At 44.8% G+C, this 144,179-nt stretch overlaps 6 protein-coding genes and 1 long non-coding RNA gene across 8 annotated transcripts in view; 6 read left to right on the top strand and 1 right to left on the bottom strand.

Moving 5' to 3' along the window:
* Window positions 1-16,383: 16,383 nt before the first annotated feature.
* Window positions 16,384-20,967, top strand: LOC144539854 (uncharacterized). Its single transcript, XR_013505135.1, has 2 exons — window positions 16,384-18,847; window positions 20,173-20,967. It is a non-coding gene; the product is annotated as an uncharacterized LOC144539854 (long non-coding RNA).
* A 20,569-nt stretch (window positions 20,968-41,536) lies between these two features.
* dipk2b (divergent protein kinase domain 2B) lies at window positions 41,537-48,869 on the top strand. Its single transcript, XM_078286292.1, has 6 exons — window positions 41,537-41,958; window positions 42,976-43,240; window positions 45,111-45,284; window positions 45,379-45,667; window positions 47,964-48,152; window positions 48,432-48,869. Exons 1-6 carry the CDS (start codon window positions 41,723-41,725, stop codon window positions 48,602-48,604), a joined length of 1,326 nt encoding a protein of 441 aa, XP_078142418.1. The 5' UTR covers window positions 41,537-41,722; the 3' UTR covers window positions 48,605-48,869.
* Window positions 48,870-48,962: 93 nt separating this feature from the next.
* Window positions 48,963-87,468, bottom strand: kdm6a (lysine (K)-specific demethylase 6A). Of its 2 annotated transcripts, XM_078286291.1 has the most exons (31): window positions 87,041-87,468; window positions 86,830-86,893; window positions 81,687-81,795; window positions 81,250-81,299; window positions 76,345-76,403; window positions 74,756-74,800; window positions 72,252-72,372; window positions 68,426-68,480; window positions 67,920-67,954; window positions 64,134-64,227; window positions 61,241-61,367; window positions 60,506-60,604; window positions 59,863-60,082; window positions 59,311-59,451; window positions 57,769-57,861; window positions 57,520-57,597; window positions 57,248-57,355; window positions 56,339-56,737; window positions 55,144-56,042; window positions 54,303-54,432; window positions 54,002-54,107; window positions 52,920-53,125; window positions 52,378-52,430; window positions 52,216-52,290; window positions 51,938-52,086; window positions 51,736-51,850; window positions 51,446-51,633; window positions 50,808-50,949; window positions 50,511-50,637; window positions 50,149-50,319; window positions 48,963-49,828 (listed from the first exon to the last, which is right to left on the bottom strand). In XM_078286291.1, exons 1-31 carry the CDS (start codon window positions 87,208-87,210, stop codon window positions 49,802-49,804), a joined length of 4,455 nt encoding a protein of 1,484 aa, XP_078142417.1. In that variant the 5' UTR covers window positions 87,211-87,468; the 3' UTR covers window positions 48,963-49,801. The 2 variants fall into 2 exon arrangements, with proteins under 2 accessions (XP_078142417.1, XP_071782488.1); XM_071926387.2 differs by lacking the exon at window positions 74,756-74,800.
* Window positions 87,469-93,038: 5,570 nt separating this feature from the next.
* Window positions 93,039-95,995, top strand: fundc1 (FUN14 domain containing 1). The gene is made up of 5 exons (XM_071926366.2): window positions 93,039-93,102; window positions 93,583-93,736; window positions 94,199-94,274; window positions 94,383-94,511; window positions 95,048-95,995. Exons 1-5 carry the CDS (start codon window positions 93,084-93,086, stop codon window positions 95,123-95,125), a joined length of 456 nt encoding a protein of 151 aa, XP_071782467.1. The 5' UTR covers window positions 93,039-93,083; the 3' UTR covers window positions 95,126-95,995.
* Window positions 95,996-96,621: 626 nt separating this feature from the next.
* On the top strand, window positions 96,622-107,412 carry efhc2 (EF-hand domain (C-terminal) containing 2). The gene is made up of 15 exons (XM_071926323.2): window positions 96,622-96,663; window positions 97,157-97,345; window positions 97,842-97,992; window positions 98,244-98,467; window positions 98,555-98,806; window positions 99,671-99,778; window positions 100,322-100,460; window positions 101,703-101,868; window positions 101,970-102,112; window positions 102,729-102,925; window positions 103,065-103,198; window positions 103,694-103,888; window positions 105,450-105,542; window positions 105,933-106,032; window positions 107,253-107,412. The coding sequence occupies exons 1-15, from the start codon at window positions 96,622-96,624 to the stop codon at window positions 107,379-107,381; spliced, it is 2,262 nt and encodes a 753-aa protein (XP_071782424.2). The 3' UTR covers window positions 107,382-107,412.
* Window positions 107,413-123,838: 16,426 nt separating this feature from the next.
* On the top strand, window positions 123,839-126,684 carry ndp (norrin cystine knot growth factor NDP). The gene is made up of 2 exons (XM_071926389.1): window positions 123,839-124,045; window positions 126,460-126,684. The coding sequence occupies exons 1-2, from the start codon at window positions 123,839-123,841 to the stop codon at window positions 126,682-126,684; spliced, it is 432 nt and encodes a 143-aa protein (XP_071782490.1).
* A 7,271-nt stretch (window positions 126,685-133,955) lies between these two features.
* The window catches only part of mao (monoamine oxidase), a 25,074-nt gene continuing 14,850 nt past the window's right edge, over window positions 133,956-144,179 (top strand). Inside the window, exon 1 of the mRNA XM_071926346.2 lies at window positions 133,956-134,050. Within this exon, the coding sequence (XP_071782447.1) occupies window positions 133,996-134,050 (55 nt within the window). The 5' untranslated portion in view covers window positions 133,956-133,995. The remainder of the gene's footprint in view (window positions 134,051-144,179) is intronic.

Below are 144,179 nucleotides of genomic sequence, written 5' to 3'. Positions count from 1 at the left end.
CACCTTTTGGGGTGTTGTCATCGACAGCGGCATCACTAGTTCAGATCTGAATGTCCATACACGCACAGGACGCGGCGGGGACGGTCCCTGGAGGAGGGGACGGCGGGGGGATTTCTTGCGGGCTGAGGTCGACTCTCGGCCGGCCGGGGACGAGGCTGCGGGCGGCTGGTGTGAGCGGGTGCAGCCTGCCCCCCCCCCCGCCTCCCCTCCGCCGAGCAGCAAAGCCAGCCAGTGGCATTTCCGACCGATCCGGTGTAAAGCCCCGTAGGCACGCAGATAGATAGAGAGAGAGAGAGAGAGAGAGAGGGAGAGAGAGAGAGAGAAGGGAAATGACTCTCGCATCAGATGAGTAAGAGATCAGCATATTAGAGAGACTTGTCACCTCGATCCTCCTCCTCCTCTTTTCTGTGTGAGTCTCTTATCTGCGTCTCTCCTCGCTTGTTTTACGGACACTTTTTATTCAGCCTTCGGTGATGTGATGTGTGTGTGTGTGTGTGTGTGTGTGTGTTTTTTTCTCAGTCTCTGCTTTTGTGTTTTTGTGTTTGTCGGATAGATCCAGGAGTGTTGCACCCGAGGAAGGTGTCTGCAAATCGGGCTGTTTTCATCTGCAACTCTGCCGGCCTGAGCTCCAAGAAAACGAAAATACTAAGGTAGGCTACTAAATTCAATATTATGAAATTCAATGTTTTGCATTTGGGTAGCTAAATAATTTTGTGGGTTAAGCCTTAAACAATATGCAGGTTTTAATATAACTGTTAAAAAGCTATTAATGTAGCAGTTTCCCCGATTATCTTAGAGTAAATGAAAGCCGTTTTATTTCATTTAGTTTTATTATTATTATTTTCAGTAAGTGCTTTAAGCGCTGGTATTGTTTGTGGAATCGCTGTGCAGCAATGTGGTGAGACTGTTGAACATGGCATTGCAACAGTGTGTGGTCTACTCTGGCTCTGGCAAGAGCATTGTGCACTGTGTGTGTGTGTGTGTGTGTGTGTGTGTGTGTGTGTGTGTGTGTGTGTGTGTGCGGGAGAGAGAGAGAGAGAGAGAGGGAGAGAGAGAGAGAGAGAGAGAGAGAGAGAGGAGGGGTGGTATGTGAGTTGGGCTGGAGGAAATTCTTGTGTTTTGGAATGCGTTTACCCCGGGGGAGACCCCGTGACTAGAAGAGGGGAGCTGAGAGAGAAGGGGAGAGATAGAGAGGCATAGAGAGAGAGAGAGAGAGAGAGAAAGAGAGAGAGAGAGAGAGAGAGAGAGAGAGAGAGAGCGACAATAGTCTGTGCTCTGACTGACTGACCTATTCTGATTGCAGTTGCTTTCTAAGAAATCATGTATTACTGATGCAATGCTATTTCATGCAAGTATCATGTTGAAGACAAAATGATGATGGTGATGGTGGTGATGGCCGTTATGATGACAGTGACTCGGACAGTATTGCCGTGGACTGGTAACATGTTTGCTGATATACTATTTGAGTCTTTATTATTTTTCTCTATGAAGACCATAATTAAAACCATGCATCCCAATTTTTGATATTGCTGTATCCAACAGGGGGCACTTGTGACACATGTAGTCTACAGCGGGAACTCAGTGTCCATTAATGTATGGAGTTGAGCCACTCAATTCAGTTCCACATTTTACACATTCTCACAATTGAGCATATTTTCATTGGTTTCGCCATGCTTGGTTATTGTAAATGCACATGAAAAGAGATGTGAGATGTTCTGCCCGGTAGTGCTGATAGAGGTTGCTGTGATTCATTTTGCACTTTGGGTATGATGTATATGACAGCTGTGTGTTTTTCCCATACGGTAACACTGCAGGTAAAACTGGAAACCAAAGTATTTCTGTTAAGTGGCATTCTTATGCTGGGTTATGTCAGCCATTCCTGCAGTGCAGCACAGTAACCTGCAGTAGGTCTAGGCTGCCTCAGGCTGCTCAGTCACCTTGATGTGTTGTACAGTAGGGTCAGATAGCAGGGAGGTGCAGTACAGTACAGTACAGCCATGGCCCGCTTCATGGATGCATCACCTCATAGGCGTACTGTTAAAATGAGATTATAATCTCTCATCCACCGCTCTGAATTTAACTTCAACATACTGGCAAAATGTTAAATCGATGAATATTCATCATTCCGTGGCTACAGATCTGGGCACAGATTGAGCATTTTAAGGTCTATAGTGGATGGTGCTGACTTGTCCTTTTGGTGCCTATCAAAAGTCGACAAGATATGTCAGATATTTGAAAGTTGGATAGAAGTTAGTGCTTGGAAGAAAAAATGTTTTGTTTTTTTAAGTGGACAGACTTTGGGGTTAGGATCCTGGTTGGTATTGGACAGAGAACAGTGTTTCTGGAACAGCGCTGGGGACTAGAGGGAGAAGGACTGCTAAAAAATCGCCCACACACAAATGTGAGATATTCTAATGAGCAATCTGGCCCTTCTGAATACCATTCCTCTTCACAGTACAGACATCCTACGGCGTGTGACATTGTGCAAGTCTATCCATTTCTCGTTAAAAAAAACAAAAATGTTTCCTAGATTTCAGTTTGATGAGGGTGTCAAGAGATGAGAATATTTGAAAAGGTTAAGTATGGTATGAGTGATATCCTCCTCTGCCACCTGTTTTTCACAGCCTCGACTCTTCATGATGAAGATCAGGGACAAGGTGGCGAAGACGGGCGATCGATGGATCCCGCTGGTAAGAAACACACGCTGTCTATGGCTTTCACTGATGGGGAAATAGCATGAAAGGAACTTAGATAGACAAGTTAAACCTGGCATTTGGAAATCAGATTCTCTCTGTCATATTGAAGCTTTCTTTAAACTGAGATTTCTGTTACTCAATGGAGGATTTCAGCTTTATATCACAACTTCACTAGGGACTCCGCTACCTCCCTTAAAATCCAACAGTTCCCAATCCACCTCTACTTCTAAAGAGACCTCATCAGGTTCACCAGTGCCCTTTCATTAGATCTCAAGCCTTGACCGGAGCTGTGATTTGAAAATAACTGGAGCCTATTCAGCTCGGCGGTACTAAAAGCTCTTTACTTACAGCAGCCACTGTACATGTGTACACAGAAGATCCGAGCGTACTTACAGGCCGGCTTAATGTAAACCGATGTCAAAGAAAACTGGCAGCGTGATTCATGCACAAACACACACAAACACACGCACATACAGTGTTGCGCGCACACTGTACGGCCCACACACTCCCACGTGTTTCCCCTGCCTCTGCTCTCTTCAGATGTAAGGCACATGACATCATTAAAGAGGTGCTCTAAAAATCGGTGTGGGTACTGCATGTGGGTAGACAGCGCTGCTCTGCGTGTGTTGTGTGTGTGTGTGTGTGTGTGTGTGTTTGTGTTTCTGTGTGGGAGAGGGAATGAAAGCCTTCCAAAGCTCCGGAGCCGTGGGCCCGTGCTGGCTGTGTGTGTGCCCAGCCGGAGGCTCTGGTCTTGGGCTGCGCTGCCTCCCACGCTGGGGTACGGCTGGGGCTGAGTGGGAGGGAGGAGTGGGAGGGAAGAGTGGGCCGGGGCTGTGAGTCAGCCTGCTGCGGAGCCCCCGACCGGAGACCGCTGAGGGAAGAAACACGCTGCTAGATTCCTCTCCCTGCCAGCATTTGAAGAAACAGTAAAGTTTATTGTGGAGAGCGGGCGCACTCTTGCTTGAGAAGTCAATTATAGAAGAAGTAGCTGCTGAAACTGTGGAGAGGAGAAAGGGCGGAGGAAACAGTCGAAGAAAGAGTAAAGTTTCTGGGGGAAAACACGCTCTTCCTGACAAGAGCCGGTAGATAGAGTTACTGCTGAAACTGCAGGCGCGGCGAGGAAATAGATGGCAGAAGGCACACTACTGATACCATGATGGATAATGTATTGTTAATGCATCATTAATATCATTATGATGGCATTAGGAATATTGTATAAAAATATGTGTATCTTTTCTTGAATGCTCTGTCAAGTGCAGCTTATAATTAACACTAGATAGACACGAAGAGGGGGAGCAGAGCAGGAAAGATATAATAGCAGGGTATAGTATAGGCTTATACCAATTCCCACCCAAACCAGGTGTTATTGGTTTAAATTTTAACATTGATTTTGTATTCTAGTGATGCAGACTTGTACTTATTTAATTAACTGTAAAATGTTGAGAACGGATAAGTTTCAGGCAGTGAGAGAGACTCATAGTAACACTAGCGAGTTAGCTGTAACTCTGCAACTACCCAGATGGCCTGAGTGTATCTATAGGCTAAATCTTTACATATTTACATATAGACGCTCTGCACAGTGCAGGCACAGTCTGGTTTCTCATTTTCCTGCAGTTCTCAGACAGATGGCCATATCAGACGCAGCCCCCTGTCTGCTGGCACCGCTCCGCTCTCGCTCTGTCTGCTCGCACAGCTCAGCTCTCTGAAAGAATAAGCAGAGAAAACAGCGCTCCATACTGTATGTTCATTTACTCTTCTGCGAGCGGATATACAATACATCCGCGCTCACGCTTCCACGCACGTATACTCGCACGCATGTGCATGCGTTAGTCGTAAATGTTGGTTCTGATAGGGAGTATTGGTCAGTGTTGGTGGAGGCATTTGGGTTAAACATGTTTCTTGTCGTGAATTTACATAAATGTAGCTTTCTTCATGCTGTGTATGACTAAAACTGTGTTTGACTCAAATAATTGCAGGATAACAAAGGTTTACTCTATTAAGCATGCTCAGTAGAGTAGTTGCTGTTAAAAGGCAACACTGGAAAAGACAAGGTTATTCAGACATATTCAATGTCTGCAGTATACAACTGGTGACTGTGTGTTACTGTACAGTATGATAATTCATAGACACCATAGAATCTCTTTCCAAACTTTTCAAATCCCTAATCAGGAAAGCAGTCACCAGCAGTATATTTTTGGATTGAAGCTGCCGTTAGCCAATATTTTGTACCAATATTCTGTAAATTTCACCATTTTAATGCCCAAAAAATCCCCAAAACATATTCAGTGATTTCCCCCAGAATTGTATTCCTTGCAGGCTGGAAAAGCCTCTGAAACAGGATTTAGACCATCATAGAACACTAAAATTCTCCATTAAAACCTATGGTAATGAAATTCTTAGGTGGGTTCACCATATTGGCGGTGGGCAACACTGACTGCCCAATATCAGATTTGCACTGAAAGGCCAATGTCGACAAGCCAACATATATCAGTCCAATCCTAATCCTTATCGTAGAGCGCTTCCTGATCTACGCCTCCGCACCTTTGATCGATGTACTGCACCGACGTTATTTTATTTCCATTCCGTTTCGGAGATGGAAGTGAGGCTCAGAGGCCACAGTGGGGTCTCTGGGGCCGGGCTAGCCGCCGCGCCGATAATGGAAGGTGGTTCCCCCAGGAAGCCCAGAGAGAGTCCGCTAGTCTAGGTGTGGAGGGGCTGGAGCCACGGGGGACCGGCCCTTGGGTGTGGGGGCAGGAGAGGCCGTAGGATAGCGGAGGCGTGCGGAGGCGAGGCGGGGCCGGGACAGGCGAGAGGGAAGGCGGGCGAGGAAGGGAGGAAGGGAGGAAGGGGAGGGAGCGAGGCAGGGAAGGACAGGGAAGTGAGAGCAGGAAACGCTGGTCGGTGCGGCGGGGGAGAATGGAATGTTTCACAAGAACACCCTCCGCCCGGTAGCGTCAGGATGAGGGCGTCTGCTGTTGATGCTGCTGCTCAGACAGCCACCGGCCAGTGGGGGAGGTCGTGTGTGACACAGTCATCCTCACACACACACACACACACTCTTTCTTACACACACACATTCTCCACTGTGTGACCCCTCACCGCCTTGGCCAGGCTTGCAGCTCGTATATCCTGTGAGTGGGCCAGCCAGCAGCGGAGTCACAGCCTCCACATAGCCCACATTGTGTGGCTGTGTGAGGGAGAGAGAGAGAGAGAGAGAGAGAGAGAGAGAGAGAGAGAGAGAGGTGCCCTGAGCTGCTTTTCCTCTGACACCTCTCTGAAGGGAAGAGGAAGAGGAAAGGGGGAGGACAGGGAGGAAGGGAGGAGTGGAGAGGAGACGGACAGACAGGGCAGGGACAGTGGGGTGGAGCGCTAGACCGGCAGGCTCCTTTAAAGGAGTCACAATGCTGTCACACTATGTCTAATGACACACACACACACACACACAAACACACACACTCTAACTGCAATTAAAAAATGACTGTAAGAGCCAAATCAGAAGAGTCCAGCTTAAATTTAAATTACATTAACTTGAATAAATCAATGTAATACTGCAATGTCTATTACACTAACAACATTTCTTATCACATTATGTCGATATCAAATTATTCATTTTAGTACCAAGGGACATTTGTCATGATTCTAACAAAAAAGGGACAATTGTAACGCAATAAAAATACATCTCTTCATCTCTTTTGCTATCACTACTACAATTATTGCTATAACGAATACTTCTGCTGTAACTAATACCAAGGTTATGACAGCTATCACTTTATATAACCTTAGAGGGAATACTTAACCATTATGTGTCAACGTATGTGTGAATGTGTGATGTAATTAGAGACATTGTCGTACGTAATGGAACATTAAGGCGTGACCAGAATGCATCACAACTAAAATCCCATGATAGCGGGCGTCGTGCGCTGCTTGGATCTTGGCGCAGAGCTGCCTGTCTGTCACCAAACCAGCTACTGGTGGGCTGCTGGCACTGGATGAGGTCTCCCTGTGTGTGTGTGTGTGTGTGTGTGTGTGTATGTGTCGCCAAAAGACCTGGGTTATCACGGGGGCATGAGCACACACACACACACACACACACACGCTACTGCAGGGCAATGGAGAGGAATGTAGAACAAGTACTCCAGAGAGATAAGACGTGAAGTCATGCCTTCCCAGCGTGACCGTGACATCACAGCTGCATCTCTGTGCTCACTCTGTCCCCGGGCTGGAGACACACTGGCCTAATATAGCCATCGTAACCCATGCCACACACACACACACTTTTCTCACACGGCCGACGGGCATGGGTCCGCCTGATATGCTTTCATCTCCTGCCCTTGGTCGGTTGCATACCTGTGTTTCTATGGAGGTGTGTTTGTTTGTGTGTGTGTGTGTGTGTGGCGCCACGGGTGTGAATGAAATGACGTCGCTGTTACGTCCGTTCTTGTCTGTCATTGGCTGAGAGATTCCGCCCGGGCAGAGACAGGTGCTCCTATTACAGGTCCTCCATGCTGCCTGCCTGTGTGCGTGTGTGTGTGTGTGTGTGTGGTCATGGGATCATTGTCATAGTCTAAAGGTATCTGCTGTGCTCTAAGGTCTCAGCGCTGTATTGATTGTGTGTTTTGGCTGGTTGGTGAGGTGTTTGCCATGCTGTCTGAGTGGCAGCATGTGGATCCAGACTCAGAACCACAGGGCAACGACCAGGCATCAGACCGGCTCTGTTTGGTTAGATGATCTATCAAGATATTGACCTACAGAGCATTTGGAGGCTGTCTTATGAAGCCATCACTAACTGGGTTGCCATTCAAGTAGGTTTCTTTGCAAATTATGATGTAAATTAGAAAAGCTGAAGTGGAAAAAAAGATAAGATAAAACGTCCTAATTTTGCAAAAAAGGTTTTTACGCTGGCTTGAAGTGGAAAAGAAATGCAAATTGGGATTAAAGTGCATTTATTAAATAAATTATGATGAAGGTTTGTCACAACTGGCTCAATTTCATTGCCCATCACAATCTCCTAGAAATGTCGTACCTGCTGTCTCTCCCATCTATAAGCTGCCTATTGTGGTTGTATTGCCATTAGTTTGTGCATAAAAAATATTTCCAAGAGCTTTTCTTGGTTTTCATCTTCAGATGAAATATGGCCAACATTAGCTGACACTAATGAACAATTGCCTTTTTGGGTGTGCATTTTTTATATTCAGGAAGCCAGATTATTCAGCTGATGGAAACACACCTAATTTGCATTTATTTTTTTTACAACATTTCAAAACTTAGCATGCAATTGACTTGACACAAACACAGCTACCTGTCTCTGTCTCTTCCTCTCTGTCTGTCGCTGTCTGACCATGTTTACATGGACACAAAAAATGGAATTGCAATGTGATTAAGACAATAAATCGAGCAAGGCAGGATCTATGTAAACACCATACTCTCATCTCTCATTACATTAATGTACGTATATGCTCTTAGCCTGAGTAAGCGTAATCACAGTTACATATGTGGAGTACTCCAAATTTGCTTGCATTAATAGCGATCGGTCAGAACACCTTAATCCATCAATTGATCAATACATGTCAGAAATTAACTGTATTATTAGCGGATGCGTCCCTTTATAAAATTATGCAAACGGCTTAATCGTTCTGTTGTCTTAATCAGAGTATTGGCAATAGTCACATTATTTTGCGCATGTAAACATAGCTTCTGTGTGTCAATCTCTCATTTTGAAGCTGTTTTAGGCAGCCATCCCTTTCACTGTCACTCTCTCTCTCTCTCCCTCCCTCTCTCCCAATTCTTTTAATCCATACTCTTTTTCTCTCTAACTCTCTCCCTCTTTCTATCTCGCCCTCTGTCACTAACAAGGTCGGTCAGCCGTTAAAGTGCCTCTCAGACGGACCCAGCAGAATTCCCAGGCTGCTCGGCTGCCTGGGTTCACACCTTTTTGTCCACAGGAATCTCAGGAATCCCCAGCTTCCTTTCCACCGCAATCTCCATTGTGTGCGTGTGTGTGTGTGTGTGTGTGTGTGTGTGTGTGTGTGTGTACGTGTAGGAAAGGCCCCCGCCTGTGCTGTGCGTGTGTGTGTGTGTTGAAACACATCTCCGCCCTTGTATCCACCCAGAGAGAGAGCAGGCAGTACTCAGTCTGTGCCCACAATCCACTGAGTCACATTCTAAAATGGCAAACCTCTCTGTTACCGTGAAACTTTACTCTCTAAGACAAACTAAACTTACTTTAACTGCAAACTTTAACTGCATGAATAAACCGTTTCAAATTTTGAATTCTTCGACTTGATTTTAAAGGCTTTAGGCGAAATATAATAATTATTCCCAATTTGTAATTATAAGTCATACACAGGAAGATTTTCCTTAATCTTGTTTGGAATTTAGTGTTACAATACAATATTTGTTAGCAATTTGAAGGCTTTTTTTCCTCTCAATTCTACATTATAACATTAGGAAATAATTACTGTCAATGTTATTTTGTCCTATCAATTATGTTTGTTTTTCTATTTGAAATAATTTTATATTTGAATTAGACATTAGTAGACAAATCATTTATTGAGGCCATTACTGCAGCACTATTTTCAGTTTAACATGAAATTAGCCACTTGAAAAATGATTTTGTTCCCAATGACTCAATGTCCCTGGCTAGCCGAGCAGCCGCATAACAAGCTCAAGAATAATCTGTCAGATTGCTGCTTTTGGCAGGGAACACCAATCGCCAAATTAAACGGTTGAACCGAAATAGCACTACACAGGAATAAAATGTTCATTTGTTTTCAGAACGACCTGAAAGCAAACTAACACAAACCTTGGGGTATTTCAGACCGTCAAACGAGAGGTGATACTGATCCTCAGCCAAGCGGAGGTCAGCGCTCTTATATAAATCCTCCTGTTGACTCCAGCAGGTTAGTGCTGCTGTTTGTTCGCAGGTCTGGAGTCATTTAGCCACTCTCACCCTGAGTCATCTCTGCTTGGGCCCAGCCTGCTGCCACAGCCCAGCGGCACCCATTGAAAACAATGAGAAACACACAGAAACCGATTCACCGGCCTGACACACGACAGGCCGTGATTCATCCGCGCCCACTCACTCCCTATCCACACTCCGTATACGCTACTATAGAGACACAGGCCGCTACTCTACACGTTACACGGGACGCCTGCCTGGGTGCTGCGCTTGCGGCTCACAGCCTCTGCCATACGGCCATTCGCCTGGCAGTGGATGCCGTTGGCTAGGCGTTAACATGTTAAAACAAGGCTGACACCACACTGGCTACCAGAGAGGAAAGACATACAGTAGATACTAAAAATACATTATGTTGCACAGTGAAACGGATCAGAGCGCGCAGTTGTAAAAAGAGAGGAGTCCTACAGTTTCTTGCCTTTTCATTTTCTTTTTTTTTTCCCTGTTCTTTTTAACAAACAGAATTTCCAAGCGCAGTAGCCACAGTTTTATGGATCGGTTTTAATGCTGTGCAGGAGGATGATCTAAGAGTCTGTTCTAAGGGGTGGCAGTGCAGAACAGAGATGTGTGTATATAGGTCAGCCATTACTTTACCCTACCCTTTACATGACTCACTGAGGTCATTTAAATAATTATGAATGGAGCTTGTCAGACAAAGGCGGTGCTCCGACTCCACTAACTTGTCTGTGTATGTGCGTGTGTGCGTATGTGTGTGTGTGCGTGCTCATGCGTGTGCGCGTGCATGTGTTTGCGCACCACAATATGTGTAACGGGAGCGTAGCATGGGTGCAGCATGGCCTTTGATGAGTCACATGGCCTCCTGTGAGTAACAACCCAACTATGCAAAGTTTGAGTCTCATCCGAACCCCAGCCCACCCTAGCCCCAAACCCCAGGGGAGGAGGGGTGGAGGGGGGAGGGGTGTGGGTGGGTGGGGTACAGAGGGAAAGGGTGGGGTGCATGTGGGGTGGGGTGGGACGGGGAGTGCTGAGAGGTGTGGTTGGCAGGAGCAGAGAATAGAAGCGGGATAAAATAGCAGGATGTAGGTGAGGGCTGGGAACAAGTGTGGTGAACCAAGGGCAAGGGTGTTTTCAGGTCAGTGCTGGAGGTCAGGATCCGGCTCCAAGTCATGGGGTCAACAGATGGTTAAGACCCCTTTCCCTTTCATTATCTTCTCAGCGTGTCTGTGGCTCTGTGCTATAAATGTAATAGTCTGGCGGTGTCAGGTTTTCTGGCCGGTCCTTTTCGTAGGTAAACCCAGGTACTTTCTCTCCGATAGTTCCAGTGGCCACGATTCTAACCGACAAGCATTTTTGCCCACGTGATTTCCCAGGAAAATGTTTGCCATGCAAATATGTGCATGGATGCTTTTTCATAAATAGTTGCGAGATAAACCACAGCGGGAGGCTCCACACCAGCTGAGCTCAAACTGTGTGTGCGTGTGTGTGTGTGCGCTGTATATCTCTGTATATATTTGTTTATGCGGGTGTATGTCAGTGTGGGTGGAGAGTATAGTGCTGCCGGTGAGGCTGGAAGTCATAAAGGCCCCTCTGCTGTGGGCTCTGTGTGTGTTTTCAGTGTGGGGGGCTTTTGCTCATGTCCTGCCTGCTTTCCCTTATTTAGAGACGGGCCCTTTCTACAGACGCCCCAACTCTCCGGCAGGGGAGTTTCCTGCTTTTAAAGACCCCAAGCGCACATAGAGAGCGAGCGAGTGAGGAGGGGAGAGAGAGAGAGAGAGCGAGAGAGAGGCTGCCCCTAGTTTTTTTCCTCCTCCCTCTCTCCCTCCTCCTTCCCTCCTCTCTTTTTTTCTGAATGGATGTCCTCTCTCTAACCTCAAGTGAGAGCTGTGTAACAGGACACTGCCCTCACAGCAATAAGCTCAGCCCCCTCTTTAACAGCCACACTATAAGAGAGCGCAGCGTCGCTCCTGAGTGTGTGTGAGAGTGTGTGTCCGTCCGTGTCAGTCAGGGAGCTGAGGGAGAGAGGGGGAGGGCGAGGGGGGAGAGAGAGGGAGATAAAGGAGGGAGGGGGGGAGTGAGAGGAAGAGAGAGAGAGAGAGATATTGCTGTGAAACATGTGATAGCGCTACTTTCGGCAGGGCTGGGCTTAGGGAGTTTAACGGCTGTAGTGTCTCCAGAGCGCTGGGAAAGCACCTTTAGCCCAGAGGGAGCCTCTCTCTCTCTCACACACACACACACTGACTGTGTGTGTGTGGCTGTGTGAGAGAGAGAGTGTGTGTGTGTGTGTGTGTGTGTGTGTGTGTGTGTGTGTGTGAGCCGTCTAGAGTGCTGCTGCTGTCACTTTAAGCCTGTTACTGATTACACTCAGAAGAATGCAACGGGAGGAGGAAAAAGACAGAGAAAGAAAGAAAGAGAAAGACAGAGAGAAGCAGAGATGAAGAGACGTGTAAGGATGAATTCTTTTTTACGAGTTGAGCTCAGGCAAGTTTTGTGTTACTCGCTCTTACAGCCGTGGACAGTGACGTGGGTGAGAAGTTAGGGAGTTGTTACCCAATAGCGTCTCTCTCTCTCTCTCTGTCTCTTTCTCTCTCTGGGACCAAGAGAGAGATAAAGTGGAGGGGAACCCCAGATTCTAGCAGGGACAGGGGAATGGGACACCCAGAGACAAGGAAAAAAAGGAGACATCAAGAATAAGACACCAGAGAAAAAGAAAGTGGGGGGGGGACCCCTCATTCCAAGCCCAGCGTCGGGAGGAAATGCTACTCTCACCCAGACGGGTAAGTGAAAAAAATAAAAAAAAAAAAAGGGAGAAGAAAAAAAAGAAAAGAAAAACGCGCTCCCAGAAAGCAGTGCTGCTGCTGCTGATGGATATCATATGTTACACGTTAAGGTTGAGAAACTGCTCCCAGATCCTTAATAGGCAGAGCAGCAGAGAGGACTGGGGGGCAGAATAGGAGGCTTTCAGTGTCGGGCTGTAGACTGTCAGCAATCTGATAGAGAGGCTAGATTTGAAGAAGTGTGAAAAGAGGGGAAACTGTGTGTGAAGCTCTACTGATCTTAGCAGTCACGTCCCGTCTCGGTGGGGTTTTTAAGTATTTGGGGAATGATTATGTAAAACATGCCGTGCGTTAAGCCTGTTCTGTGTTTGAATGGTCATTTCTGGTGGAGTGGAGTCAGCGTTATCTCACAGTGTGTTCACATTACAATAGAGCTGATTCACTGTTACATAGCCAAGCTGTCTGGCTCTCACTCTGCTGCTAGGCTTACTATGGCCAGGATTAGATGGGAAGCAGAATGTATGGTATGTACTATCCTCGGCGCTGTAATAGTATACGCGCGGTGACATCGTCTCATCTGACAATGTCTCTTTTTTAAGGACAAGCTTTTTTACTAAGATGTCAGGTGATAGCCATGTGATTAAAATATTCATTTGTGATCGAGAGGCAATTGAAGAGTGAAGGTTTGTCTTTTGATATACAGAGTCGCTGTTTTATTAATGTTACTTCCTCTCTCTCTGCTTCTGTCATGCTCTGTTTCCCCCCCCCCCTTAATCTGACACAGATAGCGCAGTCCACTCCTTTTGCTCAGCAGCAGAGGGCATGAATGAACTGAGAGTATGGGGGGAGAGAAGGGGGGGGGGGCATATACAGTATCATACAGTGCAGACGGCACAGTGTGGCTTCTTTATGAATGGACATGGCGAGCGGCTGATGTGATTGGCTGAGGGGAGAGTGACGGCGGACGATTGGTCAGTGGGGACTTGATGTTTAGATTCATGCTGCCCTTTGCGGTCGCCCCCCATCTCCCTCGGTTACCAGCTGTTCAAGCGACGTAGCGTGCGTATGCATGTGTGTGTGTATGTGTTGGTGTGTGTGTGTGTGAGAGACAGAGAGGGAGTGTTGGAGGAGCAGTGTGAATCAGTGCTAGGGGCTGTGGGTTACATGTGTTTGTCTAAGGGGGGCTTAGTCACAAGCTGAACAGTGGGGTGTGTGTCTTAAAGATGTGGACTTACAGTTGTGGCTCTCTGCCCAGCTGTTGTTCCTTAGTGCATCTCTCTCTCTCTCTCTCTCTCTCTCTCTCTCTGACTAAGACGTTACTCTCTCCAGCTATCATTACTCTTACTCACTTGTCATGTAATGAGAGGGTGGATCTCCATTGTAGACATAGTACTACAACGGTAATACTTAGTAACGCTCTGTGTTGAATCACTCGGATAAACTAGAGAAGCAAAGCTAACCGGTTACATTTTTGTATTTCTGTATTTTTGCAAATCAATCCAAAAGGAATATTGAAAAGGGATTTGTGGATTTGATATCAATTTGAGGGATTGACAGCAATTTGTGGATCTCAACACATGTTGAGAGAACAGCCTCACATAGTAACCTAATTACTTAAATACCGCTCCTCCTCCGGAAAGACGCGTGAACAATGGCCACCACTAAAATTAGCTCTCAAGGCTACCTGTCACAGGCAGGAAGACTAGGGATCGCACTCAGGGCATGGCTGTGTGCGTATGTGCGTGTGTGTGTGTGTGTGTGTGTGTATGTGTGTGTGTGTCCTGTTCCTGTGAAGAATGCGGTCACAGAGAGACCATACACACCATCACTATGTCAGCACCTGCCAGCAGCCCAGCCTAGCCACACATGCACACCCTCTCTGTCTCTTTGTTTTACTGCAACACAATGACAGCCACTCCTTGTGCTCCACCAAAGATTACCGCAGTTCCTTAACTCCCCCAGTCCGCTGTCTGGCCCACAGCGCTCGCCGCTCCGGCAAGACTTTATTTGGTAGTTTATGGCACACGGAGGTGTGTGTGTGTGAGGATCTGCGATAAGGAGCCAGCCATAAACTGCCATGTTGGTGCGCAAGGATCTATCAGTGCTTATCGCGCCAACATTTCCGGCGTGTGTGTGTGATAGCGGGGAGATTGGCGGTCAGATGCATTGAAGGTATCTTGATGAGGCCGATTAAATTCCCCAGTGGAGATTAGCATGGAATCTGCCCTCTGCCTTGTCACGCTGCCTACAGTATGAACCCTGCCCTGTCCTACTTGGCAGCCTGGCTGAGCAGCCCAGCCTAGCTCCTGCCATCAACCATTGGCAAAATCTACTAGAAAAGGTTCAAATGTATCACCTTGCTAATTTACCATTGAGTTATTTTCCTGTTAGAATTACTTTGAATTAAAGAAAATAGTCAAGGAAAGAGTATATTAGGGTAGACCTTGCTTAAAAATGAGTTATATTGAGTTACTTGGACATTCAGTTTGCTGTCACTTTTCAGTGGCAGTTCTGTATGACAATAGTCCAAGAGGAAGCGGGGGTGGTAGTGTGGAGGAGAGGAGGCGGTTAGTGTTAAATGACCAGGCTTCTTGGTGTTAAATGACCATGTAACTGGTCAGTGGCGTTACTGAATCATCAGGTGGGGTTCTGCTTAATGAAAGGTGGCTTGTCTAAGTGCAAATGATTCAGTGAGGTGGGAAAGGTTGGAGCCAAGTTGGGCCAAAAGTCTTCAATGACAGGACTCCACATACTTTAAACACACACACACACACACACACACACAGACTGATGTCAGGAGGTAAGACATTGTGACATACCGTAGTTATTCCGACATCGACAGAGTTATGTAAGTAAAACTGGGTTAAGTAGCACAAGAACAATCCTAACCATCACTTGACTCATTCTTTCTTTTCTTTTCTTTACTTTCCTCCCCCTCACTTTCCTTTTCGCATGACTCGTCTTTGTTTATACAGCAACAAAAGTCAGCCTGGCTTGAAGTCTGTCATTCATAGGCGGATCATAGAGTTAAGGGCTCAGCAGCATAACTTAGATGTCACAGGACTGCAGCCGGCTCGGTTTGATGTAACGACACTCGAGAGAGAGAGAGAGAGAGAGAGAGATGGAGCGAGTAAGAATGAGCTTATGTGTGCACGCACAACAGGAGGAGCCTGTTGCAAGGTGTGTGTGTGTGTGTCTTTGTGTACTCAAGCACGCTCCTTCCAACGGGGTACTAACCACACACACCTGGCCTGTTTCCTCCTTCCACCATATATGGGTAAAGCTTCCCCTACCTGGGCCCCGCTCTGAGTGCGTTTGAATTCCAATAAGCGGCAGCGTCAGGAAGAGGCTGCAGAGACGGAAGCACGTCATGGAAAACCAGGATCAATGGGCAAGGCCTGCAGATCCGCGTTTTGAAGGTGTTCCTTTTGTTTTCCAAAGGTAATCAGTTAGCGCAGTGACTCAACCTGGCTGATTATTCAAATTGGCTGCAGTAGTGGGACTACGGTCATCTAGCGGGCTATTATACAAGCTGAATATAAAATGAAGACAAGCAATGAAACAAATCCCTGTGATTCCTGTGGATTAACTAGATTATTATATTGAACATGCAACCTCAAGAGAGAAGGCACTGTGTGTGTCTGATAGGCGGAGTTCAACTAACAACAATGCTCAGCTCTTTCAGCGCTCTTATATATTGAAATGCTCTGTAGCGCAGTCAGTGAGTTATCTTCCTGAGGTCTTTCCAGGCCATTTATCAATGTTTGCGTTAGTATTTAGGGTGGAGGCAGTTCAGGTATCAGTAGCCAGGTCATAGCGCTCTGAAACAGAGCTTGCATTATAGCTATTCTAGGTAGCCTTGTGTTGGAGTAATGAAGCAGATTTATGGCTGTGTTTGCCGGGGTGTAATGCTAGTCCTGCCTGGAGCCTGGGACCCCACAAGGGCTGGGGGGGGGGGGGAGGGACACAGGAGAGCCATTACACTGGCTCTGGAGGATGGGACACCTTCCATCCTTCCATCCCCTGCTCTTATACTTCTATTTTTTCCCTCTTCTGCCGCCTCCCACTCTCGCTCTCGGCACATTTGCCAGGCCTTCATAAAGCAGCTTAAGGAGGGAGTTAGCTTTCCTTGGTCGTCTTGCCAGCTCTTTCCCATCAGTCCAGCCCCCTGGAAGTGCCTGCAGACACCCCTCTCTCTGGGCCTGGGGCTGGGGCCGGGGTACAGGCCTGCTGCTAGAGGCTGAGGCTCTCTCTGGAGTAGCTCTTTGGCTGTCCTCGTCTCGGGCCTGGAATCAGTCTTCAGGTTGACTGGCTGTGTGAGCCACCCAGCAGCACCCAGAGGAGCCATTTGGGATCACTTTACATATAAAGCCTGTTTCATCTCCTCAGCTTATAATAAAGACAGAAAGTGAGAGGGGGCGAAAGAGAAAGAGAGAGAGAGAGAGAAAGGGGAGGGGGACAGAGTGACTTCACCAGCCTGTCTGGCAGTGACCGTCCCTTGGATAGCTGGGGAATATTCTGGGACGGGGAACGACTTTGGAAAGGGAGAGGGGGATGGCAGGGAATAACCTCTTCCATAACCTCTGTCCCCATTGAATGGCAATCCGAGCCATTGGCGTCGTCTCTCTGGTTGGACGCTTTCACTCACCCATCACAACCAATCAGAGTCTCAGGCTTGGGTCTAATGGAACCTGGGGAGCTGAAAACTGATATCTGATTGGCTGCTGGCCTCATGGAATGGCTGCCTAATTGGTGTCAAGCTGGTAGTGACTGCTCTATTGTGGGCCTGTCTCCGACTCATCTTGCGGACTAGGCATCCTTTTCAGTCAGTTTGGGAATCATGTCAGCAAGTGAAACCGCATCGATTGGTGAAATGTTGAATTGTCCGTTTTCATTTCCTGAACCCAACAAAACTGCTGAAACAGTGTTAGTGAAAACAAGGGTCAAATATTATGTGATGACTTGATCAAAGATATTAAGTACGTGCAAAGACTGACTGAAACACACACACATATATCTGCACTCAGACACATTCGCACAAAGAGAGACAGAGGGAGAGAGGGAATGCATCCACACCCAGCTCACACATCCTACACACCCACCCACACACACATGCCCACACATACTTGAGCAACAGACACAGTACGTGAACCAACGTCACATACAGTACTGCAGAACTGCAACTTATGTTTGCACAAATACACACACACGAGCACACACACAACACATACTTGTACAGTGGTCACCCCCTACTTTGAGGCCAAGGCAGGGTAATGATTCAGTTCCTCTTTGCTCTCCTTAGAATGTGTGTGTCTGTGTGTGTGTGTGTGTGTGTGTGTGTGTGTGTGTGTGTGTGTGTGTGTGCGAGCGTGCACGGATGCATATGCTTTTATGCATTTCTGTGCATGTGTGCACGTGATGGTATACATTTCTATTTGTGTGCACAGATGTCACTCTATGAATCTGCTTCTAGTGTGTGTGTGTGTGTGTCTGTGTGTGTGTGTGTGTGTGTGTGTGAATGTGGATGTGGTCAGGCCCAGTCATCTTCCAGGCAGCTAAGAGGAAACCCACATCAACTGCCATATACCACACTCTAGGAATAGCCTTGCCCAGTGCAGGCAGGAATGGAATGGCACGCCTGGCCTCACCCCTCCTCACGCTTCCTCACCCGTCCCCAGGCCTCCTGGCTCTCACCCCTTCCCAGATCCATCCATCCTCCACCTCCGCTGCACCCTTCTCCTCGTACAAACCCCTATCATTTCTCTTAGTTGAATTTTGTGCCTTAACAGACACCGTCAATTCTTTTTTTTCCTGCGGGATGCTTTTTTTAGAAACCAAAATGTCAGTGAGCCGGTATCAGTCCTTGGAAGAAGCTGGTTATGAGATCAGGTGTGGGAGGCTTTCAATCCCTCTGCTGTCTGCCTCCGTCTGTCTCAGCCTCTGACCTTGTCCTGCTAAGCGTGGCCCGTCTCAAAAACCCAGGGCTTCACTTTCAGTGGAAAAAAGCCGATTGGTTTACGTACATTTGACCCCTCCGCCGAGCGGCGGCGGCAGCATCACCAAAGCATGGAAAAAGACAGAGATAAGATAGAGAGAGAGAGAGAGATACGGACAGAGAGAAGACCTTATCGCCTTATCACTAGCCCTGTGAGCTTAGTCAGGCTCACTAGTCTAGGCCTGTTAATATCACACACTCTACAGCTTATAGCAGTAGAGTAGTTGTCACTGGGTTGACAGCTTTGACATATAGGTAGTGCTATTTTATGCAAACACACTGTATGTTTTATTTCATTTGTACTACGTGTTTCCTTTATATCATCAGCACAAGTGACCAGTTTCAGCTTTGGATTCTCTGACCTCCAGTCTTTATTTTTATTTTTGCAGGTCGACTGCTGAAGACACAGAAACGCTGTCAAACCACCACATGTTCCGAGGCCATGCCCAGTCCATTTTGAGGAAAGGTAAGATAGTCCACATTATTGCAATATATCTTCACCTCCTTCCCAACACTTTCTCTCCCTTCCTCCACCCCCGCATCCCCCTCCTCCCTCTTTCTAAAGATTGTACTCCTCCAGCTAAGGCCACAGCCTGAGGCCATGGCCCTTACAGCCCTTCGCATCCCCAGAGCACAGCAGGGAGAGCGCGCCACACAATAAAAAGCCACATTCACCACTTTGAACCTCCAGTTCACACACAGCATCAGTCATTACGCAAGGCTTCCACAGGTGCAAGGTACAAAAAGCTCCTGTAGAGAACGCCGTCGTGGGGAAAAGAGCCGTATGACGCAATGCAAAGTCGCGTGGGATGATGAAACTCTCATCGCCGTCTCCATCGCAGCATGAAACACCTAGGAACAAAGAAAAGTGAGACAGACGGAGGAAGAGAGAGCCAATATGGTGACAGAGCGCTGGAATGTATGGAGGGCGGAGGAAAGGGGGGGATAAGGGAGGATATAGCAAGCGCAATTCCCGTAATAAAGAAAAATTGGAGTCAAGTGACCATCAGCTGGTCGGAGTATGTTTGATCAACACGGTCATGAGGCCTCAGGTATGCAGAGCTGGGCTTGCGACCACAGTGAGAGAAAGAGAGAGAGGGAGAGAGAGAGAGAGAGAGAGAGAGAGAGAGAGAGAGCTGAGCTATGCTTATCCTTCTCCCTATTTCCATTCTTTCTCTCTTCTTTTCCCTACTCTACTCTCCTTTTCTCCTCTCCTCTCCTCTCCTCTCCTTTTCCTCTCCTCTCCCTCTCCTCTCCTCTCCTCACCTGTATGTCGGTCTGTTAGTTAAGGTCTGGTCAGCTTTTCCCATTATGTGTCGGAGCAGCGTTGGAGCCGGCATGGCGGTGGCCGCTGCCTGCAGTGCCTCGGGGCTAATGGGAAAGAATGACAGGAATCTGCAACTGATAATGCCATGCTCCGAGATGTTCGTCAGCAGATAATCTCCCATATCCTTCCTCTCCCTCAGGCTCCTCTTCTCCTCTGCTCGAGCTTTTTTCCCCCTCAGTCCGCCGCATCCGCGCTCTCCCTTCTCCTCTATCCCCGCATCATCCCGTCTTCACCTTCCACCTCTTTCCCCCCTTTTCTCCTTCTTTTTTTATCACTTTTTTGGTCACACTTTAATCATCATTTCCTCATTTCCATTCCCGTTCCCTCATTATTTTACTACTCTACTTCTTTCCCTCCCTTCTCACCCCTTCACACTCTCTGTCTCTAAAACAGGTAATTGTCTCTGTATTTAGTCGTCTTAAATCTATTTAATGTAATGTATTTTCTTTTCACTCTTTCTTCAGGTGGACTCAACAGTGTCTACAGAAGCGTGAGCGGAGTGCTTTCATCCAGACACGACCAAACCAGCCGGCCCTTCATGGTTCTCGGCTCCGGCTGCTGTCAGTTGCTCAGTAGGCAGTGTAGATCCTGTGTAGCAATCAGCAGCTACATCTGGCTACTGGGTCTCTGACGGCTCTGCCTACTTCCTGGTAGAGCATTCCATTCCCCTCCCATTGGCTGGTGGCACATTCCATTCCTCTGATTGGCTGAGATGTCACGGGGGCTCCATCCTGTGACCCCACAGACAGGATGTTCTCTGTGTCACAACTTCACAACGGGCCCTTGTCAGGGCTTTTTTTTTTTTTTTTCACTCCTTCCTCTTCCCCCATTCTTCTTTTAATTTGCTCTCTCCCCGTTTCTGCTTGTCTGCTCTCTCTAAAGTCTTCTCTGTATTAACTGTCCTTGGCCCGAGCCACGAAACTTGAAGTAAAAATGTTCTTTGAATTGCTGCTGTATGAAAGTATGCAAGGCTGAGCTGCCAAGAGGAGATTTTGCAAAAGGAAACATATTAATTGATGTGTGCTCATAAAGACACTGGAAGGCAGAGAGACGTCTTTGCTTTGTCCTGAACCTGGCATACAATGTAGATTTCTGTGTGGTTCAAATCTACAGCTACATTGTCTGCTGGGTTTCTGGCTAGCAATATAAGCAGCTTTTAATCCCTCCAAAGCTCAATAGGGTAAGTATCCATCCATTCTGTCATTGTGCCTCAAATGTTTGACCTTGACAATTCAATAAAAAGAAACGTTGCACATTAATACCGCTGAATGACTCATGTTGTCGTTTGTCAGATTGAATAGCACATTTGGATGGAGAGAAAAATCTCGGTGGGTTGTGGAATCTGAAAAATCTAAATTTACTGCTGCTTATCTGTCCCTGGAGTTAACCCCAAGCAAGAGATGCCAAGAATATTCTAGTAACTCAGCACAATGCCGGGTCGCTGTCTGTCAGGCTGTTGTCAGACTGCTGTCAGGCTGGCTCCTTATTAGTGGGACAGCACTGAGTCTTCCCTGCAGCCAACACACACACACACACACACACATCTGGGATTATACTAAAAAACCTCACACATACCAACGGTGCTCTTAGAAGATATCACACATCCCTACCTATGTGTGCAGCTGTGAAAGTCACATAGGTAGACTCACCCACACTCTTTCACACACACACATACACACACACACACACCATACACATGCCCCATGCACACCAAAAGCAACTTTCACATCCACAGAGAATTAAGTTAGTTTAGACTTCACAAAGCATTCGAGATAAGCTCTGAATCAGATGTTTCCTCACATACACAGTATAGAGCATCGCTGTCCATTTATTTTTGATGGTAGGCTCCCTCGTATCCCGAATGCATCAGGGGGTTCTTCTCTCCATACACACTGCTAGGAAAACTAACAAGATCCATGAATAAAGCACCAGGCTGAGACAGGCCAGTGAGCCAGCTTTGTAAACATATATGAAGGAGCTGGGGGTATGTGAGAGGCTGAGAGAGGCCATGACGGACACTCACGGATGAAGGGAATTATATTCAGGGGGGACGCCACAGTTTTTCGGGGCCCTGTCACTGCCTGGCAGATGTGCTCCTGCGGTACAGGTGAAAATATAATGAGTCTGCCTCCACAGCTAAGAAAAATATAGAAATTGAGGTACAGTTGTCTCACAGTAGCAGGCCTATCGAATAATTGGAGGGGGGGGCTGGGGCTCTTTCTGTTGTTCAAAATCATCAAATTGAAAAACAAGCCATCAATTCAGTGTTCAGTTTGAGTTTTTTGGATGACAATGGCCGTGGACAAAAAACACAAAATGATTAACCACAAGCCGCACAAATGCTTACACACACACTGAAGGATGTCCATCTCAAATGCCAGCTCACAAGCAGAAGGATGTGTGCGTGCATGCGAGATGTGCATGTGTAAACAATGTGCTCTCGTGATCTCAACAGTAAATGTCCTGGATGCTATTTGCACATCCCAACACACAGTATGAGGATGGACAGTGTATTTCACAACTAAATGCAATTCTTTATGTAACCAAGACACAGAGATAAAATACTTGTTCCAAATTGTGGCAGATATAACTGTTACTGTTAAGATTACGGTAGGCTAAGTTACGCTCTAAACATTGGGTTCATATTCAAGCAAAGGCATTGTTTTTTTTATATATTCTCTCACCCAAAAAAGTTGAATATTAATGAAAATGTTTCTTTCAAAATGGCCATGTGTGTGGGCATATAGGCATATCATTTCTGGATATCGAGGACTTGGAGCCAAAGGGGCGTAAGTGCGATTTTGGGCGAATATGAGTATTATATATCAATTGAAAGGTCTCAGTGAGATCTTTTCAGTGCCAAAAGGACACAACTGAAATCACGACCCATAAGTTTTAATTAAACAAAAACTGAAAGCCGTAACAGTAAAAGTAGGGTTTTGTTTGCTGCCAAAAGGGCGTAACTGCACTTACGCCCGTTTGACACCAAGCAAAACCCCACTTTTGACACTGAACAAGCATTGTGGGTAGAGGATTCTAACAGCATTTAGGTCAACTCAAAATGCATGCTGACATAAGTAATGCTAGCATGGCAGCATGATCACATCATTTTTAGTATCCTATTCATATCCTAATTAACATTCTAGGTCAATATTAGATGAATGTAAATATGTTAATATTCCCATGAAATACTCAGGCCTATAGATTCAAAATGTTATTTTATAATGTTAGGAGTGTGAACTGGTCAAGATTATTGATGTGTCCTGGGACACATACAAAAATGTATTATACTAGCAAAAGAAAAAATAGTTTAGAATCAAAAGTAGTTTCTTATGTCTATAGAGGTTTATTAAAAAGGTTTATTAAAAGTTTTTAACAGAAAAAATGTATCAATCAATTTGATATGTTCCATGTAGCCTACAATTTTAAAAGCCTTGGTGAAAGTTGCTGAGCATTACTTCAAGATAAAGATATTAATTCTGATCTTGTTTTATATTTCAGTGTTGATTGAAGTGTAATTGCTAGATTTGTATTAAAATGAATGTGTTTTACAATTGTTTACTTACATACGCCCATATTCTGCATGGCTGTATTGGGACAATGTTTGTGCCAAAAAGGCGTATTTCACTCTTTTGCCATTTTTAAAAAAGTTAACAAATATAATGCAACTTAAACTGTAGTAGTATTGTTTTTATAGTAATGCTCAATCTGATAACACAAAAAGTTAAAATATTGTGCTTAGTATGTGGTAACGGCAGCTGATCCAAGTTTGATCAAAATTTGTTTTGGCTCTCCTGTAAAATCTACTATAATGCACTTACGCCCCTTTGGCTCCAAGCCCTTGATATGTGCTTTATTATATATGTATTTTTTTTCTTGTGCCCTAGATAGATATGGGGACTTATTCATGGTTTTGGAAGGGGAAAAAAGATAAGACTGAAATTTTGCCCTCTCGGTAGCACTTCTGGGTATATTTATTATTGATTTGCATGTATTATTTATTGTAGAAATAGACTTTTGTGAGCTCTATATTCCCCATACTGAATATCGGTATTAATTTGCAAACATCAGCGCAGGTCTTATCTCCGCGCCTCACTTCTACAGCTGTAAAGCTCAGTCACCCAGACCCTGCCTTTGTGACAATGTTCACATGAGCTGAACTAATCCATTGGGACCAACTGTAAGAATCCCAACTATGTGAGTGGTTGCTAATGGTCTGTAATGGTCTGTAATGGGAGGGGTGTGGGGGCGGTTCATTGTTGCTTTGATAAGCTGTTGATGACGCGCGTGGAGTCGAGGACTGCACACACAGTCACAATACAAAATAACAGCATGCCAAGGAAAAGGGTGATGAGAGGGAAAAAAAGCAATGAAAAAGAGAGAGGATGAACGAGATAGGGCCATCTGTCTTTCTCTATCACGCACATATATACACGCTCAAGGAGGAGAGGGTATAAGGTGAAGGTGCTGTCGTTTTAAAGTGGCATCCGTGATGTCATCGTCCGGTGTCCGGTCTCACCCCGGCAGTGCGAGCACATACACACTCCCTGTCTTTCCTGCGTCACCGCCGTCTTAAGTCGGTGTGACTCCGTGTCCTCTGCACAGTAGGGCTTTCCCTAGCAGCAAGCCTACACATAGAGGAAAGCCCAGCAGGGGATTTACATAGTGTCAGTCTCCGTGGCATTTAGAGTTCACAAGGAGAAATTTATCACCTCCATCCCTGACCTTTTAGAAAGAAGAAAGGGACTACAGCAGTTACTTTCAGTGGCGTGCCACATGAAAAACTAACCATGGCAATACTTGCTGGTTGGATTTCTCTATAACCATGACTGAGTTGAAGGTTTTGTTATTTTGTCCCCTACCTCAAGCTAAACATTTATTTAAAATTCAGAGACTCACTATTTACAGTGCAGTATCATAAGTTACAGTTAAACTGTAAAACTGCTCGCTCAGTCAGAAGAGTTGATTCTCTGATGGGATAACACTAATATTGTGGGAAGGAGCTGTAAAGTCAAAGTTGCCTCTGATTTTGCTATGTGCATTTGCCCTCTTGCATGAAGTTTTAAACATCGCAAATTTCAGATAGCTAATAGTCTCAGTAATACAGCTTCACCATGCAATTTGCAAACTTTGATAATAGTAAAACAAGTAAAAGACTTTTATTTTGAAAATCCAACACTCAGCAGCTGAAAATGCTGCATTTGAAATCTTAAAGTTTAGTTTGTTCTCAACCTGGTGAGTCAGTTATTACTAGCAAGAGGGCCAGATCCCGGATGCTGGCTTATCTTGCTCAGGTTTGGATGAGATGGAGAGGTGAAGAGGGGAGGGAACAGGGAAGAGACTCAAATACACTTTACACTGAGTCATTTAAGTGAATGTAACTGAGGTTGAGCTCCCGGTGTGAGGTTTGAACTCACAACCTCACAGTTGCACATTATTGTAAAAGCACAGTCCCTGCGCTGTGCTTGTGTCACATCCCCTAAGGTTATGAGTCATGTTGAACTGAGAGCTGGGTAGTGTCACTGTTGACATTAAACCAGTCTAATATATCTGATACCAAGGAGAGTTTGGCCCTGGAAACATTTCTCATTATGCACTGATATTTTAGAGGTCAATTTCCTTTAAAAATCCTACTTATTCCAGCAAAGTACTTTTAAATGCCACAGAGACTCATTCAGGTTGTCCTTATTTCAGGATTGTAAAATTACAAGCCAGGTTTAGGGATTAAAAACCATGGAACGACTTTTTAAAACTGAGTCTCATTGGGCTCCACAGGAGCTGGAGGGCTTCGTTTCTGGCTTCAGTTTGGATCGGTGGAAGCGGCTCCTTCCAGATCCTCTCTGCCAATCACACTGAGTAATGAACCGATCAACTCTGTTTCCACGGTCCAGTTAAAGACAGCGACCTCTAAACTACGAACTACAGAGGGATGATATTCCTGATCAATTTATTCCACCTCTGTCTTTGCTGCAGACTCAAAGTATCAAAGATGGTTACGCTGCAAAAAATAGCTCAGAGATAAATAAACATGGTTGACCACATCCATGTCCAAATAACATTTTACATACACATAGACGACCGCTGCAAAGGCTGAACTTGAACGTATTTGATAGTTCATGACGCACACTGAATCACGACAATTACGTAAAACCATGAATTACCTTAAGTCGAAACCAATGACTAACCATCACTTGGAACTCGATATCCCAGATCTAGGAATGGAAACACCAGTACAATTATTCAGTGCACTGTAGTCTTTACACACTCTGTCTGTCCCAACTGTGGTTTCACCACACTTCACCAAAAACTCAAACTGGTGGTAAGCAGGGCAGATCTGAGCATGTTCGCCATTCCATTATCCCTTACCAAACCCAGTGACTCATGCAGAGGTGGAACCTACCACAGAGTTTGGTGTGAAGGTTTTGGCCACTCTGCAGCACCACCAGTTGCGTAGGTGTTACCAGGCATTCAAACAGCCTTACTCAACTCCATCAGTCAGCGTGGTGGACACAGGCAATATACTTTTGCAACTCATTCTCATGCAAGCTTGCATGTTCGCACACACATAATAATACTTGGATATCTTTTGTCAATAATGCCAGATTTGGGCTTATTTTTTAATAATAAAGTGATACTTCACAGGGAAATTCTCTGGTCGCTTGCACCCACTCCACTGGCACATCAGAAGTCAGAGTCAGCTACAGAACAGCACCCATGGAGCTGGTAGGGATTCACTGTCTTGCTCAAGGACACTTCAGCAGGGTGGATGCTTGCCAACACAGGGGCTTGAACCCAGATCCTCTGGTTGAAGGACAGTTTTTCAAACCACAAGGTCCGCATTTCACAACCTTCTTTGCATAGTAATTTTGGGCATCATTCTGTAAACTCATGATCGTGATCCAACTAGATTTCTGGAGCAGGCAGACTGACATTCACACGACTACAACACCAACGTGTTTATGCATAGCAGGGAGGGTGTGAATGCGTATGAGACTATGGAGTTTGCGCATGACAGTGTGTTGAATGTACATACTGCGCTGTATATTTACTCTCAGTTCAACCCTGCCGGTGGTGTCCATAATCCCCAGCTGTTTAACCACCGAATATTGTATCAGTAAGACATTGAGAGAGTTTAACATGAGGTTTGAAAGGCAGTAATCTACTGCCAAATGATCTGCAGATATGATCTTATTTATAGGTTACTTTTACCCACGTTGAACTATGTGGATCCAAAGATGTGATCTTGTGAATGAAGCAAATGAAAGGCACTCCATCCCACCTCTCTCTCTCTCTCTCTCTTATCCTTCCTTCTTCTCTCGCCCAAGCTCTGGCCCAAGGTGAGAACATTCCAGGCTACATCCAGGTCAAGACTACAGTGTGAAGGGCGAGCTAAGAGAGAGAGAGAGAGAGAGAGGTAGGGAGAGAGACAGGGAGGAAGGGAGGAGGGCGAGAGACGTAGCATATTTTTCCATTTTCCTATTTGTATAGGAGTTGTTTCAGATTGAACATAATACAGGTCGTCAAGTTCAGACTGTGCACACTGTACACGAGTTTTACGATACCCCCCCCCCCCCCCCCCCTACACACACACACACACAGTCTCTGCTACCTCTACAGCCTGAATGGAATAAGCCAGTCATGCGTGCTGATGACTGTGTCAACCTTGGCTCGCTGATACCCTCCTAAAAATACCAGCCTCTTCATTGGCCCCTGCCTTCGTCATGCAGGTGACACACGGGGAGACGTACGACCGCACCAGGTGACCCCCAGGTATTTCTGTCGCCAGAGGGGGTCAAAGGTGAAGCGTCGGCCACCACCATTCTACGTTTATTATCGTGGCATGAGGTCGCAAGGCTCTATATCTGGTCTCACATCAGCTCCTAAGTTCAGCTCAACACACACATGCAGCTCTGAGAAGGGAGAGAGAAACACTGACACTAGCATGAGATCGGCATTCTGGTTGGATTCCATCCCGCTGAGGTCTATCCGGGGGAAACCCTGACGAGGCAAAACGCAGCATGTCCCCTGTCCTGTCAGACAGATAGATGGACAGACAGACAGACAGACAGACAGGCAGCTGACCTCACACGGCCGCAGCATGTGACACGACGGGCTGGAAGACCAGCCGGTGTCAGGGATGGACCCCGCCGAGGGGACCGCATTGTGAAATACTGAAGGAGGGAAGAGAGAGAGAGAGAGAGAGAGAGAGACAGAGAGAGAGCGGATGGGATGATGCAGAGAGAAAAGGAGTGGGGGACGGGACACCGACAGAAAAGCGGAAGAGAGATGGCATGATGGAAATGAAGAGCACATGACAGGAGGTTGGATGTGATTCTCTGCTCTGCTTGTCAGGTCAGGGACAGTGTGTGCATGTCTGTGTATGTGTGTTTGTGTGTTGAGGACTGCTGAGGCCCCCATTTACCCAGGTAATCACATTACTAAGCACCTGACTGCCACCATGGTTGACACATAACCGGCCTTGTTGGCCCTACATACCAGCATACTTTACTCCAGGGGGGAAGAAATGAGGTTGTCCCAGAGCACAGCTTCGTGGCAGGGCCTGATTCCTCCTAGACCCTACAAAGTGCTGGGTTACTTTATCGACACAAGCGCCTGGTTAAGGCTGTTGGGTCATTTTGTTGGCTTGTTTCCTAAGTGTTGAGTGGTTTTGTGTAATTCATTTGCTTGGTTAGTGTCTCGGTTGGCCCCAGACAGCGGAAGCAGTGCAGAAACTACTTACCCAGCCACTGGGTTGCTTCAGTCCGGCCGATGGCTCATTCTGGCTGGTCTTTCCCTCACCTCAAGCCGTCCTTGTGGATGGACAAATGAGTATATTTTCATGTTAACTTAAGAAAGGTTTGTATCTGCTCAGTAGCAGTTTGTGCCTAGCCTTCATTACCATGGAGAATAATGTTAACGCTGGTGCTAGGTTGTAGGTAACCTAGCTAAACCAGTTAGCAAGGCTACGCTACTAGCTAGCCCGCCAAACTGATTGTACTTGGTCTAGTAAACTAATCCAAGCTAGTAACATTAACACAGTGAACTTGCTACTGCTCTTTTTGCCGTAGTTTAATAAGTAGGGTTAGCTTGAGTAGCCAAGAAGATAGGTGTTTAAAGGATAAGGCTGGTGTTTTTTAATGCATTTCTTACCGTCAACAAATCCTATGAAAATAACAAAATCGGCAATGAATTTGTTTTGCTAACAAGTCTCGTCCATGTAGCCGGTGCCCAATAAAGCCAAGTCTCAGTAGCCATAGAACTCCATTGTATTAAAAAGACTATTAAAAACACGTCAGAGAGCCATGCCGTTGCTCTGGCAGCATATTTCATCATCACGATGCACCGGGCCGGCCGACTTTTTCCTCAAACAACTTAATAAGCCAACTGTAAACACGTTTTCCATCTCAGGAAAGTAGTTCCGTAGCACCGAAAATAGTCCCCGTCCTAACGAAGAATTTGTTCCCATTTGAATTTGATTTGGTAATAACTACAATAGCCTGGCTTTTCATGGTAACAGTTAGCATACCTGCCAACATTAGGCTGTGAAAAAGAGGGAGATCATGATTTTTTATTTATTTTTTTTGGGGGGGGGGAATCAAAATCTGCCTTTAACAACTATTTTCTGGTGCGTTTTGTACATTTATTGTACATTATTGTACAATATACTTGCATTTGTGACCTCTCACAGAGATTAATAGCCTATGTAATCCAATCTAGAAATAACAGAATGAGATGCAGTATGAAATGTCAAAAAAAAAGCACTTAAAATATCAAATAGGACCCTACCAAAGTAGCTTGTTTGTTTACCATGGTAGTTTCCATTTCCATTTTCCAGTAACTAAGAAAAAATCTGTTTCTATACCAGATAAGCAAGCATTCAGTCAGTGTCGATATTTCTAGATTATGTCACTTGGTTTATACAAAATAGCTAGTAAATAGCTAGTACATCTACTAGTTTGCTGATGTGGCTAGCGGTTAGAAAGGGCAAGGTCTCGCACCAAGTGGACTGAAATTTGGAAGCGTATTTTTTCTTCTTGGGACCTGTTTCATCCATTTTCAGCGGCAAACTGAGCCGAGTGGAGGGCTTGGGCGAGCGCAGTGACGAGTGACGCACGTCAGGCAGGGCCGTTTGCGCATGCTCACCTCTGCCTCTGGGTTGGGTTGCCAGGTATCACGACACATATCCCACACAGAAACTGAAAAACACCCATTTGATTTGTATCACTATGAAATCGGGAGATTAACGGGAGAAATTACCAATCGGGAGCACAGTGGGAGAAAGGGTTAAAAAGAGGGAGACTCCCGCGAAAATCGGGAGTGTTGGTAGGTATGAGTTAGTGATTTTTAAAATTGAAACTATGTATTTGTGAGCTGTATTTAAAGGTTTTTAGCTTACAATTGGAGCCAATGACTTACAGTTTGAAGACTAAAAATGGTTTGTGGGAATCAAATTGTTGATTTTGTTATTTTCATAGGATTTGTTGACGATAGAACTGTATTTATAAACACCAGCCGTATCCTTTAAATTATACCATGACTAGGCTACTATGAATATCATCACAGTAGAAGAGGGATACATGCTATTTATTTGTTGTCTGTTTGTTTTTTATATTTAACTTTTTCAAATATAAAACAAATTAAAAACAAAACAATAAAAAAAAAACATAAAACAGACTGAAAATTTACATTAGAGACACTACAGACATTAGTTTGATTACATTAAGTCCATGGAAGACATCCCGACAGAGACATAATTTTACAATATCTATTTATTATAGCTTTCCATTGTTGACTGTGTCACATATTTAAGTATTCAATATAGGGTTATAGATCTTAAATCTATTCCACTTTTTCTACATAACGTGATTTTTTTCTAAAGGAATGTTTATTTATCTCTGAAAACCATTTTCCTAATAAAGAGCTGGGAATCAAACTTCCTTTGCGATTAGTATCTTGAAATTGATTACAGCCCTTGCAGGGTCGTCTCCCACATGTTTGCCTCTGACTAATTGGTTGTTTATTATTCCGCAGCTTGTAACATTTGAATATGTGTAAGGAAGTGCATGAGAAAATCAAATGTTGCCCCATCTACAAGTATTGGTTCACAACACATATTAACATCTTGTCAGGAAGCCTGTTATCCAGGGCTGCTGGGTTCCTTGAGAAGCTGGAGGAGAATTTGAGGAATCTGTGCAGACTGCAAGGGGAAGGACATTCATACCTGGTAATGACCATGTCCAGAGCTGGAAAGGCAAGTAAAGCAGAGCACACTGCTTGGGGCAGTTTATGTGCTTCAAGGCATTTTATATTTTTGCCATCAACCACTCCAAGCACTGTGCAGCAGCGTGGGAGTTTGTACAAGTTGTTTGTCAAGTGAATGAGTCCCCAACTGTGAAGTTTTTTCATGCACAAGTACTTGTAATTGTTGTTTTGTTTAGCTGAAGAGCTTTATGTAAAGTGCTATTGATTGTTTATATTTGTATGTATTTAAAAATAATACATAATTTCAATTAGTTTAAAAGAACTTAGTTAACCCCGAAGTATGTTCGGATTCAGTTAATTTTCTTTCCCATAATGTTTCATCATTTTCAAAACATTTACAGTTTACATTCACTCTCCATTAAATGTAGTTTTACTCTGATTAATCCCTGCATTTTTATGCAGTGACTGGAATATGATGTGTCCATGTATAACTATAAAGTTCACTTCGCAGGACCATTTTCAAATATATTTTTCACTCAAACTGATCATCTTTCTCTTTTGGTTATTCTTTCTCCTCTCTCTTCCAAGATGCAGAAGTTTAAAGTCCCTACTCCTGTGTTCTGTTCCTGGGAGACGAGCGCCAAGCCTTTACTTTCATTGCTGGACAGTTTGTTTAATAATGAATCCTTTAGACAGTTGATGTGAATGTGAATGTTGAACAACTGCTTTTATGTGTACTGTTTTCAGTGGTTCTCAGTCATTGAGGCTCAAGAGTCTGTAGATCTTCATCCAACCAAACCAAGCAGCTGATTTCATGAACTTGTACACCTTCAACCAGAGAGGAGGAACTGATGAGTGAAATCAGCTGCTGTAGTGTTTGGTTGGAATGGAAAACTTGCAGACTCTCCATCCTTGATGGCACTTGGTTGAGAACCACTGATTTAAATACCTTTTTATAAGGGACATGAAAAAATAATAACCCAATTATGATATTACATTTAATCCATAATGTAGTGAAGCATTTGGGTTAAATGAACAACTCAAAGTGTTATGCTCTATATTTACTCAGCGGCTAATTCATAAACTACCAAACATGAGATATTTTCAACAAAGCATTTTTAGAGAGTATACTGGTTTTAAATCACACGCAGTGATTCTTTGTAAATGGGAATAATCCCTGTTTCATGCCTGACTTTGGCAGAGTTTTGAAACCATTTTGAGATTACACCTCCTCCTCTATAAAAGCCCTTTAGGTATCCAATAGGATAATCAGATTGAATCCAACTGTATATGAGAAGCAATCCTTTAGGTTGCTATTGGACTGTACAGTGAGACTTAAGTGTTGCCCAAAATGATCCTAAGGAATTGCTTCCAAAATATAATAGATTACAATTGAATTTTCTTATTTGAATCCTAAAAGTCTTTTTGGCCAGAGCTGTCACTCTCTCGTATTCCTCCTTTGAAATAGATGCATTTCACAAACGTGAGGAGAGGGGAATAGCTACTTTGCTGTATGAATAGTTTGATCCTGGATGTGTGGCGTCGTCCACTCTAAACCCCTTTCAGTCATGAATGCTGCGCATACATGGAGACGATGTCAAACCAAGACTGATGAGCCTGTGGACTGTTTCTGCTGAGAGTGAAAGCTTTTCTGCGTGGGAGAGTTGCTTTCTTGTCTGTTACAGCCCCCTCCTCCCCCGTCCCTCCTCTCCGCTCTCCTTCACTCTCCCTTTCTCTCCCACCATACCAGCTTAGAAATGAGGAGTAAGTCCCTCTGTTTCAAGAGGTTTGGAATTAGTTTGTCTCCTAGCAACAACCATACAATACAACATGGTTTTGTGTGAGACAGAGACACAGTGTGAGAGTGATGTGTGTGTGTAAGTGCGAGAGACTATGGGAGCGAGTTGGTGTGTGTGTGTGTGTGAGAGTGAGAGAGAGAGGAGAGAGAGGGTGTGTGTGTGTGTGTGTGTGTGTGCGTGCGTGCGTGCGTGCGTGCGTGTGTGTGCCCGCGCACTAATCAGCTGAGTACACTTTTTCCACTGTCGTAGATGCTTGGTGGGTTTACTCTCATGTGGAAACCTGTTCCACTCCACGCGTCTGTCTCCTCTCTTTCTCCCCCTTCCACCACACACACCTACACACACACACCCACACACACACACACACACACACACATCCGCACACACATACATTGTCCATTCACAGCAGACAGCACTTCCTCCCTGGGTTGACGTTACGTAAGCGCTAAGAAGCTGAATGGAAACTGGTGATAAGCTGGTGTTTTATCATGAGGACAGAGTCAGTGACCATGAGACAGACAGTCTGGGTGGGACAGACCGGCCATGGGCTGGTGTGTATAAACGGGGGAGGGCATCCTCTACAGATCGCCCACACCCCACACCCCCACCCGCCCACCCACCCCCAGACCAGTCGCCACCGCCGACCTACACCTGAAATCTGGATCACCGCAACCAGCTGGCAAACCTCCAGCGCTGCCACCAAAACGCAGAGTCCATGGGGAAAATCTATGGCTGATGTCACTAGCGGCAATATTAAAGCAAAAAAACACTTTCAGCTCGCTTCGGGGACAGATCTCGTCTCGAGCACTTCCCGTTTCTGTCGCGCGCGTCTGTCTCACTGCTTTCTGATGCAGCCGAAACCGAAGGGTGTTAACTGGAGAGGCAAGGGTTAAGTTCCCATAGCTGGAACTGTGAAATCCGAGAACTGACGGGGAGAGGGAGAAGAGAAGGAAGAGGGGAGATTTCTGGGGACCGAAGAAAAAGAGGAAGATAGTCGGAGGAAGACCCAGAGCGCTCCCCTTTGCCCTCCTCCTCCCTGACAGCTCTTTGCCTCTCCTCCCGGTGGCTCTTTCTTTCTTCTCTCCTCTGTTCTCACTGTCTTGCTTTTTGAGTGACAGCTACTTCTCTCTGGGGTTTTGTAGAGATTCTTCTAGACTGGTAAGCAGTCTGTGTGTGTGTGTGTGTGTTTGTGTTTGTGTGTGCGAGCAAATGTGTGCGTGTATGTTGGCTCAAACGCCCAAGATGTGTGTGCGTTTGTGCCGGGGGACTCTTTTTACAGTTACACCGCTCCAGACGAGGTTCTTTCCCTCCTGGTGTTAAAGCTCAGCAGTGAGCGTTTCCCACTTCCTGCGCAGCGCTGAATCAGCCCCCAGGAATGTACGAGCACTGACTCACACTTCCTCCTGGATATGACAGAGCTTCCTCTCCTCCACCAACTGATTTAGCCCCTCTCTCCTCCCCTCCCTCCACCCCTCTTCCTCTCACACCCCCTCCCCCCTCCCTCCCCCACCCGACCTCCTTCCTCTTAACAGTCGAAGGTTTGAGCGGAGTGGAAGAAGTGACTCCCGGCTCGCCGTGCGTGCGTGCGTGTTTGCTAAAAGGCAGAGCGCTGACCGACTGGAGCGGGGCACTAAAGAGGGATAAGTCACTCATCTCACTCATCGAGCATCTGAGTCATTTGAGTTTAATTCGTCGTGTCTATATTTAGGCGCTTTAGCCCCCGGGCCTGATGACCATTCGGTAAGAGCAGAACAGATGGATCTCTGTTGCGTCGCTGCGGCTGACAACAGGTCCGCCGTTAATGTCTCCTGGCTGGGCAGGGCTGGGGTGAACTGCAGTTCAACTCTCATTTAGAGAATTAGCTGAAATGCATGGAAATGAGGAGAAATACACTGTATTTCTATGGCAACCGAGTGCAGCATGTTTCTGGAAACACAGTCAGACAGCCTAGACTAATTAGTTAATAGCGTCATGACTTTGAGACCTTTTGAAAGTAAAAGAAACTTGTTTTTTTTTTCCTTTTCATGTAAAGTGTAGTCAGCTTTTCTGCCTTATAGAAGAACCTATAACCCATGTATAATAGCGTAACCCGACTTTGTAGAGTTCGTTATTTCAGATAAGATGTTAGAGATGTGTTTTCCGCTGTGTGTGTAGATGGGATAAGTCCCTGACACTCATTTCTGCCACTCATTACCTCCCATCCGTCTCATCTGTAAATGTAGGCCATTCCCTGACTACTCAAGTGTGAAGCGGACGTCTTTTTCTCTGAGCACAGTGGAAAGTTTACCTTGTGACCAAGGTGTGCTGCTGTGCTGATTATGCAAACATCCCACAGCCAGTATGAGCCTGTACACACACACAAAGGCACATAGACACCCCCACACACACACACACACAACCACACACACACTCACACGCATGCATGCATTCACCTGAGTCAAATATGACGTCACCTGCGACAGGTGCCTCGGTGGACACAGCAGGATCTGAGGCGGTAGCGGTGTGTGTATCTGTGTGTGTGTGTGTGTGTGTGTGTGTGTGTTTGCATGTGCACGCGCTGTCATGTGTGCTTGTGCGCTCTTTTGAGTTGTTTGCGGTGTTTACACACAACAGTGCAATCGTTGGCGAGCGTGTTGCGCGTCAGGGGAACTGGGAAACGGCGAGCGCTAAGAGGAGCTGGTGATGTCACGCAGTCATAACCAAGGAAAATGTTGTGCAATACCTGCGTCACTCCGCACCGGGACAACAGCAGGTCAAAGCTGGGAGCCGGGTGGTCAACTTCTAAACAACATCTGTCGTACGGAGCCGGCAGTCAGACACAGAGGTGTAGTGTTGCTGGTTAGTCAAGGGCCAGTGACTTATAATGTATTAGTAGCTGGAAAGCACCTTTCTGCCCAGCAAAGCCAGATAATGTGATGACTGTTAGAGCCACTTCAGATGACCAAATCTTGTGGTATGTTTGTAGAGGGAAGTCACACAGCCCAAACCTTATCTGGCTCTCTGTCTACACACACACGCATGCACACACGCACATAAACATGCACCAATGCACGCGCACTCAAGCCCTATATACAAGCACATCCACAAAGACACACACACACCTTGTCCTACTTAGACAGAGACAATAATCGATCCTGTCCAGTCCAGTCAATGTGAAACCGATCCTCACGTTAACTTTTCTTTTCTTTGGATCTCCTCTTGGAGAACGAGGCCGGGTCAGCGGTGAGTCACCCAAAAATGATGCTGTGTAGCTCGGGTAGGAAATGGGAGCGCGCAGGCCGAGCGTCCCGGGCCAGAGGAGCAGAGCGAGGGGGCTCGGGCTTGGGCAGGTGAGATGATCTAATGATATGATGAGATTAGTTTATGTCAACAGTGTCAATAAAAAGAGTTCTCTCATTCCCATCCGTTGGAGCGGCGGAGTTTCCCCGGCTGCCCAGGTAGCACAGCACCTGTCAGGAAGGACGTTGCTTTATTGCTTTAACAAACAGAACATTAAAACAGCGGATTATCCTCGCTGCCAGTCAATAAAATAAATATTTTTTTTTTGCATCTGTTCCTCAGTCATGGAAGCGATCATCATTACTCATTATTATCACATATTCTGAGCGTTGACCTTTCCCCCAGTTACTTTTGCATGATGCTATCCTATGTTCATGGAAACGAAATGTGACAAAAAATGACTAAATGGAACCAGTGTGGGCTAATGTGCCCAGTGTTTCAAATTAGTAATGTGATCCATCAGATGACAGTTAGATCTTACTCAAAAGGAGAACTGTCACATCCATTATAGCCATGGGACAACAGTTGGCCACTCCGCTGAGTGATGTTTGTTGGAAGAGTCATGGTGATTCATACATAACAAGGGAAGGAATTTAAAGATTTTGGGTAATTGCCAAGCGCGTCAATTTGGCTGCCATCTGCCTTTTCCAGAAGCCCCAATTTGAATTCTGGCTGGCGAGGATAATTTTACACTTGACCCGACTGAGACTTAATCAGCCGGAAGACAGTGAGCTGGTGAAATTTCCGTACTTTATCGACAACAGTGACCTTGGGATTGGGAAAAGCTCCTCAGGCCGGTGGCTGTTACCTTGCAGACATCGAGGACGGCCTGTCCACCTCAGCTGCTGCTGGTCTGACAGTATTTGTGGACACTGCCACCATGTGGCTCCCTTCCAACCCGAGAGCTTCATTACAATCACCAGTGACCAGAGGAGGATGGTCCCTGCTTCTCCAGCTCACTGTTTAGCCTACAGAGAACTCAGATTAGATTAGATTAGAGTGGAGGAGGGGGAGGGGTGTTTAAGATCAGACAAGTAGTTACACGAAAGATGTATTCAGGATAATGCAACAAATATGTAAATAAAGAGTGTCTTTTTTGACAGATTTACATTTTAAGAGTGGATAAGAAAGTGTGCATCCATAGTTATTCAATGCCATACACAAAGCACACACAAAAAATGAATTTTAGTGAATATTGAATTGTCTTGCATGATGGATGCCGCAGAGCTGGAATGGAGAGAAAGAACACTACATGGCGTATCATGGTAATCCCCTTAGATACAGCTACGATGGCTATGGACGAATTTCATTAATTTTGTGGAAATTAATGTTGTTTTATGTATGGACACTAATTAGGACCAAGAAATAATGTTGAGCCAAATTGTGCATTTGCCAAAGAAATTAATCAGCTTTTTGAGTGTCATGCACTAAGCCAATGCTCATCTCCATGACGATGTTGTCACTGGCATCCATCTTCAGTCTATCTGCGGAATTACCATTCAAGCATGTTGATTTAGATGTCTTTTCTATCCATCTATCCATCTGTCTATCTATCTATCTATCTATCTATCTATCTATCTATATATCTATCTATCAATCTATCATAATGAACAAAAGATGTGGCATGCCATGTAGCACATGTGAGAGCAGAAGCCCGCCTGCTGGGACAAAATATTAAACCACAACAGAATTGGCTGCTAAATGTTTCTCTCAGTACATTTCTTATGCTTATGACTCAGTGTTGAGATCCGCTCCCACTGATTCAGCCTCATATTCTAATGGGCGGTCATTTTCAAAGGAATGTCAATAACAGGCAAAGAAAAACATTTCAGAAAATAAGGTACTTACCATGCCTCGATAAAGGACAAACGCATTGTCATCCCTGTCAAAGCCACAGCCAAATGCCCCTATGATACATCCTCTTCACTTCCTTATGGGATGGATGAATCAAATCTGGAATTGAATACAGTCTGTGTTACATGTAGCTTCAATATTTTCTACTTCTATTCTTCTATTCTATGGAAAGTTAGAAACCGCCTCAGAATTAGCTCTAAAGCTAAACTTCATCTGCAGTCCCACTCATTGGGCAGGTGAAGTTCAGTGTTGAGCTTTTGCAACTGAAAAGTTGGGAGTGAATTGATGTTGCTGACAAGAAGCTATAGCGATCCGTGTCTTTATGCCTCCATTGAGCCTGCAGTCCTTGAGCAGTCAGACGGTGCTGAAGGCAGGAGAGCCGGGGAACTGAAGGATGCATTAAAGTTTCACCTGGTAAATAGACCACCGTCAGGCTGGAGAACTAGTTGAAGGGCGCATGAAAAAAGAGAGGAGTTGGCCAGATATAAAAGTGCCTTGAAAGTTTTTTTTTTTTTTTATGTAGGCTAGGCTATAGTGTCCAAAAAGGAATGAGAACATTTTAATTGCAACATACCAGTTTTATGCTATATATCACTTTGGGAGGGGGGAGTTCATTACCTGATGATTCAATTTCTTTAATATGTAGATGATCCAGTCCATAAAAGCATTATCATTTTGTCAACCAAGGACTTAAGTTACCCATGATCATTTAAAAAGCACCATATGATTTTTGGCATCCATCACTTTGTAATGTTTTTTCCATCTCATTTTGGAACAAAACTCACATGCAATCAACCATGTGTAGAAAGAAATAGCAGAAACCACTAAAAACTAATACTGACCTGGTAAACTGCAGCTGATCAATATAAATATATTTATATTGGTGTGTGTGTGTGTGTGTGTGTGTGTGTGTGTGTGTTGGTGTGTGTGTTGGTGGGTGGGTAGGTGGGTGAGCTGATTGAAACCCTCGGCCCATACGTCTCAATTATAAATCTCGTCGGTGAGTGTGTGAGCAAAATCGCAAAACACATCCAGTTTCGGCCGATGCTTCCTGTGACTCACGGCTCCAACAACATCACTCATCCAAGAAGAATCCGGGGGACTTCTACCACATGGAGACCTTGTTGTTGCCCTGCCAGTGCTAAATGGGTGGGTTTGAAAATATAAGGGTGAATCCTGTGCTCAAAGTTGGCAAGGATAGCTTCCTCCGTCCCGCTTCAGAGCCGGAGCCATGTGCGTGATGTGCAGCCAGTTTCCAGCTGCTCATGTGGATCATTTGGATGCATGTCACTGTGCCCGAAAACCATGGGCGTCAACTGGGTATGGCAAGGTGTTGGACTTACCATACCTTAGCCTAAATGAGCCCAAAATTTGATTATGTTTATTGTTGTTGTTTGTTGTTGTTTTTATCATTCATAATGGAGAGCAAATCGAGAGCAAAATCTAATATCTAAAGCAATATCTAAAAAAAAAAAAAAAAATCCCATTGGGGAGCGTTCGGGACCATTCTGCTGTACCAAGCTGTAAGACAGTTTGGTGATCTACTGTGCGTCTCATAATTTATCACACTAAATAATATCTTGTCAGTCATCAGTCATTGCCCCACTCTATCTCCAGATATGTAGTCGATATAAGCGGGTTTTAAAGTTTTGGTGGCCAATGATATTAAATGTAAGGACTTCACCATACCTCGGGGTTCAGTGAATTGACGCCCCTGCTGCAAACGTCTTCATTTATCTCAGCTGGTCGCCCAAGTCGCCAATAAACGTCTGGATGCGAAAGAAATCATGTTTTGAGTAACTTTGTAAAACGCAGTAGGTTGAAAACAGTCGCCTGCAGCTGCCAACAGTTGCTCTTCTCCAGTATGTGAGGTCGTTTCAAGTTTACAGTTTGCGGTAGTTTATTCATTCCAACAATAAACTCTGCCGCTTCCTCGCGCCCCGCGAGGCGCACGCGACCGACCGCAACGGCGATGAGTCCCGGTTGAGTCACCGAGCCGCACCGACCTGCCTATTTCTGGGCCTATATAAGAAGAGCAGCGCAGTGCTGGCAGAACCTGCGGTGCTGAACAGGAGCTGATACAGGACTCTGATACTGCTGATTCTCAGCTTGCTCAGTATGGTTACTGTGGAAATTAATACAGCAACAGTAAGAGAAGGCAAAAGCAATATGAATCTTCAATTTTCCATCCTGAACAAAAAATATAGTAATATTCCTATAATAGCCTATTTCTATATAGGGACTTACAGTGTATCTGAGACACTCAGTGAGTTTATAATGACCTTATACTGCTTAATATTAGGCCTGTGTTTATATCCTATATAACTATAATATTTCTTTGATATTCCTATCGGCATTTATAGTTTTGCTGTGACGTGTATACCATCCTTCTAAAATGTATTATATGATTACTTTTGTTCATTTTTGTAAGGGATGGTAAACAGGATTTCTTATGAAATATGAAATCGCAACAACTAAATTATTTAATTTCAATAGATTACTTTAATTTTAATAGCTCCTTAGTTATGACATGTTATGAGTTTGTTGGATCCACTTTAGGCAATGAAAGTAACTAAGTTTATGATTAATTCAGATTTACTCAATGCAAACTATGAGCCAAGTTTATGATAATATTCATATGGAAACAATGCATGTTGAACTGCATGGAATACAAGCATGCAGAACTTTGCCCAGTTTGTCTTTATACAAATAAATTATAATTAACAGCCTAAACAAAGCCTTAGCACAAAATAAATGAAATAATATAGTAGGCTACTCTCAAAATAGAAAAGTTTCAGACTATTAGGTGACATTCAGTGTCGGAAACCATGTGAATCAGTCTGTCGCTGCCTTGTCAGGCAGTAGATATTTGGCTTTCTGCATCAACGGTAGTCTGCACTCCTTTCAGACACATTCCTCTCAAACCCAGCACTTCCACAAATGACTATGATTTCCTCTTGGCTGGTGAAAGCTCTTGACCCACACAGTCCAAGAAATATAATTTTTGCCCTTCTGTACATCCATTTCCTGTCCTAAAATACTTGCATATGTTTTCTGTGTCAACTAAAGTGTGAGTCATTTGGTTTAAGAGTAAAAACAAATAGGAACGGAACAAATACAAGCTGACTCACATGAGTGACTAAGACATTTGGAATACACCTTCAGGATTTAGGAACAGCTTTGATCCTCTTTATTAAGGTGTGTGTGCGCGCGCGTGTGAGCGTGTGCATGTGTGTGTGTGTGTGTATGTGTGTGTGTTACAGGCATAAGATTCAGTCTTAGCATCCATCTCTCTCATAACTAGAGTGACATCTGCTGGCTCTAGGTTACACTGGCTCTTGTTTCTGTCGTGAACAGAATTTTTGTCAGACTTCCCCTCATCCCATCGCACTGCAGCCATCTGTAAGTGTGCATGAGGAACAGATGGTTGTTACATTATCATGCATCAAATATGTGTTACAGCACATGACGTAACACTCATACAGCATATAGCTCCAACTTGGACATAAGTGGGTTTCTAGACGTGGCCTCTCATAGGTTTGAATATTGTCATGTATAAGTATAGTGTTGTGTGTGTTGGGAGGGGCGGGGCCTCCTGGATCGCTGTTGCCCTCCCAACCACTTTGAGGATATGTCTCCAGAGTGCAGCTTTTGGGCCTGGTTGTGCCTATACGGAGGATGTTGATGCTCAGGGGTTGCTGTCGAGGTCAGACTTGTGAGGAAGTGTATCCATGGCGACGGAGTTATCTGCATCCTCCGTTTGCTTCCTGTTGAGGTGGGCTGACTCGCAGAGACAGTACAGAGTGAGAGGGACCGAGCGGTGACACACACTACCTGTGCGCGTTCTGACTGAGAGGAGACGTGAAATGTCAGAGCCGCCATGAACCTGATGCGTCCTGGACAGCGGACAGCCGGTAGAGTGAGGGTCAGGGTCGGGTGTGTCAGGGTGTTGGTGTGTGTTGTGTTGCTGTGTCAGGCTCAAGAAGCTCTGGGAGATGCAAGCTCTCCCGCTGCAGCCCAGCAGAAGAGCCTCAGGCGAGCCTACCTGGGGCTGGACAAGTGTAACGCCTGTGTGGGCACGTCCGCATGCAAGAAGCTCTTCAAGGACCATGTCAGGTGAGTCCAGCTGCATCTCACTGTTAGGAGGTGAAGACAAAGTGATGCATGATTACAAAAACACCCACAGTCTGCCTCAATTAAACCATATGAGTGAGGGGAGTAACAGAATCCAAGTGACAATGACTTGATGATCTATGTTTGTTCTCAGATATGGAAATGTAAATTGACATTTTGCGACACACTCCATAAAGATTCCATTTGTCTCATATACAACCTGGAAATCTGTATGAAGCCATGCCTCAATTCCCAGCTTTGGTATTTTATGAAATGTCATCTCTCTTCTCTCTCTGCTTTCTCCCTTTTTGAAACTAAGTGGGTGAGAGAAAAAAAGAACACATACGCAGACTGTCAGCCCTGTTTTTAAAGAAATGAAAGAAAAGAGAAAAAAAAAAGGACTCATGAATAAATTAAGTGTCGCTCAGATGATGTGGTTGTCATTTCAGCAGACCAACCCAGCCACCTGTGGCTGTGATAATAAAATATCTGTCAAGCACAATGCCTACGAGCCCCATACAGCACGCTGATGAATGAGCCCACGGTCACGACTCACTTTGTTACAGAAGCACAATGTCATCCAGCGAGCACAATCAATGTCCTCCATCACACATTTTCTGAAGTTTTAAGAAAAGACCCAGGTGAAGGATATGTTTAAGATACGCTTACATGATTCTGGCACTGCAAAAACCCACATATCGGTGTTAGGAGCTTATTATTCATGCATTCCACATGCTGTGGCCGTGTACCCACTCACAAGGTTGTCACGTCAACACTTCATGCCACACAGTGGCCCCACACCAACAGCCCAGTGTTTGCCAAAGATAATATTTCCATTTCCCCTTCCATCCCATAGCCAGGAAAACAAAGACCGTAGTGACCATTTGAAGGCTCACTCCACTCAGCCAAACAGAGATTAGGACTGCACCACAATGCGGCGTTAAAGCACCGCTGATTGTAATCACTATAATCAAAATGAACCGACGTACCCCAATAAAACAAATTATTTCATTCTCCTAGGTTTGATTGGTGGATGTCCCCAGGACAAGCCGTCCCATTGGATGAGCGGCAGAGCTTCCTGGGGAACCTGACAGATGATTTGCAGAGTTGGCGTCCGACGCTGCTGTCCTTCCTCTCCTCTCCCCGTCAGCACCGCCTGTCTGACCTCTTCATCTGCGGTTCCTCGGGCCGGCGGCGGCCCTGCAGCATCGAGGCTGTGCTCAGGGCCACTCCCCGCTTCCAGAGGTGGAAACACTCGCATCTGTTGCTGCCTCACATGGTCCAGGTACTTATGGGTGTATCCATATTCATTCATTCATTCGTTCATTTTCTCTACCCACTTCAGGGTCACAGTGGGGCTGCAGCCATCACAGGACTAACACAGATAGACAATCATACCTGTGGGCAATGTCTCCAGTCCACCTGACCTGCATGTCTTAGGACTGTGGTAGGAATCAAACACAAACACAGACAGAACCTGTGAACTCCACACAGAAAGAAAGGAAAAAGAAAAATTTAGATTTTTACAAATTCAATTATGTTAATTATATGCTTTGATCAATACCACACTTTGTAAACTACCATCATGCTCGTGCACAGCCACCTGTTAACATGAAGACACGCCCCTATAGCGACAACCTTCCCTTTAAATGCTGGGGAGAACGTCAATGATGTCTGCCTAACACTGAACAAGGCTCAGACAAAGAAAAGCAAAAGGAAGAATTTTTCAGAGGGAGAAATTGAAGTTTTGGTAACTGAGGTTAAGACAAAAATACTTTTGGAACCCCTAGTGATCAATTAACAAACAAGTAAAGAAATAAAGCCTAGGAGTATGTGCAAAATAATTACGGCCTACAAGAGGGGCATTGCTGCAGCAGGCGGAGCGCAGAGTTAGAGCAGCCTGTCTGATGTGGACCAGCCACTGTGGACCGACCACTTGCCTCCTGTTGGGATGAAGGGTTGGTGAGAGGCGTCCATGGCTGTAACGGATAGCACCAGTCTCCTGTAGTGATAAATAATCATCATTTAAATACATTTCTATAAGCCTAGCACATCAAAATATAGCACAGGCTACACTGTGACATTGAGCAAAGCCAGATGTGCATCACATGTCTGTTGACACTGTTGAGCTTGAACACACACTGCCTGCACAATACAGCATGCACCACATTGTTGATCACAGCAAGATCAACCTTTTTACACACAGAACAATCAATGTCTTGTTGTTGCCTTTTGCATGAATGAGCTGTAGTCCTAAATTGGCAACACCCTGAATTTCCAAACCCATACTGTTAAATTTAAAATGATTGTTAATTAGCTATTTTAAGTCTGTATGTTTAAATGGTGGGTAATTAGTTGGGCTGTATGTACTGTCCAAATTGTCTGAATATGTCTTTCTAGCCAGTCTTTCATTGGGTAGATGGTATTAATTCTCCTTTCCGACCGCTTGGTGCATAAGCATGGTCAGAGCTGTGCTTACATTTATGTACGTTCTCAAACATAAGTGGTTGATAAATCCCACTCTTTGCTTAGAAACGCTTGCTGTGGGGCGCCCCGGTGGCTCACCGAATAGAGCGCGTACCATAAGGCTCAGTCCTTCCTGCAGCGACCCGGGTTTGAATCCGGCCCGTAGTCATTTGCTGCATGTCCTCCCCTCTTTCTCTCCCATACCTTCCTGTCTCTATCAATAAAGCATACAAATGCCTAAATTAAATCTTTAAAAAAAAAAGAAATGCTTGCTGTGGAAGTGACAGTGCCAACCACTTCATCATCATAATGCCAGTACATCACCAGATGGAGGCAAATACAGAGAGACGGCCTGCTGGGAACTCAGGAACTTAGGTAGAGATAAATCTAGTTAATAAAAACAACCTGTATGGTTTATATTAAAAGATATGAGGGAAAGGAAAAAAACATACATTTAAAGAGGTAATCCGCAAGATCCATGTGTCCTTGATTCTGGTGACATCTTGCTAAGCGCTCATTGCTGTGGTGTTTTTGCACTGGATCTTCCCAGAGATCACCTGTCAATCAAACAGTGAGTCCAGTACTGTGACGTCTTTCCTTGGATTTCTGTTGGAGTTTGAGTTTTTGTAGGTGACACCATCAATAGAACTTTTCTCTGGTACATGTGACGTCACCTGTCTCTCCTGCAGGGCCTGGCTCCCCCGTTGCTGCGCTGCCCCTCCCAGAGGCTGCTGGACCGGGTGGTGCGTCGCTACGCCGAGGTGGTGGACGTCGGCAGCCTCCAAATGAAACACTTCACTGAGAAAGACAAGCTCCGCCTCCTCTACACCCTCGCTGTCAATCAACACCCGCTGGTACTGCAGGTCAGCACAATCCCGGATGCTCTTCATATTATGTTTTTGTCACAAACAGAGGTCTTTCACCCTCAATTCTCCTCTCTGCCCCACTCTGACCCAGATGTTCCCGAGCACAGAGGGCTGGCCTTTCCCCCGCTACCATGGCGCGTGTGGCAGGCTGATGGTGAGCACGAGCTCCAGGCCTCTGTCAGGTCTGTACGGGGCGTCCGTGGAGCAGAGGGCGGACGCAGCCTACCAGCTGATCCAGCTGAGCCAGGGCCTGGACTCCAACAGCCTGGGCTTCAGGCTCTACTACACCCGGCTGGACGAGGACATGTTTGGGCTTCTGGAGGACGGCCGGCTGCTCATCAGTGACGCCAGCACCATTGGAGTCATAGACCTGGTGCAAGGTGAGAGGAGAGGCTGCTGAGTGTAGGACTGCAAGAGGTAGAACATGAGTTGTGAACATTGGCCCCGCTGCATCAGAGCATGACTAACAGTGGCTGCAAAGAGGGGCTCAGCTCAAAAACCAAAGACTGAGTGAGGTGCACAAGGCTCAAAATACTGAAAAAATAGGACATAGCTGGCAAAAAACAGAGGGGGAAGAACGGAAGAATGGACAGATGCTCCACGGTACTCAGTGTCATTGCAAAAATTAAAATGCCTTTGGAAATCCTTACCATGTGAAATAAATTCATTATTTTTGCAATGAGACAGAGTGTCTTGGATATATATTTTTTTTTGCTGGGAACTACTGGATTTGATGGGATCTTAATATATAAGACTTCCCATGCACTGGCCTATTCTGACCAAGAATATAGCTGTCATAACAAAAAAATAATGAGCTTTTTCTTTATTCAGCTGTAACAATGGACATGTTTCAGCTATACAGCCTTCGTCAGCTTATCCAAAACATGTTCACTGTGACTGATAAGTAACGTGACAGGTCATTCATTTTTCAAGAGTGCTGGCTATTCTTTCCCATTTTTGCATCAGACCTACCCAGTGCCAGACTGAATCACGTGTGTGTGTGAGAAGATGCCGGCATATACAAAATACACCCAAAAATACATCTACAGTTTTATCAGATGATATCAAAATCAAAATCCCCAAATTATCCAAGAAGTCTGTTAAATCTTTTTCTGGCCTTTCATCACCGCGGAGGAAGTACGCGCTCACGCTGTTCCTCTTTTATTAACCGTTGATTGTCAAAGTTCCTCTTTTCCTCTCCAGTAAGCCATGGCATCATGAGGTCTGTTTTTAGTATAGTAGTAAATCTGCTGCGGCGGAACAACTTCTATAAAAGCTGTGCATACTGCCACACGCTGCTTAATTACCACCGATGATAACCCTACTGAGAGGAAACGTTGACAAAACAAAACGATACCAACAGATCAAAAACAACCTTGATATCGATAATTGATACCAACATCAGAAAAGCTTTTGATTTTTTCCAGCTACTTTGTTCAGCGTCATTATTTATTCCCAAGGTTTTTTGTTCCCCCTTCCGTGCTCATAGACGGCATCACAGACAAAAACAGTACCCCTCCGGAGCGGGCCGACTGGATGCACCATGGGAACATTTAATGAGGCATTATGCCTTTGTTATGGTGCGGGGGTCTCACTGTGACATGTTTACAGTGGATTGTATAGAGTGAAATTTCAGGGCTCAGTTTGCAGAGATAACAGGCGCCCCTGAAAGCTGTGCGCCAAACCACCACACACTGAATGAGACTTCAGCTGTGTTGTAAAAATGACCACCTACTCCCCTGGAAAAAAAATCTGACTTTGTTGTTCTTTGAATCTCATAGTGGCTGCTTGTGTGTGTGTCTGTGTTTGTGTCGTTTTCATCTTTTCAGCCTTTATGGACATCCATATAATGTAGCATCATTGTAATGCACACATGAACTCATACATGACTCCCAGTAAACTGAATTTGTTCTTTTGTTAGGAGTTGACAGGTTTTTTAATGGCGAGTGACCACCAAGCAGGAAGCAGTCTGTATGACTGCTTGGAGAACACGTCCATCATCTGTGCTCTGCCATCTGTATTGTTCTCACTCGCCCAGTAGCCCAGAACTGTTCTTTCTTTTGCTTTTGATTCAGGTCCAATAGATAGTGCTACTTTTGAGTTGTTGTTTTTTTGGCCCATGCAAACTTTCAAGCAAGCTTGGGACTAGAGTTTGATTGCGATCCTGGTAACTGATGAGACAATAAATTCAAAAGGTGGCTAAACTATGATCTATAAATCTATAATAATAATAATATTTTTTTTTTAAATCCAAGCTTGCATGGATTTCTTAAATATAAATGAAGTAAGAAATCTATGTTACAAAAAGGTTTATATGTACGATGACATGGGGTACACTAGGTGAGAAAGAGAATAGGCGTTTACCTTCTGGTCCTGCTGATCCATTTGGCAAAGTGGCAATTTTCCTGGCAGTCTATGTGAGAAGAAGACCAAGTGAGACGGACAAATGGTGGAAATGTGTTCTTCAGTCTAAAGCTGGGGAAGGAGGGGCCTCAGTCAAAAGACAGGAGACAGATGATGATGAATAAGGGATGGACATGTTGTCCTTCTCATCCAGCCTTTTACTGTCTTAACTTGCCACTTGTCTCAATTAACAAGGAGCACAACGATAATTTCATTACCTTATTGACCCTTCCATTAAACTGTCAGACCTGCTGTTCCCCGTCTCCTCTCCAGGTTTCCCCCCTGATCCTCCCTCTCCCTCAGGCCCAGATGAAGACATCTTCTCCTGCCTGGGTCAGGGAGCACCCACCTGCGCCCGGGCCCCTCCCTGCGGCTCTGTGCGCCCCTCCCAGAGCTTCACCATGCTCTGCAGACACCTGCTGCCCAAGCTGCTGCCTGCTAGAGAGAGGCAGGCGGGACACGGTAGGCCGAAGCCTGCAGGGCTGCTCCCGTTTGTTTCTGCACCTCACACATCTAATACACAGCATAGCTGTTGTTCATAGGGATGCTCCAATTAGGCGATAGGATGGCCTAGTGTTTAAAGAGGCAAGAGAAATCAACTGGACGACCCAGGCTCAAGCCCTAGTGTCAGCAAGAATCGAAGAATTTCCCTAGAGGCTTATGGCAGTTTGCCTTTTTTTCAAACCTTTTGTTTCCTTATTTGCATAACCATTATTTGAACCAAATTTCTAACATTATCAGAGGTTGGTAGTGACGTGCCTCTGCTGCTGCGGGTGTGTGCTGACCCAAGCCAGCCGGACTGGAAGATACTTTGGGCAGTTCAGGCTCTCATGGATGCTCTGAGACCACTGAGGCCCTGCAGCCAGGATTACGCCTACAGGTTCCCTGAGTGCCGCTACAACCAGGCATACTGAGCCACAACTGACAGCAGGTTAAACTACACTACCAACAACGCATCTGTGATTCCTGGAGCTGGTGGGACGAGGCTAAAGAGATACCGCAGGAGTGCCAAGATCAAAATACCTACCAGCAACCAACTGGCCTTCACTTACAGCTATAATAGTCAATGATGAAAATAATTTCTAAATAAGCACAACAGAGCTTAAGATGTAAATAAAGACAGTTTTTTGTTTATTGACGCATAAAACATCCTTCAAACAATAAAACCATTTCAAGGAAGGTCTCTGTACAATGCTTACTAAGCAGTTTTATTTATATAGAAAACGTATGAGGGGCCGAGCTTAAAATGACAAGGCTCCTTCAAATTTAATGGCAGGTACTCTGGAAAAAATTACAGCATTCCATCAACAAATATTTTCAAGCAATAAATATGCATTTATAAATAGTGTAAATTTACATCAAAATTAGAAAAAAAAAAACACAAATTAAAGTTCACTCCTTTGTCTATGTGCAACCCATTTCTCTGTGACTTGGCTGTTGTTTCTCTCCAAATGATTTCCTCTTTTTTACCTAAGAAACCAAAAACTCATCATGGTTCCAACAAAACAAAATCAAACATAAAACCAATAGAAAACAAAATGGGGGAAATGTTGCAATCAACATGTCACTCAACTTTTCACATTACAAAACAAATTTTTTCTTGTTTTCCTGACCAAGGAGACGTCTATCTATCTAACATACAAAAGACCAGCTATGCTAGTTACTCATCTCAGGGGGGAAGGGAACAAAAACTCTTGTGTCAACCCACAAACAGAATACAAAAATGGAAAAAAGAAAATTATCAAGTCAGTAGTCTTTGTGTGACGTTGTTGCCAGTTGTAACATAATATATACAAAACTTTTTTTCATCATTTTTTGTGGGATTTTGTGTGTTTTCTAGAGAAGTCCAGCTGGGCCAGCAGTAGAACAGTCCGGTCATGATGACAGGAGAGGCTGCCATCCCCCTCCAGTCCACTGGGGGGAGGCGCGCCACTCTGGGCAGGTTGCATAGACACACAGCTTTCACACAGCTGCCTTATGGGATAGCTACAGAGCGCAGTTGGAGGACTGCCGGCTTACTTCCTGAATATCAGAAAAAAAGGGGGTTTCCGGAGGGTTTCCGATAAGTCCATTATGATTCTAACTGTCCTCAGAACAACATAATGTTACCATCAAGAGGAGGAAGGCAGAGGACTAGCCTGTAGAGAGAAAGAGGAAGAACACTCTGAGCTCTATGCATTTCCTTTTCATTTTGGCTGCAAACTGATTTACATTCATATTCCGGCCTGTAGCCAAAACTCCTCTATTCAGCACATATTCTCTCCTGAAACTTTTCCTTCATGGATGACAAAGAACTGGCTTGACATAAAAATAGGCAACATAGAGGACCTCCAGTATGTTTATATATTAATCCACTTTGGTCTATAAATAGAACAGCATACATGAGTCAGATGACACAAAGCTAGAGAAAGCAGAACTAGGTCTTGCTGGTGTGAATGCTAATGTGCCTGGTACTTACAAGTGTGAACTGGTCATAGACCTGCATGAGGTCCTCTATCTTGTACTGCTCTAGCACCACAAAGTTGTCCAGGTTAGTGCTCCCCCTACGGGCACAGTCCTGGCAGTGCACCACATAAGTTTTCCTGCTGTTGCTCTCGCTGGTCACAAACAGCAGGTCAAACACCTCCACCTAGGTACAAGAGGCAGATAGAGCAGCGGGTTACACAAAGATTGTGTTTCAGTGTATGCTTTTCCAGCCATTTCATCCAGTCTTCCAGTATCACCTTAGTAATGCCAGTCACATGGTAAACCTGCGGCAGGTCTAGATGGAACAAATCATAGGTAGGATCCAGTCGATGTTGAGCATGCGTGTGTGCCTACCTCACAGATGCTGCAGTAGTGTGCCGGCTCGTTCTGCGTCCTTCCATGCCACACCAGCTCCTTCCCTGCAGCCAATAGCAGCTCCCGCAGCATCTGACACTGCTTCAGAGTCCGCAGCAAGCAATACCTAACACACACACACACACATACACACACACGTTAGCTGAGCATAAGAGTTCCCGTTCCAATTATTCAAACCACGGGAGCGTAACAAGTCTAAGATCCTAAGTAGTCCTGATATTCATATTAGAAATTAGGCTTCGTAATTTGAGAGCAAGCGCGAGTTCGTGTCCTCACTTGATCATCTCGAAGAGCTTGTGGTCGGACACTTTGATGTTCCTGGCCATGTTCCAGGAGAGGTGGATCATGGGAACGATGGATTTGACACTCTGCAGTTTGTTCCACTCATAGCGCTCCACTGCCAGCTTGTACTGATGGGCTGAGGACAAAACACAGAAGAACCAGCCTTCATTTTTATTTCTATACATCAGTGGAAACTCTAACATGTATTTAGGTTTGCTGAGCATGTACGCACTTTTTCAGCAGCGCTCTGCTTCACATTCATACAGTTATACATGCCTAAACCTGGAAGCTGGCCTGTGCAACCACATCTTCTACTGCTCAGCAATTGCACTAGAGCAGTTAGGGGTTAAGCATCTTGTCCAGGAGCACGTCGACAGTAGTTGTTGAGCGAGGGGAGTGTTATTCATTAAGTTTCCTCACCCAGAATTCTGTTTGCGGCCCAGGAATTCAAACCTTGTCACAAGCCCACATTTGGGGGGAAAATTACACTTTTTCCCCTAGGGTCCATTTTATCTCAGCAGCAGGCAGAGTAATCACCATCCATAAAAACCTATCCTTCTTGAAACCATGTTCCCAAGTTTTTGCAAATCCCTCATCCCAGAAAAGAAAAGTAGTCCCAGTCCCGTTCGCACCTGTGAGGGGTCCAACGTTCCACGCAACGTTGTTGCACCAGCCGATGGCCTGAACCCAGTGCACAGTGCCCGTGTTAAGCCACACCAGGTCCCCGGGACGCTGGATGAACCGGTAAACGGGCACGTTGGCCTCATACAGGTCCTCCAGGTTAGGCCACCAGGAACCCATCAGGAAGTTGATGTTGTTCCTGCAGGAGAGGAACACACACAGCTATCAGTGTCAAACCCGGCGACAAAACACATTATGTATAGAAAAGAGCTACGAAAGCGCGTAGTTTCTGGAAGCGTACTTTTCACAGAACTCGTTGATGGTTCCCCAGTGCGGCTCAGGCACAGCAAACCACTCACAGTCCCCAGGACCAATGTTGATGTTGACTGAACAGAAGTTGTTGTTCTCTTGGTGACCTGAAAAGCAGGAAAATATGATTGGAAACGATGGGAAATCAAAACAATCAACATAGACGTAGCGCTGCTCATTCTGTCTGTGTATACCTGGTGTCCTGCTCCCAGGCACCTTCATGTAGAGCTGGACAGTGTTCATGCCCAGGATGGTGTGTCCTACATGGCTCAGCAGGTTCCCAGCTGACACCACTCTGGCGAAGGCTGGCAGCTTAGTCAACTCCTGGAGCTGCTGCTTCCACCTGCAAACCACAAACGTTATAGATCAGCACTACTGCAATAATACACAACAAATCACGTTTCCCCCTCTACCCTCCTGAAGGATTTGTGTGGAAGGAAATGTGGCCTAACATTTTCAACTGTTCACTTACTTCTTGTCATCAGAGAGGTCGATGTTGGTGCCAAACTTGATGTGTTTGAAGGGCCCTTTCCTTCGCCGCGCCGCACTGAGGGAGCATGGGAGATGTAGTTAGACAGTGGCAGAAAAAACCCGACACACATTCTGAGATGAAAGAAAGGCAGAGGGAACTCACTTCTCCGAGGAGGCTGCTTCTGCTTCCAACTCCTTCTTCTTCTCATTCTCCTCCTGACACATGCACAATTCAAGATAACAATCAAAACAAAGTAGAAAAACGAAAGAAAAATGTAGAAAAATGTAAATATTTTACATTATTTGAAAATCAATGATTAAATCTAGCAAAAAAAATTTTTTGAGTACTGAAACTACAAAGCGGACAACACTTCTATTGTTGTACCGTTAATAAACATCACCGGTGACACATTTGTCAAAATAGCTAGTGCAAATACCACAAATTAATTATTTTAAGTCAAGAAAATAAATAGCTTGCATGAAGAAATAATACTCTTCTAAGCCTTATACTTGTGATTGTGGCTGTTTTTTTAATTAAATTTGTAAAATATGGTGTGAAACCCTGTGACAGACACCCTGGTTCAACTCTGGTTGACCTCTTGCACATAGCCTTTTTTAAACTAGGGACTACAATAGTACTCCCGCACTGGTGTATCGGCCAACAGTAGTGTGTGTGGCATATGTGTGTATCCATCTCCCACTGACCCGTAGGGACTCCTGGAAGGAGGAGGCCTGGTACTGGGCATATTTGACGACGGTGGTGTGGGAGCGACTGCTCTCGCAGCGCCACATCTTCCTGCTGCCGCTGGGGTCCCAGTTCTCGTCGGTGGGCTGGGCCAGCTGGGTCCGCACCTCCACCAGATGGTCCGGGTTGGCCTCCACCAGCGTCTTAGTAGAGAACAGCCCCAGGTCTGTGGGGTGGATGACAGGCAGAGAGACAGGAGCCAATGAACAAAAGAGGCTGGAGGACACTCAAATTTACCTGGAAAAATATTGACATTTTGATTTCCACTTATTTTCTGGTGTCATAGGTAATCATGCATAATTCATATTTTGTTATTCAGTCATTAATTTATTTTATGAGGGAGGTTCTTGAACTAGGAGAGCCACTTCACTCTGCAACTGCCTTGTCAAAAAAGTGGGTTGCCCTTCCAACCAATCAGGGAAGCTCAAGGGGAAGAGGGATTTTTCAATCATGCTCACTTGGTATTATTGTATGGTTAGAGGGAGCAGGGAAGATAAGAAGGTAGGGGGTGTGGTTCAGCATGTGTGTTTTCCATAATTTCAAAGATTTTCAATGTATTCAAACTTAATTATGGCAGCTTAACTACCTACACGAATGAGTAGTGAACAATTTGTCAGATTAGAGTATTATATAATATGGCAGCAAGACATGGTATAAGGAGAGCAGATGTGTTTGTCATTCTTGGCAAAGCCAACTAGGGCTCTCTACAGCAAACACATGCAGTAACATTTTCCACTTGCAGGTGGTGCTGTTGTCATACATGTCAAATTCATCCAGGGAGCACACACCCTCCAATGAACACAGAGACACACCCACAGAGCCACGTGAGGCTGCAAACGACAGACGCATCGAGTTGTGCATGCACACAGCTACTGTCACTCTGTCTGATGTTAAATAAAGTAATAGTTTCATTGAAGATCAAACAGACTTACAAGCACAAAACACAAACAACATGCAGTGTGTAATATGAGCAACATGCAGAGTGATATGCTTAAGCAAAGTGGAAACGCATGCGTTGCGCATCTCTGGCACGGCCTCTTACCTAGTTTCAGCGCTCCGGCCAGTCCTCTGATGACAGTGACGGGGTTGGAAGGGTTGGTGCAGAACTGATGGAGGGGAGGGAAGAAGGCATCTCTCTTGTTTTCCAGCTGTACGACAGAGAGAAGAGACAGAAGTGGTCAGAGGACGTGGACTGCCTCCAGACTTATCAAGAGAATCAATGGATAAAAGAGGAATTAACTAGGAGTGTTTGTATTTTGTGCTGTAGCCAAGATACTGTTGCGCAAACATTGCACGCAACAACATCATGAATACTTCTCCTTCTATGGTCTGGTTGTACGCACATAGATGCTGGGCGTTGGGGGGTTGAGTTTGTCCTTTGGCAGCACGGGGGACGGTGAGGGAGGGGGCCTTGGCGGGGGACACTTGTCCAGGAGGATGCTGCTGGTCGACAGACCGTTCTTCCCCAGGTTCCTGCAACCCAGAGAGTGGGAGGGAGGAAGAGACAAATCAGCTCAGGTAAAAGCAGACTGCCATTGACAAAGTATTACTATAAATGTGCAACATCATGTAGTACGCAGGACAAACTATTTGACAAAGATGAGCATTTGCTAAGCATTTACAGGCAAGAACTAGGTTACTTCATCCCACCTGGGGGTTTAATAAGCCTAACAACAAAGCACCTGCACCCAGAATATGCTTCTCAGCATTTGGGAAAACAGTCTAGTTAACAGAATCAGGAATGCATTCAACTGGGATGAACACAGTGGGACTGGAGTTGGTGTTTCAAGCCTAAAATTGTAACTAAGCTGTTCTAATGATGTGTGCATGCCTACAAAAGCTGGAACAAAGGCTCACTGACAGAAGCAAGCTTATAGCTGTTATAGCTGCTCATCACTGTTCCTATTGGCAATCAAACCGCACATGCACACACACAAACAAGCCCACAGTCTTAACTCCTCACCAAATCTGTAACCAACATCAGCACAGGTCTCACAACGGCACACACTCTACTCAATTTGGAACCAAGGGCATAAAAGTGGCAATGGAGCTTTTTCATCTCAAGCAAAACAATTACAATCCATAGAGACAAATAGTACCCAGCGTCTCTCACACACACACACACACACACAGTTAGAAAGCCCAGTTTTAACATAGCTTGACTAGGAGAAACTGAGGCCTTACCTGCACGCTTTCAACACTTCACTGGAGCTGGGGTAGATGGAGACCGAGGACCAGGGTGCCAGACCAGAAGGGACTGTGTGCCTGTGAGCTCCCCCAGAAGGCTCCACCTTCACTGGGCTCCGGGAGTCCTCCAGCCCCTTGCCATTGAGCGTAGGCCCCTGGCTGTTGGTGTTGGACGGGCTGTTAAGGCAGGAGAGGCTGTTGGCGGCGTGCGGGTCAGCTGAGCGGGGAGAGGGGGTGGCGGTGGACATGGCTGAGAGTGGCGAGGACGCCACTGAGTGCTCCGACAGCGGCTTGGCAGCACCATGGAGACCCGGGTGGACGTTGTTGATTTTATCTGAGGAAGCCGCTCCGTGGTTACTGTAGTTATTGTTATCGTCATTACTGCTAGTATTGGCTTTTCCCTTTAGCAAGGCTGAGAGCTGAGGATTGTCTGAACTGAGCACGCCAGGGGCAGGAGAGCCGGGCTGAGATAGGCTAGTCGAGCTGTCCGTCACCCGCGGCTGGACGTGATTAGTCAATCCCTGCGCGGGGACGGTGCCGGGACTGAGGGGTGTCCCTGCGGAATGCCTGACGGTGTTCTCAGGACCTGATGGCAAAGTGGCGGCGGCACCACTGCTGCCGTTGTTGCTCCCTGAAGGCGTGGTGTCTTTGGTGTGGACCCCTGAGGTAGTAGCGGAGTGGGGGGGCGAGGACAAGTGGTTGGGTGTGGTCTGGGGAGAGGTGGGAGATAGGGAGGAGGCTGAGGAGGAGGCAGTGCAGGGCCCAGAGGAATGTCCAACCTGATTTAGAGCACCAGAGCCAGAGGAGGGGAGCGAGGTCTGAGGGGAGGAGGAGGAAGAGAAAGGGGGTTCTCCATTGGGACCTGCCGAATGTGAACCTGGACCTTTTTGAAGCCCCTGGACAGAGAGGAGGGAAAAAAATGAGGGGTCAAGAGGAATGGTCAACTAAGTATTTCATGTAACACTACAATAAACATTCCTATTACATAACCACTTTACATTTCGACATCAAATACTTGCAAGAAGCAATGACACTGAGCAAACCAATAACTCAAAGAAACATGAATATGAATGCAAGCAAAAATCTGGTGACAAACCAAAAAGAGAATATGAGAAAATAAGGAGCGCATAAAGGCCCAACTATGAGCATTTATGAAGAGAGCAGCAGACAAAATCAGCTGTATGACTACTACCTGAGTGGTGTTGTTGCGCTGCTGGCTCCTCCAGGCCTCGTCTGCATGACTGGGACTATTGGTAGTGCTGCTGGTGCTAGGGTGACTGGCGGCTGTGCAGTTGTGAGGTAGAGAGTTCTGCTGCGGGTAAGGCACGTTTCCGTTGCTCGCGCCGCCACCTCCCGGTCCCAGGGTGTGATTATTGCCCAGAGAACCAGCGTCCGGGTGTCCCGGCGGCCCCGCCGGGCTCGCCGCGCAGGATCCGTTGGCCGTGGGCTGGGCGGTGCACGGGGGCCGGACGGCGGTGTGATTGAGGGGGGAGGTGCGGGACAGGCCTACGTGGGGGTGAGAGGGCTCAGCCAAAGGGCCGTTGGGAAGGCTGGGCCGCGACTGTCCGCCTGCCGCTGCCTGCTGCCTCATCTGACACAGCAGAGAGAAACAAGAGCCATTAGAAAAAACTACTACACCTGCCAACATTTTTTCAAAATTTCTTAACTAGTTATTAATATAAATTTACATAATATAATTGTTGTATTGTACTTCTATTTTGTATTATAGATGTAGTGGATATGTGTGTAGCATATATATTATTTCATAGTGGTGAATTTAGACTTAAGAGTTTTGTCAAAGTCTTCTTGTATATAAATCCAATTTGTAAATAAGTAAGTAAGTATTTCACTCACTAAAGTGTTATCATGGAGCCAAAATGATCTACCTGGGACCCATGGATTATTTTGGTGTCTATGTTCTCATCACTTAACAGGTAAGTTGACCAACAGGCCAATCTCACAATAACTCACTGTATTGTTTTTTAAAATATTATTACTACTACTAAGCTAATAAAGACAAACAGGGGGTTTACATAATGAATGCAAGGCTCTGTGTAATTACAGCTCGGTATAATCAAGGTGTGTGTGCGTGTGTATATACCTGCTGCTGATGTTGCTGCATGAGAGAGAACTGGTTCTCCAGCTGCTCCAGCATCTGCACCTGGAGGGGCTTGAGATTGGCCCGGTTGGTCCGCAAGTGATCCAGGAGCTGAAGAGAGGGAGAGGGTCCAGGAATTTAACAGTGTTCATAACATCTTGCACCGTTTTGGGCTTCGGCAGCTCACAATCCGTTGTGACTTTTAGCAAACTTAAGCAAGTGCTGTATCTTATGTTTGTAAGTAATAAATTGCTTTGGATGAAGAAGTTTCCTACCTGAAGTTTCTGTGGCGTTAGGTACCAGCTGGGGATCTGCTGCTGCGTGGGGCTGGCTGCCCACGAGTCTGCAACACCCTGTGAGAGAAAGAAAAGCTAAACCAGTTTGTACTAAAAAGAGCTACACGGGTCTGAACGTCCTAAGAAAGGGCATTCAACTGTTCCTGGGGAGTTCAAGTGCATAGATTGCCTTTCCCAGTGTAGTCTGGTTGATTCCAGTAGAATAGTGATAAATGTTCTTAGCAGTACCTTGGCTGGGCTGGTGGTGCGTTTCCTCTTAGCAGGACTGGCCTGTGTGTCTGTGTGACTGCTGGAGGACTGGCTTCCCTCCCCCTTACACGCCTGGACAACCAACACAGCAACACAGGAATACAGCTGGTAAGGACACATACTTCACTAGGAATAGCAAAGCTTCTTTTCAATTAACTCACAAACTCAAGTTCAAAGTGAACATTTTTTCAAAAAGGGCAAAAAAAAAAAACAGACACAAATCCAATCCACACATTTCTGCGCACTGATATTGGATACACTGACTACATTTTCATGCACAACAATCATTTTAAATGCAGCCATGACAATACTCCGATTAAAATGTGAGTTATGTTAACACCTTAATCTAATTAGGAGACTTTGATTAAGGTCATAATCGGAGTATTCATGCTGTGATTAAGATGTGGGATAATGCAATATTAGTCATATTCAGTGGAGGGTTGTTTGGACATGCACACCCCATGTTCTGGGTAACCCCGTCCAGAGTTTTCACAGGTTATAATGCCACACCTAATGTGTGGCATTATTAATACTCACAGCTAATTTTTTTTTTTACATCTAGCCTCCACACCTCAAGCCTCAATATTGGATCATTTGCAGGAAAGGCAGAATCTGTTTTTTGTTAACATTTAACTTTTTTAAATTATTGTTTTATTTATTCATTTTATCTATACATTTTTATTATTAACATTATCCCTGGAGTGCTGTAGTTTATGCAAATAATTGATGTTATTTGTAATCAGTAAGAGGGGAGGTGAGTATGCAGGATTGCATGAAAACATAAAGGTTAGTGGAATAATGGAAGGGGAATAATTAAAATTGATGTGTGCATGTAAATTACATTGTGTGCAGGTTACTGTTTATGAAGTGGGGGTTATTTGATATAATAAATGACTGTGGCAAGATTTGTCTCTCTTTTTTGGTTGGAGAGATGTGAAAGGTGAAAAACTAAAACATCTGTGCAACTGCCATTTCACATTTTTAACAGTTAACCAAGAAAACAAAAGCTTAAAAAAAAGCCTTGGAAGTATCAAAAATACATGATATGTGTTATTGTTTATAGTACTCAATATACTGTATATCCATCAAGCATGCATTTTCCTATTTGTGGTTGTGGAGTTGCAATGTCTGCACAAGGTTCGTGAGTCTTCGTATCAAACAGAAGAGTTGTGGGACATGATGAGTGCTAATAGCACTGCCTAATCATTTTTACACTTGATGAGATGTGACAAGGAGAGGCACTAGGAAGGTCAACTACCACTCTAGTAATTAGGCTATTACGATGCTGGCCCGGTTCCAATTCTTTCAGACTGCATCCGATTTTTCTTCCAAGCTCTTAAGACACAGTGGGCAGAGTTACAAACTAAAATTTTTAGAAACTTTAATATCATCTGATGAAGGATTGGCTGGATAACACATTTTAAAGTATTGGAGCAGGGCCTCAGCTGTAATAGCCCTCATAAATTTAGTATGGCGGTAGTTTCCAAGAGGCTGGAGTCTCTGGTATGAGCTGGGTCTCACCTGCTGTGCCTGTGCAGTGTTCAAGGCCCCCTGCCTGGACGTGAGCTCAGCAGGGATGGGTAGGCTCCACGCCTCCTCAATACTAGGAAGCATTTTACTCTTATTCTGCAGACTACCTGGCTGTAGATTACACAACTGAGCCTAGGAGAAATTGCGTAAGACATACTTCAGTGCTGACCTTGAGTTCAACAAGAAAGGCGTACTGAGCACCTATAGATGATGTTTCAGATATCTGTTATTTTATATAGAATATAACCCTTTTAAGAGATGGTAGAATTAAATTAAAACAGTCAAAAATAATGCCATGAAGTTATGCTTTACAATTACAAGTGAGAAAAATGTGCTCAAACACACCAATATGAATCACTATTCATATCTCAGTGGTCCAAAATCAAAATGACAGAAGCACAATCAGCATTAAAAAAAAGCCAATTGCATTGGCAATGCTTGGCAATAAACACAGCACTTAAATGCAAACACACCAATATACTCCACAACATCTGACAGACAAGGTTGGCTGATGGGCATGACTCATCTGAATGGCGGCCCTACCTGCAGCAGTTTGATGCGCTGTGTGAGCGCAGCAGTGTTGAGGCAGGCCTTGCTGCGTGTGGCATTGATGTAGCACTTGATGGCGTCGTGCGGCTGGCCACAGGACTCGTAGAGGGTGCCCAGGTCCATCCAGGCGGCGGCGTGGCTGTGGTCCAGCTGAACAGCACAGATGTAGGCCTGCAGCGCGTCCATAGGCTGGTTCTGCTGCTGGTAGAGCACCCTGGAGGCAGAGGGGATGAGAGGAGATAAAGATATTCTCTTGCCATCCTCCTGGATTTAGGTCCTTATCTTTCTGAGCCATCCCAACTCTGTCACTCCCAAAGGACATACCCCTCCCTTCATATATCTATCTATAGATGCATTCCCGCTCTTACTGCTCTCTCATCCACCCTCTCCCTTCGTCCCCTGCCGCAGTGCAGTCGCTGTGTCCCCAAGAGGCGTTTTGAGACCAGCCGAGCCCCTGAGCACAAGCCACCCTTGAAGAGACCGACTGCCACTCACCAGCTCCCTTTTTCCCCTTTCTCAGAAACTTATGGAAGTTCCCTTCAGCATGCTAGCAGACTGCAGCCTCAATTTTGCCGCCCAGTTAATATATCAGCATGGCGTATTACACCAGTTAGTAAGTGACCAGATCTGTTCTTACCCTATGGAGCACCAGGTGTCAGCGCTGGCCTCTGACTTATCAATGGACTGGCGGTAGGAGATGAAGGCATCCTGAACCTTCCCAATACTGGAGTAGCACCTGGAGGAGAGATGATGCAGGGAAAAAACAGAGCATGAGACATGAGAGACAGAAAAAGAGACAGAGTTGAACACTTGAACTTCTGACAAGTAAAAATGCTGTGCAGCTCCAGTAAGAAGAGGACAACAGCTTCTGTTGCACTGATATTTGTCTTTGACCTTGGTCACTCATTTCAGTGAAGCCGCTGTTTCATGAACAGTTAAGAGTTCTACGCTCTGTTAGCCGTAGCTATCATGCTGATAGCCTAGCATTCACCTGCACCTAACAGACAAGAACAACACTGTGACCATTTCTACACAGACAGCTTTTACTGCCCAGGATGTAGCCAAGCCTAGCTAACACCCAGAGGGACAGAATGGACTTGGAGGGGAGGGGAGGGGGGGCAAGCCTGTCTGCATTCTGTCTCCTATATAATCCTATAGAGCACCAAAGGAACCACAAGCCAACATTAGGCCTATAGAGCATTACTCGTTACACATTCAACCAATTAACAGTCAATGTATCCAAGATTATTATCATGACACACTGACAGGTGGCTTCCAGGTCTAATCAGCGCTCACAAAACCTCCCATACTGTGACAGGTTAGAGGCTAGCCCTAAAAAACACACCAACACTCACGCCCTTGTTTGTCTTACCTGCCGAGGAAGTACCAGGACTGGCCAGAGTTTGGGTCTGCTTCTAGAGACTTCTGCAGACATTGGATGGCATAGCTGTCCTTGGTGCCTTTATCCCCCAGCTGCTCCACTGTGTGATGCATCCAGCCTGGAGGAACAGAGCACAGGAGCAGGGGGTGAGCCTACAAGATCCAGCTGAAACACCTCTGGCAAAACTGGCTGGCCTGGGTTAGCACCAATATTGAGCAGCAGCTACCAATTGCACCAGTAGATTTAGAGCAGTGTGGTATAGAGTATGATGGAAGAATATATTATTTAAGCAGCTGAACCCTAGCAGACAGCGTGTCAGCCAAAGGGTGAGGTGAGTCCGTCTGCTGTCTGACGTGTAAATGCACCGGTCTCATAAACGGAACAAATGGCTCGTCTTTCTAAAGCTCTCCGAGGACACAGTAAGAGGAAGGGAGAAAAGAAGCAGGGAGGGAGGGGGAGGGGGTATTCCTCCAACACACACACACACTTCAAAGGTCCCATATGAGCCAGCCTTTACAAACAACTCCTCCCTGCTCTCCAACCACTCCAACATGCACAAACAGACACATACACCTAACACACACACACACACACACGACAGTGATGGGCAATTTCCAACAAATAAGCAATCTCTCAGGAAGACAGACGTACACAATCACACACACCTCCCATTCCTTCTCCTAAACACCTGTGGCGAGTCTCACGGGTCACCATGACAACCCCAGCAGGCTAGAATGGGAATGGTTTTACGATGGGAGGGGAGGGGGGGGCAATCGACACAGTGGATGGAAAGAAAAGGGCTCTGTCTGTGTTTGGACGAAAGATGTCGGAGAAGTGTGTGTGTGTGCGTGTGTGTAATGTTCTTAAAATGGGTTCTGCTATGTATGGGTGGCTATGACCTTATAGCTTTAGTAATAGCTTTGTAAATTTGTAGAGAAAGAAAATCGTTTTTTCAAAAGCATTTTCTCAAAGCACATCTCCAGTGTGAAAGCTGACTGCAAAATTTAAAAGCAGCCGGGGCACCAAATGCAGGTTCATTTCGACCTTGGAGGCTGGATTTATCATCGTTACCCATGATATTTGAAAGCAGATGATCAAAAGGCAGTTCTACGCTGTTCCCGTTTGTATGCTATGCGAATATTGAACACTACAGTCTCTGCCATTCAAGCGCACTTCCATTTTTCTTCCACATGATGCACCTGTTTGTTGAGCTTCTGCAACAGGTATATTATATATACCTGTTGCAGACAGGTATATATAATATAGACTGCTGAGGAAAGCCAGGTAACAGAAATAATTTTTATCAAAAAGGTAGTGGCATAGCACAATAATTATTAAGCTCTTTTTCATTACCAAGCCAGCAAACAGCACATAATCGCAGTGGTGAGAGAAGATGAGAGACTGAAACACACTTGCAGTATCAGACGATCAGTAAACATCAGTAACCCACCACACTAGCTAATCTTACAGCCTCGGAGCTTACTGGTGACTTGGTGATCAAGATTTCAGAGAACCAACGCAAAGCCATACTGTTATTGCTACAGCTTTAGAAACCAACACATGTTGACAAAAAATGAAGCTCACCCTCATCGTCTATCACTACCCTGCTGAAATTGAATGTATTGCAAACAATGAAAACTAAAGTTAACAAACCAAGAGCTACTAGGGGAAGAACAGGCTATACAGAGTTGTGTCACCACTTCTCTGTGGCAGAGAGTCAGTGGGGACATCGCTTTTTCATTCAAAATTTTAAATCAATTCACATCTCCCAACAGATATTCCATGATTTAATCCCTCTTTCTTACTAACTGCCAAAGCCTCTGACCCACTTCCACAACAGTCCTGGTGTGATCGTTGTTATATGGTACCACTGATGACATGCAATGATCAAATGATCCCAGTGTTTCAATGAATCCAACACTTTACTATTTGACTTATGTTTTCACACACATTTGCTGCAGAGTTGGGGTGCGTTCAGTTAGGCTGCATTTTTTTAAAATTGACATTACTTGCTTAGATTTTTGACACCTTGATGCTTTCATGAAAGAGTTGATTTGCAGGCTGCACTAGGGGTTTGTGCCTCTTCAGACATACACAGCTATACCTGCATTCTAACTACAACTGCAAGTTATTTTTCCAACTGTTTCTACACCTGTATGCATCCTATACTTTCCCCTAGAAATCAAAAATACATCAATTAAGAATCAGTAAAAGGTTAAAATCAACTTGAGGTGTGCGCATCTGTAACTCAAAATTTGAAATTCTCTCCAACCTTCTCTTCAGTATGACCGAGGAGTATGTGTATGAAAAATTGAAAAAAGATTTAAAAATCTAATTTAAGGATCGAATCTTCCTCAGAGTGTACCATGCAACAATACTATATGTGTGAGTGTACGCGCGTGTGTCTCCGTACTCTGTGTGGGGGAAGGGAACATGAGAAAAACACAATGCCTGTTGCAGCAGACACGTTCATACCAGCACTCTGGAGAATAGGGAGACTTGGGAAAACTGGGAAGAGGATAGGGACTAGTTTGTGCGGTGGTGGCATGGTGTGGGAATAGCTTCCACTGAACAACACGACGTCCAAAAATCCCAGAACACACAGCAAACAGCATGATGCAATCCTGTTTCAAACAGCACTTATTTATCTGATCATTTCACTGCTGTACACACAACTCAAAAATACAGAATAACCAACGCTACGTGAATTAGAGTTCCACCACAGATGACAGATTAATTCAAACAGGATACGGTTCGTAATGTCCTCTAGATTCAAAGTGTGACAAGAAGTCAAGGCAAATTTAAGGCAAGCTTATCCCAGATGTTCAACATGGGTATCACAATATGCGGTGATGACAGTATTGCGCGGGCAAGGGACACTCACCAAGCTGTTGCAGTGTAGTTGCCTTCACCTGTGCAGGAAGATTTTCCGTCTGCAATAGACTTTCATACGCTTCTTTCGCCGCTCTGTATTTCTTCTGCAGGCAGAATGAGAGAGAGAGAGAGAGAGACAGAGAGGTTGTTTAAGCCAGACAGAAGGGTCAGTGTGTTTTATGGTTCTCTCTGGACGGACACAAAGAGTCTAGAGACCTCCTCACACCCACCATAATGACCAGCCACACACACACACACGGGGGAGGGTCAGTGTGGAACAGGACAGGCCAGACTCAACACGTCTGGCAGCTTTAAGTGTGTGTGCTGAGGTGTATACATGTGTGTGTCCATTGCAGTGCAGGCTTTGTATTTGGGAGAAATCTGAGCTGCCCACTCTGAGGTGAGCCCACTGTTTGTTTTTTCTGAGTGACCTTATTGACCTTGGGTCTGATTCAGTGTGTAAGTGTGTGAGTGTGTGTGTGTGTAGTCTGAATGTTCTCTTCTTATCAGCTTCAACACAGCCATCTTGAAAGCTACCCGCCCCCATATCTACAGACCCTAAAGCTCTGAATGTGTGTGTTTGTGTATGTGTGTGTACACACACACACACACACACACACACACACACACACACACACACACACACACACACACACACACACACACACACACACACACACACACACACACACACACACACACACACACACACAAGCTGTCTGGTCCTGGGCTCTTCCTGTCTGAGGACCATAAAGTCACCTCAGGGTAAACACCGACACTTGAGGCACATAAATGACAGAGGCTCTTTGTGGTTCCTTCCCGGTTGGATTGCTGACTGTCATGAAGGCCTGGTCCAGACTACAAATAGTGATATGTCAGAAGAGTTGAATGGTTATCAGACTCTCATGTTCAGCTCAAAGCATAACTAAATATGAGAATTGGTAATGCCAAAAAATGCTGAATGCATTGCTCTTAAGTGTCTCTCCATAGTTAGTTAGCCAGCAGTATGCTAATAGTTATCAGAGGAACTTAAGGCTGATTAGTTCAGTTTAGAGTTAAATAATGTAATATCCTGAAAAAAGAAATCTGTTTAAAATGATCCATGGCAAAAATGTGACTTTGATCCGATTTAAGATGATAATTGATGTTTTTGGGATAGTTGTTATGTTGCTATAGTGTTAATGCCAATGCAATGCCTTTCACCAGTGAGGCAATTTATCTAACAAATAGTTAATAGTAACTATGAATAATTGATTACGATATCAATAACATGACAGTCTATATGACATTTACATTTTAGGTTCTCAGAGAGAAGGTGCAGTGATTTACAGCGCAGTTTTGTTTTGACTCTGAGGAAGACGCAGGTGCGTCAAAACGTTAGTCCTTATACCTACGGTATATTAAATTTATAACCAGTGATCCATGTGCTCCAGTGCCTTCTTTGGGTTGTTACCCAGAGACTTTCACCATTTACATTTTAGGTGTTTAGCTGATGCTCTTATCCAGAGCAACTTAGAATGAGGGTAGAATAAGTTGAAATTCCTAGGATGCCAATATTGCATGCAACCAATAGTAACAATTCAGTGCTATGGCATCATTGGGCACATCTATACTAGGGCTGCACGATATTGGAAAAAACTGACATTGCAATTTTTTTTTTCCTGCGATATATATTGCGATATGAAAAAATACAGGAATTTTCACCAAATGACTTGAATAGCTCTATCAAGCCTTGCCCCTTTAAGAAGGTGGCCTTGTGGGTAACCTGCGCGGGTGACGTAGTAGGAAGTGAGTGTGTTTTGTTTTTAGCCGCAGCCAGAGTGAGTTGCAGGATGCTAAGTGAGTGAAGTTACCATAGTTAGCGGGAAAAGAGCTTAGAACGTCACCGAGAGGCCGTGCATTATGTTCGCTGCTGTACCGAAATAAAGTGCCAGTTCTCCACTGCAGAGTTGGTCCGGACTCTCAGTAAAAAGCTTGTTACCAGCTACGAGCCAGGCTAAGCTAAAATAGGCTAGCACAACACCAGAGGCTTCCCAACTACAATTCAGAGCCGCGAAAGCTGGAAAGGTAACATATGCTACTCTTATAACAAACCCTTAAATCGGAGTAAATTATGTTGTATCAGACAGACTTCTCTTGTAGATTAGTCATGGAAAATGAGAACCGTGCGAGTTTGCCTTTGTATCAAGCAGCAAAAAAGTTGTAGTATGACGTGTTTGACTTAATTTGCCTTACTTGACATCGCACGTCCTGCGATGTGACTATTGCGCATGCGCACATCGCGATGACGATGCTGAAACGATATATCGTGCAGCCCTAATCTATACCCCCTTTAGCAGAGCAGGTTGATCTGGTAGATTTCATAAGGGACACCCCATTAAAACTGAAAAATATGTGAATGCTTCTTTTGAGGGTCAATGTACTGAAACGCTTCTTGCTAGCTCCCATGACATTAAAACGATAGATCAGTGTCAGCTCCAAAAAAAGAGAAGATAATAACAGCCAGTAACTCATAAAACAGAAAGCTGACAACAAATCACTGTCCAGGAACAGCTTCCTAGTCCTGCTACTTAAGCAGAAAGAGGCAGTGGGGGGTTGGAGGGGAATAACAAAGCCTATGCATAAAACTTTCATTAATGGCCCAAACATTCATTAGCTTCAGCATCAGAGGGCACTCTACGCAGCACTGGAAACATAAATGGCAGCAGACTCTCTCTGGCAATTATCTGTATAATCCAATTTGCATTTTAAATTATTTGGAAATAAAATGTCCAATTCATGGCAATTCAGTACAACACATTACTGCAATTTGAGCAAGTTATTGCCATTACCACGTTAGCAGCTGTTGCTCTGTTTGTGTTTCCTGTAGCCTACAATGTATAATGTCAAAATCATCCTATAATGTTGGAATCAACAACTGGCAACACGTCTCCACTGCTCCTTGTTGAAGGGTGGAACAGTCTATTAGTCTTTGCACAAAAATACTGGAATCGTTTGACTATGTTCAAGTACAGCATGTCTGTGCTGGAGCTGCAGGCCAGCCTGTGACAATATAGGTTCACACTGACAGACACTAGCCCACAATAGCCTACAGCATCAATAGTTTCCCAAGTCATTTTGTTTGCAAGCACTTATAGCACTCACACTGACCATATGATCTTTGTCATAGGCTGCTGGTTTTGGGCGAGATTAATTTTCAGTAAGAAAAATAATCTAGAAAGAGCAAAAAAGGAGGAGAAACAATGAAGGAGAAAGAGCGGTAACCTCCAAGACCTCACTGTCTCGAGAGTGACTGATTATTTACTGCTTGGTCAACATCAGGAAACAGCCTGTGCGTGCACGTGTGTGTGTGTGTGTGTGTGTGTGTGTGTGTGTAAGCACGCACGCTGATGACAAGGCAAGATTAATTATCGCTCACTAATCTTCGTCCCACTAGACGAAAGCACAAGACAAATGATTACTAACTGCTTTTATTTCCTTCCACATTTAACCTGCAGGACCTTGAGGACGTTCAAGATACCATGGGACTTAACAGAATAACGATCTTGCACCAGGAGCCCAACAGCAAAAGAGACTACAGCCCTATCGAAGTTGTATATAGAATCAAACTTTGGGGAAAAAAACACTTCCAAAAAAAAGCATTACCAAACAGAAAAGGGAAACACTGGGCTATTAGAAAACTGACCGCTCTTTTCAACCTCTACAACTGTTCAGAGGCATTGGCTACATTGGCTACAGAGATGCAATACACAGCTGCCCTAAATATTGAAAAGGAAAAGTGGAATTGAATGCTTACCTGAATCTCATACAAATGAGCAATGTGGAACTGAACTGTGGAGAAGAGGAGAGGAAAAAAATCAGGGGAAAAAACTTGACTGTTATAAAGCTCTGATCAGGGATATCATATTTTCACCCTATGTAACTCAGTGGGTACAGATTGGAGACTGTATGGAGCATGGCCACAGATGGGAGGGGGAGGAGGATAGTTTCCCCAGAGTGTGTATGTGTGTGTATGTGTGTAATCTGAAATCACAGTGTGTATGTGCACTGTGCAGGCAAGCACTTCCAGCTCTCCCTCCTTGTGCCGTCTCCTAGGCAACCCCAGTCTTGGGCAGAGTCAGCGGGGAAATGGCAGCAGAGAGGAAAAATTGCTCTGTAGAAATATCCAGCTATTTCCCTGTGCCCTTTCAATATGCACTACCTACCACTGACAAGCTGGTAAATCAAATCTAATAATACATTAGACACCAGTGTATGGCTAGCTTCCCCGTGGCCTGTGGTAATTTTAGTAATACGACTTACTTTCAGCTTTGGACAAAGTGCAGAGGTTGGAGTCGATCAAAGCCAGCTGAAAATGCTGCAGAGACAAAGAGAAAGAGGCATTTCATTGTGAAGGTAAATATATCTAATGAAAGGTCTGCATTTTTATGTTGCTAATATGAAGAGTGAGTGCCGGGTTAAAAAAAAAAAAAAAATCACTACATTCCAAACTGGAATGATAGATCTCAGAACATAAAGTACTAAGTGCAACAAGTCCTGATGTTATAAGCAAACCAGAGAGAAATTAATGTTCTCTACTGCAATCTGCTTTACTGTACTGAGAGCCTCTACAGATCCACAGCCAGCCATAAGTGACCCTACTGGCTGTAACATGAGAGGACACTGATGACTGGAGGGGTTGGACTGTAGACACCCATGATCTGTAGTCTACTCTTCTTCCTTCATCCTTTCTTCCTCCTATCCAACCTGAGGGCAAAGCCTTGAGTGTGAGACACTGACATCCAGTAGATGTAATGGTGTCTCATCAGCTGTCACTAGAACAAAGTTGCTGGATAAGGCAGATGTCTGTAGAGGCTTAGCCTGGCTGCTGAGGCGTGGAGAGCCACTACCCAATATCCACATCCAGGGTCACTGGACAGATTAACCCATAAGTACATCACAGGGCTACAGAGACAGCTCTCCGGGGGTTTCTGCTATGCTCTCCCTATGGCTCCCATACACCACCATTACTCCCCTTGTAACGGGTGATAAATGTTGGAGGCCATGCTTATTCTGATCTGGCGCTATATAAACTCATGTATACACTCGGGCTTTAGGGTAACAGAGATGCCGCGGAGCCAATTCAGACGAAAAGCAACTGAGCCGATACAGTGATGAATATTAAATTACAGCTAGGTGTCTGATCCTGTAATTCTGTAGAGGGAACTCAGGCACCCATAGGTGGCTTCAAGGTGACAGGTTCCATTGCAGTTCCTTAGCTGCACACTGACACAATGTAGTCACACGGCTTCATGTGTTTTAAAAGGTGCCACCGGTGCCTTGTATCTGGGTCAGTAAAAACACACAGTGTAACTCCTGAGCACGGGAGCCTGTTGTATCCAGAACCAGCTGCCGAGAATCTCACACACAGTCAAAGGACAGACTGTACCGCTGCTGTTGCCATACTCCACTGGCCAATTGCAGTGGATTTCCTCACCTTCCATTTTACAACCAGCCCTGTTACATTAAAGGCTAATATCAGTACCTGCCATCTAGGCCGCTGCAAAAGGCACCTGTACCCACAAACACACACACTCACAAAGGAGGAGCCCCTAGTCTTGCAGCAGCAACAACACAGCCGGTCAATGTCAGACAGATAAAAATCAAGAACAGTCCAGCTGGCTTTCTTTGCATGCTTCAGTCAGGGCCAGCGGAGCTTCATATGCTTGCACATGCGCACACACACATGCACGCACGCTCACGCACTTGAGGGAATCTACCCAGAATAAGCTCATTTAAAAAAGAAAACAGGCATGGCAACCATGAGCCACAAAACATCAGATATACTCACCACAGGCAGATGCCTTCACATTAAAAGATGTATTCACACATACACACACACACACTTACGTTACCTATACCGTTGGCACATCACACTCCTCCTGGAACCCCACTGCATCTTCCAGTAGATCTCTCTCTCTCTGTCTCTTCTATCCTTCCCTTCCCTCTCTCTTTCACACTTGCTCTACTACCAGGCAGATAATGCAGCAGGATTGTCAGCTTGGCATTCCACCTCCCTCCCCGTGTCTCGCCTTCCTCGTTCTCTCTCCCCGTCTCTGCTATCTTTCTTTTTCTCTCTCTCTCTCTCCCTCCCTCCCCCTCTCCTATCCTGGTGTCACTGATTACTATTCAGCAGACGGCTGCAGTGGAGAGTGCAGAGAGATGACACACAATACCTCAAAGCAGGAACAGGCAGGCGCACACCACCTCTCCCTGTCTCCCCCTCCCTCTATCTCACCTCCTTTCTCAGCTCAAAGCTGTTCTCTATGGCTACACGGCACTGGAGAGGCAGCCGACTCATCACCTGACTAATATACACTGCACACATTCTCTCTCCCTCTCTCTCTCGCATTCTCATTTCCTCTCCTCTCACTGCCTAAATTAGCAGCCACTGAGGGAAGAAGAGGAGTGTGAGTGTGTGTGTATGCACGGTGGGCAGATAGCATAAGAATCAGAGTTATGTCCAATTATATGCCAAACTGCAGTGTAATTTATTGAACAGCCTGGCTCGCGAATTAGTCTACAATTTATTCACAGAGACTGCAGCCATCTCCCTGTCACTTGGTACCTCTCTGTCTCTTCCTTTATCCAATTTACTCCTAGGAAAGGAGGATGAAAGAAGAGGAAGGGGCATGGAAACACTGTGCATCCTTTCTGAAACCTGTCTGTCCATTCCCATCCTCCCCCACACCCATCGTCTGCAGCAGTCTGACCTTTCTAACACTTCCCTCCGTTTTCCCGTTTCCTTTTCCTTTCTCTCACCTCTCTCTTCTGCCTTTACACAATGTCTCCTCCTCTAACCTTACGCACCGCTCATTACACCCCACCCCTCTCTGTAGATAAGTGGGGCAGTGGTGTTTGTATGTGTGTGCGTTGGTGCTGGCAGTGAGCCAGGACTCAGTGGGAGGGGTGTGTCCAAGACAGAGTGAGGACGTGCAGCACGTGCAGCCTGCTTAGCTCAATGCTGTACCAACACACACACACACACACACCAATAATATAGAATCTAGATACTCCTTATTTTTGCATTTAAATTTATTACCATACTCAAATAGATTAGATGCAAATCCATAGGTAAGGCCAGACTCCACTGACCACAGACTCCTCTCTACAAACCTATATTCAAATCTCCCAACAGACAATGCAAGAATTATTTAATTCTCCACACAGCCTAGGGGCATTGCTGTAAAACAATGCCCCGCATGGCTCACCAATAGGCTGAAGCGTTAAAATGGATTACAACAACAAAGTCCTGCAACAAAAACATGGCAGTGAGTCCACTTCACCTCCCCATTGAGGGCCAGTCAGACACATGGCAGCTCTGCTGCAGCCCCAGAGGTGTGTCTGGAGCAGGACAAAGCCCAGGATCAGATAGCAGTCTGTCCCTAAAGGGAACCAGGACTCTCAGACAACAATGGATCCATAGGCTCCAGTCAGAGAGCTCTCTGTTACAGTCTGGACATCTATGGCTTACAGGTGTCAATAGACAGTAGACTGGGCTTAGACACAAGCAGACAGGACAGATGATCCAGCAGCCTTTGTTCATATGAGGACTACAGAGGTCAAGTCTATTCAGGCAGGAAATGGGCTTCTATGACTACACATCAGGTGCACAATGCAGAAAGGCATGAATGGAAAATGATTCTGCCATGTTAACGTCTTTATCGTCCACTGGGATGGACAGGCGGATGGAGGGATGAAAGAGGAGGAGGAGAATACGGAGTCCTCAGCTCATCCTGTGTTGGTAGGTCAACTTGAGATTTTCAAATACAACTAGGGCTGCAGGGTTATGTCTAAAATTATTACTATGTTACTGCACTTCTTGCATCTTACATCAACATCTTACATCAACATCTTGACTATTTCCATCTACAGCGGATCTTCTAAATGAAATTAAATGTTACAAGAATGCCGAAATGCTAGTATTTTACGATTATTAAATGTGGAAACTGAAATTGTGATATATGGTGATACACAATTAATTGTGCCATCTCTAACAGGCAACTGTGTTGCCAGCTTACTCACTGGACAGGGACAAACTGCATCATGCCATATAGTGTATATGGAGTAGCACAGTGGCTGGATGTACCTTTAAGCTCGACTCGTAGTCTGTGTTGACTTTGAACATGAGGCCCAGTCTCAGATGAATCTCTTTAGCCCGGGAGAAACTGGCGTCAATGTACAGCACCTCCTGGAAAGCCTTGATCGCCCTGGAGCAAGACAGAGGGAGACACAGAAATAGAGCATGTTAAACACAGTTAGAAAACAACATTGATATTGAACTCTAAATATTTATCATAGCTCTGGAAACAATCCATCTTGTTACTGATGTCATCCAGGGAATGCCAGTGTATTCAACCAACTCCACCAGAGTTGCAGACTTTTAGTCAGCTGGAAACTGATATTTTCACATGAGCGTGACTTCTAGCTGGTACTTTGTTTCGAGGAAATGTTTGGAGCTAGAAACACTGGGCCGTTTCAAATGGATTTGTAGTTTATCGCTGCATCAAACCAAAAGGAGGGAGAGATGTGGGACGGTGGAGAGGTAAAAAGAGAGTGGGAGAAAGAAACTGAAAATGGTGGGAGGAAAGTGCAAGCATTGCTGTCACCTTGGCAACAAACATCCTCCTCCCCTTCGAATATTAAGAAACAGACTATAGAGATAGGAGCAAATTAAAACATCAAAAACAAATGAACCCACTCACTGTGCAGTTATGACAACAATGGCAATCACATGTCAGCATGAAGCCCCTTCCCTGCATGAGACAGTAGAGCACTGAGCTCACTGCTGACTGCGCCCCACACACACACACACACACACACACACACACACACACACACACACACAGGATGTGCTACTCCGAGGCAAAGTGCTCTGAACTCATTGGCCCCATTTTCCCCCTCCTCCTCCTCACTTATCTGGTCCCTCCCTCTCTCCCTCCCTTCCCTGTGCGCTCTGTGTTCATTCCCTCCTCCCTCCCTGGCAGGATCCAGTGTGAATACTTGGAGAGTGCAGCTCATCTAATGTGGACTAGATAGGCTGTGACAGAGAGCGTAAGGCAGGCTCTAGCCAGCAGATAAACGAAGGAATATTCTCTCCTGTAGAAAAGGGCAGCTGAGGGCACCAGACAACGCCAAAGCATTCTTCCGAATAAGTAGGTCAAATAACACACATTCAGCTCTATTATATGGGCTCTATTTGCTGTATCAGTTAAGACATTATGGCTCCAAATTGGCACCGAATGACCCAAAACAGTAAAGTCTGCATGATATTTGTAGCCTGGTATTTTCTTGTGGTGAAGCTATCAAAACTCACTCATGACCATAAGACATACAGCAGGTTATTTGAGACGATAGTCCTAGCTAGTACCAACAGGCTGGACACTTGGTCCGTGTCTCTCCGTAGCCACAGCTAGACCTGGTGAGCGCCACTCTGGCCCTGTGAAGTAATATTCACCATCTGACAGCTCAGCATTCCTCTGGGCCTCGGGCTCAGGGTGACGTAATGTGCCCTAGAGAAACCCATATGACCCGCTTCCCTCCCCTCCCCCATGAACACATTCCCCAGGCCTGGGAGATGGGGACATGTAAACTTGGCAGGGCAACAACACTGGAGGCCTTCAAGGCCACGGATGGGGAGGCAGAGGGGGAGCAGAGGCCAAGGGGGGATACAGGCAGAAATGTGGGGAGGAGAAGGGGAGGCAGGGAGCAGAGGCCACGGGGAGCCAGCGGGAGAGCGGGCGGAGGAGCAAGTGGAGGCGGGGTGGCCTGGTTCAGAACCAGTGCAGCGTGTACACCAGATGAATGCGGGCTCATTACGCTAGCCATGGTAAAGGACCAAGCAGCTAAATTGAGGAATGAAATGGCCCTTCAGTGTCCTTGCACAACTTTTTACTATAATGGATCCACAAACTGTTTTTGGTTTTCAAGCTAAAAAATATTTCCAAGCACATTGTAAAAGTGCAAATATCAGCTCTAATCCATGTCAGACAGGGTTCTGAATGGTGACCAAAAACACCTCCCCTTTGGTAGATAAGTATTTCCAATTGTATATCGCCAAAAATACAAAGGAGGATTTTCCTCTGATGTTGACATGATAAAGGGTTTCTTTCTGAGCACCAGAAGAGGATTGCTAGAGTTGTGAGAAAACTCACGTGTGAAGATTCAGAGTTAAGGTTAAATTTTCACATTAATCAAACTTCAATTTACTGAAACATTCATGGTTGTAAGAAATGATTGTAAAACATGATGAAGTTTGATTGCGCCCAGTTATAGAGTGAACTGTCTGACGCCTGACTGACCTGAATTCTACTCTTGATGCGCACAGCATCATGGGAATAACCATGCGTAACAGTGCAGGACTGATGAACCATTTCGAGATTATCATGTCTATTGTAGCTTGGTGCTAAAAAGCTACCAATACTAGACAGTCATGCTCGGTCAGCAGCAGCTATGCCCTACTCCCTATGGGTTAGACAGATGGGGCTCACTGCACATGATTTAGTCCCAAGATGGCTTCTAGTCTGATTAAAAGCACACATTCAACAGCACAATCCTCTAGAGAAACTAAGCCAAGGTAGGTAATGGGCCTACCTTCTCAGTCCTGCCTGGGCCTCTGCTGAGGGGGGCTGTTCTGGCCTAGACGAGAAGACAGAGCACCTAACGCAGTCAATATCAACCAATGCCACAGACACCTTGCACTACTACATCATAAAATGTGATACTTAATTCATCCTTGTGGGGAAATTCTCTTTTTGCTTTACCCCCGACACGGGGAGGTCAAAGCGCAGGGTCAGCTACAGACAGGGGGTGGGGATTCAGTGTCTTGCTCAAGGACACTTCAGATGGGTGGATGTTTGCAGTACAGGGGCATCAACACGGGTTCTCCAGCTGGAGGGCAGTCTCCCTACTCACTGCACCACACTGCTGCCCGAACATGGCTATCTTAAAGTATTATCAGAAAGAAGTAACACACACACACAACCGCGTTCTCTATCTGGTGCTGGGAATCACATGTAACCTCAAATGTGTCGATCCTGTGGGACACACTCCTTTCCACACCTGTTACTGATCTTGCACTTATGGGTGATTGTATATAAGCATTATGGCACTTTTGGTTGTTCTTGTCTTGCGAAAGGTCAGGTGACCAAAACACTGACAAATAAACCAATGCAGAGGTGATCCTGTGTGTGTGGGAATCTGTTATTTTCTTCCTATATCTTAAAGAATTATTCAGAAGTCACTATCAACACAGGTGAAGTCTAGGTCACAGAGTCCACAGCTGACCCCAACATCTAGACTTCTAAATTTTATCAGGTTAGGATCCAACTCTTACAAAAGGTGCCGCTCTCTTGAAGATTGTCCGCTACTGTAAAACTGCTCAGCAAAGAGTTATGGTGGCTGTGATTTGAACATGGCGAGCCAGCATATCCATCTACGGACTGCAGAGTACATTCTAAAACAAGGCATAAGGACCTACGTTTGGGATAGCAACAAGGCCTGGTGCCTGGACTTGGGACAAACCGCAGGGCCACTGGAAAGGCTGGAGTGGTGGAAAAGCCCCAGCGGGGACTGAAAGCCTTCACTAAGGCCACCATGAACCCTTCATTCCACAGAGGACAGTTCAAACCGGGACATGACTGTCCTGACCCTGATGCTGTTTGTGGGGTTGTGTGTGTGAGTGTGTGTTTGTTTTTATTGCGTGTGTGTGTGTGCATGCATGTAATTGCAAACAGGCCCTCCCAATGCCAATAGCGAGAAAACTTCAGCCAGTGCAATAGCTACCACAGGATCAGAACCCCTGGAGACACGGCGGCTACAGTCGCACTGACACACAAGCCTCGTCTTCCCTGGTCCTCCCTCCCAAAACAGTCCACTGTCTTTTCATATTAGAACATCTAAGAACTTAGGCTAAACTCTCAATAGCACGGATTGAGAGGTAAATTAAAAAAACATCAAAAAAACGTAAGCTCTGTATTGACAGACTTGTATTCCCCGTGAACCAACACGCTTATTACAATACACACACGTAAACCAAGAAAAAAACATAACATTTAACATGATGATGTAGCTGCAAAATAACCAAACAGATAATGGAGTAAAATGACAGACCAAAGTAAATACAAATCATTGTGATATTGGCTGACAACATGCAACAGTGCAATAAAAAGAAAAGTACTTACCACTGAAATGCATTGTAATGGAAGTAAACCATGCCAAGGCCATATAAAAAGGCAGCATTCTGAAAGAAAAAAAAACAAAAACAGTATTGGACATTTGTTATGAACAGCAACGTTTTTTGTTTGTTTTTTGTAATGGTTGTTGTTTAGAAGTTGAGAAGTCAAGAGGCAAAATTCCTAAAAACATGAAGTCATTGTTGCAAAGTCTTAGCCAAGGGCAGAGATCTCCATTGCTGTAGAAAATAGCCAGGCATTAGACTTTCCATGGGTTTTCAACATTTTTTTTAACATAAGAACAGTTGCAACCTTGATTATCTCAAAGCATTTTATTTTTGAATGACAGTACAAACAAAGGGTTTCATTCCAAAACACTAATTATCCAGTCATCCATCCATATCCATTCTCCAATACCTTTGACAGTATTCCATACAGAGTTGCATGAAACATTGTCGTTGTATATTTACATGGGCATTTGGTGCCCTTACCCAGGGGCACTTGAGCAGTTTTGGGCACAATCGGTGCCAGAAATTGCACCACAAACCTTTCAGTTAGGTGGCCTTTCTAACCATTCAGCCAACCTTCTGACCATGTATGTACAATATACGTGTGTTGAGGCTTAGAAATATCTGTGGGTTAGAAATAGGAGCAGTCTATTAGGTTATGTAGCATTATAGTCTCACTCCAGAGATTACATAATCCAGGGGATCAAAGGTGAGATAGATAAATGGGTATGCATAGGCACAAAAACACCAGAACTCTTACATTATGCTCTGTACAAGAACGACAAATGGTCGACAGGAGTAGGATGAGTGATCTGATTTTGTTTGGATAGTCAAAGTTTCACCTCAAAATATCTAGTAATCATAATGAGTCAAAACTCAGTCAAACTGAGTCAAAACAGAAAACCGCTGACATGTTTCAACCGCTGAACCTCCTACTACTGCCACTCTCACGCACACACTTGTTCTGTTGCCTATATACTGTGCACTGTATATGGTTGAATGACAATAAATCTGCTTGACTCATATTCACATGCATACACACACTAAAAATCATCAAAAGCAACACATTTCAATGTAACTGCTTATGCTACACAGACAGTGATATAAAGGTTGAGAGAATGAATGAATAGACTACAGACCCAACACTAGGAGTTATGCTGTAGGATAGGGGCATTCCTGGGTGTGTACGACAGGCTTACAGGAGAAATCTTCTTTAGATCAAAGCCTAGAAAGTGCTGAGAGCAGCCACCTCATCATTTAGCGATGACAGTGCCGACAAGGGCACAGAGAGAGGAGGAGGTCTACAGGGCAGACTGGCAGAGTCATTGTTCCGCTATGCCCAGACTACACACACACACACACACACACACACACACACAATAAAAACAGAAAGGAAAAGAGCAGAAACGGGAAGAAAGGCACGCACAGCCACTCAGTATGACTGGCTTGGGGAAGACAGAAATGTTTGGAGAGATATGAAAGAAATCAAGAGTAGAGGAAAAGAAAGAGAGGAGAACAAATGAGGAGTGAAACCAAAGAACTGTGGTTAACACCAGAGGTCATTCGAAAAGGTAGAGAAACGAGGTTTGATAAACACTATGGTGGGAAATTAATGCAAAACAAGAAGGTGCTTCATGATGCACCCGTCAGTTCATCCTACATGTAAACAAAATGGCCTTCATTTAAGCCTGGGTCAGACTACAGGACTGTTCAAGTCTTGCCCGACTAGGGCAGTTCGGACTAAACGCTTGCCATCTGGTCGGAAAGCTGTTCACACTACGCAACGGCACAAAGATGAGCGTCACACGCGAAGATACATGATGTAATACAATTACAAAATAAATACTGAATTATTCCTTTAAACAACACATTATTTACTCCTTTACACAATGCGGCTGTGATTCTTTTGAATGTGTCCATCACACATCCACTGCTGCTGCTACAAATAAGGTAATGCAATACTGAACGGTTCATGGCCCCACAAAAACTGAAGTGCAATTGAGCATCTTTACAAACATGCATGTAAATCAGCCTGTATTTCATTGTAGAGCACTTCCAAACATGGAAGTACAACTGAGCTCTCGAGAGTGTGGCCTTCACACTGGGTTTAGCACTAGAGATGGATGGGAACGTTTCATAAATCAAATGCATTTCCTCATGATCAAGAGCAGTTTTAATATGCGGTGGTTTGTAGCAAGGATATGACAAATGGGGCCCAGTGAGGGAACACGACAAACCAAGATAAGAAGTGAATGTAAGCCGCACATGCAGAAGCTCCATACCACTACAATGCCTAAACTCAAGTTGGGTACAGGCTACCAAGCCCAAAACCTCACAGCTGCCCAGGCTAGGCCAAGCACACACTAGTATAACTAACAACCACATTAATTCCCTTACCACAAAAACATCCCTTCCCTAGCCAGATTCCCCAGCTAGAGTCCAGCCTATTCGATCAGCTACTCCAGTCCTGCCCTGGTAACCCTGCCCTGGTCAATAAAAGCCCTGCCTTGGGGCTCAAAACCCAGGCTTGTTACATCGCAACCACAGCCAAGTCAACTCTGCCCCGCTCTATTATCCAGCCCAGAGGAAGACTTCACACTCTCACTTCACTGTGGAAGTCTGTATTCCCGGGGAGCCCAAAGCTGTCAGGCCCGGTCACTATCAAACTCCAGGCACCTCTCCTTAATGGGCCTTCCACAACAAGGCAACACCATACCGAACCAGCCCATCCACCCACACTGGGAGCAAGGAGAGGACAGGCTAGACAGCATCACATCACGGCTGGTTGGACGGTTTAACTGCAGGCCATGAGCAGGAGCTGTAGACAATATAAACTGTGGCAATTTCTCCACAAATAATGGTGAACCATTATTTACAACATAAAATCACATCCTCATCAGAATCCTGTGTGACTGAAGTTCCTGGCCCATGAACCAGTATCAGCCAACATAAGCACTGCAGCATCCTTGGACGCCATATCACACACACAGCTAATAGTCAGTCAGGAAATCTTGCTCAAAATCGCTGTTGCTGCTGGAAACGTAAAATACATCACTTTCAGGATTTTTCCCAGGAAAGACCTAACAGGCACCACCATATGAAATTGTAACAGATTATTACTTTCAATCTGAAATATCTTCAGCTCTCTCACGCAAACCATGTGAATGTGCTTCACATAAAAAGGCTGGAAGATATATTTATGCTGTACACAGGAAAGCACAATTGTGTCTAATCATATAGAGATTTTAGTTTCTGCAATTAATAATCTTAAATTTTGATGGCATGTAAGCATTTAAATTCATTCAATTCAAAAGACCTGCAGTAATATCAAAATCAAACACTCTATTAACATTCCTCCACTATTCACAATGAGCACTGCAACCGATCATTGGCCTTGAGTGTGCAGCACACAACGCCTTCATCTGTATTTACATCCGACTTCAGCATGCACGGGCACAGCAGAACTGTCAATGGGGCTGGGGGTAGCCTAGTACAAGTGTGCTAGTTCTTGAACTTAATGAACTGAATGATACGCTGGCATTTCATCCGTCCATTCAGGGTAGCAGAGTGGTCTAGTGGTTAGTAAAGGTCCCCTAACTGGAGGGGCCTGGTTTGATCCCACTGCCAAAGCTTCCAGGGAGGCCACAACCTGGCCGACCCTGCACCCCAACTGGAGGGCGAAAAGACAATTCCCCTTTTGAGATGAGTGAAGTATTAAATTCATACATTGGGTAAGACTAATCTATTCAATGACCTCAAGAATCATCTGAATGATTGCATCAAGGCCAAGGTTGCTGTAGCATCCAATCCTCATCCTCTCTCTGCCACACACATGTATAATGAGAACATTGCACAGTGAGTCTACCTGTTTGTGTTCCTGAATTCATTGTGAGCAATGATTGTGATAAAAAAAAACAGTTGAATGTATTGGACGGAGGGCATCGCTTCCGCTGCCTAAATGAAATCCTTTTCATGCGTTACCAGCAGCGAAAGGTGAGTAAGCACCTCAGTCACCAAGCGCATACCAACATGCAGTAACTGTGTTTGGATAAAAAGTAGGATTTATTTATACGTTTATGCCAGCAATATCATGCAGCCATAAGAACAATCTGTTAAACATAGTGCTATATTTAAAAACCCAGGCCCCTCCCTTTAGGGGACCTTTACTAACCACTAGACCACTCTGCTACCCCGAATGGACGGATGAGATGCCAGCTTATCATTCAGTTCATTAAGTTCAAGAACTAGCGTACTTGTACTAGGCGACCCCCAGCTACATTGACAGTTCTGCTGCTTCTGGTATGCCCGGGCAACACTGAAATGCTTATGATAATTCTATGCCATGAAAATGGTCAAATTTAAAGATATTGAATACCAGCACAAAATATTGGCTATTGGCGATTTCAGTCTAAAAATATTCATATCAAAAACCAATATTAGGAACAATAGTAAAGATCATTGTTTTAGCCATAATCTGCAACTCTAACTGCAATGCATAGGCTAATGAAAAACGATAAAGTGATAGATATCCTAGTTAATCCACAACACAGTCATGGATTTACTGAAAAGTTCAGTAGTCATTTAATGTTTACCCGGTCTGATTATTTAATTTAAAAAAGGGTTAGGTTAGGGTTGGGTTAGAAAATGCTACAAGTAGGATCTCAAAGGATCTGCATGCACCCTGAGAGACACACAGACACACACACAGACACACACACACACACACACACACACACACAAGGGCCAAAGTAATATACATTCACATCCAGTGTAGTCATCAAATAAATACAATACCTGAAATTTGGATAGCTGAAAACCAATGTACTTAAATCTACTCCAATCTACTCTAAAGCAGATACAATGTTGTTTATTATACACGTTTATGTGCAGTGTTGTGTAAACTCACCTTCCAGTAGTCCGACTGTAAACTGTAGTACCTCTGGTATGCAGATAATGCTGAGAAAATGGACAGATGAATAAAAGAACATGATACAGAAAGAGAGAAGGAAACAGGAGGAGAAGGTGACGACAGTTAGTGACAATGTTAGGTGCTATAAATATTCAAATAAGCTAACCTCAACAGTTCCCAGTAGGGTTATTCCCAAGTGTCTTGGGGAAAGCATTACCTGCTTTCTAGACGATCATAAAATATGTAATGAGGAGAGAATAATTCTTTGTCTACAGGTTCTACCAGTGTTAACAAAAACAGACAGGGTAGAGAAATCAAAACGACAACAGAGCACATCAAATGAGAGAGAGGGAGAGACAGAGAGAGCAACAGACAGAACAAGAGAGAGACAGGCAGTAACAGACAGGCAGCAAGAGACGGGTAGCGAGACTCACCTTTTGGATAGTCCTCCAGTAGGAGGTTGAAGTGGCCCAGCTGACAGAACATCTCTGGGTCCACTTTTCCTTCTGCTTTCAGGATGAGAGCATCATAGCAGCTAACAGCCTAGAGGAAAGAAGGCAGAGTTAGAGTGAAGTTACGCACCTGCAAAAAAGAATACCAGGTTCAATGAAGGGTGGAAATTATGACTGTAACACAAAACATTATGGGGTTTGTTGGAGTGGCAAAATAACCCTACAGTACAAACCCTTTCAAAAAGATGTCAAAACAATTCCCCATATCAAGCAAATTAAGATGCCAGAATTTGACCTTAGAGGTATTGGTGAAAGTTAGTCTAATTTTATAGATTGGCATCTCTCCCTTATGAAATTGCTGACATTTTTATTTTTTACCTTCAGATAGAATAAATATTTTAGATGAATAGCTTGTTGTTATCAGTAGCTCCAACTAATTTGTGGGACTATGGAATGATAAAGCTAGCTTATTCCACAAAGACTATTTTCAGGCCGATAAACAAAGCTGAGCTGCTTGAAGTAACCATGCAGGACGTTAGCGACTGGAAGTGCCATGTACGGCGGAACTTCCGATCTAAACAAAACCAATTTGTCAGCTGAAAGTGAGCGTGCACATTGATTTGAAAAAAGTGGAGCTTTCGTCAGTCCGGGAACTACATTTCATTCACAAATATCACTATTTTATGCTCACATCTTCCATCCATAAATCTCCTCCATGGATTACTTTACTACACATCTCTTTAGTCTGGATTTGATATCATACATGACGAGCAATATCATGAATGGGATTGAACACCGGTCTCATTTTAGCTTATTGTGAGATAATGGTGTGAAAAACATTCATAGCAATTTCGTACGGGATAGGGGCCAATCTGGAGAATGAGTCTAACTTTCACTAACACCAAAGGAATCCTTTAATGTTAGGCCTAAAGCTGTAGTAAAGGTTTATAGGAGGATATGATCAGACACAGTTGACTCATGTCCTATCAGTGGACTGTGTTTTCCCAGCCTTCCAGGGATGTTTGCATGGGGCCAGATCAACGCCAAACATGGGCCTCCCGTCAGTAAGTATTTAAATAACGGCTACACAAATTATTCTGATAGCACATTCTGCAGGCGTTACATAATTATTCACCCAAAAATGACATTTTTTTCATTATCTACTCACCCTCACATCAGTTGAGACATCGTTGAAGTTTACATGTCGACATAACGCATAGCGAGTTAGCTAGTGCAGTGTAGAGCCAGCCTTCTCCAAAAGAACTAAAGTGGCCGGGTCCTGGTTCTTTAGAGTACAAAAGACTGTAAAATTACTCCAAACAGCTCAGGCAGCACAATCCACTGTGCACTGTGGGTCCAAAAGTCCAATTTTTACCTCATTATCTCCTAGATTTTCCACATTGTTATGCACCACGCCAACAGTCACAACAGCAGCAAGCAGATGCTGCCTTCAAATGCTGTCGGAAATATTGTAATTAGGGGGGTAGAGTGCGCATGAACGACCCAATTAAGTGTTAAATACAAATGGGAAAGTTGAATTTTACATGTTACCCAAGATGCTATATTCTCACCCTTCTCTTCTCTTGACATGTTATTACACTGGGTCAACGCATGACCAACAAGACACAAGAAAACTAAGTGTGCAGGGTTTGCTTCCAGTTCACAAAACTGATGCGAATCTTGTCCTCCTTATTTGGCCATTGCAGCACAAAGTTGCTCTGTTCTAAAACAAAAGAAGCTACTTTTGTTGCAGGGTATATTTTGTTATTTCTGACTAATAAGTACTTGAATAGGGGATGAGTTGTATTTACGACTTTAAAACTAGTAGGTAGGTGCTTATGAGGAACACATGAAGGCAGCAAGACTCTTCCATCCGATCGCTGTAGGACAACCACAGCCTTGTGAGTGGAGAAAAAGTAGTTGATAATGAGGTAAATATTGGACTTTTGGACCCATAGTGCAATCGTTTGGCTTCAGAACACTTGTATTGCGCTGCACGAGCTGTTTGGAATACTTTTATGGTCATTTTTTGCTCTTTTTGTAACTCTCAAGAACCAGGACCAGGCCACTTCAGTTGTTTTGGAGAAGGCTGACACAAAGCTAAGCCAGCTAACTCGCTATTATGTTATATTGACATGCAAACTTCACCAATGTTTTGAGTGAGATGAGCGCGAGTAGATAATGACAAACATTTTTACTTGTGGGTGAACTACTGGGTGAACTATTCCTTTTAGATGGATGAGTGTGTGTGTGTGTGTGTGTGTGTGTGTGTGTGCGTGTGTGTCATCATGTTGGAACAATGTTGGACTAAAATGCCATAATGGCAAAACCATAGAGTAACATGTACTTCTGAAAGCAGAGCACACCAGCACCCTACTGTGGTTCTAGCCTGAGAACCTGAGAACACGAGAACACAGTCAGTACCAAGGAGGGCGATTTTGTGTTGACTGGAGCATCACCTTCAATGTTTGCTAATCTTATTAAGCTTTGTCATCACTCACGATGATTGGACTGGACACCAACTGCAACTGTTTGAAATCAAATTATTCACCAATAAATTGCTCATGAAGCTGAAAACCTGGAGCACATGCCATACCCATTCTGGTGCAGCGCAGTATGTTTTACATTATGTTTTCTGCACAGTTCATGCTGTTGAAGTACCCAAACATATTTATCCATGTGCACCTACTTTCGGAGGGTACCAGCAGGAATGTCATCATTGTGTTTGCCAAGTGCGAAGTGATGCACACAGCTGCTCAGTATTACAAAAGAAGACCAGAGGATGCTGATACTGTAGTGTACCTAGAGTAAGCCCAGTACAAGTACAGTGCAATACTTTTGCAATGGCAACACTACTACAGAAAAATCCTCCAAGACCTCGCAGTTAGGGGGGATCTTGTTTGATAGGCTTATGAATATCATCCCTCTACTTAAAGAGCAATAATGTGCATTCCATAGTGTTCTCTGAATCCTCCTAAGCCATGCGGTGTTTCATTGTGCAGGTATTGCATGGTGAGTTTAAAAAACATATTTTATACCAAAGAACAACAGATTTGTGCAAGCAAAGCACAAGTGACAAGATAGACCTCAAGACTCTCTGTGAAAAGGGGATCTATGTCTGGTGCTTATAATAGAAGGTAAAATAAAATTAAAAAAAAAAAAAAACAGTTTCTTTGCCATCTAACTTTGGAGCACATTCAGTATTACACTCACATAACATTTTCTCTATCAGTGGGTTCATTGTCTGTCATATAGCAAATAAAAAAGCTTGCATGATTAAACACATTTTGGAGGTGATGGCACCATGCCAAGTGGCTCCTCTCCCCATTCTAATTTTATGAATTTGTTCCACAGAGGTTAGCGTAGGCACTCTGCAGGGCATCCTGCAGACACAGTGTGATTCAGCAACAAAACTACACACAGCAACACGCTCTCCCTTCAGTTATGAATACTCTATATAGTCAGTACTGAAATTAATAAATGATTTCTTGTTAGGCTGTTACATCTGCTTGTACAGTGCCTGATATTAAACTATTACCCCACTTCCCCCACAGTTAAACATGGTAGAGTCCAGAGAGAGAATGTAAAGGGAACTTCTATTCAATTTACATTTATTCTACCTCAAGCAAACCAAATTGTTTAATGTTATATTGGCCTTAGATGAGTAGCTGTCACAGAGAAGGATCACACGACAAAATCGCTCTAGTTTAATGTTATATAAAAAATAAAAAAAAGGTAGGCCTGCCTGCAGACAGAGTATGAAGGACAACAACAAGAAATCACCAAAAGAACACCAACTGGCTATAACTGAGAGCAGGGTTAGGCCTAGCCTGAAAGTACGCCCTAACAAAACAATGAAATAGGCTAACCCTACAACAAGACAGCGACAAGCCACATGTTGATGACACGGATCAAGCATAGGCAGAGTAACGTTACAGTGTTACATGGACTGGGTGAACATGGTTGCTTCTGTGTGCACACACACTACTGTACCGTTCAGTCAGAGTGTACCGGACTTCTACTTTAATTGGTCGTCTTTGTTAAAAACACTCAGCATTACAGCTTCATCGTGATATCTTTCTTTGCGCAAGCTGATTAGCCTAGCTATGGCTGCTAGCTAGCTAGCAAACGTTTGCTAGGTATTTTTCCTCCCCACCCCGCCATCTTGGGCCGAGCTAAGCAGCCATTATTTTGCAACCTAAAAGTAACAACGTCCATTTGTTTGTCCATCGACAATATCATATGTTTGGTGTCACTAGTATGATATATACGAGTGAAAAAATGGAGAAAACCGCCGGATAGTTAGCCGCCACATGCTACCAAAGTGGGCTGACGCACAGCCCAAACTCTGGCCATCGTTATTGTCGCTGAGAGGATGGGACAGATGGGTTGGTGGGATACAAACACTTTGACAATTTAATGTGTCTCCTATGTCAACGAAATATGTATTCGGTCTTATCCGGAACCTCTCGTCTTACTTTTGCAAGCTACTTATAGCAAGATATTACCTTTATAAACCTCTTTACCGAAGAGTCTTAACAGTTTACAATGGCTGCGTGATTATTCAGCAAATGTAGCAAGCAGAGTAACAGCACTGTAACATGTTTGCATCACCCATAGCTACCTGTCTCTAATCATGAAATGTGATGTTGATTATTGTATCTACACTGGCAAAACACGTTTGCAACCGCCGATACATTGTTATCACGTAACATGTTACCTATTCGTTCAGCACCCGATGGCACCATCGAATTTAGCAGGGTGGAGATTCATATCGGCTTGCAATTTAACTATGGAATATATCTGCTAGTTTGGCCTGCCTAAAATTATGGATGAAGATTATAGAGAGTGGCATTATTTGATTCTGTCCGTGGCTGCGTAAATGTTGCTTGGTAAAATGCAACATTATGCACTGATCACGTCCATAATTAAACGCTGGTTTTACAGTCACAGCAATCTGACTGATTCAGCATGAAAGTTGGGGAAATGGGTGTTTGTGTAAGTCGTGGCCAACCATATAGCTAGAGTGGCGTTGAGAGGTCTGTACCACTTATTTCAGGTGGGATATGCACAAATCAGAGGAGATAACGGAGAGAGGCGACTGTGATCCTATTCTGTGGCATACCTTTAACAGCAAGGCCTTCGTTCTGGCGCCATCTTCATGAAGCCTCTGAAATCCAAACAGTGAACTGCAAGTAGAGGACAGACAACACAGGCGGTTCCGTATTACTTGGGGGCATTCATATTTTTTTTTTTTTTTTTTTAAACTGCGCGAAGAAAAACACAAATAACAAAAAAGAAGCAGAGAAGACTGTTCACATTATAGATCGCCTAACCTGTCAATTCCGGCCAAGCTGTCCCTCTCTTGCGCTGTTAGCTTTGGAAAGTCCTCTTCGATTTCATTCGCTTTTCCCGACGCCATTTTCTTTTCCTCATCACCAGCAGCGCCGAGACTCCGAGCAGCAGCAGAGGCAGCGGCGGTGAGCGACACTCCGCACGATTTCATGGAAAGGACACGGGGAAACCAACGGGGCTGAGCAACTCCGCCGAAATGCAGTAACAACGAAAGTGCAGCACCTTATCCAGGACTAGAACGGGGCGTAGCGTAATTGTTGCCAAATCCTCAAGGAAATGATCCCTTCAAGTTATCTTCCACACACCTCATTGTACATCAAAACACAGCGTGTATTCCAGTGCCAAATTATGCATGAAGTTGATGTAATGTTGGGTTTTACGACAGAGTGTTATTTGATAATATCGCAAACTTCCCCAGCCATCAGCTCAAAGTTGTTGTAATTGTGTCACATAGGCAAACGCACGCCGCCACCGTCGGCACGCCCTCCGTTCACCCTGACCAATCATCGTCCAGCGTTTGCAGTCACGTGACTTGCCTGACTTGGGGTGTCACTAACACGCGCACGAGCATGCGCACGCACACACCAAGGAGGATATCAAGACCCGCCTCAAGTCCTTCCATTGGTTCCTCACGCCGTATTATGATTACGTAACTACGATTTGAAGTAGTCTATTGGTCAAAATAACTGTCCATTTGCGGTGTTTGTCTATGGGGGGCTGTCAAGGATGCTACAATGTTGCAAAATTGCACTCACATACTTTTTGTTGCATTTATTGACAGCTTATCTGCAGGATGTGTGGTTCTACAGATGAACAGTTCTTTGCTTGTGACCTGATGCAATCTGAACAGTATCATATAGTTATTGAGGTCCTTGCCATTTCATTATGTTTCATTCATTTTGCCTTTATGTTTAACTTCCCCTTATCCCCTAATCACAACTCTGTTTCATGATGAAGCTGCATACTGCATTATCAAGCGATCTGCTTCTTATACATGAGTATATTCATCTGCAAGGTCCTGCGATGACTGTATAATTGATCTGTGTTATAATATGAATTTACAGCGCAGTGGTATAAATATTGTATTCAGCAAAGTAAAAGGCAAGCGGCTGGCCTGGTGGAAGAGAGCCTTGATCTAGCCGTTGTTCGAGGCTGATTCTTCAAACGTGGAGGGAGACTCTTTGATATGGAAGACTAGAGGTCACTTTCCAGTTTGATTGGAATACCACAAACCCTGCTGACAAAGATTGCTGGGCTGTAAATCTGCCACCACTGTCAGAATATCAGAGATTGATGGAAAACTGTCATCCTGCCTGCACAGGAGGGGATGAAATATGGGACATAAAAAGGAACAAATCAAGTTCCAGACCTAATTGAATAAGCACAACATGGTGGTCATCAAAGCAAGTTTAAGTCCTGACTTTTAGCTCTGCAGTGTCCTCCAGAATGATTTACATCCCAGTTAAGGATGAACTAAAAAGGCTGTAAAAGACTTAATAATACAAGTAATGAGCTCTTTAAAATACCTCTGGTCCATGAATTCCATTAGTCACGCTCATTATACAAGATTAATAAGAACCGGAACAGAAACTAAAAAAATCTGAAATGCTTATTAAAATGCATTGAAATACAAGAGGCCATATTAAGGCATAAATGAGCATCTCAAAGGAATAAAATGTATTATGACCTATAGAATTACCCCCTAGCTGCGTCTTTATTCAGAATCAGAAGCACATTTATTTGCCAAATATATTGAATATACAAGAACTTTAGCTTGACATTAACTGCTACTTGAAAGTAACAGTTTCACACAGCACTTACTAATATACATGGTGCAAGGATATATCAGTGTTACCCATACTGTTACTGCAGTTGTAGAGCAGTAACTGAAGTGAGTGTCCAAGTAGTTCAGTAGTCCATTTTATAATTGTGGTTACATAATAATAAATATTAAAAAGTTTAGATATTATTGCAGCATGTTTTAACATGTTTTACCTATTATAGGATATGTAAACATACCTAAAGTTGATTGTTTTAGGATTGTGTCACTGTTTCTCCTCAAACACCTCTACCCTCTCTCCTTATTTCTCACTTTTTCTGTGATCATCTCTTGCTTATTATGACATTTTTATATTGGTAAAAAGGCCTTCTCCTACTCTGCCCCCTCAACCTGGAACACGCTACAGCAGGAACTGAAGCTGTCCAGCTTGATTCCCCTAGGGGATTTTAAACTACTTCTAAGAAATATGGAGAGAGCGTCTGTGGGGGTTTGCTCTTGTACATAGTCCTAAAATCTGGCTACCACTTTGGCACTTTTGCACTTATCACCTTTATGATTGTGTTTTATCTTGTCTCTGTATTGAATGTCCTGTCTGTCTGTAACTTTGTGTTGTACTGCTGTACCGACCAGGTCTCTCTTGTGAATGAGACCCCGTGTCTCAATGAGATTACCTGTCCAAATAAAGGTTTAATAATAATAATAATAATAATTGTGGTTTTGCATGTAATTGAACTACTCTGTCTTGGCCTGGTCTCCCTTGCAAACAAGATTCTTGATCTCAGCTGGACTCCTGGCTGGCTCATACTTGTAGCATTTATAGTAAATGAAAGTGGACGTTCACCGAAAAAGAAAGACTATTGGCAACATTTTCCCAAAATTTGTGATAATCCTTTTTTTTTTTTTTTTGAATAAAAGTTAACACACATTCAAAATAAAAATTTTCTCTGACAAAGTGCTTCAGAATGAAAGAATACATTTTCTCCAAAGTTTAGATTAGTTCATTTGTCATCTTTTAGATCCCATCTTTATGAGTCTGAGCCACTCCATACTTTTTACTATTTCCAAACTATCCTTTTTATCTAAAGTATTAGAAGAAAGTTGTCTATAAATGGCTGATGGACTCTGAGCACATGGATGAATTATTTGAACAATTCCAATCTGGTTTCTGGCCCTGTCGCAACACAGAGGCTCTACTGAATGTTACCAATGACTTCTTTTTAGCAGCTGACTCTGGTCAGTGTTGTGTTTTAGTTCTCCTTGATCTGAGTCCTGTGTCAGTATTTCCAACATGGCTGTTAAATGGTTTATTTCCTCTCTATCAAACGCACAGTTCTCTGTAGGCTTAGGTAACTTAGTATCTTCTTAGGTACCTGCTAACCCAAATTACTTTCGACAACCCCCAGAAAAGAGGCGTGAACTTGTAACATTCAGTTTCAGGCTAAAAGTGATGGGTTTTCACACTTGTAAACATGCTTATTGCAAATAGGTCTATAGGCAAAATAGAACTGTTTGACAACTATGAAAATGATCATAAAAAGGAAAACATGATTAAACTGTTGTTTAATGTTTTCCCCAATATATGATACAAAGTTGCAACTGTGTCAACAGTTTGTCAACAGGAAGTTCTGATAGAGGGAAGTGTGTCCCAGAGCAGTTGCGGTTATACCACAGAGGTTTTATGGGTTACACAGACGTGCGACCGATTATAAAAAAAAATAGTGCGACTCTAAAAATGCACCTTTTCGCCCCTAGTGGTCAAATATGGTAGTGTTCTCTCTCGCAGAGAGTCCAGACAGAATCAAGTCTAGATGTCCACAGGCTGGAGAAGAGAGCGAAATTACAGGTTGAATTTACTGACTTGTATAATACGACCCAGGTGGTGTTTCCTTTAAATGTAAAGCTTGATATGTTTTGTTTTTGATATAAAGCGAGTCTTTGTCCATTACCTCATGAATAATTCATTTATATCTGATGACTTCAATCATGTATGTAATTTCCAGTAGTAGCAAACTTTTTGACAGCAGTGTTTGAAGTATGAAGACTCCGGGAGTCACCAAGTCCTGTAAATAATCCGTTGCTATGTGATAATGGAACTGTGGTGATTACACCCTGCAGGATTTACATTTTGACTTCATGATAAACAAAATTAAGAGCTTCAGCCTTGTTGACAAGGTTGCTGGCAGCAAGTATCATGAATGATGTAGGAGCCAGCTACTTATTATTCATGAGCCCTTTTAGCCAATGAGCGCTGATTAGCCACAATGCTAGCGTGGACATGTACAGGCATAGATTCTCAGGGGGAAAAAACAACAAGAAATCATCTTGCCATTTATAATTTTATATACACTGTCACCGAAATGATGATGTCACTTTTTTTTTTTTTTTTAACTTTATTGCCATTAACAGACATTAACAGGCAATTAACATTACAAATTAAAATCACTTTGAGATTGGGCTTCACATATAGATGAAATGACACCGTACAAAAGTAAAACACACACACACCTACCTATACATATATCTACAAAAAATATACATCTAAACAATAAAGTACAAGATTCCTGACTAAGGTAATGATGATGTCACTTTTTCCAAACAACTGTGTAATGATACAATAGACCATGTTAGCCATTTAGCCTCCTTGACTTCCATGCAGTGGTGGTCTCTCTCCAAACACTCGACTGCAAGCGTATCATTGGCAAGATAGCGAGTCCAAAGCTGTCCGTCACTGTGTGGCTGTGTTCATACCCCCTCGCCTCAGTTCCTCGCCTGTGAGTGGCCCATTCTGTTACATCACTAACATTTCTAATTGAGTGTCACTCAAAACAAAGGGGGAGTGTTTAGGGGCTGTAATGGGACAGGGGGGGGGGGGGGGGGGGGGGGGGGGGGGGGGGGGGGGGGATTGCACCCCTAACTCAAAACGTAACAGCATTGCCTCATTATTGAGCCTAATGTTGGTGTGAAAATTGGTCTCTCTGCCTCTTCTATGGTGGATTTCTCCTGTGTGACTGGTGAACCTCGGTGCAAAATGGTGAACCTAGAAAGAAGCCCTTGTTCTTTGATTCTGAGGGACTGACACCAAAACCTGACTGTTGATGTTTTAGATTTTCTGCTGTCAAACTCCATTGTAACTGCTGACATGATGTCACAGCATTTGGCCAGTTGTCTGCAGGAATAAGAAAAATACACCACCAAACAACAACATGGGTCCAGAAATGCAGGCTACATCTCCAATAGCTGTTCTGCAGTGTTAAAGTGTTTTAGGGTATTCCTTTAAGGTTCATTTTGATTCAGATGTAAATTTTGATGAACAGTTTACAGGGCTTCTCCAATCTTGCTACTACCATTTAAACTATTTCTAAGGTAATTATATTCTTTGGTGATCTGGAGAAAATCACCAATGCATTTATTTCTTCTTCTCCAGGCTATTAAGTCACTTTATTTTTGCCTAGTAATAGAAATGCTCTCCCTCGCTGGCAGTTAGTGCAAAATACAGCTGCCAGGCATTTTACCAGGGCAAAATGGAATGACCACATTAGTCCAATTTTAGCCTCATTACATGGCTTCCAGTGCAGCCCAGAGTTGATTTAAAGTCTTAGTAACCACCTTAAAAGCAATGCACAGTTTGGCGCCACACAGATCTTTTAACACCCCATGTGCAAAAACACAGCCTTATGTCTACAGACAAAGCTCTATTAACTATTCCCAAGTCTAGACCAAAAACCATAGGTGATCTTTTGCAATTAAGTTTCTGAAATAGCCTGCAAGTAAACATTCGATTGGCAGACTTTTAGAAACGCATTTCTTTTATTAAATTGCATTTGATAGTTATTGCCATGAATCTGTGTAATATATGATTGTTGTGCTTGTTTTTATTGTTTTTGATACACGCTAATAGCCTATATACAGTATATCATAATACTGATCAACTGTCATAGGGTTTTGTCAAAGCTTTCTTGTAGTCTATGAATCCAGCATACTACTACTACTAATAATAATAATGATAATAATAATAATAATAATAATAATAATAATAATAATAATGATAATAATAATAATGTCACTGTTGTTCTTTACGGTATGACAGTGTGCTGCATGCTTGAAATAATGATATTCCTTTAATCAAAAGGTTAAACTGAGCAAACCTGTCTCTGTCTCATTTTCACTTTGACTGACAAAATTATGCAAATGACGCCGGACGTGCAGTAGAGCAGTGGAGGACAGACAGACCAACCTACTCCAAAATGGCGAACCGCGAGAAGGGTAAGTGTATAAACTAATAACAGCCTCTTCTTTGGGCTGTTTACGACGACTGTAGGTCCGAATCACATATCTAACATTATGCTTTTTAACATTCATCCCATGTTCAATGTTTTCAAAGTCTGTTTCCGCGCACGCAGAAGCCCCATGGCGCAGGTTGACAGTTTCCCTCGTAGCATAGCGTTTCTATCATAATGCTAACTTATAATTAGACCTACTAACTGTACTAGTAACAATGTAGCAAGCAAGTTACCTTTGACCATCATGGTAAAGCACTGCAGTGTAGACATTTACAACGATACAATATCACTAACTTAGCAGCAATCAGAATGTGGTACCGTTCAGTTTGTAACAGTTTTGTCTATGGACAGAGATTCACTTTATGGGCTGTTTTTGCCTGTTTTTGGCCATTCGCCACTCATGGGCCGGCACTCGTCGCATTGTTGTTTTGTCATGGTTGGTCATTTTTCCATTTACTTATAGAACTCGAAGAAGAGATTTACGACAAGGTCGTAGATCTGACAGAATACGCCAAACGTCAGCGATGGTGGAACCGCCTCTTTGGAAGCAGCTCCGGCCCTGTAGCAGAGAAGTACTCTGTGGCCACCCAGATAGCCATAGGGGGAGCCAGTGGATGGTAATAGTCCCCATGGAAATACATTATGCTGCCTTCATGTGCTCCTCGTAAACTCCTGCTCCCCAGTTTTCAATGGACCCTGTAATAAAAGTATTTTTTTGGTGGCAGAATTCTGCTTCTGCTGCAGCGGCAGAATGAAGAGGAGAAAATGTTCACCAGGCATGTAGCTGATGCTTTAGTTAATTTACACACTGAACATAGAATTACATAGAATGCCAAATATAACATATTTTTATTATAAAATCCATAACTCGATGCTCTCCTTTCGATAAACGTCAACTCAGTTTGTCATAGAAATCTGACGTTCCTAGTCATATTTACCACTTTGTTGGGTCCTTCACCTGTGCTCACCACGCAACTGCAATATTTACGACAGCATTGGAAGGCAGCATTAGTCTTGCATCTTTATAAGGAGGTTTCTTTCATGTTCTGTCAACTCAGAATTGTTAACTCTCATTTTAGGTGTGCAGGATATCTCTGTCAGAAGGTTGGAAAGGTTGCTGCTACAGCTGTGGGAGGAGGTCTTCTGTTGCTACAGGTATCCAGGTGTTACTAGGCACAAGCACATGTGGTTTAAGCCTTTCAATAGAAAAAAAAATACAAAAATTCTCTTTTTCATTGTTCGACTTGTTCTTTCTCTCTCCAGATTGCCAACAATAGTGGCTATATCCAAGTGGACTGGAAGCGAGTAGAGAAGGATGTCAACAAAGCTAAGAAGCAGTTAAAGAAGGGTACCAATAAAGCGGGCCCAGAGCTGAACTCATTTGTTGACAAGGTAGGTCCTCAATATTTTGGTATTTATTACAGTGTAATGCTGTGAACATGCTAGCGCAAGCCCAACACATATAGGTCAGTCAAAACGTCAGAATTTCTTCTCATTCCATCACAAAGGTGATCACACTTGACAAATGAGGCAATAGCTGTGGATCACATAGAAAAAAGAAAACAATGAAAAACCATAAAACCTGCCAATGCAGTTATTAATCCTGTTGATAACAAATAATACAGAGCTAAATTGCAAACATATTGAATTATCGAATTCTTTGCAATGGGCTAATTAGAGAGGCAGGGCTAAATTTCAGCCATCACCCATGTACTTGACATTCAACTTGATGTATGTCTAGGCTATATGTACTAACATATAGCAACAAGAAGCAGCTAACTACTATCACTGTTTTTTGCAAGCCCAGCTGAATGAGTCAGACGGTTCATACATTAAGCGTTACCACATTTGAATGAGTCAAAATTATCTATCTGAAATGGATTGTGACAATATGCTGATTCAGCTGTTCTGTATTGTGTCTTTTTCAGTCCACGGAGTTTGTGAAGAAAAACATCGTTGTCACAAGTGGGTTCATCGGAGGCTTCCTGCTTGGCCTGGCGTCTTAGGTCTGCCAAAATGAGACGAGCCTGTATTCGTTCTCAAGAATGAACACGGGGAAAAATCATTGCATCATGGCTGTTAAGTGTTCTGACAGCAAGCAAGCAACTTCGAATTAGCTTGTAGCTGTGTGTTTTTACATAAGCTGCACATCCTTTTTACTGTCAATACTGTACCTCCAGAAGAACATGGAAGTAGGGCTTCTTGATTAGACCAGAATGGCCCCCTAACTTAAAAATTACACCACTGTCCAGGCCAAGTATATCATGACAAAACAAATCTTCCAAACTGAATAAAGAGAAATACATCGGTTTAGCTTTAAAGCTGCAGTGGAACTGTGCAGCAACACTCCATGTAATTGCATAGTACTACTCCACTGCACAGAATACCACTAACATACTACGGCTCATGCCAATATCCATAGACCCTGAGAATGTTGCAACTATTATTTTTTTACCAAACTGACATTGAACCACAATGAAGGGATGGATGCACTGTCACTGCTGACACTTTTTTTGCGCACAATTTGGCTAATTACATTGCAGCAATTGGCTAAGTGTATTTAAATCCACTTTCACAGGTGTGACAGTATCCGTGGGGTTCCATAAGTGTCAGTGTTATATTGCTCAGACCCAGGTCGCCACAGTCAATCATCTTCAAAGTTAAACTTGAACCTTATTCGAAAGTGCTGATAGATGTAGGGTTGTTATGCCTTTTTGAGAGGTGCAATATGTGTGATGGGTGTTATGTCAGCCTCCCCTGCATCTCAGATTTTTATGTATTTTGTTTAGCAATAAAATATTGATGCTTTAGGTATTGAAGGTTGCTGGTGTATTTTTATATAAGGCTGTTGAGCAAATAAAAACATTTCAACAGTTTTTTAATTTTATGTTGGTTTCTCCTGTTACCTATTTAACTGTGCTCTAATGCAGTTTGTCATCATTCAAAATTCATAATTCGTGCCTTGAAAGTATTGACACTTTACTCTTGACCTATTGGCTCTAATAGTTTAGATGACCATTAGTTTAGATCAGTCTGTTATTCATTCATTCTCAGCTTAGTTGAGTTTGAAGTAATTATTTCAGATTTCTGTTCACATAATGCAAAAAATACCTAAGAATAGGCTATGTTTAGCGATAGGCTATGTTTAAAAAAAAAAAAAGATTTGTAGCCTATATGCAAATTACATTCATTCGAAATGTATGGGACGTTGGGCATACGTTCGAATGAATATTACCATTGTCATGCATATTTTGAAACATACCTCTAAACATATTCTGAAGTAGGCTAGTGTAATGTGTGTGTTTGGCAGTATGGGTAAGCATTTTCAGAGAGAGAGAGAGATTAATTCAATTCATGAATTCAAACGTTCCATGTTGGACGTTGCCAAGCAACGCACCCAAACAAAACGCCTCCATGGTAACCTCAGATCAGGAACGGTTAGAAATTCACACCGGCCGAGCTGTAGAAAGAAAATAATCCATCTGCGTTAAATTTTGCCGTCATGTCTCTACCATTTCTACCTGGGAATTCTCTCAACAAACATGTAAGTCTACCAAATTTGTTGTATATTTCACATGAGGAGTGTTTGGACTTTGCAGCTCAGGTCGGCTTGCCACGTCTTGGGCTCTGCACAGCATGAATAAAATAGAATACTTAGCGTTAATATTTAAAATCCAAGGTTAGACAACGGATACCATATTGACCATTAAAACTTCCTACAAGGTGAAGTGACATGGCAGCCCATAGCTAGCACATAAAAGTGAAGTTTGTGGTAGTAGATACAGGCCAGTGTTTGACCTTATACTGTAACGTTAGTTAAGTCATAAAACAATAGCTACCTGTTCATAGATCATTAATCCAATAATAGTTACATAATAACTTGACAAATCCATTATTGCTCTCCCAAGGGCTCTTATAATGCATGAGAGATATGATTTTCATAGAAAATGTTAGTTCCATATTTTGCCAACCAATTTAAATAATGGGCATTGAAATTGCCAGTTCATGTGAAACTCTTTCTCCCTCCTGTCCTCTAGCTGGGGAAGGAGAGATTCCACAAGTCCCAACATTTTGACTATTCCAACGGGGTCCCCATGCTGGTGGGGTCTGAGAAGCCAGGCATCGGAGGAGAGTTGTTAGTTGGCCAGAAGATTCAACCAAAATATTCTGTCTACCCAAAAGGAGAGGGCAGTGATGTACCATCATGGGTGGCCTTTGACAAACAGGTGAGCTGTGAGCTGTCTGGTCATACAATCACTGGGTGGACACACTTTTGGTCCATGCTAGTTGGATCGGGGTATTACAGCATATTTGATTACACAAAATGACAGCCATAATATTTAGCGATTACTGGAACAGACCACAGTTGACAGGTTACATACAGCTTTTGAAAAGTTAGTGTTGTTTATTATGTTACTGAGTTTAAGAGCTCCAGTGAATTATGTTACTGATCACAATTTTATTTGAGTATTTGTGTATTTTTACCAAACCCGCACCAGCACTTACACAACATCATCTAGTCACCTTGAGTGATCTTAAAAACCTTTAATCTGTTAAATAGTAGTGTTTGGTAGATACAAAGCTCCACTGATTCTGCGGTCAGAGTATCCCCAAGCATTAAAGCTACTGTACAACTAGTCTAGTTTATATGTCATGTAACTCAAACTGCCCAGAAATAGTTTGATTGGCCTTATGCACAACAAGCCGTTCTGTCCTTCCCAGGCTCTGTGTTTTGAAGCGTACTTCCAGGAGGCGGTGCCTGAGAAACAGGAGGAGACGTACAGAATCAGGAAGTGTAAGATCTACTTCTACCTGGAGGATGATACCATACAGGTGGTGGAGCCAGAGTACAAGAACAGCGGCATCCCTCAAGGTGAAATAGGATGTTTCACCTGACCTACTGTAATATCTCAGAGAAAGTCTTGTGAACATAGCTCAAGTGAAAACATTTCATTTTTCAAGTAGAATTTCATTGCTTGGCCATGTGTACTCACTTTTCTTCGTTCTAGATTCCAGCTGGTTAACACAAAATCGTCCTGTAGCCAATTTAGACAGACAGTATAATTCCCCAAGATATGATGACAGATTTAATACTCAATGCTGTGTTATTCATTCCTGTGGCAGGAACACTTATTCGTCGCCACCGCATCCCACTGCCTCCCCCAGATGACGGCCAGTTCTACAACGTTTACCATTTCAACATCAACCAGAAGATAGTGCTGTACACGCGAACCTTCACCATAACCAGCTGCGACCCTTTCACCAGGAACTTTCTCACAAAGCTCGGGGTGCGCCTCAACGCCTCTACCGCCATTCCTGACGACCCCTACAGCAACCTGCGGGAACAGGTAGACAGACGTCAGGGAGTCATATCACACGTAGATTTCATCTCATTTCGATTCTTTTCACTCAGCGTGTTCCTTCCTTCCATCCAGATGGAGAGAAGTATGAAGCCGCTTCGGCCGTACGAGAGGCACGACACACTGAAGCAGTTCCTGGACCACGACCGCAACGTCCTGCGTTTCTACTGCTACTGGGACGACACAGACAACATGTTCGGTGACCCGCGCGAGCTCACGCTGCACTACTTCCTGGCCGACGACACCATCGAGATCCGGGAGGTCATCCAGCCGAACTCGGGCCGCGACGCCACGGCCAAGTTCCTGCACCGCAGCAAACTGCCTAAGGTGAGGGGGGGGGGGATAGCACCACAATATGAGCCGGGGTTTCAAAATGTGTAAACCTGTTAGGAAGGAATGAAGAGAGGAGGACTGATAAAGATACATGGTCAAGGAGAGGAGGGAATCAAAAAAACAAAAAGGAGAGAGGATATGGAAAAAGGAAAAGCAGAAATGTGGTGCCAAGATTCGTCGTTCGCCATCAGGATATTTGAACAGGTCTTTGTACACTGGTATACCAAACCTAAAGGCTGGTGTTGCCTCTCTTTCTGCTTGGATGGCTTCTTTTCATCTTCCTCCCACCATCCCTCCCTTCACCGAGGCCTCATTCACTCTGACAGGACCGTCGTAGTGTCTAGTCCCCCTCAAGCAGTTTGGCTTTCTCCTCCAGTTACTGACCAGAGTCTAATTCATCTTGAAAGACAGCCAGGCCTCAATCATTCCCCATGTCGCTTTTTGGTGTGTGTATGTATGTGTGTGTGTGTGTGTGTGCGCGCGTGTGTGTGTGTGTGTTCTTTTTCAGTCCAGTGATTGTCATTTTGTTTGTTCCGATGTCTTTCATTAAATGTCAGCCCAAAAGGTTGATCTGAAGCCTCCATCCAGTGGGAAATCATCACGTCCCCAGATACAAATTAAGCTTGTCCTTCATGACAGATCACTAGCATATTCTGTCTCTCTTGATCAGCCTGCTTTTCTCTTTCTTTGTCTCTCTCTCTCCCTCTCTCTCTTTTTCGAATTCTTCCAAAGTGCCATTGCGTGTGTGTTTGCATGTTAAATGGTCCTCAGTATTGCGACGATCTCACGCGCTGTGTTTTGCACAACAATTATTTCTGTTCTGTTCCTGACTGTGTGTTGTTTGTTGTTTCTCTGCAGCGGGCTCCCACCCCCAAGAGGCAGCCTGGAGAGATCACAGACCGCACCGTGCTCAATGTGTTCGGCTCCACGGGTCAGGGGGAGCGCTACATTCTGGACAGCCTCAAAGTACGTCCTGTCTGGACCACAGCAGATGAATAAATGACATGTCAACAACATTTGAGGAAATCACGGTGACATGTCATCAATCAAGTAAAAAAGTGAAAAACAAAATGTTATGTAATAGGTGACAGGGTGGAATAGTGGTAAGGGAGACTGTCCTGTAACTCAAAGGCTGCAGTCCTGAGAACAAAGATAGAACTGGCACGTTTCAGCATTTACTAATACAATTTTTGTTCTCAGTGCTGCAAGTGTTGCTGGAATTTCCTCTTGTGTTACCTGCCCATTCTGTGCACCTTGCTGTTAGGTGAAGTTGTACCAGAATGCCATTTCAACCTTAACTCAACGGTCACAGGTTTGACCCCCTGCAATGTTCATCAGCAGCCATGTGTCCTCCTGTCAAAGGAGTGTAAGCTAAGCTAAATGCCTAGAATGTGAATGAAGAAATGTCACACATGGTCTTTCACCTGCCCCATCTCATTCTCCTCTATGTCTCTCTCTCTCTCTCTCTCTCTCTCTCTCGCCCTCTGTCTCTCTCTCTCTCCCCTGCAGACAGGCGCTGTCCAGGAGGAGTTTTATAAGGACTGTGATCTGACTCTAGGCGGGGAGGTGAATGTGTGGGGCAGGAGAGTGGTCATCTGTGACTGTGACAACTTCACCAAAGACTTCTACCGCTCCAAATACGGCATAGGTAAGCTATACTACTGTACCATTACTACAAACTGGAGCTAGCCTGACACAGTCCAGTGTTTTACTTGTAATCCATAGTTTTGCAATTTTCTTTTGTCAGTGAATGTGAGAGCATTTGAGAACCAGTGTCCTACCCAGAGCTTGCCTCAAGGTGGTGGTGCAACAGTGCTGCAGTAGTGCTGCAACCATGTGCAACGTGTGACTTCCAAAATGGTTAGATCTGTACAAAAACAGCAAACCTGATGTTATTGTAATAAGCTGAATTCATTGATATGTGCACTCACATCGCCTCTTCCTGTGGCAGACGACTTTGCTTAGCTATTCCTACATTTATACAGAGGGACTTGGTCAAAGCTAATCAGTCTTCTGCTGCTCATGCCTGCATTACATATATATGACCACTTGGGGGCAGTAAGAGTAAGCACTAGAAGCACCTTCCTAGAGAACCAGAATCCTGAGAATGTTGGCACAGAGGAAAATTCAGAGGAAATGATAATAATATTTATAGCTGTACAGTTAATACGGGTGAAGTGTTTTATTATGCTTTGAGTAATGTTCTTTTTCCTTATCCAGGATTGGACTCATATGTTTCTTCACAAGTATTTGAATCTGTATAAGTTTAGGTTGCTGGCGAGTAAGTAATAATGTCTGGAGAATGTCATGCAAAGCTCCTGTTAAAGAATTTCTGTTATAACCCAGAATAAAGTTCTGCCTATGTTGCTCCACTCAGCAGCCTGAATACTGTTCTCTGGTCTCCTCAGTCCCCACCCCATCATCCCATAGCAGGGCCTGTCTTGGCTGATGGACAGTCTATGTAGACCCAAAAACAGTCTTCAGCGCCAGTATCTGACTGACATCAGATACTAGGTCCCTCCAGCACCGGTCTCTCTCCATGCCTCCACAGCTAAAGGCACCGGGGGCCACGAGAGGCACGCGGCTCCCCAGCAGCAGTAACCCAAGCCGGGCCTGGCCGCGTCTGCCACCCTGGGCCAGGCAGGTTGTGGGGGGGCTCGCTACATTAGTCACAGTAGTGATCCAGGCGGAGCCCCCAGTGACAGGCCACTGTGATGGAGGGTCCCGTCTGACTCCCAGCGGTCAGAGGTCGGCCCGGGGTTACCGTCAGCCCAGGCCGCCGCGCTCCTGCGTGGATGGATTACCCGCCGCCCTCCACTCCTTTCACCCTCCTTGGCTTCTCCCTCCTTTCAAATGTTTCATCTTTTCTTTCTCTCTCTCTTTCTGTCAGAGGACTTCACCCCGGTGCAGTACAAGGCTCCCAAGGCCTCTAAGCCCCCAAGGCCCGTGCCCCCCTACAACGGCTTCGGCTCAGAGGAGGACTCTCTGTGCTCCTGCCAGGGCCTGCTGCCCAAGCCCCCGCAGAAAGACTTCCGCAAGCTCATGGAGAAAGACAGGTTGGACGGAGTCACAGTCCCAATCAAATTACACACTGCAAAGTCAGTGTGTGTGTGTGTGTGTGTTAACCCCCGACTCTGGTGTGTACGTATCCCTCCAGACATGGCCTGGAGAGTAACATGCTGCGATTCCGTGCCAAGATGGCGACCACCGACCCCATCGACAGGGACAGGGCGTTCATCATCTCCTTCTACCTCAGTGACGACACCATTGGCGTGTTCGAACCCCCACAGAGGAACTCAGGTAGGGCCGTTTGGACTATAACTGGTCCAGAACTGCTCCTAGCACTTGAGATGCAAATCTCTGACTCCCAAGATAAACATTAGAGATGTCAGACTCAGTTTCCATTTCCAGAATCTTATGAAATCAGATGAAAAGTTGGCCTTTATCTCCCAAACCTACTTTTTTCAGGAATTGAGAGCACTTGGTTGATTTTCCCATCGATGTAAATCTATATTTGACAGGATTCTTTACAACACATGATGAATAGTTTGTCTTGGTTCCAGGGCCCTGAAACATTTGAAGAGTTTTGCTCCAAAATGAGATTGAAAAACCATTTGAAAAAAATGACACCTATTCTTAAAAATGATTAACAACACAATATAAAAATAAATTCTGATACTTTTTAAAAGATATTAGGTATTAAGTCTTTGATTGACAAATTCATGACACTTGGGGTAATATTGGATATGAACGTTTTATTTTTTACCTGGATGAGGCAATGTTAGCTGTCAGTTCAGGTGAAAGTAGGCAAAACTGGATTTAATGTTTCTGCAGGACCAGGAGTATTGAGAAATACATCTAAATGCTTAAAGACTATACACCCCAGGTTGAACTCTGCTCTCCCATCATGCACCAGGTGTGCTCGGGGGTAAGTTCCTGGAGCGTGGTCGTGTGAAGAAGCCGGGCCAGGAGCTGTTTAAGAGTGAGATGTCCGAGTACTTCACAGCCCAGGACCTGTACGTCGGAGCGGCCCTCAACCTCAACAACCAGCGCTTCCAGCTTTTGGACGCTGATGAATACACCCTCACCTACATGGAGCAACATGCTGAGGAGGTGGGGAGAGAACAAACTGCTTGGTAAACTTACACATAAGGGTTGGGTGCTCTTGCTCAGAGGCACTTAACGTGTGTGTGTATGTGTGTGTGTATGCGTGTTTGTGTGTGTGTGTGTGTGTGTGTGTGTTTCTCTAAAGTTCCCCAAAGCCAACGTGGGCAGCATCCTCAGCAAGCTGCGTTCCATCCCGGAGGAGAAGCAGAGTGAGATGAAGAAGTTTCTGGCTCTCAGTGACCCCAGCAACACAGGCTTCATCCCCTATGAGTCTTTCAGGTAGCACAGCCAATAACTATAGTATAGTTCAATAGCTCCCTAATGTCTCTGTGACCCCTTTTACCCCTTAGCATTAACTTAACATGTACTATACTGAGTGATTGGATTGGATTTGGACGGAGCAAAGATGCATAAAATCCAAATTTAAATGCACCCAAGATGCAGGTGAGATCACCACCTCCAGAAGTGTTCAGAGACACATTTAGCCACGTTAAGAACAAAGTTCAAATGCAGTGCATCTCCAATCTGTCTAAATGGTAATAAACATTTGTGCTGAGGGAAGATGAGGTAATTACTGTCCATTTTAAAGGATGTAAATATTACGATTGGGAAAGAGAAATCCAATTTCACTGTGCATACCAGAGAGACATTTAAACTTCAGGTGTACGACATGTGGATAGCTGATGTCATTGAGATTGTGTGTGTCATTTGCTTCATCTGTGTGTACGTGTGTGTGTGTGTGTGTGTGTGTGTGTGTGTGTGTGTGCACCACAGGGGCCTGCTGATTGGCATGGAGTGCGGCATGTCGGAGCACGAGGTGATGGTGCTGGGTCGATGTTTCTCGGAGCGCGAGCCGTCTGAGGTGGACATGGGCTTGATGCTGGCCGTGGCCCAGGACTACCTGAGGAAGAAACACTTTGAGACGTTCCCTGAGATGGCCAGAGCCTTCACACACCAAGACCGACACAGGTAGGTACACACACACACACACACACACACACACACACACACAGATGTCGAGTTAAGACAGCACACTGTAGCCAGGCCTGTACGGATAGAAACATTTGTGCAAGTAACAGTCAGGAACAACAACAACACGGACACTTGTGCGCATGGCTAATATACACACACACACACACACACACGTCCCTCTCACACACACATAGGCAGCTAGCGTCACAGCAAGCCATCAATCGTGCAGCCAGTGGCCCCATATCTCAGAGCAACGATTAGTTCCAGCAGTGTGAGTGGAGCATTGGAACCAGATGGTCCCCAAAGACCTGTATGGCATGTAGCTCTGTAGGCCAGAGAGGACAGACACACACACACACACACACACACACACACTCACTCAATCTCTCTCTCTCTCTCTCTCTCTCTCTCTCTCTCTCAATTCAATTCAATAGGCTTCATTGGCATGAAAGTTTAGAACAATATTGCCAAAGCATCTCTCTCTCTTTCCCCCTCTCTCTCTCTCTCTCTCTCTCTCTCTCTCTCTCTCTCTCTCTCTCTCTCTCTCTCTCTCTCAATTCAATTCAGTTCAATTCAAATAAGCTTTATTGGCATGAGTGGTAATGAACCGTTACTGCCAAAGCAGAACAATGAACAATTATATATATAGTATACATATATACATACACATACGCATACATACATACATATATATACACACATATACGAATACACATACATACATGTACATAAAATATTTAAAATATGTAAATCTCTCTCTCTCTCTCTCTCTCTCACTCCCTCTCTCTCTGTCTCCCTTCCTCCCTCTCTCTAGTGCATGAAATCACACACTTCATGCACTCTCATGTACACTACACACACAAACACACACACACACATACACGCAGTAGACCTGAGGCATGGGTTAGGCTGGCTGAGGTAAATGGATGGTCCGCGGTGCCACAGGGTCAAGCTGAGCGGTCTGTTTATGCGGCTGTGTGGACACCCTCAGTTAGCTTCAGATGTTTCTTCAACGTCCCTGTAATGAAGATGGCATGTCAAGAATGGACCTCTGGACCGTCCGCGTCACTGTGGAAAACAACTGGGCCTCTGTCTCACATCCACATACAGAGAATACATCTTCACTTTGGGTTGATTTCTCTATTAATAATAATGATAGTAATGTCATACTTTGTTGATCCATGTAGGGATGACTGCTTTTTTAAATGAATAGCAAAAACCAAATTAGTCATGCATATCTGTGTTCAAGCACCTGTCTGGGGGTAAAAGGAAACTCCTGCTGCTGCTCATGGTGTATTTTCTGTGATCTGATCTGTGCTCGACTCGTCAGCACTGGCTGATGATGACATTTCGCTCAGTTGTTCTTATAAATCTATTAGAATGTCTTAAAGCGGGGATTGTTTTCAGTCCAGCATCCACACAGAACATATTTTTCCACGAGGCCCAGCCTTATTAAAATAGCCCACTACAAACAGGCATGCAGTCCATTTTGGGTTCCAACCTGTAGTGTGATAACTTTCCTGATGTGAGGTACCTGTGTGTCTCTCTGTGTCTCCAGAACTGGCCGTCTATCTACCAAAGACACAAGGACCATCTGCAAGGCCTTCCAGCTGCCTCTAGCTGAGGATCTGCTCCGAGCCCTGCTCAACAAGTAAGAGCCCACCATCACAGTGCAATTTAGTATGGAACAATCAAATGTCCCACTGCATTTTCAGAACGGTTAAATGTATTTTTTTTTCACTGATTTTGAAGTATATATTTTAGACGAGTGCTTCCCCCGGAAATTTTTCTTGGCAGGGTTGAGAAACCTCTGAAATGTCTGAACCAGCAGCTAGTCTACATGACAGTAAGACAATCTCCATTGGAACCAGTACAAATTGAATTCTTTTAGATCTGGAGGGAGCTCTTTAAGGTGGAGCGGTCTATCCCACCCATCAGCGGTCAGGGGAAACACGGAGATAGACTCCAGATTGGCTTTGTCGTCCGAAAAGTCTTTATACAGGATGTACCTGCTTGTAATCTGGACACGTGTCTGCTGCAGGTTCAGAGAGGGAGAGGACATCGACTACCATGCCCTCCTGGCTGGCATCAACTGGAGGGAGAACCCCGCCCCCCCGGTCCTGCCCGATGACACCCTGAAGGTGAGAGAGGAACGACAGGAGTACAGGAGTAGAGAGAGAAAAAAGACAACTTTTAGATGAGAGGGAATGAGAACAGAGAAGCAGAGTAAGGGATTTTGCATTGTGTGCACAGATTCTTAAATAGTTCTAATTGAAAAATCAATATAAATCTTACCCCTAATTATGACTGACTGGATGACAGAGTGGAAGAGTGAGCCAAAAGCAGAATCAAGTGAGTGGGTAAGCTAATAGTCTAATGAACAAGCGAGCAATTTATTGTGCAAGAAAAACGATGAGAACGAGAGAGAGAGAGAAAGAGAGATAGGTGGTCGAAAAGGACAGAAGTAGCTCCTCTGATCTTCTGCCTCATGTCTGTGTCTCTACTATGTAATGCTGATTTAGCGTGCCTCGCCGCAGCCAGAGCTAAGCAGAAACAGGTGGACACACACCGTGGCGGGATGACAACAGAGGGAGACAGGCGTGGACAGAATGAGAGAGGAGCGTGTGTGTGTGTGTGTGTGTGTGTGTGTGTGTGAGTGTGTGTACGCCGACACACTGCTTTCTCAACTCTCTAATTTTCCTCTGTCACTGGTTTCCAGCTCCTCTCTGCCTCGCCGGGTCCTAAGCCCAAACTAGTCGCTCAGTCTCTGCTCAGCTACTCTGCCTTCCTTAACAAGCTCCACGGGAACCCCGAAGAAGAGTGACAACGGCCGCTGCACCTTTTGCGTCTTTGCGGGTGTCAGAAGTATTCTGTCTCATAGTGATGACATCACAAGAATGTCGTATTGCCTTTTTGGTATTTGCTGCTATCCAGTCTTGCTCCATCTCTGTGTTGTTACCTCTTCTCCTACCTCAGCCACTAAAATGGTTCAACTCATATGTGAAATATTATTTCCAATGGGGGGAAATTCCATTCATATATTATATATACTGTAACTACCTTTATATTGGTTGTGTCCTGCAAAAACCTTTGTATCTCAGTTTTTTTGTGATTATTGAATGCTGATTGTGTCCTCTTCTTGTGGAAAATATTTTTCAGACTGGAACCAATCCAAGCCAAAATGCTTTATAGAAATGTCTAAATTGCGCTGTGCTAAAAATTGTGAATTGCTTTATCTCTGTTCCTGAATAATTGATTTTTTATGAGGTTTTCTGCACGGCAACGATAGGATAAGATTAAGGCTAATGTTTTGAACTCAGGACAGCTGCTGCAGTGAGTTGTGTGCTCCTGTTGTCTCCAGTTTGATGTGAACTGGAGTTTTGAGGCCAGTGGCCCCGCAGTGAAGAACGTCCACTACTCTGCCCTGCTGGAGGACGTGTTCAGCAGTGCCACCAGCAACACTGACCCAACAACAGCCACCTCAACATAGACACACGGAGGGAGGTGAATTTGATGCTGCTTCACACACGCGCTCACGCACACACACACACACACACCGCTGTATGTGTTCCTCAATTAAAGAACATGGATTACATTTGCAAACCAACATCTGTGTTTTGATTTAGTTTCATCTGGGAGAAGTGCAAAACAAAGACACTTGAGCATGGTACGTGAAAAGCTGGGTGGAAGTGTGTGTGTGTGTGTGTGTGTGTGTACTTACATGAATTGGCGTGAATCCCTCAGAGACTCTGTAAAAGATATGAGGCGTTAAAGCAGAACCATATTTCAGCTGTGGGCAGACAGGCGCTCGCATACGTTCTGATTACAGCGTATTACACTGTATCCCCCAGCACTGTGCTAAGTTGATAAGGGAAGAAATTGCCTTTGGAACGGATGATGTATGCTGCGTGCTGACTGTATGCTGGCTAAATATAAAGACACAAGACATCCATACTGTCAGCCCAAAGCTTTGGAAAACACAGCCATTGATGAAACATACTGACACAAACCCAGACTGTGTTTTTTAGTAATACCTCATACATTTACAATCTATTTCCAGAGCCAGAGCTCATAGGTTGAAGGGGAAAAGTAGAAGAGAAAGTAGAATGGAGTTCCTTGCCGTTTCTTATAATCACTCCTGTGTTTGAGATCCTTTGAGGCTTAGTGGGGTCTCAGTGGTTTATCTTTGATGATAGTGATGGTAATTGTTGCACTATATTCAAGAGGAAGGAGAAATAAGACGAGAGGTGAAGGGGAGCGAGCTCTTACACCCCCGGTTTCACATGTTTGACCGTCTGTGTGTGTGGCGGTGCTGGACTATAAAAAGGCACAGGTTGTTCAGGTTGAGGCGCCACTGTAATCAGAGCCTCCATCGCAAATGCCGGTATGGGGATAAGTCAAACATTCAGTAATCAACCACCCAATCCCCTCCATGTAACCGGCACACACACACACACACACACACACAGACACAGACACCTCAGACACAAGCCTGTCTCGCACACCCTCAGCGCCTCCCCCCTCCTTCACACGGAGCACAGAAAGAGTGCATTACATCACCCCGGGCATTATCAGGTCCTCACCGTCTGCTTTCACACATACTAAAATATTAGCCTCCGGAGTCACCCGCTACCCAGGCCCAACACAAAGGGTGACGTCGCTGCGGTGGCGGGAGGGAGGGGCGGGGGGGGGGGGGGGAGGGCATCGGCGAGCTTCCTGAGTGCATACTTGGCCTTTTATGCCTTCTGAAACGCGGTGTGAGATGAGGGAGGACAATAACGGAAGAACTTCCACACCTCCTCCTCCCCCCCCCCCGCCCCCGTTCCCCGCTCTCTCCTCTCCTCATTGTCTGTGTCTGTCTCTTTGACTCACACACCCACGCATCCCATTTTCTGCCCTGTCATGCTCTGCGGCACAGCAACACTTGAGTGACTGTAGCACGTTGAGCGAGCTGCGCCCGCCCTCATTCGTCTTTTAAACCTGGGCGCAACATTTGGCGCACATCCACCAGAGTTAGACCGATATATTGGTTGGCTGATACATCAGGCCAATATTGATCTGTCATTAAATGTCAGATATTGTGTCAGTGTCGTCCACCTCCGATATGATGGATAGGATGCAGTCTTTGATTACATATTGATTGTATAACTGATCAGTACTATACTGGTAGAGTATGGGAAGCCCTTAACCTGAATTGATTCTAATGAGACATTTTGACCAGATTCCATGCAAATATGTATGAATATGTTTTATTATTATTATTGGTTTCAATGTTTGAATATTCATTAGTCTAAATGCTGTCTTTTCCACGCTGCCAAGAATAAAATTCTGGGGAAAAACACTGAATATTTGTATTTATTTTATTTTTTTTTGCATGAAAATGTTCAAATTTAAATATATTGAGAATCAGCACAAAATACCATCTATCGGCGTCTTCAATCTAAAAATATTGGTACCGGTATCAGCGTTCAAAAACTGATTTTGTCGAACCCTAACGTCCACGTTGACTTACATGTGAATTGCAACTTTGTACCAAACACAGGGATCCATGAATCATCGTCCTCACAGCATGCAGTGTTGTGTTTGTGGTTTGAGCGAATGCTCCGCTGTATCGCTCCCTTGTCAGCGGAGACAGAGTGCGGAGGCTCGTTGTAAAGAATCTGGTTCTCTCGCTCTATCCTTGTTCCACTTTACTGCTGTTCTGCTCAGGACCACTGCACTGTAAAAACTGATATGCAGGAAGGTCATAAATGTCTCCGGGGTTAAGAGGATCTCCTGTGAGGAAGGTGTGTGTATGTGTGTGTGTGTGTGTGCATGCGTGTGCACACAATGCATGTCTGATGCAGTCATGGCTAATCTACAAAGCCTAAACAGACATCTGAGAGCAAGAGGGGGAAAGTTTCTCTTTACTGGCTGCTTGCCTCTCTTTTCTCATGACAACAAATCCTCAACCTGGAAGCACACACACGCACCCACACACACACACACACACACACACAGTGCACCTGTGTTCAGATGTTGTTTTTCTCAGAGCTATTCCCCCTAAGTATCAGTTTTGGCACTACAGTTCACTCTGAATAAACTGAAGCTTCTAGTAATTTTTATCATGACTAAATTCTCATGTCTTAATTCAGCTGTGTTAATCTGTGTTTAAATCAATATAGACAATTTTACAGCTGCTTATATACAAGAAAACGATAACATTTTCTATTAGGGAACACATATTAACTGTTAACTATGGGTTTTCCCTCAATAGTTTAATAATTTCTCTCAATAATATGTGACAATAGCACCTTATAAGCCCCATACTGAGCAAAGCATAAACCCAATTCATGTGCAACAACTTCCTTACTGACTGCTATTAGCACTAATTAGGATGCTATTGTGGGAAAACCCATAGTTTATGGGCTATACTTGTATATCTATATGTGTATGTAGACTACAATAGCACAGAATAAGGTGCTAATAACTGGTTTGTAATAATGAACCAATTAACTACTAATATGCATGTTAATAAGCAACTTATTAATAGTTAATATGTGTTCCCCAATCTAAAGTGTTACCAAAAAAACTTTCAAATGATGCAGTCGCCTGGACACAAAAATGTTCCTGCTGACTCTTGGCTGCTTATCAGAACGGGGTCAGTCAGCGTCACTGAGCTCATCACCGTCCCATGAGGGCCGTGGAACAGACCAAGCGGCTGTGCTAAGTGCTCTCTGGCTGGGCCGCACCGGAGGCCCTCTGCACAGGCACTTCCACGCAGAGATGAAGAGAGTCGAGCGGCCCGTTTTTGGCCGCTCTCCCTCATTCCTGTGATTCCTCAGTGCCTATGGGCATTGGCACAGAGAGAGAGGGGTGGAGGGAGAGAGGGCTAAGGCTTAGACCCCGCTTTACGGGGTCAGCCACTGCCCCAGGTGCACATGGGGAAACACTTAGCCTCTCTCTCTCTCTCTCTTTCGTTGCTCCATATCTCCCAGGCCCTCTATCTCTTTCTCAGAATCTTTCACTTTCTCTCCGTTATACCAGAAGCCCCCCCCTCCTCTCTCTTTCTTTGTCTACTAATCCTCCATCCAGTCGCAAGGGCTGCTGTTCTCATTCCACATGCGATATCATGCACATGTCTGCGTGTGTGTGTGTGTGTGTGTGTGTGTGTGTGTGTTTGTGTGTTAAGATCATCAGTGCCGCGCTCTGTGGTCCGCAGTCGCAGCGTCCTCGATGCTTCTGAAAAGCGCAGCTCTCCTTTGTCTCCCTTTGATATCGGTGTTTTATTCCCGCAGTAGACGTTATCCATTTACTCATTCAGCCTAAGAGGCTCACTTGTACACTTGTACTGGCTAAGTGTGTTTCCCCCGCACTCCGCAGCCAGACCTGGTACACTCATCAAACACTGGTTGTCTTTGGCAGCTGCAGTGACATTATTCTACCTGGTCAAGAGGAGAGAAAGTTATTCTACACCGGCTGTAAATTAGAACTATGGGACTATTTTCGTTGGAGTTTTGGCTCCCAGCGGAGTCCATTTTTGAGGCGAACACGCCTGTTTTTCTGTTGCACACCGGTCCACATAAATCTCCCGAAATTATAGTCCCCTTACATTTTTTCATGTAGCTTGAAATAAGGCTGGAAATCAATCTCCTAAATGAAGACTGAATGTGTCCTTGCACTCGGTCGGTCCGTAGCGCTGCGCCTCTCACGGATAATACAAACCGGATTGAAACAGGCTTTCCTGCACTGAGGGAAAGAACAGACAGCTTCAGTTAAAAACAGACAGAGGAAGATATTTGACTCTTTGAGCTGCGAGAAAATCTCTTAGCGTTACTATTACCTTAGTCCAAACTGACATGCCGCGGAACAAAGATAAACTTGGATGGTCTTAGGACACCCGGCCCGTGTGTGACTCAGATGTGAGTGAGCTGTTATGTGACCCTGCCCCGCTAATCCCATTCTGATGAGGTGATGACTCATGTCATGTCACGTCCAGTCACATCTCAGTCTCCCGGTGCTCATGGGGACAGCGTGTCTGCCCGCTGCCGGACAGCCTACAGCCAAGGTGGGACTTGATCAAGACAGGGACAACTGCCGCACCGCACTCTTAATAGTCATTGGCTTATGTAACAAGGGTGAAACCTGACCCAGGGCCCGAGGACTAGTGTTAACTTCCCTATGTGAGCAGCCACAGGCTATTGTTCAAAAAGCTAACTCGGCCGTGACGCATCAATAAGACGGACTTTAACCCAGTTTGAATGAGATATTTTGGATAAAAGAGGGTGAGAAATGGTTTCCAGGGTGTGTAGAGAGTTTGTCATAAATCTATAATCTTAATAATCAAGTCCCCGTCAACAGCAGCGACCTGGGGCCAACATGACAAAGGCTTTGCTTTTTATTGTTGGCTTTTTACTTACTACAGCTCTGTGAAGGCGCTTTTACAGCTTGCGCCTCGTCAGAAAGCTGCTATTAAAGGTACTATGTCAACTTCTATCAGTATATCTCCTGCTTTTGCTCAATCTTCTCTCTGCTCTCTTTCCTCTGCTCTGCTCTCTTTCTTTCACTCCCCCCCCCCCCCCCCCACACACACACACACACACACACACTTTCTGCATATGGGATTCACATTTGGCTTTGCGGACCATTTTCTTAATGTGATATTATGATACATCATCTGAAGCCATTTACTCTCTGTCACCACCTCTCATGTGAACACAAGCTGAATAAGCCAAGGAGAGACACTCAGGTTCTGTCCCGGTGAGTTATTACCATTTAATTTGACACTATTCACAAGGGTGATCATTTAAAACGCCTGAAAGTGTAATCAAAATACAAACTGTGCTTACTTGGGTCTCTCTCTCTAGGCGTCTGTTGTTGGTGTATAGGTTTTCACCCTCTCCTGCTGCCGGCTGTAAATCGCCTCTGTCGAAGGTGTGTGTGTGTGTGTGTGTGTGTGTGTGCACATGTGTTAGGGAACAGAAGGTGAGAAATTTGGGGGTCAGCCGAGGTCTTGCAGGTAATTGTGTTTCTTAAACTTTTGACCCACTAAGCCCTACTTAGTGTGATGCTGCTTGCTCCCCTTATTTCCCTCGAGAGTTTAGACTCTGCATACCAGGACATGTGCGTGTGTGTGTGTGTGTGTGTGTGCGTGGCAGGAGTGAGTATCTGAACATATGCTGTCAGCCAAACACAGCTCAGGTTATTCTTTTTCACCTATTTTGGTGTTGGTCTCATTGTTATTCGAAGATTAGCTGACAGCCCTATTGTTATTGAATCAGGTTTTGAAAAATACATTAGTTCATCATGACATGACACCCCCCCACACACACACACACACACACACACACACACCCCGCTCTCCCTCCGTCTGTGTGAAAGATGTCGAAAGAATGCATCTCTCTACTTTAAGCGGTAGATGGCATGACATATTTGTCTGGCTGCGTCTTGTTCTTTTTTCCCTTGGACTTCATCCACGTCTCAATTAGAGGATTACGCCTTCGCCACCGGTGCCAGTTTTTGATATCACACACCGATCATTTCGGTAACTTAAACTGCTTTAGAAACCCAAAGAGCGCTAACATTCCAGAAATGCTGGGAGAGAAGCAAAATGAACTGATGTAATATATTGCAGTCATTTGGCAGTGGTCCTGCGAAGCCTCGGAGAAGGTATGACAGCTCTTGTCTCACGGTAACGGTGATGCCTCCCTCATTATTAGCTTTCCATTCATCACAGCTCTTCCTCTTCGTATCTTCAGGGTGTCTGTCTGCACATGGAGCCATATTAGAATGATGGATGAGGTCGTTACAGTTTGGATCTCCTCTGGACCGTATTGCTGTTGTTTTCATCATTTCCAAACACACAGGCACAGCAGCATCATATAATTGTTTACAGATGATGGCAAAGTATATTTGAAGAGTTTCCTTCCAAAATGAAATATCCACTAAGTGACTCCTACTCTTGGAAAACGATTGATGGCACCAAATTTAAACAAATGATGTTACTTTTTATAGGATTGTTGGTAACTTGGCAAAATAATAACACTTTGACCTACTGTCCTCTATATTTTATAAATACTGAATGATGAACATGTTTTCTTTCTAGAATGGATATCGTGTTTAGGAAATGAACTCATTTCACTCAGGTATAGTTTTGAAATGGTTTGAATTATCTTACAAGGCACTTACTCAGCCTCAAAAGTGGATGCAGAACTTAAGTGAAGTCAAACATTCCTCATGTCTTATAACTGTTTCTTATGATGATTTATTCAATATATATATATATAATTTTATTTTTGCCAAAGTCTGACTGTTTCACGCAGCAGGTGGAGGATTTTCCAGCATCACAAACCCAGTTTCTTCAAATGTAGTTACAACATGGAGGTTCCCATTATGAGAAGTTGCTGAGGTGAGTTATTTAAGCCTTCTCCTCCTCCTCTTTCCCCCCTTTCTCCCCATTATCTCTCCCCCCTAACCCTCATTTCTGCACACACACACACCCACACACCCACCCCCGATGTCCTGGTAGGAGAAAGCGCGTGAAGAGGAAGGCCGGGGGGACCAGTTGTTTTTAAATAAACTAAATCTGCTAACAGTTTTATAACCCTGACCTCGTAAAACTGGCTGCAGCTTTTGGTCAGCTCTCTCCTGATGGTGTGAGCAGAGCCGTCCAGGGCTGGAATTCCCATTTGCTGTTGTGGAGCGTGTCGGTGCGTCAGCTGGTGTGTGTGTGTGTGAGAGAGAGAGAGAGAGAGAAAGGGGGTGTGTGTGTGTGTGTGTGCGTGATATACGACTGCTGTGTCACGATCCACATCTGATGACCATCCTCACAGGCAGAGCATCCAGGCTGCTCCCTTTCCTAGTGATTTCCCTGTAAAAAAGTGAGGGAGTGTGACTGTGGGACAGAAAAGAGAGAGCGAGAAAGATACCAAGAGAGCATTGTGTGAGTGAGAGAGAGGGAGAGAGAGAGAGGGAGAGGGAGAACAGAGAGGAGGTGAGTGAGACAGAGCGAGACAGAGGGAGGAGGAGAGTGGAGCTCAGACAATCAGTGTGTGTGAGAGAGGTAGAAACAGAAGGACAGAGGGGTTGCAAAACAATAGTTGAACAACAGTGCGGCGCTGCGTTCAGGATCCCAGCCTGTGTGGATAACCTCTGCTGTCTTTCTGCCGCGGAGCGCTCAAGGTAAGACCACCAGCCCCGGGTCTCCTCCGACTCCGGACCAGACCCAGGAGCGGTGACACCTCCGCTGGGCTGAATCCACGCAGCTATTCAGGGGAATCCTCCATGCCTTGTATGCTTGGTTCTTTTTTCATACCTAGTGTATTGAAGATATGTTCCCTTAACATACTGTAGATGGTTTTTGACAAGGGGATAGCTTCCAGATAAGGCATGGCTTAGAAACTGACATCATCCTACTTATAATTCAACCTACGCTACAGACTGGATGTAAATGAGATGATGTGATGCAGGTTCATTTTGGTTGTGATAGCTCAGTGTGTTTTTACGGAGATGAATGTAGATCGAGGCATGGGAATTTAGCCGTGTGTCCGTCGTATACGGCTGTATTCATATGGAGTTTTGCTTTAGCTTTTACTCAGCGGTCACACATCAAAAGCTCAGGTACGCATTCCTCTTTTATCGCAGGTATTTTCAGCTCTGCAGGTGTCCAGGCAGTGCAAGTGTTTGCGATTAGGAAAACAGTGTGACACGATATGTAACAGAAGGTAAAAGTGTTTGTGTTGGCTCTGGTAGATTCAGTAATCAGGCACTGACAGGTAGGCTGGAAAGATAGTCTCGGTTGAGGCAGAGATTAGGTGACTAAGCGGAGCAGGCGGCGCGTGTGTGTGTGTGTGTGTGTGCGTGTGCGTGCATCTGAGCCGTATGCGTGAGTGAGCATGAGGTTAATAAGGGTGTTAATGGCTTTGGATATGTGTTTTGCAGGTGCGTGTGTGTGTGAGAGTGTGAGATTGGGTTGGCCTGTTCTGTTGGACTCCGAGGCTGCTGGCTTATGCTGGAAGGAGATGATGACAGATATAATGGACTCTGTGGTAGGTAGGAGGAAGAGATGAGCTACCACCTCCATCGAACTGAGAAAGAGAGAGAGGTGTGTGTGTGAGAGCGAGCGAGAGAGAGAGAGAGAGAGAGAAGGTGTTCAAGTGAAAAATGAAGTGACTGTAAAAGATGGGGGATAATGAGAGGGGGAAAAGAAAAAAAAGGGTAGGTCGAAAGAAAAACACATCTGAGAAAGAGACGGGAACCGTGAACCCGTCGGAGGACAGGCAATGCCAAAGAAGGACAGAGTAAATAGAAGAAACAGAATGAAACTGAGATGTGTGAGAGGGGGAGAGAGAAAGAGAGCTGGAGGAGGTGAGAGTGACAGAGACCTTGACACAAAGAGTGAGAGCGAGAGAAAGAAAGAGAGACTATGCGATGCAAACATCCCTCCAGACATCCCTCTCTCCACTTGACGCCAATGACACCAGATGAGAAACAGTTCGTACAATCAGAAAATGTGTGTGTGTGTGTGCGCGCGTGTGTGCGTGTGTGTGTGTGTTTTCTTTGTGTGTCCGTGTGGAGCGAGGCTGCGTCCTCGGTTAAAATAAGATCACCTTTGAATTGTTTGGAGAAGAAAAGGCAGGGAAGAGGAGTAGGAGGTGTGTTTGAAGCATCGCACATTTATCCAGACGCAGATGTAGAGCAACGTTCCGGCATGTTTGGTGTGTGTGTGTTCTCGTGTTTCATATTCTCTTTCTCACACACACACACACGCACACACACGCACACAGATACGGGCCATTGTGAGTGTATTTATTTGGACGGTGTTGAAACTCTGATAGGCAGTTCACAATGTCTCACCGCCGCAGGAATGTGCTTCTGACAAATGGATGCTCTGCACGAACCGCAGGCCGCCGACCGCCGGATCCTTCACACCGCCCCGCCAGACGAGCATGTGACAGATCTCTGCTGCCCGAGGAAACCTGGTCCGGTGCGATAAAGCGAACACGCCCGTGACTGACTCTCCCTCTCTTTCTCTCTCTCGCCTATAGGCTTATAGCTGAATAGAGGCTTGATCTACCTTCACGCACGGCTTTTAGCCCGCAGCTCATTGTGTTCCCAGTGTTTTTCTCTCTGATGCGGATGGAGGGCACAGAGGAGCGGGTTTGGGGTGGAGATGTCGGTGGGGGGGTGGGGTGTGGGGGGTGCTTACCCATTGAGCTAGCGGGATGAGGGGGTCCGCTCTTATCAAAGCAAGGTTAACACCACAACCAGAACGGGTCTTGCACACCGCTACGGTCCAAAAGACACCGAAAAATAGACAGAGAGAAATAGAAACACCTACACAACGTATATGAGAATCTTCATACATGTCCTCTCTGTCTTTGTTTTTGTCTCTGTGCGCCTGGCTCTGTCTCCGGTGTTTCTGAGAAGCCTAAATTGTAAAGCTAACATGAGCTTAGCTCCGGCTCACATGGCTGCCTATCATTGGCTGTACACCGCCCTCAAATCCACACTGTTTGTCTTATCTTTACCGGGGGGGATATATTTAGTGAGGAGCTTAGCTTTTAGGAGGTTGGCGCGTGGGGAGGGTAAGAGAGGGTGAGTGGGTGTGTGTGTGTGTGTGTGAGAGAGAGACAGACCGAGTAAGTTTGTGTGTGTGTTTCGGGGGTTGGCGTCAGCAGACAGTGGCAGAGCTTGGCACTCTGCATGCCAAACTGTTGTGTGTGTCTGTGTGTGTGTGTGAGTGTCTATAGGGGAGGGGGGTTCGGTCTGTGTGTCTGTACCCCCCCTCCCTCCAGTCAGGAATCTGCCCTTTAGTTTATTAAAAGCTGGTGAAACAATGGAGGGAGGTGAGGCGGAGGAGGGGAGTGATGAACAGAAAATAATGACGTAAACTCTGGGCATGGTGCAGCAGGGGAGAGAGAGGTAGGGAGGGCGAGACGGAGGGTGGAGGCGCAAAATCAGGATGAAGCGCAATGATGTAGTGGGAAAGAAGAGAGGGAGGGAGAGAGATGGAGAAAGGCATTCGCGATGGTTGATAAAAAAATATCATTAGTTAAAGCCCCGCTATCCCACTGTACCTGTCATTTCTGCCTAATTCCTCCTCCTCCGGTGTCCTTTGATGCACCTGTTTCTGGTGCGGGACTCTCTGGACTGGGGGGCCCATTGCCAGTGCAGACAGGCCCGTCCCGGGACAACAACTGTGGACTCAGCTGCCGGCCGGCCTGGGAGATAAAGCAGAAGATCTGGCTCCTCAGCCCAGCCCATGCCATCACACCAGCATCCCAGCAATGCTTAGAGCCGCAGACCGGCCATGTGAATACCGCACACCACACAGCCCAGCACCTAAGTGTATGTGTGCATGTGCACGTGTGTGTGTGTGAACAAAAACCCATAAGTAAGGTGGGCAGGGGATATTTATACATGCACCCCACTGCTAAGAACAAATTGTGCAGCTAAACGTGGTAGGAATGAGAAATTCTCTTCTACGCAACATATGGCCGGAACAGTTGGGAGGCTGCATGGTGTCACTTTCCACTGCAGATTTTGAGATAATGTTATTGTTTCACTTTTACCTCTTGAACAAAAGTCTCCATTATGACTTATTTGGCACCTCTTCGTGTCATTTTCCACAGCTTACCAGTGAATTTCACTCCCAAGGAGACAAAGCCATACTTATTCTCTCACCTTTAATGTTCTGTGAACGTCTGTCTGCGATGCTACTTTCCTTCTTTTCCTTGTGGTTTCCTAAACTGTAGAGTCGTATACTTCCGTGTCCGATACTGTAGCTCCTCAGGTCAGTGTCTGTGTGTGCGTGTGTGTGTGGCATCTCTCCCACCATAACCTGTATGAGAAACAGCATAATGTCTGCACACACTAAGCTCTGAATTTACCTTCTCATAACCCCCAAAGTCCTAAAGCCTCAAACCAGAGGGATTGCGGTATGTGGGAGGGATTGCACTGTGGTTAAGTGGTGCGGTTCCCCAAATATTCTCAAACCAGGTTGGATTCTTTTTGCATTTATTAGAGTATGTGGGGGGGATACTGGTCCTTTCTTAAGAGATCTGCCCCTTGGCAATGCTGCTAAAGCTATACCTACTAAATGGAGTGGAATTTACAATATTTGATTTACTCTGACATCTGATATGTGTTATAACAAGCAATAAATGCATATCTTGATATAGCTCTCCACACTTAATATGTGTACATTTATATGAAATGCATGCTATTTAATGTACAAGCTCTGGGCCCCTTGTTAGCTCTTGAATGCCAAGAATACCACGCTGCTAATAGCCTAATGAAAGAGGGAGGGAGAAAGCCTTAGATCAATTTTAGGTTGTTCTGCCAAATCATTAAATTTATGATTTGTTTCTATAAAAGCTGGCCCTTCTTCTTCTACTGACTAATATAGCAGCACCCTTTACCTGAGAGGGCAAACAGGCAAGATGCCTTGGTTGAATCCTTCTTGTGTTAGTGTGTGTCCAGGGGCTTGGTCTTTTAAGACAGGCAGAGACAGGCCCGCCTCATGGCCCTTCTGGGCACAAAGCACCCCAGGGACTCCTCACCCCCCCACCCCCCCCTGCCAGATAATGCCACCACTTCAGGGCCACTTGTGTTGGACGCGCTGGGAAGCTGGGCAATGTGCGATAGCTGATTCCTGGAAGTTTCCCCAAGTTCCCCAAGCACTTCCACACAGTAGAAGCCACTCTCCCCTTCTTTCATCCTGGCCCAGAATATCTCTCTACCCACTTGAGGCAGGCCCCCGCTTCAGACAAGGGTGTTTGCGTAACGGAGAAGGAGTCAGTTGCTGAGGTCGATATCTGAAGTGCGGCCACTGTTCTCTACCGTTTCACCACACACACACAGTTTCCCTCTCCACTGAGCTCAGAATAGGGCATTGATGTTGGGGCAGACGCTTCAGGATGACAGGGCCAAGAACCTGGAGCTGGGCCATACACTCCGGGTCTACCTAAGACATTAACCATGGCCTGACTCAGCATAAAAATTTCCCAGACCCCGCTGGAGCATCAGACCATTTCTCAAACTCAAATGTTTCTTAATGCATTTTAGCAGAGGTAAAGTGGCTCCGCGTTCCAAAAAATCAAGCGCTCCGTCAAATGGAAAGTTTGAGTTTTGTTCGATGATGGAGGTTCGCCGGATCATGCCTGGCCTTGCTACAGCTTTTCTACAATAGACATAGAGTGAAGTTGTTTACTTAAATAGAACTGAAATTTCACGGGTAATTCAAAATGAATGACTTGATTGTATTGTGCGGAGGTCTGCTGCCAGCATAGCTGTTTTGTGTAATGAAAACAGTAAGGAACCAAGGTGACATAGTCAGCTGTGATCCAACAGCCCTCCCTAACAGAAACGTCCAAAAGCTCCAATCTGGGCTGAAGATCTGACCTCCGTAGTAAAACGGAGGGGTACAAAAATTCAGAGCTGATCCCACTCGGGAGTGCAGGAGGTAGCGATGGAAGGGGAAAGAAGGAGGGATGGGAGAGGGGGGAGGAAGGGAGGGTGCACTCTAAGGTGGAACACAATGGGGATTTGTTTTTGTAATTATGCTCAGTTTTGAAAGGACGGGGATGGGGTCGATTCCAAATGATAGATCCAGGAAAGATACGGACCGTAACCGTTTTGGGTTCGCTGGTCATTATAGTTGGATGAGATGGGGGGAGGGGGGAGGTGGGGGGGGTGGAGAGTGGAAGTGGAGAGGAGGAAGGGAGGATCCAGCTGCTGTTTGTGGACACCCAGGGCTCTATAAATCTGAGGCCAGGGCAGGTGTGGGCGAGCTGGGGGAGTGGAGGACACACTGGCCCTTAACCTGCCCCAAACCTCCTGACCTCGTCCACCTCCCCTCCGACCCACAGTACAGGCAGGCAGGCATCACACACACACACACACAGACACACGCACACACACAGACACAGAGAGATAAGTACTTATACGCTTCACTCAGATCCCTCCCCTCTAAAGGATCAAGGGACGCACTGTCTTTGCACGTGCAGACTCACGCAGTTCAGCAATGCACACACACACACACACACACACACATACATGTAGATACTATCCCCATATATTATCCTGAAAGCTTCCATTATCTGAGCCAGCTGCCATTCGTAGCTATGTATTGATATCACCCGCTTTCAAAGCTTGTGCATGAGTCGCCAACAGAGACAGTAATTATGATGTGTAGTCACCTTGTACTATGGGATGTCCCCGCTCTAATAACTTCGAGGCTGTTTGCATAGCAATCTAGTTACAGCAGGGCTGCCTCAGCTGGCTGCATAGCAGGTGGATGACACTGACAATTGAATATCATCTGCTTGCTGCACATAAAAAGCCAATGTGATGGGAACGTCTGGCTTGCTAGACTAATTGTTAATCAGCAAGTCTCATCTGCATGGGACAGAGCTGGCAGTGGACCCAAATGACAACCTTCAGGATAAATCACTGTTTATTTGGCTTGTTCTGATATTTACTAGTTGAGTCACTCTTGTAATTATCTTTGTAAAGGCTGCCAACGCTTTACTTCACAGTGGGGCCAGAATCTGTTGTCTGTTTAACAAAAACACATGTGCTTTGGGGGGATTTGTGATTTATGAGGAAATTGCGAGGATGTTTTTTCCTGTGTAACCATAAATATAGTTTCAGTATTATGTTTGATCTGAATTGATTTTACAGATTTTCTGTTTATAAATCCCTTTCTTAGGGGCTTAGGGGACACTGCACCCGCATATTCTATCTGCTCCTCCACATGTTGCTTCAAACGCAACCCCGCTGTCTTAACAACCTGAAGGTGCAGGGTCAAAAATATCCCATACCTGCATGGCTTTAATCCCTATCTATACTGATTTGTATTACATGCATCCCCTCGGCCGGCTTCACTCTGTATGGGAAACTGTAGGTAATAACATAATGACTTCTACAGGTACATTACAACTACCTGGAAAAAGGGGCGCTAATGACTCCGATAGTGATACCAGCAACAGATGGGGATAACAACGGCCATTGTAATGCTGGGCCAGGTAGGGCTGGCAGGGCTGGAGGTGCTGATGGGTGCTGGCTGTGCGAGGCGGCCTGCCGGTCAGAGCAGACTGGGACGACTGCTGTGTAAACCCTGCAGCACATGTTCACCGGGCCAGCGAAACATCTCAGGGAGTATTTATTTTAACAGGCCAAATGATACTTCTATTTCTCACAAGAGGAATGTTAAGGCTAAATGATTCCCCTTAGAAAGAAAAACATTGGGGCTGGGGTTGGGAGGAGGGGGTAAAGAGGGAGGGATGAGGAGGGGGGGGAGGGTAAAGGTTTCAAGTGAACCTGATGCATTCTGTGATTTCAGTTCAAACGAGGAAATCAGTGCAGAGTTGCGCAGCGATGAAGACGGATGCTAAAGAGGGAGTTTTGATAGAATGCAGGGTTTTGTATGTTTTTTTTTCCTAAATGATCATTTCCTCTGCTTAAAGCACGCCAGTCCCTGCTCTGGAGTGCAGTTACTGCCACGGTAACTCAGGGCGCAAAGCCATGGCCTTGACTTGCACTCACTCTTGTGCGCATGCACCGGCACACACACACACACACACACACTCATGCATATACATAAGCGTGGAGTCAAATCTCTGCGTACACAAACATTCACACACACACGTCACACACAACATACAAGCATAGAAACCCTCATGTACACATACACACACAGAAATAAGCACAACATAGTCAGACTCAATGACACACATGTGACACACACTCACATATCTAGATAGACCAGGTTAACAGTGAGGATAATGAAGTTTATCTTGAACCTTGAACCTTGATCATAGACTCCCAGTCTACATTCACACGTTCCACTCCTCTCCCGCTCCCTGACCCCGCACGTATACACACACACCTCTCCTAATTCGCAGCACATTCCCCATTAGCAAGCCCGCCTAAGCTTCTCTAGCTGCAGCCAGCACGCACCAAGCTCCATCTTAACACGAACCCTATTGTCAGGAGGACAATAAAAACTACGAAGTTGAAGAAAAAAAAATACATAAATACATGCGAAAATATGCGGTGGGACTGGCAGAGGGTTTGCGGTCGTGAGAGGGCTTGTTGGGAGAGCGATTTGTTTTAATGAAAAAGTCATTCCTGGGGAGAGGAAAGGGCCTGGCTGGAGGCTGTTTGTGCATGGCTTAGGTTTCTCCTCTGTGTAATAAAAGCACCGGGGCTTGTGTGTTTGTGTGTGTGTGTGTGTGTGCAATGCGTGGGAGTAGAAGGGATTGTGGAATAAAGGAGAAGAAGTGGGCAGCCAGGTTTCACTATGTATCATACACCTACGTGGTCCTGGCTGGTTTGGAGACTTTGTGACACACACACACACACACATACATATGGATACATGTACACACACATTCACGCACATCAAAACTGCAACAGAGCAAGAGTCAATCATTACAACTGGCAAAGAATTCTATGGCTAGTCCTCTGTAGGTAGCTTGTCACACACATACACACAAGAGAGTGTATGATCTGTTCTACAGCTCTCATAGTTCCCTTGGACCTACAGATGACTAATAGACAAAACATTACCTGATACTACAGCCTACACAGACACACACACACACACACACACACACATGTACATACACGCTTGTTTCTCTCTTTGCCTTTATCTGTTTGTATTTCCACTGATTCCTTGCTTTCTGTCTCCCCAGTAGGAGGGAGATGGAGCGGCCCGGTGAGGCGACCCCCCCCTACCAGCTTCCTCTTCTGTCTACAGCTCCCTGACCTCGAGCCTCCACTGTACTAGCAGCCAACAGCGAGACAGACAAAGACATCGCTCCTAGAGAGACGAGAGACGGTGAAAGAGAGCTACGGTGAGAGGCTTAAAGAGAAAGAGAGAGAGAGGAGGAAACGCAGAGAGACTGACAACGTGACGTGTCGGACATCCCGTGAGGATCGAGAGCTTCGGGGCGGCCGACCATGAGGCCCTCAATCTGCGCGGGCCCCCCCTCCGGCCTGCTGCTGGTCCTGGTGTGCTGCCCCCTGCTGGGCTTGGTCCAGGCTGCCAGCAGCAACAAGGCCAGCGACAACGGACACCCGCACCTGGGAGACACCGACCCGGAGCGCTGCATGAGGCACCACTTTGTAGAGACCATCACACACCCCATCTACAAGTGTAATTCCAAGGTAAGACTGCTCACAGAAAATGACCTACACTACCAGGCAAAACTTCAGACACACCACATTTTTCTCTATTTTTACTATTTTTCACATTTTAGAATAATAGTAAAGACATCAATTTACAACAATTTACAATTAAATTTACAATCAAAACTATGAAATAACACAAATGGAATTATGCAGTGGCCAAAGGCTTTGAAAAGAAATTCATAGATAGACATCAACTTCACTATTTATATTTGTCTAAGGAACAAATTTCAAGCATTTCATTATAAGCCTTTAGATCAAAATGGCTTTAAGATAATGAAAAATATAGTACATTCAATCAGGTGGGTCCAAACTTTTGACACACACACACACACACACCCTCACTGTAAGCCAATCCGCTCCTCTGCGGTCGTTTTGCTAACAAGTTGTTTAAGGTAACCTGGCCAGTCCACCTGACAAATGACCAGAAGGTAATTTGTTACAAATATCAGAAAGAGAAACAATCTGCTCCAAACCAGACCCCCGAGACACGCAGACAAGCCCGGAGCCCCGGGCCAAAAAAAACCCTCAGCACTAACTAGAGAGTAATTTCTCTCACACACATTTTTCTCTCTTTATGCACACTAGTATCGCTCTCTCTGCCCCTCGAAAAACCCCTCCGTTTGGTCAGTTTCTCTCCCTCTCTTTATCTCTCTCTCCGTCATTTTAGGCGAGTCACGCCTGGGAGTGTGTCTGTGTGTGGCGCTGGACATGGGCCACACTGCAGACATATTCTGCACCTCTGCTGGGACTTATTTTTGGCAGGGGTGGACGTCTCCTAGTCAGCCTGCTTTCTCCTGCCTCTGCCAGGGGTTAAAGGGAGAGAGAGAGAGAGAGAGAGAGAGAAATGGGGTGAAGAGAGAGAAAGAAAAGGGGATGGTGATAACCTAATGATAACAGAGGCGGGACGCTCACTGTCTTTGTCTCTTGTCCCAGACACAACAGTGCAGTGTCAGATAGCTTCGAGACACTTCATGTAGAGTGACTGATCATCACACCAACGATGTGAATGTTACTGTGGAGACGGGCTGTCAATTTCCCTTCCTCCCCTCCTCCCTTTGCACACTATTACGACTGTTCATCTTAACATGAGTAATCAGCAGTTTTGCTATTTTGTAATATTGTGCCTCAGAGTGCACAGAGCAGGTGGCCAAACCACAGCTCAACTCAGCCGAGGCAGAACTGAACACACTCACAGTATGAAGTGCGCATTCTATTACACGCTAAATTGACTGGAAGCCTGGCCGAGCGTCTGCTTTACCCCTCTGCCTGTACGGTCCACAAAAACATCCACCTGCAGCATGATTTGCTGTGTGTGTGTGTGTGTGTGAGTGTGTGTGTGCTTTCATCTGCTGTCCAGCTGTTGTCATGCTGCCATATTCCTCTACATCTCCATCTCCTTGGGCGCCGAAACCCCCCCATTTTCCTTCCACCTCCTGCTTCGGACGACACCACCCACTGGATAGTTCCACTCTATCACTGGCCGAGACAGATGAAGGCATGAATGGCCATCCACAGGATCTGCTTTTTTTTATCTAGCTGGTCATGAATGGAAGGAGGAAAGGGAAAGGTGCCAAGGGAGAGGAGGCAAGGAGAGGAGGAGAGGAGGTCACAGAAGAGGATTTGTCACTGTTTGATAGCCTGATCCTCAGCTAGGGCAAAGACAAATGGTCTTAAAGTGGCGGCAACACTCCCAAGGTGTGTGTGTGTGTGTGTGTGTGTGTCACCCTGCCATGGCCCCAGACAGGCTATTGTCAGAGTGGGGACATGGGTGGCGACACACAGCAGCTGACAGAAGGACATGACACAGGAGTCTGTTTAGGGAGGCGACAGGAATGTAGTGACCCACAGCGGAATGCCAGTCGGTCGGTCACAACACTAATCAGGCAAGCGCTGTGTGTGTGTGTGTGTGTGTGTGTGTGAGAGAGAGAGAGCTGAGTGGCCAGACGTGTTGAGTGAGCCAGGCACAGGCGTGGGGGAAGCTGGGTGCAGTGGTTATGTTCCCCTCACATTCCTCCTGTTGAGTTGAAGCGAGAAAATATCAAAGAAGGATAGCTTGCCACATAGATTGCTCTGGCTGGGGGAAAAAAAACCCAAAGAAAGCGGCAAGGTATGGACTTCAAACAGTGTTAAGGAGTGTGCGTGTAAACCTGTGTGAATGGCTGCGTGTAACCCCGAGCTCTGAGAGGCAGCAGGTGTAGGAGTGAGTGACTGGTAGCGCTGCTATCTCTCAGCTTGCAGGTGCAAGGCCGAGGCCGGGAGGCCTTGGGGGACACGCTGAGCACAAACAGACAGACGCAGACTCAAACACTGCCTCATTGTACCCAGACAACCAGGGAAAGAAATTTCTCCGCACTTCCCTAACACTGTGTTTTCTGCGTGCTGTGTTGCAGATGGTGTTGCTGGCTCGCTGCGAGGGCCACTGCAGCCACACGTCCCGCTCCGACCCCCTCATCTCCTTCAGCTCGGTGCTCAAGCAGCCCTTCAAGAGCACCTGCTCCTGCTGCCGGCCGCACACCTCCAAGCTGAAGGCCGTGAGGCTGCGCTGCGCCGGCGGGACGCGCATTACCGCCACCTACAGATACATCCTGGCCTGCAACTGCGAGGAGTGCAGTTGAGCAGGGAGCAGAATCCTTCCAAACCCCTACGAACTCTCAACATCCTGCATCCTCTCTTGCCCTAACGCTATCCAGAGCCTTTTGGTTGTTTATCGGGTCGAAAAGTGGCCCCAGAGGACAGCAACTCAAGCTGCTTATTGTCATCTTGTGAATGATAGTTTGGAACAATCATACCATCCACACATAGGCGGTAAAATTGACCTGCAGCCCTTGGGATTTGGACAGCACAGGACACCTTTGAAAACATACCCTCACTACTTATAAGTTGTCCCACCCGGTTCCTCATTGTTTAGCCATAGATGGATCTTCAATCAGGACAAACCATATGGAAGCCTGTTTCCCCGGCACACAAAACCAGACACCACAAACCACTGGAGACCCTCCTCGCAGCAGAGAAGCACTACACTCATTACAGGCTTCAGTAATTCATAACACACACGCTCGCAAAACACAGTATGAGAGCTCATTACAAATGTCAATAAGGCTGTACTGCCAGCGCCATAAAAACCCCACCAGCTTTTGACAACAAAACAACATGCCTCATTAAAAAGCAGCATGGGAAAGGACGAGGCGGGATGAGAGCGAGCGGGTCCATATAAGCCCCGACATATGGGGGATCTATAGAGAAGCACCTGCGCCGTGCTTCTCCGCTTGCTTATCCGCCCAATAAACATTTTACACACTCCCTGCAGACTTTCATCTAGCTGTGTAAAACATGACCAACACTGACAGGAGAGCTCATCATTTGGAGGACGATAACAGAACCAGTGGCAGAGAGCGTGAAGGGAGCCCCGTGGATAGAAGAAGACCGAGGATAAATGCTTTGTTTGGCCAACTTTTGGGTGGCAGTTTGTGAAGATGTGTATGGACTGTCATTCAATGTTCATTTTTAAATGTAATCTATTCTATTTGAATCTTGGTGATGTTCCTGTCAGCATTATTGAAACTGTAGCTACTATCCATGACGGGATTTATGAAATTGACGCTTTTGCCTGTTGTGTATTGTTACTAATGACATGTCTGATACTATGACTTGGAGAAACACTCTTGTCCGAACAGTGCTGTGGCCGCTCTGCATAAGTCTGTATACTCAGCCTCTTCAGACATCAGCCTCATGGCACCACCATGATAAGTACAGCTCTTCAGCCCGATTGATAATACAGTCTCTATGCATGCTGGGCTCTAATGCTCTGCCTGAAGCCATTTGCCATCAGAACTAATGGTTGGTTCATCTGAAAATGATATAGAGAAAGAAAGACATTTATAAACTGTATTTAATGGAACAAGCCTCAATTGAAACAACTCAATCCCATAGTTTCTTTAAAGGATTGCTTAAAATCCCCAATTTTCATAATTAAACCACAAGGAAACAGATATGTCAATTTGGAATTTGAATAAATGAATGAGGAGTTTTAAACCCTAATACCAGACACAAATGTACCTGAGAAGAGAGGAGACAGTTTGAGGTTTGTGGCCCTCTTACAGTATGTGCTACAGTTGGAAACTACAGTAGCTTGTTCCTGTGAAGATATGAAGTCAGTTTGATAGCTGACAGAAACGCAGATCAGTGGCGGGGCATCCTGACGTCTCTGCGGGCTAATGATCATGCCACATACTAACGACATCACGGCTTTGAAGCTTTTGAGCCTTTGCTGCAAATCACACCCTGTCTCTCTCTCTCTCTCCTCCAGCCTGTCGCTCTGCACTGTGTAGCAGCATGAAGCAGAAATCCCAGTGCTGTACTGTAGTCGACCCTACGCTTTGACCTCCCCGGGGGGTGAAAAGAGAATTTCCCTATGTGGATTAATAAAGTATCGCATTAAATAACCTTTACGAAATGTGTGTCAAAAGGTGGCAATGTTGAGGACGGCCATGAGTGCAGAGCTCCATGACAAATCTGCTGATTTCTGCACCGCAGTGCTTTGGGCTCACGTCATACAGACTTTCTATGGTTCTGACCATGTTTTCACACACACACACACACACACACATGGACTGTACAGATGTCTTTGTTGCGTTCAGAGCTGAAACGCTACCCTCCCTTGTGAAACGGCACAACATGCCGGTCTGTGGACGCCTCAATCCAGAACACAACTGACAGCGTGGCTGGCCGCTTCACACGTGAACCTAATAAACAGCTTTTCCCCTCGACTCTGGAGATTAATCTGCCTTTCTCTGCTGTCTCCTCTCACTGTGTCTCTCCTTTATCAGCACACACACACACACACACACACACTAGCAGAGAGGAGGCATTTTGTGACATGAGGCAGGAGGTATAATTATGTGGGGGAGCAGTGTGACAGTATGATAGAGGAGCAGGATAATGGCTGTCAGACTGACGCTAACTGTGCTCTTTTATGACCGTCCTAACTGCGAAACACAAAGGAGACGCTTAGCCCTCCTAATTAAAGAAGCAACACACTCAATTTTTATTATCAAATATAGTTTTTTCATTCCAGTGTGTTTCCAGGTGTGAGGCAGGCACATATGGTCTTTTTTTATAACCCTTCACATCACCCATATTAGACATCATACACATTTCTTCACCCTCGCTCCTAATCATAACCATTCAACCGTACAATAAAAATCAGAAGAGAGATGTTTCATCGCACTGTGCCATATGTGTCTTCTTGTCGAGGAGGAATTCGGGTCTTTATGTTTAGCGTGCCATGGTCTGTGAAAATGGCAGATGTGAAACATGAACAACAGACATTTGCTGGAGTCCGGGGTTCACAATATGACCATTCATATACTTACCATTTATACAGCGAGTTTGGTGTTTGTCATGAGTTGTCAGCACATACTTTCCTTAGTGAGCAAGAATATGAAAACAATAATGACAATTGTACTGGCACACACACACACACACTTAAATAGTCTCAACAAACACGTTCACCAGTATGATGACAGCTAAACCGGAGAGAACTTTTTTTTTTCCATTACCAGCATCCTTTCATACAGATTTTTGAAAACTGAAATTAGTTTGTAAGCATTCTTAAATTCATAAATGTATCCATTACATCAAATATGACATTGTGTAATGATGCTTTATATAATAACATGATTTTTCTGACAACCTATGATTGCCAAAGTGATAGGACAGTGAAAAGAAGTGAGAGGCCTGAAGAAGAAACACAAGACTGGGCTGAAGTCAGGTTCAGAGTACTGCTGCCCTCTGCTGACCAGCCAGACAACACACACCTGTTGCTGGTCTACAACTCAATGTGTTAAATAAATCTCATTATCACCAACATGGTCTCACTGCAGTACAAGTTGAATAATCACACAGTGAAGAGTAAATGAACATGAGGGATGGAGGGTATAATTTCTGCTAAAGAAAAAGCTGGACAGGAGCAGCATTACACTCTTTAGAACCCAGTCCAAAGCCTGATACAGACACCTTTGAAAAAATGTGTAACAGATATTGGTACACAATGTGTTCTCATGATGGTCTGTAGCTATTCCAGTCTCTGTTTCTAGGTGAACTCCTCCTCCCACACACATACCTTCAGACTGTAAAGCATACATGCACACTTAAAATATGAAAGCGCACACATTGGTTACACTTAATCCCCCATAACTCATCACCTCATCATCTGTCATGTCCTTAATGTAAAATCCCTCAACCTCTGAAATGCCGGCCTAGCCTGAGCTACACTCCTCATATACCCGTCTCTTCTTCATACTGTCAGTGGACTATTTGTGACTTGGCAATTAGTCATTATGTCCACATGGAATCCGTGCAGTACATCTTCCATCAAAATCTTGTACTACAGTATGGCTTAACTAGTGCTGCACTGCCATTAGAAAAATGATATGATAAAGTACCACATGTTCCTGCAGCTTTTTGGTACTTGACCATATGAATTCCTGTGTCAATCATTGTTTTCCTTGATGCTTATGCTGTGGTATTCTTCTAGTACTCTAAGTTTGGTGTAATTTGATGGAACAATTTACCATAGGTTTAGTTCTTTTCCTTCTAAAAAAGTCCATTCACCTTTAATATTTTTATGCTTTATTCAGACAGTGGGAATGTAGTAAGGGTGACAGACAAGGAGAGACATAGTCAAGTCAAGTTGAGTTTATTTGTATAGCCCTTAATCACAGTTGCAGTCTCAAAAGGCTTCACAACGCCCATATTATAAAACAATAAATGAAAGCAACACTCCAACCTTAAACCCTCAATGAGAAGAAGGAAAAACTCCCATGAAAACCTCATTAGTGGAAAAAAATGCAAGAAACCTTGGGAAGGGCATCACAAAGAACATAAACAAAACATAAACAACACAGAATGTGAATGCTGGTGTCAACATCCATATCCGGCATGGGGAAATCAACTCATCAATATCTTTCATAATGGTTCTCTTCTGCCCTGGGATGCATGAAGCTTGAAATATAATCTACCACTAAGTAGTCACTATAGCTACCTACCTTAAAACAAAAGCTTTGTATTAATTCACTCAATCTGGAACCATCTATTTTACTACAGAAACTATTCCTTATTAGTAACTCCAAAAAACAGCTAGCAAATATCTATAACCTGCTGGACAAAAAAGACAGCTGCTTTTGTTATTCCTATTAAAAATGACATGAAGATTTACAAATCACCAGAGACCTCCCAATGTGGAGCGTCGTCTGTGAAAACATTCAGATGACGTGAAATTCAAGTTTGCAGTTAATTCAATTTAAGACTCTTCATAGAGTTTATTTGAGAAGATGTTTTTGATGGGTTTGGAACCAACTGACGTGCACACTGTAACACTAAAATTTATAGGCTACTTTTATGCTTTGTTGGATTAGTATACATACATGATATATATATATATTATAGCTAAAATGACTCGTTTAATAGGCTATAGCATTCCATCATGCCCTTCCCTTTGCTTAACTGGGGATCTAACAGGTTTAGAGGTTCCTCAGAAAAACCATAAGTGTATCCTTCTCAATGGCTATTGCCAAAGAAATAATCATTTTTACAAACGGGAAAAATAGGGGTGTCTATCCATCAAATTATGGTTGAATTCCATCTTTACTGTTGCTAATTTAGAATATGTAACAGCAACACTAAATGGAAATCAAAAGTCATTTCATGATGTATGGAAAGCTATGGAAAAATGACAAAGATTCAGTGTTTCCCGCAGTATTTCATTCTTGGCAGGGTGGACAAACTGCTGAAACAGCATTTAGAACATCAAGGGACACTAAAACTCTCCATTGAAACCCAGACTGGTGACCCACCTCACATATTCAAGGAATTAACAAAAGATATTATAGAACAATTAAACAAACATAAACATTTCTTATAGTTTTTACAGACTGTTTTGTGTGTAGCTGTGGTAGGGAGGAACCTCCATCATATCAGAGGTGGACGACATGACTGGCCGATATCCTATATTTCATCAAATATCGGCCCAGTATATTGCCAAACCTCTATATCACTCTAACCCTAGTACATTACCACTTACTCTACTGTGATACCTAAATCAAGCACCGTAGAAAAACCATGAAAATCTCAAAGTACCACAGGAGGTTTTTGTAAGGGTTTGTGTTCTAGCCAAACGAGACTGGCCAGGAGTCATACACTGAATGTACAAATGAAACAGATTGTCCAGTTAGGACACTTGCTCTTGTCATGAAGTACACTGATGAGGTGAATCCGGGTAAAAGCCATTACCCCTTATTGATTTTCTTTATTAAATCTCTACAATCGCAAAGGAGGAGATGTAGATAAAGAGAAGCAGATGAGTTAGAGAAGGATTTTTAAGCTTTGAGACAATTGAAATGTGGATTGTGCAAAAGCGGCTGCAACTAATGTTTTGTACATTCAGTGCATAAGGCAAATGGAGTCTGTAGACTATGGTGGAGTGCAGCACATACATTCAAGCATCGATTATGGACTTGCACCCTCGCCTTCCCCTCTCTCCCCCAGTCTTCTCCACACTGCCCTAGTCCTAGAAAGGACAGAGATGTGCTAGCGTGGGACTTTAGTAGCTTACCCCATAAATGAGATCAAACCAGGATTAGGATTAACCACAATATGTCCATTATGGATCATATACTGTGCTGTACTACTATGCTTACTTTTAATACACGAGACACGGATCCTTAGATATATCACTGCTTCACTGAAATACTCCCAACAACCTGGTACATGAGCAGGTGAAGTGCACGCCATATGAGCCAAGTTCAGCTCTTTGCTGGTTGTAACCGTCCACAAGGGGGCAACAGAAACTACAGAATACACCTGTGAAATCGGTTCATCAGGATGTGTGTATTGACACAGGTCATTTCAAGTGCAAAGCCTTGTGTTATTTTCTGCAGAGTCCACAGTATACTTTAAATGTAGGCTACTGTGTCGACCAGAGAGGAAAGAGGGACAAAATAAATTCAACTTGACACTGCCAGGACCACATATGAGAGATGGCAGGACTATTGTTTCTTAACCAAACTGATATTTGGGGTTGAATTTGCATGTGGGCTTCAAGTGTGGCTCTGATGTGCCACAGGCTACATTCAATCTGTTATAGCCTACAAGTCTCATTCTTATTGATATTCTGGCATTACAAATACAGCTGGTATTCTTGTAGTTCTCTGAGTTTTGTGTAGTTTAAGACAATTCACCTTTTTTTTTTTTTTTTTTGAGTGAATGGGCTGTCCACTCACCTTTAGAATTCTTATGCTTTATTCAGACAGTGGGAAAGTAGCGAGGGTGACAGTAGGGGAGACACAGTAATCAAGTCAACTTTCTATGTATTGTATAGTCATAGGCATATATATGAAAATTAGATCTATATTACAAGTAAAAGCTCTTGAGGAGATTTATTTGTTATCTCTCCAGTATCAGTATCATTATCAACAGTTGATTTAAGTTTGGTCCACTCTTTTGTGTTTGCCAAAAGCTTCTTACGCCCCTGTGGCGCCAAGCCCTCCATATTATCCTGGTGATATATTATCCTGGTGATATATTATCCTGGTGATATATTATCCTGGTGATAGCCTCGAACAGTCTAACTGACCCGAAAAGACCTAGGGCCAAACAATAGCTGGCATATGACATCCGGGCGATAAGAGCAAAGTCCACACTATATGGTTGTTTTATGCTTCACGAGGACACGAGTGATGTCTCTACAGGATCATTACATTTCATAATCCCTCATAACCACAAAGCAGTGCGGTGCTCTACTACTGGTAGGCGGAGTCTGGAGGGAGTGGGCCTGCCCGGCGCTTTTAATACAGATGCGCTCCTCGGTGCGCTCTGCGTTCAGCGGCGAGCGGACACAGCACTGGGGAAGAGACGGAGCAGACAGCACCATGACTGCACCCAGCAACACGTACGATGTTATAGTGGTCGGGGGAGGAATATCAGGTAGGTGCAATATGAAAAAAAACTTCATTTCGCTCAATAAGGCGCGCGACGAGGCGGAGACAAACTCTGGATATATTGAGCGAATCCAAGCCATCGCGCACCGCCAGCAGTGGGCTGATGCGCTTTGTGTTACGGTGACAACTGTTGCACAGCACCCGCAATTGCGTAACTATTGTTACCCTCAAATGATAAGAGCCGCTGTCGGATGAGCTGGAGGGGGCTTATGCTCAGGTCTGCTGAGAATAGCAGAGACTTTTAGCAGCCTGCGGGGTTTCCTTCTCCACGGTGTATCATCCAGTTTATCCGTGTTTGCATGGCACGTCTCTTCCGTGAGGCCACCTCTCCCCGGTCCAGCGCTTTATCATTATAGGAGCGCCCGTTAAGTAACAGCTGACCTGTCAGATCATACTTCTGTATTATATCAGAGAGAGAGAGGGGAGTAGTATTATTAATTATTAATAGCTGCATCTGCGAAATTGATATTTGACTTCACTTGCATGTTTGCTTTCATATAGTCATAAAACCTGTTTTTCATTTTGCCTGCTAGCCAATAAGAGACAGGGTACACAGGTGAGGATGACCTAGTCTACATGTAAATAGCATGTGGTTCAATATCATTTGTTCCACTATCACTAGTTGATTTGATCTGTTGCAAACATCAGTGATCTTTCTGGCTGATGCCCCACATCCCAGTACAGAAGGTGAACTATTGCACTGATGCATGATAATTACACTGCATAATAGCTACCTACTTATGGGCATGCCTGTATTTGTTTGTCTTCAGCCAACACCTAAAGAGCAAAGTGTAAAGTAAATTAGACCGGAGCATCCTGGTTGAAGGTGGGAGCAGCTAAGGCTCTGCAGCTCCCTTTGAAAGCAGATTGTCCAGTTAGGTAACTCTTGGTTTCCTGGGCAGAGGGAGGTGTAAATTCCTGGAAGGGGAACTCTGACACAGAGCGCTGACCACACTTGATAAGAGGGAACATGTCTGGACTCTGTTCCCATCCACAGCCTTGTGTTTTTTTTTACTGTTGCTGTCATTTTTCAGGGTTGAAAACATCAGTCGCCCTATCAGAGCTGCAGACCACTTCCCTCTGATAGGTCTCAATCTTAAGATACATACATGTGTCATCAGTACAGACCGCCATAGAGTGCTGTCACAGAGCGCTAACTTATGACACATAGCAAGAAAGCACATTTTTTGCAGGATCACTTGATGATAAATACTAAAAGAGCATTTCTGTGGTTCTGACAGTGGAGTGGAGTGGAAGATAAATGAACAGCAGTGGAAATATTCTCTGTTGATTCTCTGTTGTGATTGTCTGAAATATGACAGTGTATCTATCATATCAGTGTGTCGGATCACGCAGAGTCACAAGTATGAATGCAATGTGGAGCCCAGTGACTATTCTGACCTCATGATGTTGTCACGATTGTTGCTGGATGGCTGGATCGCTGTGCTTTGCTGCAGCTACACTCAGACTCAGATCACTGTGACACTGTTACAGACGAGCGGTTATAAGGTTGTTATAAGGTTTAAATGCCTGACAGGTTCTATTCTGTGTTGACTGCTGCTGCTTGGCCTGACAGTGAGTGAGCCTCTGTGTGCTCTCGCTGCCCCCTGCCTGACCGCTGTCCTCTTTCTACTAGACAGACAGCTCGATTGACCGCGCGGCTGCCTGCCTGTCTGTCTGTCTATCTGTCTGTCTATCTGTCAGACAGTGAAGAATTTAGGTCAGTGTCAGTCCAAATACCAGTCAGACAAGCAAAATAAATGTTAGAGAAAAATGCTAACTTAATAATGCTGGCAGACAGCCCCCCGCCGGTGTTCTCCCGCTCCACCTCTCTCCACTTGTGTCACATTAGGGCGTTGTAATTACACCATTTGTTCATACTGCTGCCCTTTATCAGGCTGCAATGAGGCCCACATATTACAATCACTGTCCAATCAAAGGACAGACGACATGGGGGGGAAGAAAGAACGCTCTCTCCTTCTCTATCTCTTTTCTCTCTCTCCTGTTGTTCTCCTTTTGCCTGCAAATGCAATTGTCATTTGCCCGCCTGCCTGCCTGCCTGCCACCAGCCAGTAGGACTGTGGCCCTCGAGGGGGCAGCCAGCACTTTCTGAGAAAACACTAAACACTTCTGACAGCCTGTTACCAAACCAGCAGCAGGGAGGATGCTGAAGGAGGAGGAGGGGGGCGGTGGAGAGAGAGAGAGAGAGAGAGAGAGAGAGGAGCGGAAAACAGAAATAATGGTCTTCTGTCACGGCGGCTGTGAAAGTGGAGACTCTAATGAGGGAAATTGGGGCAGGAAGAGAGGAGGAAGGAGACAAAGAGGAGATAAAAAAATGTGTGAGAATTGGGGAAGGGAGAAGGGGAAATGAGTGTTTGGAAGGAGAGTGAAAGGGGGAACTTGAGGTGGCTGCAAAAAACAGAAAGAGGATGGAAGAGTGGAAACAAGCAAAGTGGAGAAGTGGGTGGTTTGGGGGTTGGAGGTTTATTTCCCCCTGCATTGACTCAAAAGCATAATGCAGACGTAAGCGATTGCAGTTCGGTGCAAGGCAGTTCTCATCAATGAAGTGAGCAGTAGATGATTGAGAGAACTTGGCTGGACTCACTGGGCCACAGTCTATAAACCCAGCTGGATTCCTCTTCTCCATAGACCTTTACCCAGGGAGGACAGCATTAAAACTAAATGACTATGTAATTGCAACACGCTCAATAGAAATTCTGGGTCAGTCCTCTTGAGTACATTTTCCAGCGACTCTGCTTTGCCAAGTTACTGTTTGCGTTTCTGTTAGTGGGGGGAAAGTGGCGCCACATTTACTTCATTTTGTTGATTCAATCTTGTTCATGGAAGGGCAAAAAAAATCTTCATCGTACTTAGATGACATGTAAAATCAGCTTTGCATTTGTGCAGTCTGGAGTGGTATATGTCTGGGGTTAGGCTATTTTGGGTGTGTTTATGTGCGTGTGTGTGTGTGTCCATGTCTTGGTGCCAGTCTGCCCAGTGCGCTCTTTTGTTCTTGTATATGAGTGATGGCATTTAGAGGTCTGGAAACCAGCCAGGGACAAAAGCCCACTGACACACCCTCATGCTAACACACGCACACACACACAGACACACACACAAAAACATGTGAACACACATTCGCAAACTATTAAGTGTCTTAGAGCTGAGCTACTTAAGACCACATAAGAATGACTGGCTCTCTCGCCACAGAAAAAAGTATTCCTTCCTGAATGAATCTTTCCCATATGGTATCATAATATTACTACACAGATCTTGGTTAACCTTTTTTGCGTTTTCTTGCTCTCAAAAGCTTTTGGACTTTTGTTCTTGAGTCATACTGAACCCTGCAATCCTTTGTCAGGCCAGTCCCACACCATCTGACCAGGACACTCAGGTGCACCTGTTGAGTCTACAGAATACACTATTGGTTTTCCCACAGCTTTGTTGAAGCCACATCCTTTCTAACAGCTCCTAAGGCAGCATGGAGCCTTTAGCCTTTCTGGCAGTCTGCCTAATTACCATCAACCAGCCTGCAATCCTAGAAGACCACTTTCTCTGTCCAGCTGTGCAAACAAGACAAGCTACCGGCCTAGCTGCAAAATGTAATCATTAGATGGATGTCCCATATATGCGTCTGTATGTATGTTTCTCTGTGCATGAGCGTGTGTGTTTGTCGTGTGTGTGTGTGTGTGTCTTTGTGTGTGGCAGATAAGGCCATGAGAAATGTGCGTCCGTAATCTCAGCTGTGTTAACCCTCTCTGAAATGATAGTGATTGTGAGAAAACCACATTTGGCTGATAGATGTTTGGACAACTGGAAAACGGATAGGCCTAATTTCTGTCTGTGTAAGGTGTGATATGTTAAGCATGGGATTTGAGGCAGGTGTTACGTGGGAAATGTTCCCATTTTTCTTCTCTGCTCCATGCAGGTTTGTTGTGTTTGGCCTGTCAGTCAAAATTATTTTGCAGCATTTCAGGCACAGTCCAAGTGTGCTGCTTTTCTGTGGTCGATTTATTTAATGTTGGCATGAAGAGGAGTTGTAATGTTCAAATGACTGACTACAGTCATGTCCCAAATGATGGCGATGATAGCCATTATTGATTAAGTACTGAAGATTGATCGATTTGAGCATGTGCATCAAGCAAACCTAACCTTCAGCCATATTGAACCGGCAGACTAAGTGTGTGTGTGTGCGTGTTCATCTTTGTAAAACTATTCGCTACACGCCTGACTGCCTTTCTCTGTTGCACAGAAAAACTTAAATCAATTCTAACACAACCTGAGCTCAAATCTTTACGCATCGCTCTCTCATCGCATGGGGAAAACACACTTTCTCATCTCTCTCTCTCTCTCTCTCTCTCTCTCTCTCTCTCTCTCTCTCTCACTCTCCTGTCTCTCTGAATTACAGGCTAACGTGTAATTGTTTTTCAATAGCACTGCTTGGTTTGTCGCCTCTAAACAGCCAATCAGTGTCTCGGCCCTGAGAACATGAGGCGGGGGAAATGTGATTGCTGCATGTCTCGTAAATGTCTCGCCCTCTGGATCAATACGTAGCCTTTAAGGGCCCCGATTCAAGAGGCTCACTTGTCGCTCGGCCGCTATTGGATTTTTTGTTTGTGTTCCTGTGTTTGTTCTGCAGGGGAGAAACCGCTTGACAGACAGCAGCCAGAGGATTCTCACTACTGTTATGACATGACGCCCCCTCTTTCCTCTTTCTCTTCCCCGGGTTTTGCTCCCAGACACACACACACGCATACATCCACACACACACGCCCACACGCACACACACACTGTCCCCCAGTTCTCCCCAGATGGAAATTGGCAGGCTTTTGTAACCTAGTAAGTTTTCAAAGAAAACAAAATGTCACACATTGAGAGCATTTAGCAGCACGGCAGCATGCAGAATCTCATGACTATTGAATAGTTTTGAGAAGAAAAAACAGTTGTCAGAGGGTTTCTTGAGAATCTTCAGTTCTGTTCTGTAAAACATTTCCTGTCATGGGCAGAGTGCTACTGCTCCTTCCCCGGGAGAAAATGTTTATAAAGTGCAAGTTATGTTCTCATTTTCAGTCTGTGAGAAGGCACATGCAGTTCTGACAACTGAGTGTTACAATGTCCACATTCAGTGCTATGGCACAGCTGAGAAAGAAAAGGCTGCAAAATGGAGATTCCTATAGTGCCAATATATGCCAGATGGTAGTAATTCACACATCCTAGTGTTTCTAAATGAATATTTCACTCCAAAATGAGACATACACCATGCGAAAAATGGATGCTTCACATTTTGAAGTGTTTTTTTTTTTTAACCCATTAATTTCTAGGTGTTATTGTTCAGACATGCTGTGTTTCAGTTCCAACTGGCAGCCAAGTCATCCATGATGAACATACTCTGCAGACATACTGGAGAAGCCAGCGTGTGAATATTAAAAGACCTTTTAGTTGCAGGAGCGTTGGTGTAGCAGACCTATGCAGGCACTTTGTGGCAGATGAGCCAGCAGCTAAGGCATTCCTGAATTGCTGTTAGAGACGCTGAGTTGAAGCTGCACGTCAACTCATCTGCTGCCAATGTGGGAGGCTGCTAATGTGATCTGGACTGTTAGAACTGGGCAGCGCTGGGGGACAAGAGATGGCGAGAGCCATCGGAAGTGGAAAGACAATTGACAGGTGGGAGGCAAGAAACAGGAGAGGAAAAAACAGAGAGAAGCGACAGTGGAGAGATGAAGACAGAAGCAAGAAAGGGCTTTGCAAGCAAGAGGATTCTTCTATAGGGATAATGCTGTTAAACATTAAGCTCCACATGATTAGACACCTTATGATTGTAGACTTTGGCCAGCAAATAACCATAGAGAGTTCAACAGCTAGTTTGGTTAGCTGTTTATGGCTGGCTGGTTAAGTAATACAGTTGATATGGTATGATAACTGTTGGAGATTAACAGGATCCATATCATTCCTAGAAGGAGCAGCTTTGTCAGCCTGATTATTTCAGTCATGAGATGTATGAGAAAAGATCAGAGAAGAAGAAACAGTTCCCCCACTCCAGGTCATTCACAGTAAGAATACGTACAGATTTGCTATATTATGAATTTGGAACATGCCAAACAGCCAATGTCAATGTAAGCTGGTTCGGTCCGTTTGCAGGTCAGACAGTCTCTCATAGTAGCTGGACAGTGAAAGATCAAAGTATTTGAGTTTCTTAGAAACTGAATAATGAAAAAAGAAGGCACAGGCTGACAGCCAGGTTTGGCTTTGTTTTGTTCTTGAGGTTGAAGATACAGTAGCTAATAAAAATAACTTCTTCTTCCAGTTCAGTAGTGTTGTTTTTTGTTTTCCTGGTCTTCAGATGAACCGGTTATGTCACTGTTGCTATAGGAGAAAGCTCCTAAGCTCTGTCTTTTCACACTGAAAGAATGGTCATTTGAAAACAAAGGGGACATTTACCTCTCCAACACACTGATGCACACACACACACACACACACACACTCTCTATCACAGACACAGACACACACACACACACACACACACACACACACACACACATACAAATACAGTTTGTCCCTGCCAAGTGGCTGCATCTTAACAATTACTGTTGTCAGGGAAACAGTGTCTGTCCTGCCTGTCTCGTTTTCCAGTAATAAGCACATTGTATTGACATGGCAAAGGGCAGAGGATGGAAAGGAGATGTTTATATGTGTGTGTGAAGTGGGGGAGATGTATATTGTGCAGGAGCTTTTTCTGCTCCTTCTTAAAACAAGTTAGAGCACGGGTCTACACTAAAAGACGAGACAGAACAGAGATTGCCACAAACCCACTCTTCACTATCTACCTTCAGGTCAAACGACAAAAACGACGCTGTGGATTTGGAAACTGACAGTAAATGCAGATGCAGACTGGAGCGAAAGAAAAAGCCAGTCTGGATTTTTTCTTTCTTTTTATCCTTACAAACATCACAGAGAGACAAGACAATTAGGTCAACCACAGCCCCAAGGTGCTGCGCTGGAGAGAGGAGCGACGGTGGGGAGCGAGGAGAGGGGGGAGAAATAAGGAGAGAGATAACTGCGAGGAGAGGAGAGAAGACAGGAACGGAGAGATAACGTGAAAAACAGAACAGGAACCGCCGACAGTGGGGTGCGGAAGAAGAAACAGGGTGAGGAGAGAGGGAGGTAGACAGAGGAGGAGCGATCTCCATTCTCTCTGAATAGGTCTTTGATTCTCCACCAAAGGCTGGCTGACCTTTTCCTCCATAGTAATCCCTTCAGGGACATTCTCCACGGCTGGGTGTAGAAGGGAAAAGCCACCGCATCAGGCTCAACCCCAGTCTATATGGCACAACCCACAACACACACTCAGCTCAGTCAAACAGAAAGACCCATATGTGAGATCTAACATTCATGACCTATACTCCCAACCTATATGGAAACCATTAAAGGCGAATACGTGGGGTTTTTTTTTAAGTTTGTCCCAATCTTCAAGGTTTTTTGGTGTCTGCACAGTCGGTGTAGTTGGAGACATCAGAGCTTGTTTTTCAGAAGAAGCCATTTCCTGCCATTCATTCTTGTACAGTATGAAAAACAACTTCCACAGACTTGAAGACTGCCAGAGCTAGATAATCCATCACATTAAACAAGAGGCCTTTAATTTGTCAAAGTTTCTATTTTATGGTTATTTCATTGTGACCAAGTTGTTTTCATATCATATCAGCCGCAGTATGTTATGCTGTGCTTAGTGTCAATCACCCGACACCCACAGAAAGACATGGAAGTCTCCGCCAGGCAAAATAATCAAAACATGTCACCTGACAAACTTTATTGTCACATCCATGTCTTTTTATTTGGGGCGTCTTTGTTAGCCGGGACAACAATTAATTTCAAGCTAGGTTTGAAACTGTAAAGTTTCTAAAAATGATGAAAACTGAGTACGTGTTAAAAAGACAGTAGTAAATGAGCTATAATTCTGAATGACACCAGTTCTCTCCTTTAGCCCCAGTGTGAGGCTGCAGTCACATAACATAGTCACAGCCTGAACAGACCTAGACCCACACCTGGACTCAATCTTTCCACCTTCCTATCACCATACCGCAGCCTTAATCCTCTTCACTCCTCTCCCTTATAAAAAATTGAAAAGAGCAGTTCCCAAACCCTTTTTTTCTTCCAGTCTGTCTACTTCATAGTTGCATGAGCTGAATTTCAATCTGCCCTCCGCTGTTCTCCTCAGCTGAAGTTCAGGACTGGAACAGTCTTAGCATGCTGATTTTCCCAGTGCTTAGCGGCGCAGTTCATTCCCCCCCCTTCATCTCACAGTGGGGAAGCGACTACGCGGAAATGGAGGTAAACAACAAAGGAATGCTCAGTCCTTTGAAGTCATGATGGCTTCATATGCATCTATTTGTCAAATTTATCCAAGGCTTTATGTTTTTCTAACAAAAAGATGATGCCTCAAAGAAGCCAAACAAGCTCTTTGATCAAAGCAGCACCCCAATAGGAGGCCACTTTCTCCGGTGAGTGCTGCGGGCATAAACAAGAGACGGAGACAATGAAAGATGCTCTTTGTTTTGGACGACAGAGAGTCTGACCTTTGATTTGAGCACACCTAATAGTATCAATTTAACTGGGAAGATCTGCAAGCTTTCTCTGGCCAGGGCTAATGCTTTCTCCAAAGCCTGGCAGGCTGGGTGTGTTTGTACAGGGGCGAGGGGGGGCAGGTCGAAGTTGGGTAATACATGACAAAGTACGTTTAAACTAATATACATCCTGCCAGCCTCTCAGGCTTAGCGGGATCTGGAGGGAGAGAGCGGGAGAGAGGCAAAGATGAGAAGGAGGGAGGGAGCGCGGGCCAAGGGCCGTGAAAACATTTGCACAGATGTGAGCGCCTGTTGAGACAGGGGAGCTCCGAGCGTGGAGGAGCTCACTGTGTGCCTTTTTTTCCTCTTGGCATTTCCTTGGCTCTCATCCTGTTTAGTCTCCTACCAGCTACCCCCGTGCTCAGTATGTGTTTTGCATTCTTCCATTTGGGCGTTGTCTGAAATAAAGCTCCCTCTGTATGCTACATGCAGTGAAGACTATCTTGTATATCTTACATGTAAACACTCATCTATCTCTTTCGCTCTTTTTTTCTCATGTCTGTGCTCTGCAGTGGGCTCTTGGATGGCTGCTGCACTGACAAAGTCCAGTGTCACTGGTATTTCAGCATAGAGTATGCTGGCTAATCCTCTGCCTGTGTGTGTGTGTGTGTGTGTGTGTGTGTGTGTGTGTGTGTGTGTGTGTGTGTGTGTGTGTGTGTGTGTGTGTGTGTGTATGCATGCGTGGGTGCACAAACTCTTTCGTGTGTGCTTGTGTAATGTCTTATTGAATTAAAGTTATGACAGCGATTGCCCGAGGTCAGTGTGTGGAAAGCTGTGTTCTCCGACGTGGATCAGTCAGTCAGTCAGTCAGTCAGTCAGTCAGTCAGTCAGTCAGAGGACATGAAAGCGCCGCTCTACTCTTTGGTCTGCTCTCTCTCTCCTCACATGATTAGCAGGTCAGCTGGTTTGTGTTTTGTTGTGGAAGCGTTCCTCTCTCCCTCGCATGCCTGCAAGGATATCCCCTCCCCCCGCGCTCCCACCTCTCCCACCAACTTTCCCCGTCCCCAGCCGGTGTCCCACTCATTCAGTAAGCAACTGATTCCCTCTCTCCGTCTTTTCCTGTCCAAAAGGTGCCTCACCCTAACCAGCACCCTCCCGATCCCCAGGAGGGTCAGAGAGAATCTCATCTCCCATCGCTTCAATTTCAAACAAAATTGTAGTTCTTATTGCAACGGTTTTATTTGCTAAGCTGAATGAAAGCAAAAGTGAGTGTGGGAGAAAAGGCATGCGAGGGCGGTCTGAGGAGATCTAGGCCATGTCACTGGAAAGAAAGAAAGAAAGAAGAAAGAAAGAAAGAAATAATTAATTCTAATTCTAAAACAGCTTTATTTTGACAAGTCCAGCTGAAAGCAGAGAAACTCATGATCACGTCAGCGGAAACAGGATAACAATAACACAAGATGAGAGAAGAGAGAGAAGAGAGAAAGAAAGAAAGAAAGAAAGAAACTGAGGCGTACTGTTTCTGGTACTGAGTCAACCTGTCATGATTGTTGACAG

The sequence above is a fragment of the Centroberyx gerrardi genome, chromosome 10 (genome assembly GCF_048128805.1).
Source record: "Centroberyx gerrardi isolate f3 chromosome 10, fCenGer3.hap1.cur.20231027, whole genome shotgun sequence".
NCBI classification, from domain to species: domain Eukaryota; kingdom Metazoa; phylum Chordata; class Actinopteri; order Beryciformes; family Berycidae; genus Centroberyx; species Centroberyx gerrardi.
The sequence above is the reverse complement of the archived record's forward strand: the minus strand, read 5'-3'. Positions and strand labels throughout refer to the sequence as shown.

Coding starts and splice junctions, on each gene's coding strand:
- dipk2b (XM_078286292.1), top strand. CDS start 41,723: ATGAACCTGATGCGTCCTGGACAGCGGACAGCCGGTAGAGTGAGGGTC. Junction 45,285..45,378: donor AACACCCGCTGGTACTGCAG/GTCAGCACAATC, acceptor ACTCTGACCCAG/ATGTTCCCGAGCACAGAGGG. Junction 45,668..47,963: donor AGTCATAGACCTGGTGCAAG/GTGAGAGGAGAG, acceptor TCTCCTCTCCAG/GTTTCCCCCCTGATCCTCCC.
- ndp (XM_071926389.1), top strand. CDS start 123,839: ATGAGGCCCTCAATCTGCGCGGGCCCCCCCTCCGGCCTGCTGCTGGTC. Junction 124,046..126,459: donor TCTACAAGTGTAATTCCAAG/GTAAGACTGCTC, acceptor GCTGTGTTGCAG/ATGGTGTTGCTGGCTCGCTG.
- efhc2 (XM_071926323.2), top strand. CDS start 96,622: ATGTCTCTACCATTTCTACCTGGGAATTCTCTCAACAAACAT. Junction 96,664..97,156: donor GGAATTCTCTCAACAAACAT/GTAAGTCTACCA, acceptor CCTGTCCTCTAG/CTGGGGAAGGAGAGATTCCA. Junction 97,346..97,841: donor GGGTGGCCTTTGACAAACAG/GTGAGCTGTGAG, acceptor TGTCCTTCCCAG/GCTCTGTGTTTTGAAGCGTA.
- kdm6a (XM_078286291.1), bottom strand. CDS start 87,210: ATGAAATCGTGCGGAGTGTCGCTCACCGCCGCTGCCTCTGCTGCTGCT. Junction 54,433..55,143: donor GAAGTGTTGAAAGCGTGCAG/GTAAGGCCTCAG, acceptor TCTGGGTTGCAG/GAACCTGGGGAAGAACGGTC. Junction 52,291..52,377: donor GAAGCAGCCTCCTCGGAGAA/GTGAGTTCCCTC, acceptor ATGCTCCCTCAG/TGCGGCGCGGCGAAGGAAAG.
- fundc1 (XM_071926366.2), top strand. Junction 93,737..94,198: donor ATAGGGGGAGCCAGTGGATG/GTAATAGTCCCC, acceptor CTCTCATTTTAG/GTGTGCAGGATATCTCTGTC. Junction 94,275..94,382: donor GAGGTCTTCTGTTGCTACAG/GTATCCAGGTGT, acceptor TTCTCTCTCCAG/ATTGCCAACAATAGTGGCTA.